A 144179-nucleotide genomic window follows, 5' to 3' on the forward strand; every position below is an offset into this window, starting at 1 on the left:
TTGTAATATCTTTGCTGCCATTTGTATATTATTTTCTTTCATACAAAATTTTATCAGAAGACTCGTAACGTTTCCAACTACGTCTGCATCTGTACTTTTCTAACAGGTCTTAACTGAACGATTGAGGGTATCTCCCAATGTACTTTATGTTAGGGTGTCTTGCCGTTCCATCCGTGGATGGAGAGCTGAATAAAATGTCTTCTTAAATGCCTCTTGGCCGGCAGTTATTACAATAATAATGTCTTCATCGAATCTCCAAACAATTGTATTTGTTGTTCTTCACTATCTGCAGTATGGCTTCATTCTCACACACAGACTGCGGGAATCGGTGTACCGCATATCAGTGAAGCAGTCGGGGTGTGGTCTTACCCATTGGTGTGTAAAAGTTACCACTTGAATACATGTTATATAAAGCAATCGAAAATGAATATTGGGATTACAAACGGCAATAATATTTACGCATCGCTAAAATTGCAGTAAAAGTGCGTCCGGTATAGGTATTTTCTATCCTGTTGATCAGAGGGACGTCCTATGAACAATAATCCCTATTACGCCATACATTTTAAAGCAGATGTGAAATCACAGAAGGAGCACATCAGACATCAGCAATATGAAGTGCTTTGCGCAAATGAGACTCTTGGACAAGGTCTTTTACCAAACCACCAATCCGTCTTCAAGCCGCAAGTGGCCCATCGGAACCATCCTACCGCTGTATCATCCTCAGTTGAGGACGCGGATAGGAGGGGCGTGGGGTCAGCACACCGCTCTCCCGATCGTTATGATGGTATTCTTGACCGAAGCCGCTACTATTCGGTCGAGTAGCTCCTCAATTGGCATCACGAGGCTGAGTGCACCCCGAAAAATGGCAACAGCGCATGCCAGCTGGATGGTCACCCATCCTAGTGCCAACCACACGCGACAGCGCTTAACTACGGTGATCTCACGGGAACCGGTGTATCCACTGCGGCAAGGCCGTTGCAAGGTCTTTTACACAATCAACTAAAAAGAAAACGATGGCAGTCAGGCAGTAAAATTAGATGCCAAGAGGGGAACAGAAAGTTGTCACATCTACTGCAACAGATCCAACGGCTTAGAAAACGTCGACTTAAAAATGAACGAAACCCCATATCCGACTATGACTATGCTCATCATCCGCTGAATCCGTATCAAATTGTTCAGTCAGCCATTACTTAAGTGGGTCCAGGAAAATGGTTTTCGAACACAGATCTCAACGAAGGAAAATGTGCGTTAAAGCTTTTGGACTGACATTGCACCGAACACATTAACTTTCAGTAAGTGATGCTGATATACTGTTACATACGAAGACTTTGCTGTTACTCATATTTGAAATTTTGTGTCGGTTAACCTCACAATTTATGTGGGAGGCTGCCACTTCACTAAAAATGATGTGTGTTGCAAATATTTCTTCCACCACGGCTTCCAGCATTGCCGATGCATACGCCTGCATCCGATTCACTGCGTTTGCGCGAAGATCGAGATTTTTAAGATTTCAGGTTCTGCGTAAATCTCAGAACTGGAAACCATTAAGAACTGGCAAGCACTGGCCATAAGATCAGAAATACATTGTCCTTAAAACAGAAAAAGGCTGACATGTTTGCTATAATCTGTAATTTAACTATATTCGTTCAGCGATTAGCTTCATAGCATTGTCGTTCACTGGATAATAATCGTATCACAACTAAAATCAGTGTATACATCTTCTCCTGATGTTCATTAATCTCGTGTTATGGTGTGAATATATTTGGAGTCTTCACTGCACTTATGGCAAGAGGAGGGTATGTCCCTTCTTTGAGAACTAGCGACGCATCTCCCGTCTTTCAGATGGAAATATTTTCCTCGGGTTACAGCGAGGTATGTTCCGCAGAAAGATCGTCACGAAAGCGGCACCTCAATGCAGTACGAATCCTCACTTCAAAGTGTCGCAAAAGTGTCACTCCTAATGGCGACGTTTAAGTACACAAATTCAGTCCGCAATTAGTGCACAAAGCGAGCAAATTACGAGTGAGCGAAAAGTTGACGACTAGTGATGTTAATTACATCCTTTTGCATCGAACCTCGCGCTTAACGCACGCAAAAGAGCGCTGACATTTATCTGTTGGGAGGCCGCGGCTAACGAGAATCTTCTGCGGGATGCGGTAATGAGCGCGTGTGCCGCGGGGCTGCCTACCAGCGCACCCGCAGGGGCAGGACCTCGACACGAGCGGCTGCCGCCCAACCAAAGGAATCCTGCGACTCTAAAGAGCAATTAGCACACGCACGAGGACCACCCTGCTTCCCATACTGAGTGTACCAAACGGCCGGGAAGTCGACGAACGCACATCAACCCCGCTGCTTTCCTATTAACGGGAGGCTTCCGCAAGGCCGGCTGGTAGCTTTCGTTGCTACAATACCATGTTGCGAAGAAAGTGGCAATCAATAATACTCAGATGTACGTAATCGATGATGTACGAGTGCATGATAAAAGTTTGTCTTCGTGCTTCAGTGAAAGCTAGAATATTTGAGTACTTTTTTTTGTGTTTATTTATACATTTAATGTGATCCAATTAGGACTATCATGCCCTCTCTTACATCGAACCAGGATTTCACACATACAGTACCTCTTTTACTGCATAGTTTCCTAATAAATAACAATTTTACTATGACAAATAGTATTAAAGTGACATGAGTGAAAACAGTGACAACATGAAAAAGTAAGACTGACTATGAACGAATAAAGTTAATACTGGCAGTACTTCTACTTCTACCGCTGCCACTAATAATGATCATATGAAAAATAACAATAGTATTTGCAACAAGAATGAAAATAATAACTGTGGTGTCACCGCCAGACACCACACTTGCTAGGTGGTAGCTTTAAATCGGCCGCGGTCCATTAGTACATGTCGGACCCGCGTGTCGCCACTTTCAGTGATAGCAGACCGAGCGCCACCACACGGCAGGTCTAGAGAGACGTACTAGCACTCGACCCAGTTGTACGGACGACGTAGCTAGCGATACACACTGACGAAGCCTCGCTCATTTGCAGAGCAGATAGTTAGAGTAGCCTTCAGCTAAGTCAATGGCTGCGACCTAGCAAGGCGCCATTAGCCTTAGATAGCTTGTATCTAAAGAGTCTCACTTGTATCGCCACAATCTCCAGATGTACCAAGGATGGATTAATCTTAAGTATTCCAGAAGCTACGTACTTTTCTTTATAGCATTCATTACGTATCCTGTTTCAGACCTCACGCCCATCTGCTTGAGCTTAGCGCGTGCCTTTCGGCTTCCTCTCATTGTGTCTAGGCTGTCTTGTCTAGACACAACAATAACAAAAATGATTGTAGCTGATACAGGGTGCGGCGCTTAAATCCACACAAATTTCAACTTGAATTTCCCGTCATATCTTAGTTCCGACCGAGGTCGCGATTGGCGTTCTTGAAAGCCACAGCTATCTAGTACGCAGTCAGAACCTCAAAATGGCTGAGATGTTACGGACAAGTGCAGAGTACAACCGAAGAACCGCGCTTATTGAAAGTCTTCAAGCTTGGCTTTCGCCAGCTGAAATAATTCGAGTCGTCGGATACCGAGATCATCTGTTTACGTTATTGTCACCAAGCATAATGCTTCAGAGCAGTCTAGATTTCACCTCCTAGGTGCTGTGTCCAGGGAGGGTGATATAATACCGCCAAACTTCTTTGAAAAGGGAAAAACTGCCACAAAAGGAGTTTATCTGCAAGCTTTGACGATTGTCGTGAAAATGTGGGTGGTAACTGTGGCCTCTTTCAATAGGACGGTGCACCGACTCATACGAGCCATTTAGCCCAAAACTTGCTCTCGGATAACGTTGACATGTTCTGGTCAAAGCAGTTCTGGCTCCCGAATAGCCGGGATTTGAACGACCTCCTCTGCTATGTTTGAACATAGTCGAAAGAATTACCAATAAGACGTGACACCCTAACGTCCCTTCTGTACGCTCCGCTATCGAAGCAACTTTGGCGAATATGGACAGCTCTGTTTTAAAGAGTGAGTGCGATTGCTTCGGAACAAAATTGTAGGTGGTCATTGTGGGTGAATGGGGAACATTGAGTAATGTTACTGTTGAGAGGTAACACAACTTATAGTAAAAGGATTTTCATTTTCATTTGTATTTTGGTTTAATAAATTTGGTTTAAAAAAGTTTCACTTGGCCGGATTTAAGAACCGCACCCTGTAAAAAAGAATTTATAGGTGTATATAATATATAGTTTCTGATATAGCAGGTTCCGGGGAAAGGCAGTTGAAGGAGAGGGCATCAGAAAAGAATAATGGGAAATGAGGAAGAGCTGGTTGGAAAGAAGGTTGTATAAGGGTAAGTAGGGCGTACAGGGACAGTGGTAATTAATGTTTCTGCCTTAGATTATTCACCGACTTCTGAAGCTGGAAATGTTGTTAAGTTCTGTAATGTAATGTAGGAGGTTACTCCAGAGTCTGGTTCCTGCTACGGAGATGGATTTCGAGAAACGCTCTGAACGACAGAATGGGACAAAATGATCTTGCCCTTATAGGTATGGATGTTTCTATGTTGTTCAGACAAGAGCGTTAAGGTCGAAGAGATATATTATGAGGGACAATTTACGTTGAAAAGACAGTAAAGAAGAAAGAGTGTATGGAAATCTCTATACTTTTCTACACGCAGCCAGAGTAGCTGTCCATATGGCGGTGAAATATGATAAAAGAGTGGAAAATCGCTAACATAAAGAATACAAGTATTCATATACAGTTCCAGGAGCCTTGAAATTTGAAAACATCGCTCTAATAAATAATTCGAAGTACTGTACTCCTAGTTTCTTTCTCAGATCAAGACAGAAAAATTCCTATTTCTGTGTAGGAAATGGAGATTTGCTGACACCTTCTTACACATTGCAGTTACGCATTCAGTCCACTTTACATTTCCATCTATCATTACCCTTACACGCTTTTCTGAGGGAAAAAATGGATATTTGTCCCATTTAGGATTAAAGAGGGTAGAGATACAGGTATTTCGGACTAATGCGCCTTGAATGACCAACCAACACCGCTTGGGTTTGGATGGGTTCAGATTTAACGCTATATCCCGCACCAATGACGAAGTAGTGAGAATCCTGATAGTTGTTTTGTTCGTACACTTTGCGCAATGACTTGGTGCTCGGAATATCCTTACCGACAAGTCATTTTTGAAGCAGTTTAAATGCGCATGTTCGTTTGATATGCATGACGTAGAGCACCTAAGTCTTATTACATTGGTTAACTGAGGAAATCAGGGGCACTGGTAAAACATGGAATGAAATGCTGCTCCGCAGAATCACCGCAGGATGGAACATATGGAAAACAATGATGAGAAGAGGACATGGGATGGTTCGACATATGTTAATACGACAGGGAATAACTTCCCAGATACTAGCGGGAGCTGCAAGGATAAAGTTTTTAGGGCTGGACAGAGACTGGAATATGTCCGAGAAATGACTTAGGACGTATGGCTCTGCTGCTACTCTGAGGTAAGGACATTGATAGAAGAGAGGAATTTGCGGGGGGTTGCATCCAAATAGTCATATTCGAGGATGTTGCTTCGATAGCGGAGCATACAGATGCGACGATAGGGTGTCTTGTCTTATTGGTAACTCTTTCGACTACGTCTAAACATAGTAGTGGAGGGCGTTCAAATTCTGGCTGTTCGGGAGTCAGAATTCCTTTGACTCAAATGAAAATTTCGGATAGTTTATCGGATAGATTCTCACCAATTTAGCACAGAGCAGCGCTGCACGAAGTGATCAGACGATGAGGAGTACTAACTTATCAAATGGGAATACCATAGACGCTCGGTGTTGTAGGGAGTGGAGACTGGGGTCTATAACTTGGCAGACGACATAGCGATAGGATGTGAGACGGAAGAAGAGCCATAGAAAACTTCCGAGCATCCTAAAGAAGATATCCAAAAACGGTGGTATTTGGGATCACCTAGAAAAAAGAAAAAGACACGGAACTTTAGTGGGGACTGAGAAACATTAAAGACATCATGGTAAAGCTGGACCAACTGTAGCTGGGAAAATACAAGGGCATGCTGAAAAATAATGCCTCTGCATTATTTATGTGAAAACTCTGAAAGTATTCTAAATAAAACAGACTTTACTGTCATCCTACACTTTTGCTCTTCATGTCTACATATTTATAGCCCTCTACTGCTAGAGGGGTCCAAATTGTAACGTGTAACATGGTGGTGTGTAATGTAACTATGTCGTTGCGTGAGAAACAGCGGGCTGCACTCGAGTTTCGAATAGGAAGAGTTCGTCCACTCATGACTATGTTAGACCACACACGAGCGCTGCGACATCTGCATAAATCCGATGTCTTCGCTTCACTGTCATCAGTCATTCACCATAAAGTCCATACTGGACCCTATCCGATTGTTGTTTGTTCCAAACAGCCCATTCAAGGACATCACTTTGATACTGATATAGCGGTTCAAGTTGAGGTGAAGTTGTAGCTTCATCAACAAAGTCCAACATTCTACAGCGACGGTATCAACGAACTGGTCTTTTCTTGGGGAAAATATTTTCGTCACCAGTGTGACTATGTTGAGAAATAAATATGCAGACATGTAGAATAAAGATGCAGGAAGGTAAAAACGTTTGTTTTCTTTAGAAAGCTTTAAGAGTTTTCACATAAATTCTGCGGCATTACATTTCAGCACTCTCGTACATAACAAGAAAACATAGAAGTGGTGAGGACATAAAAGACAGGACAGAGGAGATAGGATCAGTATCCTTGATGTGTACGATATAAAGAATGTTTCTAAACATGCAAAGCTCAGATGCTACAACGCAGCAGTGAGCATTGTAGTTCTCTATATGGCTGCGAAGATGAAACGATACAGGACGACAAACAAATGATACAGAAAAATTAATGAAACAAGAGAGAAAATTTGGAGCAAAATATTGTGTCGTACGTTGTGGAATATGGCTGTGAAGGCGTAAGGAATAATTGTATCTGATCAAGAGGAGAATATGAGTTGAAATCAGACTGAATAGGGAAAGATTTGCTTGACGCTAATTCACGATAAATATGGATTAAACTGTTGAAAGAGTTTGGGAAGCAACACGTAGGAAAAGAGGAAATACACTAACAACATGGGTGGCTAAACGGACGAAGTATTTATCAAAAGTGAATTTCAAGTTATAAGGGAAGGGAAAATGGAGACTCAGGTGCAGGAATAGGATTCTGTAGTTCAGTTTGACTTTTACATTTTCTGGGACGCTGGAAGCCAAACGTGTCCTACGTAGCTCTGCAGTCTTCCCCGTCACAGGGCTCCTGTCAGTAACGATTATTACCGCTTTAACATCAGTGTACAGAGTGATCATGAAGTCCTATTACCCCCTGTCTCGTGTCCACATATTAGTAGACGGACGCAATGTATTATATGAGGGAACATGGCAATGGACAACTTTGGCGTACTGTGAATACTATTTGTTGCTTATTCCAGAGTTTCCGTATCTATACCGTCGTCCTCATAACACAGTACGGTTCTCCACCGTGTTCGATGTGGAATTCTCCTCAACATTGCTGGTGTAATGACAGCAAATGCAAGTCTAACAGCATCCTTGTCTGCTGTCTCGTACCGTGTGGCAGCAACCTCCTGCTAATGAATCCCTACCGCAATCTGACAAATCAGGACTTCGGCCGGGCTACTCGAAAAGTGAACACGAGGAAATACCTTACTGAGATAGTCGGTGGTAGCTCCAAAGATGTAGGCATATGGGCAGAACCACATCCAGTCCATTTATCAGGAAATATCTCATTGAGGTATTCTCTAATGGCGAGAGCATAATGGGCAGATGGTCCGTCCTGCTCGAACCATACACAACCAAGCAGTTTTCTATATTGCAAATGTGGATGAGACAATCACGTTAGGTGCTGAGATACGCAATGTGATTCACAGCACAGTCAAAGAAATATGGACGTAATGTGATTCACAGTACAATCAAAGAAATATGGACTTTCCAAGTGGGTTGCAGATATTACAGTCCAGATCATGACATATGGTGGGTTGTGTTCAACTTCTCCACAAAAATGTTGATTTCTTTTACCACAGAAATGAATGTTTCTCTCTTTTTCACTGCTATGTAGTGCACATTTGTCCGAGAAATACACATTTCCCCATGAAGGAAGAGTTGTGAAGACGTCGAGCACTAGACCACGATTCTGATGACTTTTTTTGAGTGTCATTATCATTCAGTTTTTTACAAACGAATGTTCAAATGCTTTAAACTTCAAATTATTTTTAATACATACCTGTAATGTCGAGTATGGAATTGCCAGTTGCTCTGACCTCTTACGCATGGACACTTTTGGCAAAGGTTTGACAGACGCTGTAGTTTCCACGCCCTTTTCCAGTCATGTTGATGGTCGTTCTGAGCGGGGTTATCTATTATGCAGCCAGTTATAAAGAGCTTTTTGTCCCATCGTAAAACTGTTGATTTTGGCTGTGAAGGTTTCTGAAACCTTATGGTCAAATCATGTTCAATATCTCTCACCGATTTTCCTGTATGGGGTCGTTCGTGAACCCACGTGAGCATTTCGATGCATGTTCTGTAGTGTAAGAGGACTCACCCGACGTTCATCGGCACCTGCAACAATAAGAAGTAACAATTCGCTAATGTCTGTATAATACGTAAGTGGTAAAGGAATGTTGTGATCACTCTGTATATCCGCTACAACTGATTCCTACCTACTAATGTATCTTTTGACTTTCTGTGTATCAACTTGCAAGAATGAGAAATAGGAAAGTGAGAACATAAAAAGTTTGTCAGAGAGAGAGAGAATCTACGTGATTGATAAATCCATGTAGAATGTGTACTTCGTAATGCATTCATTGTGTAAAGTCTTCTCTCCCGTCTAGTCTGACGCTAGTCGAGAGACATGAATTTGAACAAAAAATTATATACATAACGAAATACACATTCCGTACAGACGTAGCTCAATATGCACGTAGGATCAGAAATTAACACATGCGACAACGAATGCAGTACTGACTACCGCAGAAACAGAGCTTCGGACTTACACGCAACGTATTTCTAAGAGCTATACATCATTCAAGGGCGCAGCAGGGTTTCGTGGCTGTGAATTTGCCATTGATTTTACGTTTTTAGCGAAAGTAACCTTATTTTTGCCACGCATTGCTAAAACGAAAATTAAATGCGCAGTCACGTAACACGTCTATAGCCTTGATTAGCTTATACCTTCTCATGATGTTTTACGGCACAAGTATTAATGTTTCTTGAAGTTCTTCCAATTAATATGTGGCATACAGCAAACCAGTGCTCAACAGTATTGGTCAAAAACAGTCTTGGATGCAATTTTAGTTTTTTTTTTTTTTTTCAACTGCGCGTTTCGCCTTATCTAGGCATCTTCAGGTTGATCTTAATTTGGTATTTCTTAGAACGATCCTTTAGACAGTACAGCCAAAGGGTATCGTCGAATACATCATGCCAACATCGCGTTCGCTAAACTCAGTAAAAACTTTTCTAGATGGACGCGAGTGACTCCAAGACCTGCATAAGGCGTTCCCGTTCACAGAAGCAAATATGGAATAAGATGGGGATCAGGTGTGCTAGTGTTGAGCACTAATACAGAACCACCTCTATGATTTCCTTTTAACGGGAACGCTTTATGCAGGTCTTGGAGTCACTCGCGTCCATCTAGAAAAGTTTTTGCTGAATTTAGCGAAGGCGATGTTGGCCTGATGTATTCGACGATGCCCTTTGGCTACACTGTCTAAAAGATCGTTCTAAGGAATATCAAATTAAGATCAACCTGAAGATGCCTAAATAAGGCGAAACGCGTAGTTGAAATATAAGAAAACTAAAATGGCAACCAAGACTGTTTTTAACGAATACTGTTTCCTGAAACTACGTGGCCCTGTTCAGGAAAAGCATCGGCATCTGTGTCTGTGGGTTACAAATATTGCAGTGGCTCTAGTCGTATATGTAAATTAAGGATCTATACATACCCCAGTACATAGCTGTGTTTCGAGACTGTAAATCAGGTTTGGTTTTTGTAGTGCAATGATGGGTGGCATATAATGAGTTCCTATTTCTACCGACAATACGAACAGTTTTTCCGCTTTTGCAGGTGCACTTCTCTGCGATATTTAGGCGTGTGGCACGTTAATGTTGCCCTAACATGTTCTTCTCTTCTTAGTTATAGGACTAGTAAAATTTATAATGTACATTACGTGTTCGACCATTTCGTCTGCCAGTTCTATTTTCTCATGAGTACTGCTTCAGCCGTTCCAGGCTGACGCCACAAACGTTCCACTAGCCTGTCGCTGTTTAATTACGACGAGCAGAGGCGGAATGCTTGAGAATGGATGTAGTGCACGCAGCCTCCTCGACGTCAGTGCCAGCGGCAGCGACTGGAGCGACGCCTCTTGTGGAAGTCGGCACAGCGCGGAGGCTGCCCGAGTTCTCGCCTTCAGGCTGAGCCGGCTCGCGGGATCGATGGCCGCGTCACGGGCAGCAGGCAGCACGCAGCACGGGATCTGGCGAGAGCTCAGTTTATAGGGCGGCCGGGGGCAGGGTGGGGGGGGGGGCAGAGGGGGGCGACGGCTCTCTCTTCTGCGGCAGGGCGGCGCGCCGGCACAACGATAGGCGCCTGCTCACAGCAAAGCAACATGATACCTCACGGCTCTATACTAGCTCCAGTAGTATTCCTCACCACTCTGTTACTCGACTCCAGTAGTATCAAAGATTGCCATGACGTTGACTTGACAGGAGATGTCGAAGGTCTAAATGAAGTAAGGTTACTGTTGAATGTTTTTACTGGTCACCCGATTCGACAGTTTTAGACTCACTTAAAGAGACGTTTCGGGATTTATGGGCAGGGCTCTCCAACCAGCTCAATATTTTGACGATCTAGAGCGCCAACTGGATAGGATTAGGTACAAAATCCCTCAGGACATCCAACATTTCTACAAATCAGTGCCAAGACGAATAACTGCATACTTAATGTCGAGAGATGGACTGATGCGTTACTGACTTGTTCAGTTTGTGAAGCTTTTGAATAAATCATCCAATTTTTCAGGAATTGTAATCATTTGTATTTCAGTACGTGTATGTCGCTTTTACTGATTTCTGTCCCATTCGTACAATTCCTTCGTGGAGCGGTTTTTTCTTCTTCTTAGAATTGCGCATTGAATGAATATGAATACATTCGATCAAAAATCTGTCTCGAAGGTCACCTGGCAGCTACGTATGTTAATGGTAGTCATTTGTTCGAATACGGTTTACCGCACTCGTAAGCTGCTTCAAAGTAATATTATCTGGTTGCCTCTAACAGGTGTACTTGGAACCAAGTTCAATATAACGTGTTTTTGCCGACCACAAAATTCCGCTGTTACAGCCCTAGAGCCATTCAAAGAAAGTTTACCGTCAGTAGCGCGGAAATATCGAGTATAGACTGGGACGACTATTGATGCATTTCAGGGGTTACAGACAGCCTTGAGAACTATTTTTGAACACATATTTTGAAAACTGTCATGAGCAGCTATTTCGACAGGCCACACGCAGTGGAAATATTTTTGACCTTGTCGCTACAAACAGGACTGACCTTCTCGACTGCTTGAGTATAGAGACAGGTTTTAGTGGCCGTGATGTAATCTATCGAGAATAAAAGAGTGTTTTTTTCCAGAAAGAGCAAACAGGCAGTTGTTAGCATTGGCATCATTTAATTCCAGTACGGTGGACGTGGAAGAACTATGGACAAAGCTTGAACCAATTGTAAATTTTGTTCTTGACAAGTATGTGCAGAGCAGGTGGGTTAAGGGTGGGAAGGACCCACCGTGGTTTAACAAAGAAATACGGAAAATGCTGGGGAAGTACAGGCTATTGCACTCTCGGTTCAAAATAGAACGCGCAAATGACGACAGGCAAAAGTTAGTAGAGATTAGTGTGTGTGAAATCTTATGGGACTTAACTGCTAAGGCCATCAGTCCCTAATCTTACACACTACTTAACCTAAATCATCCTAAGGACAAACACACACCCATGCCCGAGGGAGGACTCGAACCTCCGCCAGGACCAGCCGCACAGTCCGTGACTGCAGCGCCTAAGACCGCTCGGCTAATCCCGCGCGGCAGTAGAGATTAGTGCATCTGTGAAGAGATGATGGACGAAGCATACAACAGCTATCCACATGTCAGCAAAAGATCTTGCCGAGAACCCGAGTAAATTCTGGTGCTACCTAACATAGCTAAGGGGATCTAAAACTTCTAACCAGGTATTAGTTGACAAGTCTGGTGTGGCAGTAGTAGACAGCAAAAGGAAAGCTGAAATTTTAAGTTTTGCGTTCAAGAACTCTGCCACACAGGAGAATGTTACAAACATTCAACGTCGCACATACTAGCGTATGGGTGACATAGTAACATCCAACTCTCACAGAGAGAAACAGTTGAAGGAGTTGGAAAGAAATAAGTCTCCTGGTCCGAATGGAATCCCAGTTCTGTTTCACAAAGAATACTCTGAGGTATTGGCCCGCTACTTAGATAGCATTTATCGCGAATCTCTCGCCCAGCGCAAAGTCACAAGTGAGTCGAAAAAGTGCAGGTGACCCCCTATTTATTAGTAGAGTTAAAGAACGAACCCACGAAATTAACATCTTCAACATTGGTTTCCTGCACAATTCTTGCACATATTCTCAGTTCGAATATAACAAAGTTCCGTAAGAAGGAAAGATAAGGCCGCGAATCAGCACTGTTCGGAAAACAGGTTTTGCGAAATTCTGCTTGCCCTAATCTCGCATGGTAACCTGAGAACTGTAGATGAAGAGCAACATGAAGATTCCATATTCCTAGATTTCTGAAAAGCACAATGGAGTCCAAAATTAAAACAAGAAACTGCTGTTTTCCCGTCCTGTGTTTAATTCATGATGCAATCATACAAACTGTCAACTGACGTCGTTACAGTCGTGTTCTGCACGGAGGATGGCCTTCCGGTCAACAGACAACCAAGCCAGCAATGGCGTCAGAGCACTATTGAAGTGGGGTAATGTTTGCAGGGTAGACCCATATCCACAATCGCTGTGTATACAGTCACAGACGGTGCAGTAGGGCACAGATAAGACGCCGGAAAAGCACACTGGTGTCCAAAATGAAAACAACTGCTGTTTCCCCGCCCTGTGTCTAATTCATGATATAATCATACAAACTAACTGACGTCGTTACAGTCGTGATCTGCACGGAGGATGGCCTTCCGGTCAACTGACAACCAAGCCAGCAATGGTGTCAGGGCACTATTGAAGCGGGGTAATGTTTGCAGGGTAGACCCATATCCACAATCGCTGTGTACACAGTCACAGACGGTGCAGTAGGGCACAGAGAAGACGCCTGAAAAGCACACTGCTGTCCAAAATGAAAACAACTGCTGTTTCCCCGCCCTGTGTCTAATTCATGATATAATCATACAAACTAACTGACGTCGTTACAGTCGTGATCTGCACGGAGGATGGCCTTCCAGTCAACTGACAACCAAGCCAGCAATGGTGTCAGGGCACTATTGAAGCGGGGTAATGTTTGCAGGGTAGACCCATATCCACAATCGCTGTGTACACAGTCACAGACGGTGCAGTAGGGCACAGAGAAGACGCCTGAAAAGCACACTGGTGTCCAAAATGAAAACAACTGCTGTTTCCCCGCCCTGTGTCTAATTCGTGATATAATCATACAAACTGTCAACTGACGTCGTTACAGTCGTGATCTGTGCGGAGGAAGGCCCTCCAGTCAACTGACAACCAAGCCAGCAATGGTGACAGGGCACTACTGAGGTGGGGTAATGTTAGCAGGGTAGACCCATATCCACAATCGCTGTGTACACAGTCACAGACGGTGCAGTAGGGCACAGAGAAGACGCCTGAAAAGCACACTGGTGTCCAAAATGAAAACAACTGCTGTTTCCCCGCCCTGTGTCTAATTCATGATATAATCATACAAACTGTCAACTGACGTCGTTACAGTCGTGTTCTGCACGGAGGATGGCCCTCCGGTCAACAGACAACAAAGCCAGTAATGGCGTCAGGGCACTGTTGAAGCGGGGTAATGTTTGCAGGGTAGACCCATATCCACAATTGCTGTGTACACAGTCACAGACGGTGCAGTAGGGCACAGAGATGACGCCTGAAAAGCACACTGGTGTCTAAAATGAAAACAACTGCTGTTTCCCTGTCCTGTGTCTAATTCATGATATAATCATACAAACTGTCAACTGACGTCGTTACAGTCGTGTTCTGCACGGAGGATGGCCCTCCGGTCAACAGACAACAAAGCCAGTAATGGCGTCAGGGCACTGTTGAAGCGGGGTAATGTTTGCAGGGTAGACCCATATCCACAATTGCTGTGTACACAGTCACAGACGGTGCAGTAGGGCACAGAGAAGACGCCTGCAAAGCACAATGGTGTCCAAAATGAAAACAACTGCTGTTTCCCCACCCTGTGTCTAATTCAGTATATAATCATACAAACTAACTGACGTCGTTACAGTCGTGATCTCCACGGAGGATGGCCTTCCGGTCAACAGACAACCAACCCAGCAATGGTGTCAGGGCACTATTGAAGCGGGGTAATTTTTGCAGGGTAGACCCATATCCACAATCGCTGTGTACACAGTCACAGACGGTGCAGTAGGGCACAGAGAAGACGCCTGAAAAGCACACTGGTGCCCAAAATGAAAACAACTGCTGTTTCCCCGCCCTGTGTCTAAATCATGATATAATCATACAAACTAACTGACGTCGTCACAGTCGTGATCTGCACGGAGGATGGCCTTTTGGTCAACAGAGAACCAAGCCAGCAATGGTGTCAGGGCACTGTTGAAGCGGGGTAATGTTTGCAGGGTAAATCCATATCCACATCCGCTGTGTACACAGTCACAGACGGTGCAGTAGGGCACAGAGAAGACGCCTGTAAAGCACACTGGTGTCCAAAATGAAAACAACTGCTGTTTCCCCGCCCTGTGTCTAATTCATGATATAATCATACAAACTGTCAACTGACGTCGTTACAGTCGTGATCTGCGCGGAGGAAGGCCCTCCAGTCAACTGACAACCAAGTCAGCAATGGTGACAGGGCACTATTGAAGTGGGGTAATGTTTGCAGGGTAGACCCATATCCACAATCGCTGTGTACACAGTCACAGACGGTGCAGTAGGGCACAGAGAAGACGCCTGAAAAGCACACTGGTGTCCAAAATGAAAACAACTGCTGCTTCCCCGCCCTGTGTCTAATTCATGATATAATCATACAAACTGTCAACTGACATCGTTACAGTCGTGTTCTGCACGGAGGATGGCCCTCCGGTCAACAGACAACAAAGCCAGTAATGGCGTCAGGGCACTGTTGAAGCGCGGTAATGTTTGCAGGGTAGACCCATATCCACAATTGCTGTGTACACAGTCACAGACGGTGCAGTAGGGCCGGGAGAAGACGCCTGTAAAGCACACTGGTGTCCAAAATGAAAACAACTGCTGTTTCCCCGCCCTGTGTCTAATTCATGATATAATCATACAAACTGTCAACTGACGTCGTTACAGTCGTGATCTGCGCGGAGGAAGGCCCTCCAGTCAACTGACAACCAAGTCAGCAATGGTGACAGGGCACTATTGAAGTGGGGTAATGTTTGCAGGGTAGACCCATATCCACAATCGCTGTGTACACAGTCACAGACGGTGCAGTAGGGCACAGAGAAGACGCCTGAAAAGCACACTGGTGTCCAAAATGAAAACAACTGCTGTTTCCCCGCCCTGTGTCTAATTCATGATATAATCATACAAACTAACTGACGTCGTTACAGTCGTGATCTGCACGGAGGATGGCCTTCCGGTCAACTGACAACCAAGCCAGCAATGGTGTCAGGGCACTATTGTAGCGGGGTAATGTTTGCAGGGTAAATCCATATCCACAATCGCTGTGTACACAGTCACAGACGGTGCAGTAGGGCACAGAGAAGACGCCTGTAAAGCACACTGGTGTCCAAAACGAAAACAACTGCTGTTTCCCCGCCCTGTGTCTAATTCATGATATAATCATACAAACTGTCAACTGACGTCGTTACAGTCGCGATCCGCACGGAGGATGGCGTTCCGGTCAACTGACAACCAAGCCATCAATGGTGTCAGGGCACTATTGAAGCGGGGTAATGTTTTCAGGGTAGACCTATATCCACAATCGCTGTGTACACAGTCACAGACGGTGCAGTAGGGCACAGAGAAGACGCCTGAAAAGCACACTGGTGTCCAAAATGAAAACAACTGCTGTTTCCCCGCCCTGTGTCTAATTCATGATATAATCATACAAACTAACTGACGTCGTTACAGTCGTGATCTGCACGGAGGATGGCCTTCCGGTCAACTGACAACCAAGCCAGCAATGGTGTCAGGGCACTATTGAAGCGGGGTAATGTTTGCAGGGTAAATCCATATCCACAATCGCTGTGTACACAGTCACAGACGGTGCAGTAGGGCACAGAGAAGACGCCTGTAAAGCACACTGGTGTCCAAAATGAAAACAACTGTTGTTTCCCCGCCCTGTGTCTAATTCATGATATAATCATACAAACTGTCAACTGACGTCGTTACAGTCGTGATCTGTGCGGAGGAAGGCCCTCCAGTCAACTGACAACCAAGACAGCAATGGTGACAGGGCACTATTGAAGTGGGGTAATGTTTGCATTGTAGACCCATATCCACAATCGCTGTGTACACAGTCACAGACGGTGCAGTAGGGCACAGAGATGACGCCTGAAAAGCACACTGGTGTCTAAAATGAAAACAACTGCTGTTTCCCCGTCCTGTGTCTAATTCATGATATAATCATACAAACTGTCAACTGACGTCGTTACAGTCGTGATCTGCACGGAGGATGGCCTTCCGGTCAACTGACAACCAACCCAGCAATGGTGTCAGGGCACTATTGAAGAGGGGTAATGTTTGCAGGGTAAATCCATATCCACAATTGCTGTGTACACAGTCACAGACGGTGCAGTAGGGCACAGAGAAGACGCCTGTAAAGCACACTGGTGTCCAAAATGAAAACAACTGCTGTTTCCCCGCCCTGTGTCTAATTCATGATATAATCATACAAACTGTCAACTGACGTCGTTACAGTCGTGATCTGCGCGGAGGAAGGCCCTCCAGTCAACTGACAACCAAGCCAGCAATGGTGACAGGGCACTATTGAAGTGGGGTAAAGATTGCAGGGTAGACCCATATCCACAACCGCTGTGTACACAGTCACAGACGGTGCAGTAGGGCACAGAGAAGACGCCTGAAAAGCACACTGGTGTCCAAAATGAAAACAACTGCTGTTTCCCCGCCCTGTGTCTAATTCATGATATAATCATACAAACTGTCAACTGACGTCGTTACAGCCGTGATCTGCGCGGAGGAAGGCCCTCCAGTCAACTGACAACCAAGCCAGCAATGGCGACAGGGCACTACTGAAGTGGGGTAATGTTAGCAGGGTAGACCCATATCCACAATCGCTGTGTACACAGTCACAGACGGTGCAGTAGGGCACAGAGAAGACGCCTGTAAAGCACACTGGTGTCCAAAATGAAAACAACTGCTGTTTCCCCGCCCTGTGTCTAATTCATGATATAATCATACAAACTGTCAACTGACGTCGTTACAGTCGTGTTCTGCACGGAGGATGGCCCTCCGGTCAACAGACAACAAAGCCAGTAATGGCGTCAGGGCACTGTTGAAGCGGGGTAATGTTTGCAGGGTAGACCCATATCCACAATTGCTGTGTACACAGTCACAGACGGTGCAGTAGGGCACAGAGATGACGCCTGAAAAGCACACTGGTGTCTAAAATGAAAACAACTGCTGTTTCCCTGTCCTGTGTCTAATTCATGATATAATCATACAAACTGTCAACTGACGTCGTTACAGTCGTGTTCTGCACTGAGGATGGCCCTCCGGTCAACAGACAACAAAGCCAGTAATGGCTTCAGGGCACTGTTGAAGCGGGGTAATGTTTGCAGGGTAGACCCATATCCACAATTGCTGTGTACACAGTCACAGACGGTGCAGTAGGGCACAGAGAAGACGCCTGCAAAGAACACAGGTGTCCAAAATGAAAACAACTGCTGTTTCCCGCCCTGTGTCTAATTCATGATATAATCATACAAACTAACTGACGTCGTTACAGTCGTGATCTGCACGGAGGATGGCCTTCCGGTCAACAGACAACCAACCCAGCAATGGTGTCAGGGCACTATTGAAGCGGGGTAATGTTTGCAGGGTAGACCCATATCCACAATCGCTGTGTACACAGTCACAGACGGTGCAGTAGGGCACAGAGAAGACGCCTGAAAAGCACACTGGTGCACAGAATGTGAACAACTGCTGTTTCCCCGCCCTGTGTCTAATTCATGATATAATCATACAAACTAACTGACGTCGTTACAGTCGTGATCTGCACGGAGGATGGCCTTTTGGTCAACAGAGAACCAAGCCAGCAATGCTGTCAGGGCACTAATGAAGCTGGGTAATGTTTGCAGGGTAAATCCATATCCACATCCGCTGTGTACACAGTCACAGACGGTGCAGTAGGGCACAGAGAAGACGCCTGTAAAGCACACTGGTGTCCAAAATGAAAACAACTGCTGTTTCCCCGCCCTGTGTCTAATTCATGATATAATCATACAAACTGTCAACTGACGTCGTTACAGTCGTGATCTGCGCGGAGGAAGGCCCTCCAGTCAACTGACAACCAAGTCAGCAATGGTGACAGGGCACTATTGAAGTGGGGTAATGTTTGCAGGGTAGAACCATATCCACAATCGCTGTGTACACAGTCTTAGACGGTGCAGTAGGGCACAGAGAAGACGCCTGAAAAGCACACTGGTGTCCAAAATGAAAACAACTGCTGTTTCCCCGCCCTGTGTCTAATTCATGATATAATCATACAAACTGTCAACTGACGTCGTTACAGTCGTGTTCTGCACGGAGGATGGCCTTTTGGTCAACAGACAACCAAGCCAGCAATGGTGTCAGGGCACTAATGAATCGGGGTAATGTTTGCAATGTAGACCCATATCCACAATCGCGGTGTACACAGTCACAGACGGTGCAGTAGGGCACAGAGAAGACGCCTGAAAAGCACACTGGTGTCCAAAATGAAAACAACTGCTGTTTCCCCGCCCTGTGTCTAATTCATGATATAATCATACAAACTGTCCACTGACGTCGTTACAGTCGTATTCTGCACGAAGGATGGCCTTCCGGTCAACAGACAACCAAGCTAGCAATGGTGTCAGGGCACTAATGAAGCGGGGTAATGTTTGCAGGGTAGACCCATATCCACAATCGCTGTGTACACAGTCACAGACGGTGCAGTAGGGCACAGAGAAGACGCCTGAAAAGCACACTGGTGTCCAAAATGAAAACAACTGCTGTTTCTCCGCCCTGTGTCTAAATCATGATATAATCATACAAACTGTCAACTGACGTCGTTACAGTCGTGATCTGCGCGGAGGATGGCCCTCCAGTCAACTGTCAGGGCACTATTGAAGTGGGGTAATGTTTGCAGGGTAGACCCATATCCACAATCGCTGTGTACACAGTCACAGACGGTGCAGTAGGGCACAGAGAAGACGCCTGAAAAGCACACTGGTGTCCAAAATGAAAACAACTGCTGTTTCCCCGCCCTGTGTCTAATTCATGATATAATCATACAAACTGTCAACTGACGTCGTTACAGTCGTATTCTGCACGGAGGATGGCCTTCCGGTCAACAGACAACCAAGCTAGCAATGGTGTCAGGGCACTAATGAAGCGGGGTAATGTTTGCAGGGTAGACCCATATCCACAATCGCTGTGTACACATTCACAGACGGTGCAGTAGGGCACAGAGAAGACGCCTGTAAAGCACACTGGTGTCCAAAATGAAAACAACTGCTGTTTCCCCGCCCTGTGTCTAATTCATGATATAATCATACAAACTGTCAACTGACGTCGTTACAGTCGTGATCTGCGCGGAGGGAGGCCCTCCAGTCAACTGACAACAAAGCCAGCAATGGTGACAGGGCACTATTGAAGTGGGGTAAAGATTGCAGGGTAGACCCATATCCACAACCGCTGTGTACACAGTCACAGACGGTGCAGTAGGGCACAGAGAAGACGCCTGAAAAGCACACTGGTGTCCAAAATGAAAACAACTGCTGTTTCCCCGCCCTGTGTCTAATTCATGATATAATCATACAAACTGTCAATTGACGTCGTTACAGTCGTGTTCTGCACGGAGGATGGCCTTCCAGTCAACTGACAACCAAGCCAGCAATGGTGTCAGGGCACTATTGAAGTGGGGCAATGTTTGCAGGGTAGACCCATATTCACAATCGCTGTGTACACAGTCACAGACGGTGCAGTAGGGCACAGAGAAGACGCCTGTAAAGCACACTGGTGTCCAAAATGGAACCAACTGCTGTTTCCCCGCCCTGTGTCTAATTCATGATATAATCATACAAACTGTCAACTGACGTCGTTACAGTCGTGATCCGCACGGAGGATGGCCTTCCGGTCAACTGACAACCAAGCCATCAATGGTGTCAGGGCACTATTGAAGCGGGGTGATGTTTTGAGGGTAGACCTATATCCACAATCGCTGTGTACACAGTCACAGACGGTGCAGTAGGGCACAGAGAAGACGCCTGAAAAGCACACTGGTGTCCAAAATGAAAACAACTGCTGTTTCCCCGCCCTGTGTCTAATTCATGATATAATCATACAAACTAACTGACGTCGTTACAGTCGTGATCTGCACGGAGGATGGCCTTCCGGTCAACTGACAACCAAGCCAGCAATGGTGTCAGGGCACTATTGAAGCGGGGTAATGTTTGCAGGGTAAATCCATATCCACAATCGCTGTGTACACAGTCACAGACGGTGCAGTAGGGCACAGAGAAGACGCCTGTAAAGCACACTGGTGTCCAAAATGAAAACAACTGCTGTTTCCCCGCCCTGTGTCTAATTCATGATATAATCATACAAACTGTCAACTGACGTCGTTACAGTCGTGATCTGCGCGGAGGAAGGCCCTCCAGTCAACTGACAACCAAGACAGCAATGGTGACAGGGCACTATTGAAGTGGGGTAATGTTTGCAGGGCAGACCCATATCCACAATCGCTGTGTACACAGTCACAGACGGTGCAGTAGGGCACAGAGAAGACGCCTGAAAAGCACACTGGTGTCCAAAATGAAAACAACTGCTGTTTCCCCGCCCTGTGTCTAATTCATGATATAATCATACAAACTGTCAACTGACGTCGTTACAGTCGTGTTCTGCACGGAGGATGGCCCTCCGGTCAAGAGACATCAAAGCCAGTAATGGCGTCAGGGCACTGTTGAAGCGGGGTAATGTTTGCAGGGTAGACCCATATCCACAATTGCTGTGTGCACAGTCACAGACGGTGCAGTAGGGCACAGAGATGACGCCTGAAAAGCACACTGGTGTCTAAAATGAAAACAACTGCTGTTTCCCCGTCCTGTGTCTAATTCATGATATAATCACACAAACTGTCAACTGACGTCGTTACAGTCGTGTTCTGCACGGAGGATGGCCTTCCGGTCAACAGACTACCATGCCAGCAATGGTGTCAGGGCACTAATGAAGCGGGGTAATGTTTGCAGGGTAGACCCATATCCACAATCGTTGTGTACACAGTCACAGACGGTGCAGTAGGGCACAGAGAAGACGCCTGAAAAGCACACTGGTGTCCAAAATGAAAACAACTGCTGTTTCCCCGCCTTGTGTCTAATTCATGATATAATCATACAAATTAACTGACGTCGTTACAGTCGTGATCTGCACGGAGGATGGCCTTCCGGTCAACTGACAACCAAGCCAGCAATGGTGTCAGGGCACTAATGAAGCGGGGTAATGTTTGCAGGGTAAATCCATATCCACAATCGCTGTGTACACAGTCACAGACGGTGCAGTAGGGCACAGAGAAGACGCCTGTAAAGCACACTGGTGTCCAAAATGAAAACAACTGCTGTTTCCCCGCCCTGTGTCTAATTCATGATATAATCATACAAACTGTCAACTGACGTCGTTACAGTCGTGATCTGCGCGGAGGAAGGCCCTCCAGTCAACTGACAACCAAGCCAGCAATGGTGACAGGGCACTACTGAAGTGGGGTAATGTTTGCAGGGTAGACCCATATCCACAATCGCTGTGTACACAGTCACAGACGGTGCAGTAGGGCACAGAGGAGACGCCTGAAAAGCACACTGGTGTCCAAAATGAAAACAACTGCTGTTTCCCCGCCCTGTGTCTAATTCATGATATAATCATACAAACTGTCAACTGACGTCGTTACAGTCGTGTTCTGCACGGAGGATGGCCCTCCGGTCAACAGACAACAAAGCCAGTAATGGCGTCAGGGCACTGTTGAAGCGGGGTAATGTTTGCAGGGTAGACCCATATCCACAATTGCTGTGTACACAGTCACAGACGGTGCAGTAGGGCACATACATGACGCCTGAAAAGCACACTGGTGTCTAAAATGATAACAACTGCTGTTTCCCTGTCCTGTGTCTAATTCATGATATAATCATACAAACTGTCAACTGATGTCGTTACAGTCGTGTCTTGCACGGAGGATGGCCCTCCGGTCAACAGACAACAAAGCCAGTAATGGCGTCAGGGCACTGTTGAAGCGGGGTAATGTTTGCAGGGTTGACCCATATCAACAATTGCTGTGTACACAGTCACAGACGGTGCAGTAGGGCACAGAGAAGACGCCTGCAAAGCACACAGGTGTCAAAATGAAAACAACTGCTGTTTCCCCGCCCTGTGTCTAATTCATGATATAATCATACAAACTAACTGACGTCGTTACAGTCGTGATCTGCACGGAGGATGGCCTTCCAGTCAACAGACAACCAACCCAGCAATGGTGTCAGGGCACTATTGAAGCGGGGTAATGTTTGCAGGGTAGACCCATATCCACAATCGCTGTGTACACAGTCACAGACGGTGCAGTAGGGCACAGAGAAGACGCCTGAAAAGCACACTGGTGCCCAAAATGAAAACAACTGCTGTCTCCCCGCCCTGTGTCTAATTCATGATATAATCATACAAACTAACTGACGTCGTTACAGTCGTGATCTGCACGGAGGATGGCCTTTTGGTCAACAGACAACCAAGCCAGCAATGGTGTCAGGGCACTAATGAAGCGGGGTAATGTTTGCAGGGTAAATCCATATCCACATCCGCTGTGTACACAGTCACAGACGGTGCAGTAGGGCACAGAGAAGACGCCTGTAAAGCACACTGGTGTCCAAAATGAAAACAACTGCTGTTTCCCCGCCCTGTGTCTAATTCATGATATAATCATACAAACTGTCAACTGACGTCGTTACAGTCGTGATCTGCGCGGAGGAAGGCCCTCCAGTCAACTGACAACCAAGTCAGCAATGGTGACAGGGCACTATTGAAGTGGGGTAATGTTTGCAGGGTAGACCCATATCCACAATCGCTGTGTACACAGTCACAGACGGTGCAGTAGGGCACAGAGAAGACGCCTGAAAAGCACACTGGTGTCCAAAATGAAAACAACTGCTGTTTCCCCGCCCTGTGTCTAATTCATGATATAATCATACAAACTGTCAACTGACGTCGTTACAGTCGTGTTCTGCACGGAGGATGGCCCTCCGGTCAACAGACAACAAAGCCAGTAATGGCGTCAGGGCACTGTTGAAGCGGGGTAATGTTTGCAGGGTAGACCCATATCCACAATTGCTGTGTACACAGTCACAGACGGTGCAGTAGGGCACAGAGATGACGCCTGAAAAGCACACTGGTGTCTAAAATGAAAACAACTGCTGTTTCCCCGTCCTGTGTCTAATTCATGATACAATCATACAAACTGTCAACTGACGTCGTTACATTCGTGTTCTGCACGGAGGATGGCTTTCCGGTCAACAGACAACCAAGCCAGCAATGGTGTCAGGGCACTAATGAAGTGGGGTAATGTTAGCAGGGTATACCCATATCCACAATCGCTGTGTACACAGTCACAGACGGTGCAGTAGGGCACAGAGAAGATGCCTGAAAAGCACACTGGTGTCCAAAATGAAAACTACTGCTGTTTCCCCGCCCTGTGTCTAATTCATGATATAATCATACAAACTAACTGACGTCGTTACAGTCGTGATCTGCACGGAGGATGGCCTTCCGGTCAACAGACAACCAACCCAGTAATGGCTTCAGGGCACTGTTGAAGCGGGGTAATGTTTGCAGGGTAGACCCATATCCACAATTGCTGTGTACACAGTCACAGACGGTGCAGTAGGGCACAGAGAAGACGCCTGCAAAGAACACAGGTGTCCAAAATGAAAACAACTGCTGTTTCCCGCCCTGTGTCTAATTCATGATATAATCATACAAACTAACTGACGTCGTTACAGTCGTGATCTGCACGGAGGATGGCCTTCCGGTCAACAGACAACCAACCCAGCAATGGTGTCAGGGCACTATTGAAGCGGGGTAATGTTTGCAGGGTAGACCCATATCCACAATCGCTGTGTACACAGTCACAGACGGTGCAGTAGGGCACAGAGAAGACGCCTGAAAAGCACACTGGTGCACAGAATGTGAACAACTGCTGTTTCCCCGCCCTGTGTCTAATTCATGATATAATCATACAAACTAACTGACGTCGTTACAGTCGTGATCTGCACGGAGGATGGCCTTTTGGTCAACAGAGAACCAAGCCAGCAATGCTGTCAGGGCACTAATGAAGCTGGGTAATGTTTGCAGGGTAAATCCATATCCACATCCGCTGTGTACACAGTCACAGACGGTGCAGTAGGGCACAGAGAAGACGCCTGTAAAGCACACTGGTGTCCAAAATGAAAACAACTGCTGTTTCCCCGCCCTGTGTCTAATTCATGATATAATCATACAAACTGTCAACTGACGTCGTTACAGTCGTGATCTGCGCGGAGGAAGGCCCTCCAGTCAACTGACAACCAAGTCAGCAATGGTGACAGGGCACTATTGAAGTGGGGTAATGTTTGCAGGGTAGAACCATATCCACAATCGCTGTGTACACAGTCTTAGACGGTGCAGTAGGGCACAGAGAAGACGCCTGAAAAGCACACTGGTGTCCAAAATGAAAACAACTGCTGTTTCCCCGCCCTGTGTCTAATTCATGATATAATCATACAAACTGTCAACTGACGTCGTTACAGTCGTGTTCTGCACGGAGGATGGCCTTTTGGTCAACAGACAACCAAGCCAGCAATGGTGTCAGGGCTCTAATGAATCGGGGTAATGTTTGCAATGTAGACCCATATCCACAATCGCGGTGTACACAGTCACAGACGGTGCAGTAGGGCACAGAGAAGACGCCTGAAAAGCACACTGGTGTCCAAAATGAAAACAACTGCTGTTTCCCCGCCCTGTGTCTAATTCATGATATAATCATACAAACTGTCCACTGACGTCGTTACAGTCGTATTCTGCACGAAGGATGGCCTTCCGGTCAACAGACAACCAAGCTAGCAATGGTGTCAGGGCACTAATGAAGCGGGGTAATGTTTGCAGGGTAGACCCATATCCACAATCGCTGTGTACACAGTCACAGACGGTGCAGTAGGGCACAGAGAAGACGCCTGAAAAGCACACTGGTGTCCAAAATGAAAACAACTGCTGTTTCTCCGCCCTGTGTCTAAATCATGATATAATCATACAAACTGTCAACTGACGTCGTTACAGTCGTGATCTGCGCGGAGGATGGCCCTCCAGTCAACTGTCAGGGCACTATTGAAGTGGGGTAATGTTTGCAGGGTAGACCCATATCCACAATCGCTGTGTACACAGTCACAGACGGTGCAGTAGGGCACAGAGAAGACGCCTGAAAAGCACACTGGTGTCCAAAATGAAAACAACTGCTGTTTCCCCGCCCTGTGTCTAATTCATGATATAATCATACAAACTGTCAACTGACGTCGTTACAGTCGTATTCTGCACGGAGGATGGCCTTCCGGTCAACAGACAACCAAGCTAGCAATGGTGTCAGGGCACTAATGAAGCGGGGTAATGTTTGCAGGGTAGACCCATATCCACAATCGCTGTGTACACATTCACAGACGGTGCAGTAGGGCACAGAGAAGACGCCTGTAAAGCACACTGGTGTCCAAAATGAAAACAACTGCTGTTTCCCCGCCCTGTGTCTAATTCATGATATAATCATACAAACTGTCAACTGACGTCGTTACAGTCGTGATCTGCGCGGAGGGAGGCCCTCCAGTCAACTGACAACCAAGCCAGCAATGGTGACAGGGCACTATTGAAGTGGGGTAAAGATTGCAGGGTAGACCCATATCCACAACCGCTGTGTACACAGTCACAGACGGTGCAGTAGGGCACAGAGAAGACGCCTGAAAAGCACACTGGTGTCCAAAATGAAAACAACTGCTGTTTCCCCGCCCTGTGTCTAATTCATGATATAATCATACAAACTGTCAATTGACGTCGTTACAGTCGTGTTCTGCACGGAGGATGGCCTTCCAGTCAACTGACAACCAAGCCAGCAATGGTGTCAGGGCACTATTGAAGTGGGGCAATGTTTGCAGGGTAGACCCATATTCACAATCGCTGTGTACACAGTCACAGACGGTGCAGTAGGGCACAGAGAAGACGCCTGTAAAGCACACTGGTGTCCAAAATGGAACCAACTGCTGTTTCCCCGCCCTGTGTCTAATTCATGATATAATCATACAAACTGTCAACTGACGTCGTTACAGTCGTGATCCGCACGGAGGATGGCCTTCCGGTCAACTGACAACCAAGCCATCAATGGTGTCAGGGCACTATTGAAGCGGGGTGATGTTTTGAGGGTAGACCTATATCCACAATCGCTGTGTACACAGTCACAGACGGTGCAGTAGGGCACAGAGAAGACGCCTGAAAAGCACACTGGTGTCCAAAATGAAAACAACTGCTGTTTCCCCGCCCTGTGTCTAATTCATGATATAATCATACAAACTAACTGACGTCGTTACAGTCGTGATCTGCACGGAGGATGGCCTTCCGGTCAACTGACAACCAAGCCAGCAATGGTGTCAGGGCACTATTGAAGCGGGGTAATGTTTGCAGGGTAAATCCATATCCACAATCGCTGTGTACACAGTCACAGACGGTGCAGTAGGGCACAGAGAAGACGCCTGTAAAGCACACTGGTGTCCAAAATGAAAACAACTGCTGTTTCCCCGCCCTGTGTCTAATTCATGATATAATCATACAAACTGTCAACTGACGTCGTTACAGTCGTGATCTGCGCGGAGGAAGGCCCTCCAGTCAACTGACAACCAAGACAGCAATGGTGACAGGGCACTATTGAAGTGGGGTAATGTTTGCAGGGCAGACCCATATCCACAATCGCTGTGTACACAGTCACAGACGGTGCAGTAGGGCACAGAGAAGACGCCTGAAAAGCACACTGGTGTCCAAAATGAAAACAACTGCTGTTTCCCCGCCCTGTGTCTAATTCATGATATAATCATACAAACTGTCAACTGACGTCGTTACAGTCGTGTTCTGCACGGAGGATGGCCCTCCGGTCAAGAGACATCAAAGCCAGTAATGGCGTCAGGGCACTGTTGAAGCGGGGTAATGTTTGCAGGGTAGACCCATATCCACAATTGCTGTGTGCACAGTCACAGACGGTGCAGTAGGGCACAGAGATGACGCCTGAAAAGCACACTGGTGTCTAAAATGAAAACAACTGCTGTTTCCCCGTCCTGTGTCTAATTCATGATATAATCACACAAACTGTCAACTGACGTCGTTACAGTCGTGTTCTGCACGGAGGATGGCCTTCCGGTCAACAGACTACCATGCCAGCAATGGTGTCAGGGCACTAATGAAGCGGGGTAATGTTTGCAGGGTAGACCCATATCCACAATCGTTGTGTACACAGTCACAGACGGTGCAGTAGGGCACAGAGAAGACGCCTGAAAAGCACACTGGTGTCCAAAATGAAAACAACTGCTGTTTCCCCGCCTTGTGTCTAATTCATGATATAATCATACAAATTAACTGACGTCGTTACAGTCGTGATCTGCACGGAGGATGGCCTTCCGGTCAACTGACAACCAAGCCAGCAATGGTGTCAGGGCACTAATGAAGCGGGGTAATGTTTGCAGGGTAAATCCATATCCACAATCGCTGTGTACACAGTCACAGACGGTGCAGTAGGGCACAGAGAAGACGCCTGTAAAGCACACTGGTGTCCAAAATGAAAACAACTGCTGTTTCCCCGCCCTGTGTCTAATTCATGATATAATCATACAAACTGTCAACTGACGTCGTTACAGTCGTGATCTGCGCGGAGGAAGGCCCTCCAGTCAACTGACAACCAAGCCAGCAATGGTGACAGGGCACTACTGAAGTGGGGTAATGTTTGCAGGGTAGACCCATATCCACAATCGCTGTGTACACAGTCACAGACGGTGCAGTAGGGCACAGAGGAGACGCCTGAAAAGCACACTGGTGTCCAAAATGAAAACAACTGCTGTTTCCCCGCCCTGTGTCTAATTCGTGATATAATCATACAAACTGTCAACTGACGTCGTTACAGTCGTGTTCTGCACGGAGGATGGCCCTCCGGTCAACAGACAACAAAGCCAGTAATGGCGTCAGGGCACTGTTGAAGCGGGGTAATGTTTGCAGGGTAGACCCATATCCACAATTGCTGTGTACACAGTCACAGACGGTGCAGTAGGGCACATACATGACGCCTGAAAAGCACACTGGTGTCTAAAATGATAACAACTGCTGTTTCCCTGTCCTGTGTCTAATTCATGATATAATCATACAAACTGTCAACTGACGTCGTTACAGTCGTGTCCTGCACGGAGGATGGCCCTCCGGTCAACAGACAACAAAGCCAGTAATGGCGTCAGGGCACTGTTGAAGCGGGGTAATGTTTGCAGGGTTGACCCATATCAACAATTGCTGTGTACACAGTCACAGACGGTGCAGTAGGGCTCAGAGAAGACGCCTGCAAAGCACACAGGTGTCAAAATGAAAACAACTGCTGTTTCCCCGCCCTGTGTCTAATTCATGATATAATCATACAAACTAACTGACGTCGTTACAGTCGTGATCTGCACGGAGGATGGCCTTCCAGTCAACAGACAACCAACCCAGCAATGGTGTCAGGGCACTATTGAAGCGGGGTAATGTTTGCAGGGTAGACCCATATCCACAATCGCTGTGTACACAGTCACAGACGGTGCAGTAGGGCACAGAGAAGACGCCTGAAAAGCACACTGGTGCCCAAAATGAAAACAACTGCTGTCTCCCCGCCCTGTGTCTAATTCATGATATAATCATACAAACTAACTGACGTCGTTACAGTCGTGATCTGCACGGAGGATGGCCTTTTGGTCAACAGACAACCAAGCCAGCAATGGTGTCAGGGCACTAATGAAGCGGGGTAATGTTTGCAGGGTAAATCCATATCCACATCCGCTGTGTACACAGTCACAGACGGTGCAGTAGGGCACAGAGAAGACGCCTGTAAAGCACACTGGTGTCCAAAATGAAAACAACTGCTGTTTCCCCGCCCTGTGTCTAATTCATGATATAATCATACAAACTGTCAACTGACGTCGTTACAGTCGTGATCTGCGCGGAGGAAGGCCCTCCAGTCAACTGACAACCAAGTCAGCAATGGTGACAGGGCACTATTGAAGTGGGGTAATGTTTGCAGGGTAGACCCATATCCACAATCGCTGTGTACACAGTCACAGACGGTGCAGTAGGGCACAGAGAAGACGCCTGAAAAGCACACTGGTGTCCAAAATGAAAACAACTGCTGTTTCCCCGCCCTGTGTCTAATTCATGATATAATCATACAAACTGTCAACTGACGTCGTTACAGTCGTGTTCTGCACGGAGGATGGCCCTCCGGTCAACAGACAACAAAGCCAGTAATGGCGTCAGGGCACTGTTGAAGCGGGGTAATGTTTGCAGGGTAGACCCATATCCACAATTGCTGTGTACACAGTCACAGACGGTGCAGTAGGGCACAGAGATGACGCCTGAAAAGCACACTGGTGTCTAAAATGAAAACAACTGCTGTTTCCCCGTCCTGTGTCTAATTCATGATACAATCATACAAACTGTCAACTGACGTCGTTACAGTCGTGATCTGCGCGGAGGAAGGCCCTCCAGTCAACTGACAACCAAGTCAGCAATGGTGACAGGGCACTATTGAAGTGGGGTAATGTTTGCAGGGTAGACCCATATCCACAATCGCTGTGTACACAGTCACAGACGGTGCAGTAGGGCACAGAGAAGACGCCTGAAAAGCACACTGGTGTCCAAAATGAAAACAACTTCTGTTTCCCCGCCCTGTGTCTAATTCATGATATAATCATACAAACTGTCAACTGACGTCGTTACAGTCGTGTTCTGCACGGAGGATGGCTTTCCGGTCAACAGACAACCAAGCCAGCAATGGTGTCAGGGCACTAATGAAGTGGGGTAATGTTTGCAGGGTATACCCATATCCACAATCGCTGTGTACACAGTCACAGACGGTGCAGTAGGGCACAGAGAAGATGCCTGAAAAGCACACTGGTGTCCAAAATGAAAACTACTGCTGTTTCCCCGCCCTGTGTCTAATTCATGATATAATCATACAAACTAACTGACGTCGTTACAGTCGTGATCTGCACGGAGGATGGCCTTCCGGTCAACTGACAACCAAGCCAGCAATGGTGTCAGGGCACTATTGTAGTGGGGTAATGTTTGCAGGTTAAATCCATATCCACAATCGCTGTGTACACAGTCACAGACGGTGCAGTAGGGCACAGAGAAGACGCCTGTAAAGCACACTGGTGTCCAAAATGAAAACAACTGCTGTTTCCCCGCCCTGTGTCTAATTCATGATATAATCATACAAACTGTCAACTGACGTCGTTACAGTCGCGATCCGCTCGGAGGATGGCTTTCCGGTCAACTGACAACCAAGCCATCAATGGTGTCAGGGCACTATTGAAGCGGGGTAATGTTTTCAGGGTAGACCTATACCCACAATCGCTGTGTACACAGTCACAGACGGTGCAGTAGGGCACAGAGAAGACGCCTAAAAAGCACACTGGTGTCCAAAATGAAAACAACTGCTGTTTCCCCGCCCTGTGTCTAATTCATGATATAATCATACAAACTAACTGACGTCGTTACAGTCGTGATCTGCACGGAGGATGGCCTTCCGGTCAACTGACAACCAACCCAGCAATGGTGTCAGGGCACTATTGAAGCGGGGTAATGTTTGCAGGGTAAATCCATATCCACAATTGCTGTGTACACAGTCACAGACGGTGCAGTAGGGCACAGAGAAGACGCCTGTAAAGCACACTGGTGTCCAAAATGAAAACAACTGCTGTTTCCCCGCCCTGTGTCTAATTCATGATATAATCATACAAACTGTCAACTGACGTCGTTACAGTCGTGATCTGCGCGGAGGAAGGCCCTCCAGTCAACTGACAACCAAGCCAGCAATGGTGACAGGGCAATATTGGAGTGGGGTAAAGTTTGCAGGGTAGACCCATATCCACAACCGCTGTGTACACAGTCACAGACGGTGCAGTAGGGCACAGAGAAGACGCCTGAAAAGCACACTGGTGTCCAAAATGAAAACAACTGCTGTTTCCCCGCCCTGTGTCTAATTCATGATATAATCATACAAACTGTCAACTGACGTCGTTACAGTCGTGTTCTGCACGGAGGATGGCCTTCCAGTCAACTGACAACCAAGCCAGCAATGGTGTCAGGGCACTATTGAAGTGGGGCAATGTTTGCAGGGTAGACCCATATCCACAATCGCTGTGTACACAGTCACAGACGGTGCAGTAGGGCACAGAGAAGACGCCTGTAAAGCACACTGGTGTCCAAAATGAAAACAACTGCTGTTTCCCCGCCCTGTGTCTAATTCATCATATAATCATACAAACTGTCAACTGACGTCGTTACAGTCGTGATCCGCACGGAGGATGGCCTTCCGGTCAACTGACAACCAAGCCATCAATGGTGTCAGGGCACTATTGAAGCGGGGTGATGTTTTCAGGGTAGACCTATATCCACAATCGCTGTGTACACAGTCACAGACGGTGCAGTAGGGCACAGAGAAGACGCCTGAAATGCAAACTGGTGTCCAAAATGAAAACAACTGCTGTTTCCCCGCCCTGTGTCTAATTCATGATATAATCATACAAACTAACTGACGTCGTTACAGTCGTGATCTGCACGGAGGATGGCCTTCCGGTCAACTGACAACCAAGCCAGCAATGGTGTCAGGGCACTATTGAAGCGGCGTAATGTTTGCAGGGTAAATCCATATCCACAATCGCTGTGTACTCAGTCACAGACGGTGCAGTAGGGCACAGAGAAGACGCCTGTAAAGCACACTGGTGTCCAAAATGAAAACAACTGCTGTTTCCCCGCCCTGTGTCTAATTCATGATATAATCATACAAACTGTCAACTGACGTCGTTACAGTCGTGATCTGCACGGAGGAAGGCCCTCCAGTCAACTGACAACCAAGACAGCAATGGTGACAGGGCACTATTGAAGTGAGGTAATGTTTGCAGGGTAGACCCATATCCACAATCGCTGTGTACACAGTCACAGACGGTGCAGTAGGGCACAGAGAAGACGCCTGAAAAGCACACTGGTGTCCAAAATGAAAACAACTGCTGTTTCCCCGCCCTGTGTCTAATTCATGATATAATCATACAAACTGTCAACTGACGTCGTTACAGTCGTGTTCTGCACGGAGGATGGCCCTCCGGTCAACAGACAACAAAGCCAGTAATGGCGTCAGGGCACTGTTGAAGCGGGGTAATGTTTGCAGGGTAGACCCATATCCACAATTGCTGTGTACACAGTCACAGACTGTGCAGTAGGGCACAGAGATGACGCCTGAAAACCACACTGGTGTCTAAAATGAAAACAACTGCTGTTTCCCCGTCCTGTGTCTAATTCATAATATAATCATACAAACTGTCAACTGACGTCGTTACAGTCGTGTTCTGCACGGAGGATGGCCTTCCGGTCAACAGACAACCATGCCAGCAATGGTGTCAGGGCACTAATGAAGCGGGGTAATGTTTGCAGGGTAGACCCATATCCACAATCGTTGTGTACACAGTCACAGGCGGTGCAGTAGGGCACAGAGAAGACGCCTGAAAAGCACACTGCTGTCCAAAATGAAAACAACTGCTGTTTCCCCGCCCTGTGTCTAATTCATGATATAATCATACAAACTGTCAACTGACGTCGTTACAGTCGTGATCTGCACGGAGGATGGCCTTCCAGTCAACTGACAACCAAGCCAGCAATGGTGTCAGGGCACTATTGAAGTGGGGCAATGTTTGCAGGGTAGACCCATATCCACAATCGCTGTGTACACAGTCACAGACGGTGCAGTAGGGCACAGAGAAGACGCCTGAAAAGCACACTGGTGTCCAAAATGAAAACAACTGCTGTTTCCCCGCCCTGTGTCTAATTCATGATATAATCATACAAACTGTCAACTGACGTCGTTACAGTCGTGTTCTGCACGGAGGATGGCCTTTTGGTCAACAGACAACCAAGCCAGCAATGGTGTCAGGGCACTAATGAATCGGGGTAATGTTTGCAATGTAGACCCATATCCACAATCGCTGTGTACACAGTCACAGACGGTGCAGTAGGGCACAGAGAAGACGCCTGAAAAGCACACTGGTGTCCAAAATGAAAACAACTGCTGTTTCCCCGCCCTGTGTCTAATTCATGATATAATCATACAAACTGTCCACTGACGTCGTTACAGTCGTATTCTGCACGGAGGATGGCCTTCCGGTCAACAGACAACCAAGCTAGCAATGGTGTCAGGGCACTAATGAAGCGGGGTAATGTTTGCAGGGTAGACCCATATCCACAATCGCTGTGTACACAGTCACAGACGGTGCAGTAGGGCACAGAGAAGACGCCTGAAAAGCACACTGGTGTCCAAAATGAAAACAACTGCTGTTTCTCCGCCCTGTGTCTAAATCATGATATAATCATACAAACTGTCAACTGACGTCGTTACAGTCGTGATCTGCGCGGAGGATGGCCCTCCAGTCAACTGTCAGGGCACTATTGAAGTGGGGTAATGTTTGCAGGGTAGACCCATATCCACAATCGCTGTGTACACAGTCACAGACGGTGCAGTAGGGCACAGAGAAGACGCCTGAAAAGCACACTGGTGTCCAAAATGAAAACAACTGCTGTTTCCCCGCCCTGTGTCTAATTCATGATATAATCATACAAACTGTCAACTGACGTCGTTACAGTCGTGTTCTGCACGGAGGATGGCCCTCCGGTCAAGAGACATCAAAGCCAGTAATGGCGTCAGGGCACTGTTGAAGCGGGGTAATGTTTGCAGGGTAGACCCATATCCACAATTGCTGTGTGCACAGTCACAGACGGTGCAGTAGGGCACAGAGATGACGCCTGAAAAGCACACTGGTGTCCAAAATGAAAACAACTGCTGTTTCCCCGCCCTGTGTCTTATTCATGATATAATCATACAAACTGTCAACTGACGTCGTTACAGTCGTGATCTGCGCGGAGGAAGGCCCTCCAGTCAACTGACAACCAAGCCAGCAATGGTGTCAGGGCACTATTGAAGCGGGGTAATATTTTCAGGGTAGACCCATATCCACAATCGCTGTGTACACAGTCACAGACGGTGCAGTAGTGCACAGAGAAGACGCCTGCTGACCCTGTTGTGGAGAGCATAGGAAGAATGAAAGCTAGAGACTCGCAAGTTGATGTGACCCGATGGCTTATCGTGAGTTATTCTGTTGTTTCTCGGATTAGACGACAGCTTACAGAGACGGGAACTGTATTCCGGAGACCATGACAGGGTCGACCACGCTTTGCATCAGAAAGAGCAAACCGTTATTTGGTTGCAGGCGTACGACAGTACAGTCTCAATACTGCACTGAAATTGGAATCTGATCTCGTAACATCCCCGGGACGTGTAGTTTCGAGGCAAACGGTGTACAGAAGGCTTCAGCAGTGTGCCCTTGTTGGAGACCTGCGCTCTGTTTACCTGTGGCGTGTTTTCACAGAAGACTAGAATGGCACCATCAGCGTGCCACCTGGGCGGTGAATGTTCTTTTCTCAGATTAGTCCCGATTTGGTCTGGAAAGTGATTCTCGAAGGATTCGCATCTGGAATGAACGTGGATCACGATTTTAGGACTCAAACATTGCAGAAAGAGAATGATATCGAGGAGGGTCCGTAATGGTATGGGCAGGGATTCTGTTGACCACTCGACCACCTGCTCATGCAACTGGATGGGTGAATCAGCAAGATTTAACTGCTGTAAGGTACGGTGTGGATATATTGGGATTTCATGCGTGGCTGTTGCGAGATGCTATGGGCCCTGACTTCTTACTGATAGACGATATTAGTCGACTTCGTAGAGAACGGGTGGTTGATGGTTTTTTGGAAACGGAAGATACTGGACGGATGAAGTGGCCTGCTCGTTCTCCCGATTAGAATACCATAGAGCACGTTTTGGATGCACTAGGGAGACGGTTTGCATGACGTCAGCATCCACCAGTCACTCTCCAATACTTTTAAGCAGGAAGAATAGGCGTTATTGCCTCAACATGAGAGTGATGACATCATTCACAATATGCCCCGTCGTTCCGTCCTTGTCAGAGGTGGTCACATCCCATACTGAGCATATTAACCAGTTTTCAGGATATGTGTGCAAATCCGTTAAGTGAGAAAAAAACGACGAACATTTTTGGTGCCGTTCTACATATTACAGTTGATTACGTTCGGTACTCTTTATACTGTTTCTACTTTGTGGAAAAATAAACGCAACCTCGTAAAACTGGTTCGTCGCTTTCATTTTGGATACCAGTGTATCTGAAGTGGTAGTCTACTGCAACTAGCTAACGAAGGTACGAACCTCCGGAATAGGTTCTGATATATGTGAGTAGTTCGAAGACTTCTTAAGTAACACAATCCAGTATGTTGTCCTCGACAGAGAGTGGTGAAACATAAGGGTCAGATGTGCCGCAAGTAATTGTGATACTTCGGCTACTATCTTTATAAAAACATTGATAGAAAAAAAAATCGCAACACAGAGAAGGAGAGTGCGACGTAAACGAAACTTGATAGGCATGTTCCTACATCTGAAAAATATGTGTGTGAGTTACGTTTGTGTGAGTGAGTGTGTGTGTGTGTATGTGGTTTATTCTTATGGGGGCCTGTTTGGGAGAAAGCTTTGTTTGACAGTCTTTTTGTTGTGCCTATCTGCGACACGACATCTCCACTATATGACGTGTAGCAACTATCCCGTTCCTAATTTTATCTACATGATGACGTCTATTCAAATTTCGCCAGTCGCTTAAGGGTAGGGCTAGTAGAGCCACTAGGAGAACGCAAATCGGGTTTGATTTAAGTACACACTGTGGCGGACGTGAGCGTTAGGCTCCTTTGAGGTTGGATGCCTTTAAGGTCGATCCCAAAACCTGAGTTCGAAAGGGGTCGTGTAATAGGGTCACGAGAACGTGTATTTTCCTTCTGCAATACTGCAGAGTGATTTGGCAGGAACGTAGCCTCTGTACATGTAGTGGTGATCTTGAGAATGTACTGTCGCAAGAAGATTGGGTTCAGGGAAGCCAGTGGGGCTACTGAGAGGGAGGACCATTGCGTTCGGCGCATGACTCTGGCACGTTGTAATGCATCTGCAGCAGAAATTGGAGCGGTAGTTGGGACCACAGTGAAAAAACGAACTGTTACAAACCTGTTACTTCAAGGACAGTACCGGGCCATAAGCCCTGCAGCGCGCAATCCACTGGCCCCAAGCTACCGCCAGTTGCGACTTCACTGATGTCAAGCTAGAGGTCATTGGAATGCGGAATGGAAGTCAGTTGTGTTTTTGTTGAACGATGGTTCTGCATCGGTGCCAGTGGTGGCCGCATGTGGGTTAGAAGGAGGCCAATGGAGAGCCTGCAACCAACCTGTCTGCCGCATGGACACGTAAAACCTGGAGTTAGGGTATGCGTGCAATTTTGTATGGCAGCAGGACTATTCTTCTGGTTATTCCACGTATTGTGACTGCAAATTTGTACTTCAGTTTGCTGATTCGACCTGATGTGCTGCCTTTCATGAACAGCATGCCATGAGGTGTTTCCAACAGTATAACTCTCGCTCACATACCACTGTTGTAACCTACCATGCTCTACACAGTGTCGACATGTTGCCTTGACCTCCTCGATCACCAGGTCTGTCTTCAATCTAGCACATACGGGACATAATCGGACGACAACTCCAGCGTCATGCACAAACAGCATTAACCGTCCTTGTATTGACTGAACATGTGCAACAGGAATGGAGCTCCGTCCCACAAACTGACATGCGGCCTCTGTACAACACAACCCATGCACGTCTGCATGCTTGCATTCAACGTTCTGGCGGTTACACCGGTTGTTAATGTACCAGTGTTATACATTTGCAATGGGCTTCCTCACGCTTACATTAACCTGTGATCTCGCTACGTTAATCACTTAAATGTTACCTAAACAAATCACTCCCAGAATTTCACATAATACCCCAAAAAATATATTCACGAAACTTCATTTTGGTATAGTGATTTTTTTTTCCGTCAGTGTACATAAGCGGTCTTGCGAACACGGTGAGCCACAGTCTGCAGCGCTTCGGTGTACGGGAAGGTGTCTTCGTTGACTGACTGTAGGGGGGTGAAAGATGACTTAGACAAAATTTCTAGTTGGTGTAATGAACGGCGGCCAGCTCTAAATGTAGACAAATGTAGGTTAATGCAGATGAGTAGCAAAAACAAATCCATAGTTTTCGAATAGCTTTTTAGTAGTATGCTGCATGATGTAGTTAAGTCGATAAAGTAACTATGCGTTAAGTTGCAAAATGAACTACATCTACATCTACATTTACAGTTATACTCCGAAAGCTACCCACTGGTGTGTGGCGGAGGGCACGTTACATGCCACTGTCATTACCTCCCTTTCCTGTTCCAGTCGCGTATGGTTCGCGGGAAGAACGACTGCTGGAAAGCCTCTGTGTGCGCTCGAATCTCTCTAATTTTACATTCATGATCTACTCTGGAGGTATTAGTAGGGGGAAGCAATATATTCGATACCTCATCCAGAAACGCACCCTCTCGAAACCTGGACAGCAAGCTACACCGCGACGCAGAGCGCCTCTCTTGCAGAGTCTGCCACTTGAGTTTGCTAAACATCTCCGTAACGCTATCACGCTTATCAAATAACCCTCATATGAAATGAAATGATCATGTACGAACTGCAATAATGAAGGCGACTGATAGATTACGGTTTATTGGTTTATCCGTAAGGGAGACAATCTATAGCAAGCTAGTCGACTAATTTTGGAGCACAGCTTGAGTATCTGGTATCCCCACAACTTTTCATTAAAGGAAGGCATCAAGAAATTCAGAAGCGGGTTGCTGGATTTTTTTGCCGCTACGTTCTAACAACATGCAAATATTACGAAAATCTTCAGAAACTCAAATGGGAATCTATGAAGTTAAGCTGGCGTTCTTTCCAAGGAACACTATCGAGAATATTTAGAAAACCAGAATTTGAAGCTGACTGCAGAACGATTCTACTGTCGGTGATGCACATTTCGTGTAATTAGCAAGAAGATAAGAGAAATTAGGGCTTGCATGGAGGCATAACGACCACCATTTTTGCCAAGCTCTATTTGCAAGGGTAAATGACTGGTAGATGTACAAGGTACCCTCCGACACGCACCGTACTTTTACTTGAAGAAAAAGTCCTTGGATGTGAATTAAACTGCCATTGACAGTCGGTACTCGTGTTGTAGCTAGTTCTTAAATGGTGAACTCTTTGAAACTCCTACAAATTAGAATCAGATCTGACTTGGGATAAAAAAAGAAGGGTATCTAAATGTTATACTGAGCTTACCGCTTGAAAAAGTCTTTTAACTTCTCCATTATCTTGTGAACTAGAATTTTAGAATTCAGACAACTTTAGGATATTCACGCCGTAAAAAATAAGCACCCGATTATATGAAACAATATTAAAAGACAAAGTGATTTGATTACAATAGCGATAGAACGGAAAGCTTACACAAAAGCGGAACAAAAAGGGAGACAAACAGTTGAAGAGTGGAAATGGACTTACTTTCTTCCAAAACGCTATTGTAATCTCTATACTCCCGTTGCATGGGCGTAGACTTGATCCATGTGCCAAATCATAGAGATTGTGCTCCAAACATGCATTGTTTTGTGTATTGTGTATTGAACTGGGGAACTGTATTGTGTATTGAACAGGGGAACTGGAAAGAGAGGTTTCGTCCCTCCGTAGCCCTCAGTGGTACACAATCCCATAACAGGGCACAGCAGTCCACCCACCCCACCGCCGCCCCACACCGAAGCCAGGGATATTGTGCGGTTTGGCTCCCAGTGGACCTTCTCCAGGAACGTCTCATACCAGACGAGTGTAACCCCAATATTTGCGTGGTAGAGTAATTATGGTGTACGCGTACGGGGAGACAGTGACTGTGCAACAATCGCCGACGTAGTGTAACTGAGGCGGAATAAAGGGAACCAGTCGGCATTCGCCAAGGCAGATGGAAAACCGCCTAAAAACCATTCAAAGGCTGGCTGCACTTTGGACCTCGATACCAATCCACCGGGCGGATTCGTGCTGGGTACTAGCACGCCTTCCCACTCGGGAAGCAGATCGCGCGGCTAGCGGGGCGGGCTAAACATGCATTAGTAGACAGCGCATTGTCTATGTGCCAACTTCCTCTGGCGCTCCAAGTGCCATGCATCATAGTCTTGGTTTCGCCAGATTTACACGCGATTCCGGAGTCGGCTGAAGTTACATGGGCATTTAATGCAATTCTAAAATATACAACTGGCTTCTTTGCTTTTAAAGATGCTGCTACAGCACTGTTTCAATGCAGCCATGATAAAAAATCTGTAAATGCAGGATTATCAAAGTGTCTCATTCACCCTACTCAAACAACTAATAAAAATTATTACTGTGAAACAGAAGAACGGAAAAATGCTAATGTATTCAAAAGAGGAAAGATAATGGTTCATATGTGTGACGCCCTAATTCACCTGAAGGACCTGCCATGTCCACCAGTTGAAAAACAGGAATACCTGTTTACAGTGTTGCCATTTTTCTCAGGTGCACATGGAGTTCTACAGGAAATCGGTGTATTTGATTCAAAGAACTGAGTCATGTACGAAACAGAAGTCGATACTGTTTGATTTTTTTTTCTTGAAATGGATTTTGTTATTTTCTTGTAAAAGAATCTAAAAGATGTAAGAAATGATTTTTGCTGTCTGAATTTATACTAATTAAAACATTACTAGTTTCTTTCAGTACTTGTATTACGACAAATAAAACGTAGTTCCTCTGTATTAATGACACTTGAATGAAAATCGTTCGAAATGGCACTTAGAATCCGTCAGTTTCCTTGGCATAGCACTTGCAATGTTTTTTTAATGCTCGTAGATTATTTATTTTCTAATTTTCATCATTATTTTTGGGAGTGATAAGGTAGACAGGATAATGAAATGGTATTAGAATACCATCACAATTTTTTCGAAAAGAAATAAGCTGTGTACAAAGAAAGGTACATTGTTTTATGATTCTCCTGACAAATACAGGATGTAGCACTTAGAAACTTTTCACTTTCCATGTTTCATTTAATAGTGAGGCCATACTAAGCAATAAACATATATGAACTACGAATTGTGAGTCCTTATTTCATTATTTTCGAGGGTGACGACAAACAACGCAAGCCGATTCTGTAGAGTTTGGAAATGTCCCTTAACAGGAGTCATTCATTGCTGTTTAATGACTACAGTTCTCGTCTACATCGGTGTGTTTCACAAAAACTTCCATCTCGTGCACCAGACAAAAGGTCCGAATAACCGCTTGTCTATGTCGTGCTCCAGGTCAGCACGCATACCACTCTGAACGATCGACGAATCAACAACCGGAAGAACAACAGGACGGACTATCTACCTGTGTGCTGCGAGCTGTGTAACCTAAAGCATGCAGGAACTGCCGCCTCGCATCCAAGTTGGCTGACGAGGTTCGAATACATCATAAACGTCTCAGAATAGACAACTGAATGTCCATACTAGCAAACAATTGACAGGCGCAATGGATAACGCAGGTTCGGGAGGAATAAAAAAGGCACATGCCATTAGGTAGACACCTTGCAGCCTTTACTAAGACATGAACTTAACAATAGTGAAATGCGCCCTGGAAATGAGACGACTTTCGTGTTTTGCAAGTTCCCTCCCACTATATTTTGGTGATTTTCAATAGAAAAGATTTCCTTTGCGGCAATCGGAAATGGGTGAGGGATGGTTAACAGAGACAACGGGTTTCGTTCGAAACATGGTTCCGTTGCCGAAAACGAAAACGTGTCTCTTTTCAGTTTCAGTGAAACGGTTGCTTTGAAGGGATAACAGTTGAAGCCATCTTCTTCGTTCATTGGGTTCATCACATACTACCCAACGGTGCTCAGATTAGCTGTTAAAATAAGGGCGCTTTCACACTGACGTTTTGCATTGCTGTACTGATTTTACAAATTAAAATACCACGCCACAAAAGTTCGCAGTAACCTTAATAATTGTTGAAGTAATAATACATCCCCCTAAGGAACGCTACTGATGGACAATGACGATACATGCCCACTCATTTTATTTACAATTAAGAACACCTTCCGTTTATAAACATATGAATTACTCAGTATTGCTTTATCATTCAGTAAAAAGCATCCAGTCCCGTACGTGATCAACATCTACAAAGCGTTCAGACATATTTGGTATGATTCGACCGGATGCGAGTATTCCACTTGAAACCTGACGACAGCTACCCGCACCTCTGCTAAAAGGCGTGAACTGCAGCATTTGAGCATTGTTCGACTTCCAAGGCATGAGTACATAGCACGAATATTCCAGAGAACATTCTGGGCTGCCAAACACTTACGTGTTATTTGCAGAGTATCCAAGTACATGTAAATGTATATGATGCACAAGGGGTACAGGTGACCACGTCATACCACTGTCGACAGTAGCATATTTGCTTGTAGTTATACGCGTCTGGGCATATTCCCTGTATCTCGTGGAGTGATATAGTGACACGTCATTATATACCATAAGCAGTAGGGCCTACTGAGTAAGTTACGACGACGCAAGATTCTGACCATGTAACATGGAAAATATTTAAAGAAGGCACCAGTTTTTTACTATCGTGAAGTAGGGGAGAGAAAGTCAAACATATGATAAGCGAGTCTAAATGGTAATCATTAAAACAAGGGCGTGTTTCGTGGCAACGGGAGCTTTTCACGAAATTTGAGTCACAACTTTCTTCTCTACTTGTGTAAATATTTTATTCCACCACATACTCCATAAATAGGGAGAAACTATCACAATAATAAAATAAGAGAAATCATAGTTCGTACAGAAACATTTCAGCGTTCCTTTTCCTGCACGCTGTTACAGAGTGGAACGCTAGAGAAAGAATCTGACGATTTTTCGTAGAATCGTCTGGCAGGCAGTAAAATGTATATTGCAAAGCTCTCATTTACATGTAGACGCAGATGTACATTAGTACTGTAGTACTATGAGGTGCACCGGACCGTGCAGAGTTCTCTGGAAATCATGAGAATCTTTATCTACATATATACTCCGCTAGCCACCAAGCGGTGTGTGGCGGAGGGCAAAATTCACGCCAAAATCATATTTCCCTCCCTCTGTTCCCCTCGCGGATCGCGCGAGGGAAAAACGACTGTCTGTACGCCTCAGTACGAGCTCTTATTTCCCTTATCTTTGAATGATGATCATTACGCGATTTGAAAGTTTGTGGTAATAATATATGCTCTACATCCTCGCGAAGGTTGGACTTCGGAATTCAGTGAGCAGCTCCTTCTGTTTAGCGAGTCGTCTATCTGCAAGTGTGTCCCACTTCAAACTTTCTAAGAGATTTGTAACGCTCCCGCGATGGCTAAATGTACCAGTCACGAATCTTGCTGCTCTTCTTTCGACCTTCTCAATCTCTTGTATCAGACCCAACTGGTAAGGGTCCCATACAGACGAACAATACTCTAAGGCAGGACGAACTAACGTATTGTAAGCTATTTCCTTTGTTGAAGGACTGCATCGCTTCAGGATTCTACCAATAAACCGCAATCTTGAGTTCACCTTACCCGTTAGTTGTGTAACCTGATAATTCCATTTGAGATCATTTCGAATAGTCACACCCAGATACTTGACTGATGTTACCTCTTCCAAAGACTGATCATTTATTTTGTACTCATACATTAATGGGGATTTTCGCCTTGTTATACGCAGCAGGTTACGTTTACTAATATTGAGAGATAACTGCCAGTCATTACAAAAATGGTTCAAATGACTCTGAGCACTACGGGACTTAACATCTGTGGTCATCAGTCCGCTAGAACTTAGAACTACTTAAACCTAACTAACCTAAGGACATCACACACATCCATGCCCGAGGCAGGATTCGAACCTGCGACCGTAGTGGTCACGCGGTTCCAGACTGAAGCGCCTAGAACCGCACGGCCACATCGGCCGGCGCTAGTCATTACACCATGCTTTTATTTTCTGCAAATCCTCGCTGATCTGTTCACAACTTTCGTGTGATACTACATTCCTGTAGACTACAGCATCATCGGCAAACAATCTAAGGCCGCTGTCAGTAGCATCAACCACATCGTTTATATAAATCGTAAAAAGCAGAGGACCTATTACGCTGCCCTGGGGCACACCTGAAGTCACTCTTGTTTCTGTTGAAGTTATCCCGTTTAGGCCGACATACTGCTCCCTGTCCGTTAGAAAATTTTCTATCCAACCACATATGTCATCGGATAGACCGTAAGCGCGCACTTTGTGTAGCAAGCGACGCTGCGGAACTGAGTCGAACGCCTTTCGAAAGCCGAGAAATATGGCATCAACCTGGGAGCCGGTATCTAGAGCCTGATGTATCTCATGCACAAAGAGGGCCAGCTGTGTCTCGCATGACCGCTGTTTCCTAAAACCGTGCTGGTTTCTGCAGATGAGCTTCTCAGAGTCTAGAAAGGTCATTATGTCTGAACACAAAATACACTCCTGGAAATGGAAAAAAGAACACATTGACACCGGTGTGTCAGACCCACCATACTTGCTCCGGACACTGCGAGAGGGCTGTACAAGCAATGATCACACGCACGGCACAGCGGACACACCAGGAACCGCGGTGTTGGCCGTCGAATGGCGCTAGCTGCGCAGCATTTGTGCACCGCCGCCGTCAGTGTCAGCCAGTTTGCCGTGGCATACGGAGCTCCATCGCAGTCTTTAACACTGGTAGCATGCCGCGACAGTGTGGACGTGAACCGTATGTGCAGTTGACGGACTTTGAGCGAGGGCGTATAGTGGGCATGCGGGAGGCCGGGTGAACGTACCGCCGAATTGCTCAACACGTGGGGCGTGAGGTCTCCACAGTACATCGATGTTGTCGCCAGTGGTCGGCGGAAGGTGCACGTGCCCGTCGACCTGGGACCGGACCGCAGCGACGCACGGATGCACGCCAAGACCGTAGGATCCTACGCAGTGCCGTAGGGGACCGCACCGCCACTTCCCAGCAAATTAGGGACACTGTTGCTCCTGGGGTATCGGCGAGGACCATTCGCAACCGTCTCCATGAAGCTGGGCTATGGTCCCGCACACCGTTAGGCCGTCTTCCGCTCACGCCACAACATCGTGCAGCCCGCCTCCAGTGGTGTCGCGACAGGCGTGAATGGAGGGACGAATGGAGACGTGTCGTCTTCAGCGATGAGAGTCGCTTCTGCCTTGGTGCCAATGATGGTCGTATGCGTGTTTGGCGCCGTGCAGGTGAGCGCCACAATCAGGACTGCATACGACCGAGGCACACAGGGCCAACACCCGGCATCATGGTGTAGGGAGCGATCTCCTACACTGGCCGTACACCACTGGTGATCGTCGAGGGGACACTGAATAGTGCACGGTACATCCAAACCGTCATCGAACCCATCGTTCTACCATTCCTAGACCGGCAAGGGAACTTGCTGTTCCAACAGGACAATGCACGTCCGCATGTATCCCGTGCCACCCAACGTGCTCTAGAAGGTGTAGGTCAACTACCCTGGCCAGCAAGATCTCCGGATCTGTCCCCCATTGAGCATGTTTGGGACTGTATGAAGCGTTGTCTCACGCGGTCTGCACGTCCAGCACGAACGCTGGTCCAACTGAGGCGCCACGTGGAAATGGCATGGCAAGCCGTTCCACAGGACTACATCCAGCATCTCTACGATCGTCTCCATGGGAGAATAGCAGCCTGCATTGCTGCGAAAGGTGGATATACACTGTACTAGTGCCGACATTGTGCATGCTCTGTTGCCTGTGTCTATGTGCCTGTGGTTCTGTCAGTGTGATCATGTGATGTATCTGACCCCAGGAATGTGTCAATAAAGTTTCCCCTTACTGGGACAATGAATTCACGGTGTTCTTATTTCAATTTCCAGGAGTGTATGTTCCATGATTCTACAACAAATCGATGTCAATGAAATTGGCCGGTAATTATGTGCATCAGAATTTATACCCTTTTTATGACGAGAAACAAGAATCGGAAATCTCAAATATAAATCAAAAATCCACGGGTGTACTGGCAGTCTACAGTGTCCAACGGGCACAATATTTCGGCTATCATACATGTCGCCATCATCAGGTGAACTGACGGACTGAGCTCCTGTGAACGTGCCGGCACGGAGATCCGTACGCTATGGCTGCTCAGAGGAAACTGTGTTCGGTCGCGGCGGCGGCCGATTTAAATACCCTCCGCCCGCGGCGCGCTCCTTCCGCTGTCCGTGCCCCGCGCCACGGTCGCGCAGTGGAACAGATTGCGACGGCGTCTGAGATGACGTCGGAGTGATGGCTCTGTCCTCAGTGGTCATCACAACTATACGTTTGCTCGATTTACTCTTGATTAACCCAATCGCTGGTTCCCAAGCCTTACTAAGATTATAGCCACAGTCACGGTTTATGAGGTCGTCATTGGTGCGAATTTCGATGGCCTCTCTAACAACGCTGTTCCAGTATCTCGAAGTCTGTACCAGAATCCTCGTGCGGTCATACTCCATGGCGTGATTTTCCGATGCATCCGTCGACTGTGCCTCTGGTGCTCACGGCATCGATCCTCGACGGTACGCATCGTCTGACCAATATATGACTTGCCGCATTGACACTGAATCTGGTACACGTCGGCCTTCCTCAAACCGTGGTCATCTTTGGCGTTCCCCACCAGTGCACGAGTTTTATTCGGAGGACAAAACACAGTTCCGACCCGATGTTTCTTCAAAATGCGGGCGATTTTTCCCGAGAGTGCGCCTGTATATGGAATAAACGCAGTGCCTAACTCCTCCCTCGTGATTTCATCCATCTCCACAAGTTGTGTTGTAGTGGTTGGCCGGAGAGCACGTTGAATCTGCCACTCTGAGTACCCATTTTTTCGAACTACACTTCTCAGATGTTCCAATTCCTGGGGTAGACTCTCTGCGTCATTGATAGTGCGCGCCCTATGTACTAGAGTTTTAAGTACCCCAATCCTCTGTGAAGGGTGGTGGCAGCTGTCTGCGTGCAAATACTGATCAGTGTGCGAACAGCGAAGGGAGCGCGCCGCGGGCGGAGGGTATTTAAATCGGCCGCCGCCGCGACCGAACTCAGTTCCCTCTGAGCAGCCATAGAGTACGGATCTCCGTCCGTTAGTTCACCTGATGATGGCGACATGGATGATCGCCGAAATATTGTGCCCGTTGGACACTGTAGACCGGCAGTACACCCGTGGATATTTTGATTATCAAATACGCCGGGAGAAACTCAAGAATCACATCTCAGATATTATTCAGCACACGGACGGTGTGGCAGGCTGATGTGTAAGTTTCATCTAATAGCTCGCGAGACGTCAGACTGGAAGCGGTGTGCTGGAAGCGGGTGGCGGGAGGTGGTGTTCGCTAACTGTAGCAGATGGCGGCAGCGGCGGGGGCGGCGGCGGGGGCGGCATCGGTGGCGGCGGCTGCCGATGGGCGGGCGGCTTCCCGCGTGCCGAGGGCCCTCCAGCGCAACGCGCCGCCGCCGTCCGGCACATGTTAATAACAATTAGGACGGCGTCATCAATCTCCCGCCGCTAAATATGATTACTCGCTCGAGATTAACTTGGCCCGCCCGCATTGATTTACAACACACGGCGCCGATCACGGCTAATGATTAACCGATGTATAATAACCGCCAGCGTCGAGGGTCAGGCGAGGGCGGCCGCATCTCGCACCGCCCACTCAATAACGGCGCTGCTCGCCGAAACAAAGAGGGCGCGTGTTTCGGGTGCACGGCGACAGCCTTTCATAATGCAAGTAACAACACGTCAGGCGTGTGCGTTTTTTCGACACATCTCAACGTTTATGATGATACTTGCAGCAGGCACAGTCTCTTGCTGCCTTTCTGTATTGTACTGCCTCTAACACTCGTTCCTGCTGAGTGGTGTAGTGGGTAAAGTTTCTGACTGACGTGTAACATCTCACCATTGCAGCATTTAATGTTTACCATTTCTGAAAAACCACGAGGTTCTTTAACTGCTGAAGCGTCTTAGCAAATTTCTATTTGCAATGTGAATTTTGTCAGACATAGGGGATTCAAAAACGAAAAAGCTGGCATACTATGCTTACTTTCATTCCATAACGTCATATGGGATTATTTCTTGGGGTAATCCATCAAGCCAAGCTAAATTTTTCCGGGCACAAAAGCGTGCAGTGAATGTGGTGTGAACTCAAGAACATCCTGCAGAAGCCTGTTTAGGGAACTAGGAATACAAACTACTGCTTCCCAATATATTTATTCCTTAATGAAATTCATCATTAAAAATATATCACTTTTTCAAACCAACAGCTCAATTCATGGAATCAATACTAGAAATAATAATCATCTTCACAACGATCTAAAGTCACTTAGTCTTGTACAAAAAGGTGTGCATTATTCAGGAACACACATTTGCAATAACTTGCCAGGAGCCATAAAAAGCTTAAGAACCAATGAAATTCAGTTTAAGAGAAGCCTAAAGGATTTATTGGTGGCCAACTCCTTCTACTCCATTGATGAATTTGTCAGTAAAACCATCTGATTTGTGTGTGTGTAACTTGTGCACAATTTGAGCGCAGTAATGTGTTAACGTGTTAATTGTAAATATGTGTGTGTGTGTGTGTGTGTGTGTAAGTACAATCTAACTTCTGCACCATTTCAGGGCAGTAATGTGTTCATTGTAAATAAGTATTATAGTAGTTGTATTACACGTTTAGTACCTTACAAATAAAGAAAAAAAAATTTATTTTAAATTCAGTGCATTAGTATTTGTAAAATGACTCTTTCATATAGTGTTCATTAAAAACTGACGATCATTCCACTTGGGACCTGTGGAATACTACATTAGCTTATTTGTTTTAGTTGTAAATATTTGTCGTGTATTGTTGTTTTTCTGACATGTCCTACATCCTGGAGGACCTCCTCACTACGGATCAATTGGAATGCAAGTAAATCTAATCCATCTTTAAAATTCTTGTAGGTTCTGAAATCCATGCATGTTATAAAAATGTTTGTATGTACATTATGTGATCAAAAGTATCCGGACACCCCCAAAACATACGTTTTTCCTATTACGTGCATTGTGCTGCCACCTACTGCCACGTACTCCATACCAGCGACCTCAGTAGTCATTAATCGTGAGAGAGCAGAATGGGGCGCTCCGTGGAACTCCGGATTTTTAACGTAGTCAGGTGACTGGGTGACACTTGCGCCATACGTCTGTAGTGAAGAGGATACATGAAGGGACACGTAAAGCACAAAATCGTACAGGCCGACCTTGTCTGTTGACTGACAGAGACCGCCGACAGTTGAAGAAGGGTCGTAATGTGTAATAGGCAGACGTCTTTCCAGACCATCACACAGAAATTTCAAACTGCATCAGAATCATCTGGAAGTACTATGACCGTTAGCCAGGATGTGAGAAAACTTGGATTTCACGGTCGAGCGGCTGCACATAAATCACACATCACGCCGGTAAATGCCAAACGACGCCTCGCTTGGTGTAAGGAGCGTAAACACTGGACGATTGAACAGTGGGATAACGTTGTCTGGAGTGAAAATCACGGTACACAGTGTGGCGTTCCGATGGCAGGGTATGGGTGTGGCGAATGCCCGGTGAACATCATCTACCAACGTGTAGTGTCAACAGTAAAATTCGGAGGCGGTGTGTTATGGTGTGGTCGTGTTTTTCATGGAGAGGCTTGCATCTCTTGTTGTTTCGTGTGGCACTATCACAGCACAGCCCTACATTGATGTTTTGAGCATCTTCTTGCTTCCCACTGTTGAAGAGCAATTCGGGGCTGGCGATTGCATCATTCAACACGATCGAGCACCTGTTCATAATGCACGGCTTGTGGTCGAGCGGTTACACGACAATAACATCCCTGTAGTGGACAGGCCTGACCTGAGCCCTATGGAACACCTTTGGGATGTTTTGGAACACCGACTTCGTGCCAGGCCTCACCGGCGAACATCGATACCTCTCCTCAGTGCAGCACTCCGTGAAGAACGGGCTGCCATTCCCCAAGAAACCTTCCAGCACATGTTTGAATCTATGCCTTCGAGACTGGAAGCTGTCATCAAGGCTAAGGGTGGGCCAACACCATGTTCAATTCCAGTATAACCGATCGAGGGCGCCACTAACTTCTAAGTCAATTTCAGAGAGGTGTCCGGATACTTTTGATCACATAGTGTGTATATGCATGTTCACGTCTCCTCCTAAACCACTTGACCGATTTCAGCCAGACTTGCTACACATGCCGCTCACTGTTTGATGAGAGTATCTGTGGAGGAAAATGGAAATGGAAATGCTGTATGGCTAGGGCCTCCCATCGGGTAGACTGTTCGCTAGGTGCAAGTCTTTCGAGTTGGCGCGACTTCGACGACTTGCGTGTCGATGGGGATGAAATTATGATGATAAAGACAACAAAACACTCAGTCCCTGAGCGGAGAATATCTCCGACCCAGCCGGGAATCGAACCAGGGTCGTTAGGTATGACATTCCGGCGCGCTGACCACTCAGCTACCAGCGGCGGACTATGTGGAGGAGAAGAACCATTTAACTATCAAAGATGTGGTGCTGGCGGCGAAAAAGCAGTGTAGGTCACGATGCGCGATTACGGATACTTTACTCACCTAGTATTTGAAAATGAGAGCATTTCGCTACTTTTAACAAACATTACACATATTTTCAAACATTTATCAAACTTTTCCTTAGTGAAAAGCCCTGCAAAATGATGACAAACAAAAAATGTTGAGCCCTTTATGCTATAACATTGCCGGACGAAACATGACGTTTTAATTTATTACTTGTCTTCTACTAACTGTACTCGCACCACGTTTTCTAGGCGGTATTCACCTCTACTTATATATATACCAGAAAAATTATATCATCGTACGGGTCACAGAGCAGGAGACATGACGTGATCAACACTGAGGTTCTTCATAAGCTGCCGCATCTTGCATAGCGTTTAAATTTGTTACTTCTTTACTACTAATTCTATTCGCACCATTTTTCGCAGGTAGTAACCAGATATACCGCTGAATGAACCTACAACAATATATCAAGTACGCAGCGTAGTTCAGGAGATACGTCGGCATAACACTGAGATGGAATAATCAACGAAAGGATAACGGTCTACGAGTCGGGGCGTGGAATGTCAGAAGCTTGAACGTGGTAGGGAAACTAGAAAATCTGAAAAGGGAAATGCAAAGGCTCATTCTAGATATAGTAGGGATCAGTGAAGTGAAGTGGAAGGAAGACAAGGATTTCTGGTCAGATGAGTATCGGGTAATATCAACAGCAGCAGAATATGGTACAACAGGTGTAGGATTCGTTATGAGTAGGAAGGTAGGGCAGAGGGTGTGTTACTGTGAACAGTTCAGTGACCGGGTTGTTCTAATCAGAATCGACAGCAGACCAACACCGAAAACGATAGTTCAGGTATACATGCCAACGTCGCAAGCTGAAGATGAACAGATAGAGAAAGTGTATGAGGATATTGAAAGGGTAATGTAGTATGTAAAGGGGGACGAAAGTCTAATAGTCATGGGCGACTGGAATGCAGTTGTAGGGGAAGGAGTAGAAGAAAAGGTTACAGGAGAATATGGGCTTGGGACAAGCAATGAAAGAGGAGAAAGACTAATTGAGTTCTGTAACAAGTTTCAGCTAGTAATAGCGAATACCCTGTCCAAGAATCACAAGAGGAGGAGGTATACTTGGAAAAGGCCGGGAGATACGGGAAGATTTCAATTAGATTACATCATGGTCAGACAGAGATTCCGAAATCAGATACTGGATTGTAAGGCGTACCCAGGAGCAGATATAGACTCAGATCACAATATAGTAGTGATGAAGAGTAGGCTGAAGTTCAAGACATTAGTGAGAAAGAATCAATACGCAAAAAAGTGGGATACGGAAGTACTAAGGAATGACGAGATACGTTTGAAGTTCTCTAACGCTATAGATACAGCAATAAGGAATAGCGCAGTAGGCAGTACAGTTGAAGAGGAATGGACATCTCTAAAAAGGGCCATCACAGAAGTTGGGAAGGAAAACATAAGTACAAAGAAGGTAGCTGCGAAGAAACCATGGGTGACAGAAGAAATACTTCAGTTGATTGATGAAAGGAGCAAGTACAAACATGATCCGGGAAAATCAGGAATTCAGAAATATGAGTCGCTGAGGAATAAAATAAATAGGTAGTGCAGGGAAGCTAAGACGAAATGGCTGCAGGAAAAATGTGAAGACATCTAAAAAGATATGATTGTCGGAAGGACAGACTCAGCATACAGGAAAGTCAAAACAACCTTTGGTGACATTAAAAGCAACGGTGGTAACATTAAGAGTGCAACGGGAATTCCACTGTTAAATGCAGAGGAGAGGGCAGATAGGTGGAAAGAATACATTGAAAGCCTCTATGAGGGTGAAGATTTGTCCGATGTGACGGAAGAAGAAACAGGAGTCGATTTAGAAGAGATAGGGGATCCAGTATTAGAATCGGAATTAGAAAGAGCTTTGGAGGTTTTACGGTCAAATAAGGCAGAAGGGATAGATAACATTCCATCAGAATTTCTAAAATCATTGGGGGAAGTGGCAACAAAACGACTATTCACGTTGTTGTGTAGAATATATGAGTCTGGCGATATACCATCTGACTTTCGGAAAAGCATCATCCACACAATTCCGAAGACGGCAAGAGCTGACAAGTGCGAGAATTATCGCACAATCAGCTTAACAGCTCATGCATCGAAGCTGCTTACAAGAATAATATACAGAAGAACGGAAAAGAAACTTGATAATGCGCTAGTTGACGATCAGTTTGGCTTTAGGAAAAGTAAAGGGACGAGAGAGGCAATTCTGACGTTACGGCTAATAATGGAAGCAAGGCTAAAGAAAAATCAAGACACTTTCATAGGATCTGTCGACCTGGAAAAAGCGTTCGACAATATAAAATGGTGCAAGCTGTTCGAGATTCTGAAAAATTTAGGGGTAAGCTATAGGGAGAGACGGGTCATATACGATATGTACAACAACCAAGAGGGAATAATAAGAGTGGACGATCAAGAACGAAGTGCTCGTATTAAGAATTGTGTAAGACAAGGCTATAGCCTTTCGCCCCTACTCTTTAATCTGTACATCGAGGAAGCAATGATGGAAATAAAAGAAAGGTTCAGGAGTGGAATAAAAATACAAGGTGAAAGGATATCAATGATACGATTCGCTGATGACATTGCTACCCTGAGTGAAAGTGAAGAAGAATTAAATGATCTGCTGAACGGAATGGACATTCTAATGAGTACACAGTATGGTTTGAGAGTAAATCGGAGAAAGACGAAGGTAATGAGAAGTAGTAGAAATGAGAACAGCGAGAAACTTAACAGCGGGATTGATGGTCACGAAGTCAATGAAGTTAAGGAATTGTGCTACCTAGGCAGTAAAATAACCAATGACGGACGGAGCAAGGAGGACATTAAAAGCAGACTCGCTATGGCAAAAAAGGCATTTCTGGCCAAGAGAAGTCTACTAATTTCAAATACCGGCCTTAATATGAGGAAGAAATTCCTGAGGATGTACGTCTGGAGAACAGCATTGTATGGTAGTGAAACATGGACTGTGGAAAATCCGGAACAGAAGAGTATCGAAGCATTTGAGATGTGGTGCTAAAGACGAATGTTGAAAATTAGGTGGACTGATAAGGTAAGGAATGAGGAGGTTCTACGCAGAATCGGAGAGGAAAGGAATATGTGGAAAACACTGATAAGGAGAGGGGACAGGATGATAGGACATCTGCTAAGACATGAGGGAATGACTTCCATGGTACTAGAGGGAGATGTAGAGGGCAAAAACTGTAGAGGAAGACAGAGATTGGAACACGTCAAGCAAATAATTGAGGACGTAGGTTGCAAGTGCTACTCTGAGATGAAGAGGTTAGCACAGGAACGGAATTCGTGGTGGGTCGCATCAAACGACATCATAAATTTTGAGCAGAGTGACACTTCAGGGAAAAATTCGCTAGACGTAAGAGTGAGATACGTATACGGACACGTGTAAAATGTGCTAAATATAAATGAATTTTATTTTAAATGTGTCACCGTGTGGAAAGATACGAATAAAAAGCACGTCATAAACTCTTGGAACGATTTCCATCAAATTTTAGTATAAATGTTAGCTGCGATATAGAAGGAAATAATATGGAGGTGAGAACCACCAACCTACTATTAACATTAGGGTGTTACGTCAAACAGAAGTGTGTGCAGGATTTGGACAGACAGAGAGAGGGAATGAGGAGATGGGTGCAGACAGGGGAGGAGGAACGGGTGGATAAATGAAGGCAAAAGGAGGAATTGGACAGAGACAGGGGAGAGGAGCTGGAAAGAGAACGTAAAGAGGAAGTGATAGACAGACAAGGTGGTAAGAGGAGATGACGAGTGGCTGGTGGGAAGAGGAAATGGATAGGGAGAGGGGAAAGAGAACGTGGACTGGTAGAGGGATTAGGAGGAGATGGACATAGGGGAAAGGGGCAGATGTGCAGAGATGGAAGGAACAGATGGACAGAGAGGGAAGGAGCGGATGGTGATAGGGTGGCGGAGGGGGGATTGAGCAGATGGATAATGAGGATGGTCTGAGGCGTGAGGAAATGATGCACAGGGAGAGGGGGATGGAGCAGATGGACGTAAGAGTTGTGAGAGGAGATGAGTTGAGAGAGGGGCAGTAGGAGAGGGTCATAGAATGGGGGTGGAGGAGATGGAAGCAGAGGGGGGAGGGGGGAGCAGGATATGGACGGGGAGAGCTGAAAGAACAGGTGGAATAATAGTACATTTGAGTAAATACACACATGGGCAACGTCGGGTGCTAGCTATTATTCGATATTCATGTAAATACCGGCATCCTGGAATTCTCGATGTTTGTGTAAACAGCTGTACTCTCGGTCAAAGAGCTCAGCTCTGTTCTAAGATTGTGTTCCAAGCTTTGTGCTATGCTGACGACCCTGCCTTCGCATTCGAACTTGAGAATGGTTTCGCCGTGACAATATTGCTCTTTCAGTTCCTTGCTCTATGTTCCCAGTACGTTTATTTTTATTCATCTATGGTGTTATCATGAAACTGATAATCAGAATCCACCTGTTTATATGGTATGTCTGAATAAGTTTTATCGAAGAACTTTGCATGTCACTAACGTAATTCTACATTTCAGTAATCCAACCAGTCCATATCATGTGACTCAGCATTTTAAAGATGTATCTTCTCAATCTCCTGTGTAGTTAAAAGCTGTACGAGAACAGAAAGAAATATATAGACTATAATTTTGAATCGAAACTGAAAGTTCATCAAATACTTCTTGTACTGAATTGAAGTATTCAGCCGTATCATTACCGATTATTTCCAGCAGGAAAGATATGTAGTAACTCGAATTGATGTTTTACTGTAAGTATGTATTATGATTTCATGATAACGTAATTTGTACTGTTTGCAAGTAACTACAAAATGTGTTGTTTAATTCTGTTCCATGAGCAGCTCAGCAAGAAATTGGCGGCGACGGCATTCTCATCCGAGAGAGCAGTTAACGCATCGTACATATTCGCCATCAAGTGTGCTCTCAGTGGGATGGGGGAGATGCCAAGAGCGTCTGGTTATTGTTGTGCATATTTTTGTTAAAATGAATGAAGAAAAAAGATACAATTTGTAGATTAGAGCTTTCAGTCAGGTTTTGGATCCTGCATTGTCAAGAGTTGTAATCTAACTTATGTAATAACCACAGCCTATTGAATACTTTAAAATGTATTATGTCGAAAGATGTTGTACGTAGTGTTGCAAAAAAAACTTTCGCGAAGTGTTGAAATTAATTTGAAGATCAATGTGTTTTGAGTTACATCGATAATGTTGAGAAGAGAGTATCTGAAGAAATGATACTGGAAAGAGAGACGCCATTTTAAGAAAATACATATTAAAGACGAAATTCATATGGACTCTGACGAAAAAGGAAAGTTACCTTTCGCTGCCGCAAGTGAGCACTAACACTTTGTTAAGATCAAGCAAGGCGATAACTGATACTGAAATATTCGTTATTTATAACATTCCAAAGGATCAATGAAGTGAGTGCTTGATTTGAAGGCCAAATTGCATTTAATTTGGAAAGTGGATGCTATAGATCAGAAATTATATCATTCAACAGTGCAGAGGTAGAAACAAATTAAGCGGATTGTATATGGAAAGTGCGAATTTTTGGAGTTTCATGTAATCCTAGGCCCGTAATCTTCTATACGTCAAGAATATTTCGAATTAAATATTCATTGTTGCTAAAGAAGCTGACGATTACCTAAGTAAGTGGTTTTAGACAGCAAAGATATTGTGACTAGCCGAGTAGGCGGACAGAAAGAATACTGCTGTTAAGCATGATTTCTAGAATGAGATAGCAATACAAAATCAATTAATTCGCTGGAGCTAAGTATAAAAACGGTTTCGAAATTAGTAGCATTTACTTGGTACCTGAAATAACCAATATCCTTACTGAGACCGCGATAGGTTAGAAGAATCTGTAAACGCTGCTGCCATCTTTGATGTACCTCACGTTGCTACAAAGAGTAGGTATAGATGTTAAATGCGTACTGATGGCTGGAAAATAAAGTTGACCCTCATTAAGAATGTCGTACCGCTGTACTCTCTACATACTATATACACAAGGAAGCGAATTGTGATAGAAGACAATTTGTTTGTTACAGTTGTAAAATGAAATTCATTGAACTAGTTGACTAGTCTTTTATGTTACATACAAAAGCGAGTCATACTATTACTACTTCTTCCTGCATTTTTTCAAGTACAAAGGGCTATTAAATATAAGTCAGTCTTGATCTTGTGTGACCTTGAAAGGGTAGTATCTTATTGTGTATCATCATTTCTTTTTGGGATTAGTGATGTGCTTTCTTTTGGTTCGCTGTGGTAGCTTGGGTTGATTTAAAAATGAAAATAACTATAAATATTTCAAAAGGAGGAACTTCAGATTGGTTTACGTACACTAGACAAAAAGCGCACAGAAACTGCGGTCCTGTGTGGTACTCTAATATGAACCTTTGCGTTTCGTCTAGAACTTGCCACTAGCGGTTGTATCGGATATATGTAGTCTACGTCGTTTTCTTTCCATGTTAGAAGTTTGCATTCATAGAGAGAGTCGATACGAACAGATAACTGTTCAATTATCACGCACTTTGTGTTGTTCATTAATTTATTAAACACTTGAATACTCAACATACTTTACTACTCAAACACCCACCATTCTTGTACACCTGCAACACAAAATCTGATACATATAATATATTATTCACTCACCTCTAAATATATCTCCATGTCGAAACATCTGAGGAACGAACTGCCCAGTTATCTCTTTCTTATTCAAGAGCGGACTCCAGGCAGTAGCTTCTTTGTTGGTGGTCCCCAGATAACTCCCTCCTCTCCAACAACGAATCGGAACGAATCGGTACCCCCGTATTATACTGACTACACTTCTAGACTTCCTCAACACAATTCCTATATCTTTTTCTTTTCTTCTCGGTGCTTAATGTCTAGTTGCACTCTGCTAATTTATCCCGATTCTTTCTTAGTTTGCACGAATATTTTCATCTCCTCATTTGTGTCTTTTTATACGCATTCATTCCTTGCTCTTCGTGTATTGTTACTACTTATCGTCTGAAATTTTATGTAAGAAATTCACTTCATTTACTTATTACGTTTTAATGGAACTGTACTGCTTACCACAGGTATATTCATTATTATCAAGTCTAATTACGCACATTTCATGATAAATCCATATGCAAATGAACGAGCAACCCAAAATTTATTTTTACAGTCCTAGTTGCTTTACCTGTTATAAGGTCTCCAATTCCCTATTGAGGAAAAAGTCACAAAACAAATTAACCCTGGTCATTTCTTAACGTAATTTCCCCGAGGTCATATGCACTTATCGTAACCTCGACGCCATGATCCCATGGTCGCTGCGAACGCTTTTTGGAGGCTGTTTTGACAACTGGAAAATCACTATTGTATTAGCGTCGTGTGACGATCGGAGAATGTGCGACAAAGGAGTATGAATTTCTTCAGTGGAAATGTCGTTCTCAAGAAGGAACTCTTGCGTCGCTTTCTCTCGCTCCGCTTGTGTACAGTGTTGGTGGAAGATAAGCGCAGTCCTTTCCGTACGTCTTATCGTAACGCTGGATGTAGGGTGCGGTTCTTCGAAACACTTTAGTAGCTTGTGCCCTTTAATGAGCCCTTTTGATCGCAATAATTAAACATTATGCCATCTCTGTCACAAAATACTTCCACTACAATGTTTCTCAACTCTGTCTCTTACCAGAAATTTGCTTATTGGTTGGGATTAGGTGCGTTTTCATCGAGTTTTGTTTCACGACTCAGTAACGCCATACATTTCCATTAGCACAAAATTTCAAAAGGTAGTGTCATTTATACCGACGTCAGCTGTAAACATTTCCTGGGAAACTGGCACGCTCGCAGCCATGAAACAGTCCGATAGCAATCGTGGCATTCATCTAGCGATGAATTTCGTCAGCTGTCACACCAAAAATGTGTAGCTAAACGAGTAATTATCTCTGATCCTGTATTGAAATAGTCGCCATTTCTAGTATCTAAATCTGTCATCACTCTCACCGCAGCTTATGGCTGTGTACATCTAATTCTATATCACTGTGTTTGACAGAGGGTTCATAAAGCCACTTTCAGAATATTTCTAAATCGTTAGCTGCGGAATGACACGTGCAAAAAAGGAACACATAAATCTTTATGTGCGAGCTGTTATTTCTTTTATTTTGCTGCAATGGTCATTTTTTCTATGTAGATAGATTTGGCATTCAGAGGCCAGGCTGGCGACTGAAATTTCTTGAAAATATCTGTCGACAACGAACAGCACCTTTCTTTATCGCTCAGTAGCACGTTGATTTGCAGTCCGCAAAAGAACCTTGAAAATAATTCCTGTTGCTACACAACCAATTGCTTATGTCAATTTTTATTGCTGTCACAAAAATCGTCTTCTGAAAAAATTAGAGAAGCCGTTAATTCTTAATTTATTCAGAACATCTATTTATTTTTATTTTTGTATTTCAGGTGACCATATTATATAGTCTAAAACAGTCACGAACCATTAGCGTCTTCCAACAGATATCAGAAACAAGATTTCTTTTAACCTTACAGGGGCGTTTGCCACCACCAAACCTCCATAATGTTCTTCGGTGCAAATTGGATTGACAGCTGACCTCACAGAGAGCCTGTCAAGTTGGTGTTAAGTATGGGCGTCTCTGTCATTTTTTTGTCTGTGTTTCCAGCCGAAAAATGATTTCCAGTTGCAAAAGAAGTCAGTTAACATCGAGTTGTAGTTGGAGAAACGATTTTCCCGGGGGTAGAGCGAGGGGGTGGGAGGAGGAGCTTGGCAGGTAGCTATATTCCTAAATTAGAGACGTTTTTGAGTTGTTCTTGATTCAGTGTGGCGAATGGCTAATGTGGATGGAGTAATGGTACAACAGTGAATAACCACGGAGGGTAGTGTTAGACCGAGAGTTTTGTGGCGGTGTTCGTAGCGACAAACAATTCGCGGTAGAAACGGCTTACGAAGTCACCGCCACACTTTTAATAGCGGGCCGACCGGTCCGCTGGAACAGTGAACGGAAAGATGAAAACCCAAACACTCTGATTAAATAAATGTCGGTACTTATCTTTATTGATGAAGATACAGAAACACAATAGTGAACTCCGTGTCTACAGAGATCTGTCTAGTTCGAGTCTGAGCGGCTAGGTCAGCGTCGGCTGACGACAAACAACAACTCTGCTGCGATGAACACACAACTGACTAGCAAGTACACAATTCGGTGGCGAGTATACAACTGAGCGGCGAATACAGAACTGTCCTAGCGCTCGCGACTCCAGCGCTTAAGAAGCCAGAAGCCAGCGGTGGCGCGCGCAGACTTGCGGCGATTTCCTGTATCGCTGGCGCTGCTTATGCGGACGGCGTCCGGACTTTGATGCTGCCAACCTTTTGGCAGCGGGCTCGGTTGGCATTACTGGCTAGGATATAACAGAGAGAAATAGGATCTTCGACTGCATACCAGTGACATTTGTTATTATCACAGTAGCATCACTTATCGTCCAAGCAAACCCTACAAGTGAACTAGTACCTCTTACGGTAGTTCAACTAACGTCATGTACATGGAACTTCAAACTTATTGGACAGAGTCCCTGATAACGAAACTGAAAAGATGGAAGAAAGTAGTGGAAGACAAGAAGTTCATACAGCGTCTGCGACTATGACACATATACAGGATGTATCAAAAAGGATGACGCAAACTTACACGGCTGAAAGTGCACGATGGTAGAAGCACAATGTTAAGTAAACATGGGCTCTAAAACGCAAACTTTAAGGTCTATGAAATATTCTTCATTTTCAATATTGTGAAACAAATCTCTTCTACTGCAAGCTCTTTGCTTTCCATATTTTGGAAGGTGGTAGTATGGACCAAAACAAGAAAAAAAGTTCAGTAAGCATGTGCTCCAAAAGCATACCTTAAAAGTTATGAGCACATGTGCATTAGTAGAGTTCTGTTCCAAAGTACCGAAGATATACAGGTGCTCATAGACGTTAAGGTATGCGTTTTAGAGCACATGTTTACTGGAATTTTTTTCTCGTTTTGGTCCATACTAATTCTTCCCAAAATACAGAACACAAAGAGCTTGCCCGTAGAAGAGATTTTTTTAACAATATTGAAAATTAACAATATCTCATAGCTTTTAAGGTATGCAGTTTAGAGCCCACGTTTACTTGACATTTGTGCTTCTATCATCGTGTACTTTCAGCCGTGTAAATTTATGCCATCCTTTTAGATACACCCTGTATACAGAAATTCCCCATACAGATCGCATTTTCTTTATTTAATGTATAATGCATATCGGAAGACTCCGATCATCAGATGGAAACCTTAAAGGATCACGTATCACGTCAGACAGAAAAGTACCCTACCGAGATACTAGGCACAATCATGTACTGACACTGTACGGGTCTCTTAGTTTGCTGCCGTATCCTAAAATCGATTCAATATTTCGACGATCCAACTGTTTGCCATCTTCAGGAGAACGTTGCTGCTGCTGCTGAGTGCCACTGAGAACTGATACCAAGGCTACAAACCGATGTCCCATATATACCTAAATATCGTGCACGGCGCATGAGCCGCCCACCACAGTTGCTGACCTCCAAGACTCGGTAGATGGCGCTGCCCTTAGTAGAACACCGGTGGCAACGATATATCGCACTCAGAGGTTATTTTCGAACAGTCTGACTGGCCGCACCGACGAAGATTCTGTTTTGATGCGGGATAGCAGAGGGTCTACTTCCTGCTAAGAGGAAACCCATTGTCTCTATTAATCGAATTTTCCGTCAACCTAATTTCAATCGTCTCTTTATAAACACTGTTCCTAAATCCGAAACTGTTGGAAACTACCACAGTTTCGTCAGATTTCATCCCTTGTCCCTCATTCAAGCAATGTTCTGCTGCCGCCGATTTTTCCGGCTGTTGTAGCCTCGTATGACGGCGATGTTCCACGCACCTGTCATGAACTGTGCGAATCGAACGGCCGAAGTAAGCCTTCCCACGCTGACACGGAATTTCGTATATTCCAGACTTCATAAACCACAAATCATCTTTCACACAGCTGAGTAGTGTCCTAAAGTTGGAAGGTGAACAGAACACACACTTAATGTAAAACTCCTTAAAATTCTGCTTCTCAGAGTATCCAATTTCCTTACAAACAGCCATCAAATGTGGAAGTTGTTGGATTGAAATGGCCTCGTCGGAAATGGCGTACCAGAGTCCTAAGGACGCCACTGGGTTGGAATGGTGGATGACAACTTTCAGCATGGAGATTCCTATCAGTCTGCGTTGGCTTTCGGTGAACATTATGTCCAAAAACACCATCTGGTTTTTTTTTGTTTTTTTTTTGTTTTTTTTTTTTTTTTTGTAAACGATGACGTCCAAGAATGGAAGCATCCTGCAGGCTGGGATGCAGACTGATCGCTATCTGCATGCTAAGAGTAGAAGGGCAGCAACTGTGGTGGGCGGAGCACGCGCCGTGTACGGTACGCAGACCTGTATAGGACGTCTATTTGCAGACTTGGCATCTGTTGTCAGCGGGCCTCAGCAGCAGAAGCAGCGTTCTCCTGAAGAGGGCGAACAGTTGAATCGCCGAAATATTGAATCGATTTTTGGATGCGGGAGCAAACTCTAAGAGATTTCTCAGGACAGTCATGTACCATTTTCCGCAAAACGGTGCACTGATTCTTCAGGCTTTCGATCTGATGGTAGCAGTCTGCTGAAACGCGTTACCTGTTTGAAGAAATAAAGCGTGATATACACAGTCAACTTTTGTGTACAACTGTTCATGTTCAAGTGAATGTCATTGTGTACAAAAATTTGTTGTATTTTTCTAATATTTTACTATTCCTTCTATAAAAATAATCATCTGTTGATGACCTTTTCAGGACACAAATGTTATGTTGATGCCGTTTATGTGACATAACACTCGTATGTACCGGGTATTACTAAAGGAGCAGTTAATATTTTAATAGACGGTAGTTAGCCTAATTCGAATCAAACAGTCCATATAGCTTGTGTCCTGTATTTATGGGATGCAGAGGTACAGTTTCTTACGGAAATGAGTTTGCATTTCGCGCTTTCCTACTACACTTGCTATGGGTTTATTTATCAACTGCCATTTTCATTTTGAAATTTTGGTCGTGAGGTTGTGCTTGGGTTTACATTGAATTTTGAATTGTTCATTTGAGATTTGCTGACCACTGCTGTTTGCCTGCCAATACTGTATTTGAGTACCGGCTTTGTGATGAAAACGCTGCTGGTGGTTTCATAGAATCCGGTAGACGATTTCCTAACGTGAAGCGTTTACTTGCTTTTTCAGTAAACTACACGAGTTTGTGTGGTTCCCAATAGTCATATAAGGGTTGGGCAAGAGTATGGAAATATCAGGAGAAATACATGCTCGGGCCCAGATGCAGAAGCTGGCCAAGCCTGCAGGTTCCGCTCCTGTATTTGAGAACTGGTGGAAAAAAAAATTGATTCAAATGGCTCCAAGCATCTGAGATCATCAGTCCCATAGACTTAGAACTAATTAAACCTAAATAACCTAAGGACATCACACACATCCATGCCCGAGGCAGGATTCGAACCTGCGACCGTAGCAGTCGCGCGGTTCCGGACTGAAGCGCCTTAACCGCGAGACCACCGCGGCCGGCGCGCGTGTTCTCCGCCACCGCTCTACAGCAAAATTTCATGAAATGCAAGAAAAACAGCAGCATCAGTTCATTATAGGTAAATAGACGTTCATTCCTGCGGATGGCGAAAACACATGATTATTCGTCCTGTTTTATTGTTTCATCCAGCACCAGTTTAGGTAGATTTGCATATGAATTAATCGTTCACTTGTTAATACATACGAAGCCCACTGTATTGCTGTAGGACACTGTTCAAATGCACAGTTTGTCATACGCTAACTTCAGCTTCACACAGTTGTTGTGCCCCAGGGTAGGCTGTTCACACAGTCTGACTACTTCTGTCACACACTACACTGTTTATGATGTCACAAACAGGTATCTCGGGACACTTACACAGATCAGCTGTTCTATTCGCTTGCGCGGGCGGATTTCCATTGTTGACTTACTCCACCGTGATCATCGATGAGTTATTGATTTGCCGACATTCGTTTAGATCAGCTGTGCTTCGATTACGTTAAATAACATCCCTGTCCGAAACACACTTTTTGGTTCGCCAAGGACTGTAAGACATTTAATACATTTAACCTTTATACACTATAACAGAACCAACGTCTCTAGCGTTGTACCACTTATTTTGTTTAATTAACTCTGTTCATTACATTATAGTTATTTTTGGCCACACTGAATTCGGTTTATTGACACCCGTTCGGGTCTATGCACACACAGTCACTGTTCTTCACAGTGTCTTGTGACACATTAAATTGTTCATGAAAACTTTAACATTTTATTTACATGACGAAATACACACACAAAGTGTTCGAATGTACGTTATAACTCATTACAATGTACATTATGTTTTGTTAGCATGATTACCTTCCTGTTACATATACCACTGGACTCGCATTCGGGAGGACGACGGTTCAATCCCGCGTCCGGCCATCCTGATTTCGATTTTCCGTGATTTCCTTAAATCGCTTCAGGCAAATGCCGGGATGGTTCCTTTGAAAGGGCACGGCTGACTTCCTTCCCCGTCCTTCCCTAATCCAATGAGACCGATGACCTCGCTGTCTGGTCTCCTTCCCAAAAACAATCCAATCCAATGTTACATATACTTGGCCAATTAGACCATTTTTTGGACTTTTCGACACTGATCTGGTTTACACAATAACTCAGTTTGTTATATATATACAGAACTCCTGAATATGTCTCTGCTTCCGTGATATTTTTTTTAAATCACTGTTATTGACAGTCCAGTTCATTCTAAACGTTTATAGCTTGTACCATAAGGTGTACTACGCTCATGACCAGTCAATAAATTCTTTAGTCCCTCTCAAAATTCTAGATTTATCATTTCATTTGTCGTTACATATTTCAAAGACATTCTATTATGACATTAAGTGCATGAAAGTTGTACTACATACTAGGAAAAAAACTTTCATCTTGACTACCAATAGTGTGAAAATTCATTAACGAAAATAAATACTTATCAAGCCTGAACTTACATCTACTACTTACACATATATTATTTCCATGATTGTAACTACTAGTAACGGCTCAATCATTCCCCATTCTAGCATCTTACGTATTTCTAGTTTCCCTGCCTCCTTTTTCGACCATGGGAAGGAGTAAGTAGTATTACAAAATTTCTTCTGTGGTATCGCATCAATATTATACGTATAACCTCTGATGACCCCTCGTCTCTAAGAGAATACTTCTGTACGTTTTTTAATGGCTGAGATAATTGTAATTACTGCTCTGCTGCCAGATATGTGGATTCCTCTACTTTATCTTTTATTGATTGACAGGACTCTGTGATACTTTCTCTCCACTGTGATATAATCTCTCCCCGCAAAACACTGCAGTATTTTTGGCAGACTACATTTGACTTTCAGACGATATTCGCCAGCCGCGCGGGATTAGCCGAGCGGTCTGAGGCGCTGCATTCATGGAGTGTGCGGCTGGTCCCGGTGGAGGTTCGAGTCCTCCCTCCCATGGGTGTGTGTGTGTTTGTCCTTAGGATAATTTAGGTTAAGTAGTGTGTAAGCTTTGGGACTGATGACCTTAGCAGTTAAGTCATATAAGATTTCACACACATTTTTTGAATATTTGCCATGTATAACTATTGTGCGCAGCAATTCCAGTTTCACTCTTACTTCTCCAGTCTCTAAACTGCAAATACCTTGAGAGAGGTCCATATAGGCATTCCTTTGTCTCAAAAACTGCCAGCCCGGAATACAGGCGACTCTCAGTCCATTTACAACTAGGAACGTGGAATTGAATGCTCCATTTCCCAAAAATACGTCCATCTGTACCTGGCTCTGCACTACCTGTCCTTGGGCACCATTGCACCCGACACTTTGTAATTCTGAACTGCCAACACTGGCACTTTATGCAACTGGCACAGTTTCCTATAGAATTCATAACTCATCACATTAACTGTAGCTCCTGTATCAATTATGGTATTGACCAGTATACTAAGAACTTTAGCATAAACCACAGCCTGTACCAACTCACTATCTACTTGGTTACATCTCTTATTCTCATATAAAAGTCCCTTCTTCATTCCAACACCGCTGTTATATCTTAACATATTGAATACATCCTTTTTCTCTTTAGTCTCTTGTGAGCTCTCCCTCTGTCCGACAGCCAACAACGTAGTGCTAACTGCCACCTTCTTTAGTTTGTCGAATCGGTTGATGTAGGTTCAAAATGGTTCAAATGGCTCTGAGCACTATGGGACTTAACTTCTAAGGTCATCAGTCCCCTAGAACTTAGAACTACTTAAACCTAACTAACCTAAGGACATCACACACAACCATGCCCGAGGCAGGATTCGAACCCGCGACCGTAGCGGTCGCGCGGCTCCAGACAGTAGCGCCAAGAGCCGCTTGGCCATCCGGCCGGCGGTTGATGTAGGACGATCAACTATTCTCACACTTTGATTCTGGTTTTGCCAAGTCGGGTTCGTTCCTACCATTGTTGTTGTTCGATTATCTTTCGGGGTTATTCTGATTGTTCTGTCTCGGATACCAGAGTATTGCAAACCTATTCTTCCCCTCTGGCCCAGCTTTTCGCATCTGCTGCTGATTGCCACCTCCTGGGCTAAATCTTTCCTCATATCTTCGTTTTCGTCTGTATTGGGATGAAGTGTTTCCTCAAGCCTGTCAATTTTTGTTACCTTTGATATCATTCGGATGACTTTTAAATGACTGACTTCCGTTCATACGTTTACCATTGTCGTTTCGTCGATTAGAACAATTCCCACAATTATTCCAATCATTTTGTCTATTGTTGTTCGTTTCTTTATACTCGCAACCATTTCCATTGCTACTTTGTAACTTCAGGTCTTCCTGAATTAAGTCTGTCGAATCCAAGACAGACAAGAAGTTATACAAATTACTGTGTGGTACATGGATTAGTTTCTCTCTAATATTGGGTGGAAGTCTGGCTTTTAATAGCCTGATCACATCACGATTTGAACTCGGTTCGTCTCAATATCGCGTTTTGTTAATATATTTTTCGGATTACTTTCTTAGGCATCCTTGTTTAGGACAGTATCCCTCTGGACTGTATTCGTCTTTTCTAAGTCTTTCCTGAGCATAAGGTGACTAGTACTTATTTAAAAATGCTTTCTCAATTTGTTCACGGGTGTAGCTAGTTTCAGCTGCATCTGGCGCCCATAGAGCAGCATCTCCTCCTATGTGCAAAACAATAAACTGTATGTTTGGTTTCTCAGTCCAGACTCTGCGCAATATGATTCGTAAACTCTTTATGAATACTACCGGGTGAATATTTTTCTTGTCGGTGGAGAAGGTTTGAATCTGGCGGTGTTTAATTAAACTCTCCTCCATCATTATTGAAGACACAGTAGGCACAGGCCCCGCACCACTCAACTTTTAACTGTTAGGACTACACGTCCCTGCAAATCAAACTACAAGACCAGTGTAGTCTTGCAAGTCGCCCAACTTGCCTTCCGTGCATGCGCCACTCTTCCCCTCTCTGGAAGGTTCCAGAGGCTGGCACTGCATCTATATAAGCGTAACACTGTGTCAACCCCGGCAGTGAGCGATTTGAATTCCTGATGATGATGGCAGAGACTGAATCATGTGCTCGAGTGTTTTATTTGATGTGATGCAGCTTGTAAACAGAAGAGATTGCACTGTTACATTTTCTAAATATGGGCATAAAATAGCCCCCATCCCACTTGGCATTGCGACAGTTAACTGTATACCAAAACATTTTTTATCACCTCCGATACGTCCTGTACCACAGCTCATATTAGGAAGTTGGCAGTAGCTTACACTAGCCTCCTGCCATGCGCCGCTAGTTGGCAGTGGCAAGAGTGATAATGGTAGTGAAATTTATCGTAGTACAGTCAATTTCCATGAAATATTTACAGATTGCATACACAAATGATCCTCGTGAGTATGTCTGTTAGCGATAGATCCCTAGGGTAGTTCCTGAGATTAAACCGAACATTCGGACAGAAACTACAAATGGCACGTTAATTTATATATGTGTAGTATTACGCGACCACTTTCGTGGGAACAGTGAAGTAACATGTGTATTCATAATCAAATACCAGTTCGATTGGAATATTTAATCGCCACCAAGGAGCATGATAAACGATATTACAAGTGACTGTCGGCAGTTGACTAATGTAATCTTACTCTACGTTCACTTTTGGTTCGATTTTGCTTGCCTTGTATCAGTGAGAGGATGGTGAAATTGTTCTGGACAGCCGGCCAGAGTGGCCGAGCGGTTCTGGGCGCTACAGTCTGGAACCGCGCGACCGCTACGGTGGCATGTTCGAATCCTGCCTCGGGTATGGATGTGTGTGATGTCCTTAGGTCAGATAGGTTTAATTAGTTCTAAGTTCTAGGGGACTGATGACCTCAGATGTTAAGTCCCATAGCGCTCAGAGCCATTTTTTTTTTTTTTTTTTGTTCTGGACAATGCAGAAACACATGAGCTGCGAGAGGAGTAGAACTAGGCCAGACGTTTCACAGAAGCCCATGGGCTGGACAGCCTCTGTATTGCCACACTGGGTTGTCCAAATCATCATGAATGGACACAGATAAGGATCTTCTGTGGAGCAAGCCCACTCTCGCTATACATTTTAGAACCCAAGAGAGTTGACTGAGAAGGAACATTTTTATCAGAAGGCACTATTCGCACAAAATCAGAAAGCCAAGTTTTATGTCCACCACCGGATGCCACAGACAAATGTAATGGGAACCCGCAATGTTCGGCCCTTATTCCCCTTTTCAGAACTATTTGCCTTTCAATTAACACCACTACAATTACTTTGCACTTTACAGCTGAAATTAATTCACTTATATGATTATTAACATCCTTTACTCCATCCACCTCATTTCTCAGATGTACCAAAGTGTTTAGCACACCGGACTCGAATTCGGGAGGACGACTGCTCATGCCGTCGTCCAGCCAGCATGATTTAGGTTTTCCATGATTTCCTTAAATCGCTCGAGGCAAATGCCGATACAGTTGTTTGAAAGGGCACGGTCGACGTCTTTCGCCATCCTTTCCTAATCCGATGGAACTGATGACTCGCTGTTTGGTCCCCTCCCCCAACTCAATCAACCAACTATCTTATTGTATTAATATTGTCATTTTTTTGCAGAATGAGCCAAAGTAAAAGTTGTTCTAGTCTCATCTAACAGCCGTAGGAGGGTGATTAATTTATGTCTGTTGAAGAGCGCACTGTCCAACCCTCCAAGTGCCACACTGCCATCTGGGATCCGAGTATAGCGTGTGCTGGAGTCACTCGGGGTGGAGCAAGTACAGCCCTACATCCAGGATTTTAGCCGTCTGCGCCATGGTTACTGCAGAGGCCCAGAGTAATTTTAGATTTGGTGCAGTAGAGGAGAGATTGCACTCCTGTTTCATTCTTTCATGCAATGTTGTCTGACATTTTGTTTGAGCACAGCAACAATGTTGTTATCCTTATAGATGAGTCCAAACAGGGGTCCTCAGTTGGTCGCTCTATTGTTTTTCCGGATCGTGTCCCCAAAATCCAACTGCCTCAAGTATTTGCTATCTTCGACACAGAATTATATGCGATCTTGCTAAATTTCTGGTCTGCCCTTCACTTTCTACAATTTTTTTAGCCAGCAGATAAAGTAGACCACAGTATCCAGGATGCCCTCCTCCAGCTATAACGACTTCCGTAGCGTACCTCTTTCCAGCCACGTCGACGGGACGAGGGCCTCCTTACTCGTCGTCGCAAAGGCCACAGCTCCATGTAGCTCGGCTTCGTGCTCCGGCTGGAGGACCCTCCAATATGTCGTGCTTGTGGTGTACAGATCACTGTGTGCCACATTTTATTGGACTGTGTTGTATTTTCCGACCAGCTGCCCGAGGCAGATTTTCCGACGTATCTGCCCTCGATTTTAAGTAACGTCCAAAGGAATGTGGTTCGAGTCTTAAGATTTTTGTGAAATGTCCAACATTTTTCGCATGGTTTTAGGGAGATGGTATTAATGTGTTAACGGTGTGACTGGGTCAGCCACAGTCCTTTTTTTTCTTTTTTTTTAGTAGTCAACCAGTGACATTTGCCTGTTGTTGTTGTTGTTGTGGTCTTCCGTCTTAAGACTGGTTTGATGCAGCTCTCCATGTTAGTCTATCCTGTGCAAGCTTCTTCATTTCCCAGTACCTACTGCAGCCTACATCCTTCTGAATCTGCTTTGTGTATTCATCTGTTGGTCTCCCTCTACGATTTTTACCCTCCAATCTGCCCTCCAGTACCAAATTGGTGATCCCTTGATGCCTCAGAACATGCCCCACCAACCGATCCCATCTTCTAGTCTAGTTGTGCTACAAACTCCTCTTCTCCCCAATTCTATTCAGTACCTCCTTATTAATTATGTGATCTGCCCATCTAATCTTCAGTATTCTTCTGTAGCACCACATTTCGAAAGTTTCTATTCTCTTCTTGTCTAAACTATTTATCGTCCATGTTTCATTTCCATACATGGCTACACTCCATGCAAATACTTTCAGAAACGACTTCCTCACACTTAAATCTATACTCGGTGTTAACAAATTTCTCTTCTTCGGAAACGCTTTCCTTGCCATTGCCAGTCTACATTTTATGCTCTCTACTTCGACCATCATCAGTTATTTTGCTCCCCAAATAGCAAAACTCCTTTATTACCCTAAGTGTCTCATTTCATAATATAATTCCCGCAGCATCACCCGATTTAATTCGACTAGATTCCATTATCCTCGTTTTGCTTTTGTTGATGTTCATCTTATGCCCTCCTTTCAAGACACTGTCCATTCCGTTCAACTGCTCTTCCAAGTCCTTTGCTGTCTCTGACAGAATTACAATGTCATCGGCAAACCTCAAAGTTTTTATTTCTTCTCCATGTATTTTAATACTCCGAACCTTTCTTTTGTTTCCTTCACTGCTTGCTCAATATACAGATTGAATAGCATCGGGGAGATTGCCTATGCCATTCTTTTACCTTCGTTGTCGTTTTACTTGCGTTTTAATCTCATCTATAGTTAGTTTTACTCTTTCTTCCTTGTTTCAGAGCATTTGAGACAAAGTGACTACTGTGGTAGATTCGAATGCGCGCTTTTGAAGAAGTTTTCGAGATTCATTTGTTTTAATGAGTATTAGGACACTCATAACCTCAACTTTGAGCGCCCATAAGCTGCTAACACACACACACACACACACACACACACACACACACACACACACTCACACACACAAGAGCTCAGTTTCGCATTCTTACATGAATTGACAATCCCCAGGCAGTATCGACTAGCAATAGAAGAAGACGGACACAAGCAGGCGGAAGAGGACTATTCGGGTCGATGGTGTACAATGCACCTTGAAGCAACGTTGCCACCCAGCTACTGCTGGTGCAGCGCGCGGGTTCCTCTCTGCAGGGAATAAAACGCGGCTAATGAGGCGCAGAGCCGTGAGGACAGACCGCAGCGCGGCGATCCAAGCCGGCCATCTGTTCGCGGTGGTGCTGGTGGTGGTGGTGCCGGGAGGGGCTGTGGTGGCGGCCCGGGAGGAGCGGCCCCCGGCCGGCAGCCCACACGTCGCGACGCCGCCGCTCCTGCTGCGACCGCCCTTCGGATATTTAATCGGCTTTGCGACTTATCTGGCCGGGTTAAATTCTGCCGGTCCTCCGCGGCCAGCCTAAGCTCCAACTGCAAAGCCGCCGGATTTGCCCGCCAGCCGCCTGCCGCCTGCGTGCCTACTAACACGGCGGCGTCGGCGGACCGCCCCCACGTCACCGGCTGTCGAGCCGCCGTAAGCGATCTCCCCGGCTTAGCGACTTCTTCCCCCCTGTACCGCGCCCCGCTCACCGCCCAGATTTTCGTCGCTGTTGACTCCAAATCTGGTATTTCTTGCATCTCCCACGGATGTCAATTTTTCGCCGTCTCTCATAGCGACCCTTTATGGTGGCAAGGTTGGCCTTGCCAGAATCGGAGAAGAAGCAAACTGTGTGCCAGACCGAGACCTGAAATAGGGACCTTTGCCTTTCGCGGGCAAGTGCTCTACACGAGCACGATCCGTCCTTACAGCTTTAATTCCACCGGTTTCATTCTAGAGACATCCACTTGGCTGTGGCTAAGCCATTTCTCTGCAGTATCTTGACTTCCAGGAGCGCTAGTTCTGCAAGGTTTGCAGGAGGGCGTCTGTGGAGTTTGGAAGGTAGGAGTCGAGGTACTGGCTGAACTATAGCTGTGAGGTCGGCTCGCGAGTCGCGCTTGGATAGTTCAGATGGTAAAGCACTTGCCCGCAAAAGGCAAAGGTCCCGAGTTCGATTATCGGTCCGCCACACAACTTCAAACTGCCAGGAAGTTTCATATCAGCGCAAGCTCCGCTGCAGAGTGAAAATTTCATTCTCTAAGAAGAAGAGTTGTTAAATCAAACAAAGAACTCCAGACAGAAATACAGTATGTGATCAAAAGTATCCGGACACCCCCAAAAACATACGTTTTTCATATTAAGTGCATTATGCTGCCACCTACTGGCAGGTATTCCATATCAGCGACCTCAGTAGTCATTAGATATCGTGAGAGAGCAGAATGGGGTGCTCCGCGGAACTCACAGCCTTCGAACATGGTCAGATGATTCAGTGTCACTTGTGTCATACGTCTGTACACGAGATTTCCGCACTCCTAAACATCCCTAGGTCCACTGTTTCCGATGTGATACTGCAGTGGAAACGTGAAGCGACACTTACAGCACAAAAAAGTGCATCTATCCACACCACCACACAGGAATCCCAAACTGTATCAGGATCCACTGCAAGTACTATGACAATTAGACGGGAGCTGTAAATGACGCACACATACACACACGCACGCACACACACACACACACACACACACACACACACACACACGCACACACACAGCGAAGCAAGCACACCTCACCTCAACCCCAGCCGATCGTCTGATCCAGCATCGCTTGCCGGAATGCAACATCATGTGGGATGCAAGCAGCAATCTGGAGGGGGTGGAAAGGTAAAGAGATAGTAGTGTACGGACGGTGGGAAAGGCGAACGCTGTTTGGTCCAGTGTGAGGTGTGCTTGCTTTTGTGTGTGAGTCTGAGTGTGTGTGTTTGTGTGTTTATGTATGTGTGTGTGCGTGCGTGTGCGTGCGTGCGTGCGTGCGTACGTGTGTGTGTGTGTGTGTGTGTGTGTGTGTGTGTGTGTGTGTGTGTGTGTGTGTGTGTGTGTGTGCGTCGTTTACTGACGATGGCTGTGTCCGAAAAGTATTTATGAGTGTCTTTTAATTGTGGCTGTCTGCAACCTGACATGTTTTCTTTATGGTAAGTAGTAGTCTGTCTTTTCCTACATTGTGAAAGGTGCTGTTAGTGTAATAAATTTCTATACTGCCACTCTTGTTGTAACCTATGGAGAAATAGCCGAGTCACAAGAAAGCCCTAGTTCCAACTGATATCACTATCTTTCATTCACTGGGACGACAAGACTTTGCTTAACAGCTGGAACTTTGTGTTTCTGTGAATGAATTTCAGTCATGAATGATGGAGTCCCAAGTAGTCAGTTAGAACCTCGTTATAGGCGAATGCGCTCTAGTGAGTTACAAGGCAAGTGACCAAAAGGAAACAGGTGTCAGTTGTATCACTGACAGGCATATTTTTGTCATAGAACACAGTTTGGGATTCAACGAGAGAAACTCTGATCGGCGCGGCCTGTTTGAAGAAAAAACGTACTGAGACGTGGTACTTAGGGAAAGGCAGATTTCGGTGTGTATGGAGCCTTACTCAGTTAACGTTGGATGATCAGGTTTTTTTAACCACGTACACTTTTATTTGAAACCAATTGCAGATGAGGTTGACAATAAGGAACGACTATCAAATTTGACTGTTAAGACACAACGTCTAATAAAAAATTCTTAAACAGGTTGCACTCACGGCTGAATGCCTTATTGACCAGAAATTCAAATTATTTGTCGGCTTAAAGCCCCAATAGTAATAACTCAATTTAACGGCTGACGGCCTGGATAGCAAATTCTTACTAAAATATTTTGAAATAATGGTCAATCGTATTATGAGACAATACGCGATTTAAAAAAATTCTTAAGACAAATTGCATTCGCGGCAGAAGGCCTTATTGACAAGAAATCCAAATTATTTGTCGGCTCAAGGCCCCAATAGTAATAGCTCGAAAACAATTTGATGGCTGAAGGCCCAGATAGCAAATACTTGCTAAAATATTATAAAAAAGGACAATCATATTACGAGACTGTATAAAATTAAATATTCTTAAGAGAAATTGCATTCACAGCTGAAGACCATATTGACAAGAAATTCATATTATTTGTCTGCTGAAGGCCCCAAACTCAAAAACAATTTGACGGCTGAAGGCCTAGATAGCAAATTCTTACTAAAATATTATAAAAAAGAACAATCATAGTAGGAGACCATATCTAATTAAATTTTTTTAAGACAAATTGGATTCATGGCTGAAGGCCTTATTGACAGTGATCACAATCCCTTATTGACAATCACAATCTGACCAAACCAAGGGAGAAGTGGGCCTTAGACAGTGGTCCAAGGGTCGACCTGGGTAAGTCACTCAACTTCGTAAACGATGAGACAGGCAACCAAAAGTTGCATTCACTTAATCGGATGGCAACTCAAACTAGTGACAGTGCAAATGCAGACCATCACTCTTGCAAAATCTACCTAACGTCTGATAACCAACACAGCGATGGAATAACCCAGGCAAGACAGAACCGGCAGACAGCTCTGCGTCTTCAGAATCCGGTGTTTAGATCAGCCACAAGCAGAACGAACCACTATGACCAAGGTAGTCCTAAAGAACAAACTATCCGAGACACAATCAAGGAGGCTGTCGAACTACACGCCTTACCGGACAGCAGCGACAAGGCGAGGAAAGGTACACTGCCGCGAAAATACGATAACCAGCGTTAGCGGCCACTAAGCAGAAAAATACCGCTGGTTGAACTTCATCAATAAACACAAGGGATACAATGAATAGGACTCGGTGTTGTGTGATGTCCTTAGGTTAATTAGGTTTAAGTAGTTCTACGTTCTAGGGGACTGATGACCATAGATGTTAAGTCCCATAGTGCTCAGAGCCATTTGAACCATTTGAACAATGATTAATAATAAGAAGTGGTGGACGGCTAATTAATTCCGCCAACTTCAAACACTCCACTCGTTGCTCTTCATCTCAGCGACCCCGCGACTAGGAGTGTCCAAATAAAAGGCGTGATCTCAAAATAGTGGAGGTTTGACTACTGCGTTAATGTTCACTCAACTCAAACGCCCTGAGTCCGGTAGACAACGAGGTTGTGGCCCTCGCAACAACAGCCCCTCGATCTGACAGTGCCTGCCAGCGGTCCCGGGATGTGCCTGCGCTGTCGGACCTGACTGTTGCTCCGTCCGAACCGAACTAGCGACGCACCCGACCCGGAAAACTCTTGACGTCCTTCCAAAGATAATACCACGGTATTAGATATCGATAAAAGCTGCTGCTACTCACGGACAGACAGCGCTAGCAAACGTAGTGGCGCCAGTAAATACAAGAAGAAAACGAGACGCCACTATTCCTATTACACGATGCCAACATACCAACGGCACTAACGCGTGCTGCACATGGCTCAACCTCCCCCCTTCAAACACCAACCTGGGGGTAATCCAACAAGTGGCCTAACCAAACTTAATTTGATTAAGATGGATATAGTATTGCTTACTGTTGCTGTTATCATTAACCAGAAGGTGGCTTAAAATAGGCATAATAGTACAGGTACCCAGGAAACGGGGAGTAAACTTACCAAGGTTTCCAAGACGCACCTCCCTTCCTGGAAAATTACGAACATGCACCTGGGCTCCTGGTTTATCCCTAAAGACTCGGCGATTACGATTGTAACGGTCAGCCTGTTTTTTGTCGGCCCTGAGAATATTGTGCCTGGCACGATTCCAGTTTTCCTTGACGATCTGAAGGGTAATATCCGAAGGGATCAGATCTTAAATTCCCCTATAAGTTCGAAAGGGGGGAGTAACAGGATAAGGAGAGATGAAGGAAACTGGAGTAGCCTTCCAAGCTTCATGGCTGGCGGTATTGAAGGAAAAACTAAGCCAAGGGAGGCTAGAATCTCACTTACTGGGCGTCTCCTGATGGAAGATAATCAGTCCTGATTTGAGATTACGATTGACCCTCTCTGTGAAAGAGCCCTCCGGGTAATACGGAGTGTTCAAATGGTTCAAATGGCTCTGAGCACTATGGGACTTAACTTCTTAGGTCATGAGTCCCCTAGCACTTAGAACTACTTAAACCTAACCAACCTAAGGACATCACACACATCCATGCCCGAGGCAGGATTCGAACCTGCGACCGTAGCGGTCTCGCGGTTCCAGGCTGTAGCGCGTAGAACCGCGCGGCCACTCCGGCCGGCTACGGAGTGTTAGTTACGTGCTTCACACCGCTTTGAAAACAGAAAGCCGTGAGGGGAGCCGAAAGAAAGGCCGGCGCATTATGACTAACGATTTGCTTAGGGGGCCCAAAAACACTAAATTCGTTAGTTAAATGCGCAATGGTAATAACAGCAGTCACGTTACGACTCCGAAGAAGCCAGGTAAACCTCGAAATCGCGTCAATAATAACCAATACGTACCGATGGCTTCTTTTGGTGCGAGGTAAGGGCCCGAAATAATCGATAGAGAGTTTGTCCATGGTGCAGGATTCGCCCTCAGAAGAAAACCTGTTGAAAGGCGTTCTTAGGCGTGGACACACGACACAAGCGACACCAAGAAAACATCTAACGTCTCTGTTCATAGACCAAGTCAAATTTTCCTTAATTTTCTGCAAGGTCTTATAGGTTCCTAAATGCCCACCAATCAACGAGTTGTGAAAGTAATAGAAAACGGGGCTTACCAGGGCAGCTGGTAGACAGATCTTCAAATCCTTAGCACGTCCCACCCTTTTACACAAAATGCCCTTCCTGATGACCTATCCATCCAAAGCTTCCCCCACCGACAGCCGTTCCTTAACCGGTCCCCAAGTGGGGTCCTCATCCTGCTGGTCGGCAACGTCACTAAACAAATGAGGAATACCGCCTAACACGACACAACTAAGACTGCCTTCCTCCGTTTCTTGGGCTCGCTCACTAGATGGATGTTCAGTGACCACATTCTCAGTCCACTTAATATGTTTAACCCCAAATTGGAACGCTGAAATGCGTACTGCCCACCTGGCGATACGGCCAGTTTTACGCCGCCTGGCTACCACCCACATTTATGCTTGATTGTCGGTTTCTAGCTGAAACACTCTATGCTCGAGATAAAAGCGATACTTCTCCAGCGCAAACAAAATGTCTCACATTCGTAAACGGAATGTTTAAGTTCGGCACTCGTTAACCGACGAGACGCGTTCGCTAATGGCTGCCTTTGACCCTCAAACTCCTGTAGGAGGATGCCCGAAATTCCCGCATTAGATGAGTCAGTTTGTAAAATAATTTTTTAATTAAAATCAGGCACTCCGAGGACCGGGGGGCTGGCTATAGCTGCTTTACTGTGCTCAAAGGCGGCCTCTTGGGCATGTCCCCATTCAAAACGCACCCCTTTTCGACGCAGTTCATTTACATGGGCAGCTAAATGAGCAAAATTAGGGACAAAATGCCTTAAATAATTCGCCATGTCTATAAACCTGGCAATCCCACGTTTATCAGTAGGCGGCGGGAGAGCTCTCAATGCCTTAGTCCGCTCCTGATCAATGCGAATATTCTCGCCTGATGCAAGGTGACCTAAGAAAGATACCTGCTGCCTGGCTAATGTCACCTTACTGGGTTTAATAGTCAGACCGTCCCCCTGCAACATAGCAAAAACTTGCTGGATATGTTCCAGATGCACCTGAAACGAACGGCTACAAATCACCAAGTCGTCTAAGTAACTATAAACACGGACTAACTTCAAGTTTCCAAGAATATTTTCCAGCAAACGGGTAAGAACGACTGCACCAGTAGATAAAGCGAAAGCAGCCCTGTTAAACTCAAACTGATCTCAATCAGTACAAAATGCTGTAACATGTTTACATTCTTCGGCTAAGGGAATACGATAATAGGCTTGATTCAGATCGGGCACAGTGACCAGTTAGCGCCGGCAAACCAAATGAAAGAGTCATGAAGATCAGGTAAAGGAACTGATTCGTGACAACCGTGGTGTTCAGGCGCCGGTAGTCAACAACAGGCCGAAAATCCCGCCCCAGATCCTTAGGAACAAGGAATATCGGGGAAGCATAAGCAGATGTAGAAGGCCTAATAACTCCTTGCTCGAGCATTTTAGGGATCTTTCCTCTTAGTATCTTCATTGTAGGTGGTGAGAGACGATATGAGCACTGCCTGATTGGAATACTGTCAGATAGACGAATATGGTAGTCAAGAACATTAGTAACCCCAGTCTATCACAGAGAAGCTCGGGGAACCTCTGCAATAAATCTCCTAGTTCAGAGGCCTGCTGTGAAGACAGACGGGTGAGATCAATTAACCTTAGCATCAACAGCCAGCATGCCGACATTTCAACGCACCTTACGCTTTACACATTCACTGAACCCAAACTTTCCGCATAAGCGAACTTAAAGAGGAAGGTATACCCGAAATAATCGAAGACAAGACCAGTTTTACTGATGAAATCATATCCCGAAATCAAATCAACCGGCAGCTTCTTAAGCAAGGCCAAAGGCAAGGGCCAGGAGAAAACCCCAACCGAGATACTCCCTCGGATCTAACCATGCAGAGGCAACATCTGCCCTTTGGCAAAACGACATCCCTGCCCCGAAGAAGGGACCGGCCTAAGTCTCGCAAGATGACCAAATTCAAGAAACCATTCAAAGCTCAACAATGAAAACGAGTTACCGGAATCCAAAAGGGTACAAACATGTTAGCCACCTAGTCAGGAACAAATACAGGGAGGTGGGGGTAATGATGGAGTAGCGACACGGGCACAGCAGGCTTTAAAGGCTCGATCCCGGGATCGCTGCCCAGCCGGGCGTGATTTATTAACTCTAGTTGTCCGCGGCTGAACGCAAGTACGAACTAAATGCCCTGTTCGACCGCACCTGAAACAAAGCCGCGATTTCCCTTTAGCAGATTTATTGACTCTGTTTGTCCGTGGATGAACACTAGTACGAGCTAAATGGCCAATTCGACCGCACCTAAAACAACGCCGCGTTTCCTCTTTAGCAGACTCAGTTGGTCTCTGAACCTTAACTTCGCGATGTCTATCGTCCGAGAGCGGCAACGCGGATAACCCTACAACGACGGCACGAAGTTCTTCCCAAGTGGAGGGACGACCAATAAAAACAGAATGTGACTTATCCGCCGCTCGAATTCCCCTCAGGACAATTGAAACTAACTCGCATTCTGGTATGTCGACTAACAAGTCCGAACAGGCCGTCTTAACTATTTCTACATATTGACGCAAGTCCACACTCTCTTCCTGCATCTGCTAAACATAGCGACATTCTAGCAGTTTACGAACTCCCGTTGTCAATCTTTCGCTAATCACAAGTCTCCTCAACTGCTGCAAGGACAACCCTTCTGCAATGGCCCTGTATACCTGAGTCCTCAGTTCGCCTCTAGCTGACGGATATAATGGAGACAAAAGCCCCTGATGCGAAACTCCAAAAGCATCAGCGTGTTGCTCAAAGCGAACCAGCAACCGCAACACCCTTTCAATTTGCTCAGTTCGATCTATATCTAATTCTGTGACGTCTTGAAACAGATGGACCAGAGGATTAAGCAATTTAGCAAACACACGGCTAACCTCTCGGAGGACATAAGAGCGTTATTCCCGGGCTCGCTAGCGCACCGCCCGGCAGATAACAGATCCTGCTCCCCTGTCCTCTTTCCGTCAAGACATTCGACCTTAAACTGCAATTCCTCAACCAGGGACCCCAACTCAACGATTGACTCCTTGTCCAACCCTCTAGCTTTAATGCTCTTAAGACAAATATTCGGTTGGTTAAATGTATGAATTGTGCCCGCTCCGTGTCTAACTGACTGTTACTAGGTTGAGTGCCCTCCAAAAAGCCGATGGTGTCCTCAAGACCTCTAACAGCCTTAAACAAAAACTCAGTGGCTGCTTCTGTCACACCCAAAACATCCAGCTTGACGTCAGCCGGCTGAAGAACGGTAGCACGCATACTGGCGGTTAAATACCGGACACTACCGTCAATAGGCTGGTGCCTTCTCATAAATGAGGTGGTCCTTACACCACAGGCCGATCGCTGACCGCCAATAGAACTGGCCACCTGAAACAACCAAATAGCAAATACAAATATCGTGTAACACTGACAGATTTACAATTTGAACCAACGGTAACTGTAATGTCAATATTACAATCGTAACCATGTTCTGCTACCACTGGACGCGATTCTCAGAGAAAGGCAGATTTTAGTGTGAACGGGGACTTACTCAGTTACCGTTGATTGCTCAGTTTCTTTATAAAACCACCTACACTTTATTTGAAACCAAATGGAAATGCGGTTGACAGTAAGGAAAAACTATCAAATTTGACTGTTAAGACACAACATCTGCCGGCCGGAGTGGCCGAGCGGTTCTAGGCGCAACAGTCCGGAACCGCGTGACTGCTACGGTCGCAGGTTCGAATCCTGCCTCGGGCATGGATGTGTGTGATGTCCTTAGGTTAGTTAGGTTTAAGTAGTTCTAAGTTCTAGGGGACTGATGACCACAGGAGTTAAGTCTAATAGCGCTCAGAGCCATTTGAACCATTTTTTTGAACACAACGTCTGATAAAAAATTCTTAAACAGGTTGCATACACGGCTGAAGACCTTATTGATTAGAAATTCAAGTTATTTGTCGGCTTAAGGCCCCAATAGTAATAACTCAAAAAAACAATTTAACGGCTGAATGCCTAGATAGCAAATTCTTACTAAAATATTATAAAAAAGAACAAATAAGAGACCATACCTAATTAAAAATTCTTAAGACATATTGCATTCATGGCTGAAGGCATTATTCACAGTGATCACAATGTGACCAAATTAAGAGAGAAGTGAGCCTCAGACAGTGCTCCTAGGATAGACCTGGGAAAGCCACTCAACTTCGTAAACGATGAGACAAGCAGCGACAAGTTGCATTCACTTAACAGGATGGCAACTCAAACTTCTGACAGTGGAAACGCAGTTCAACACTCTTGCAAAATCTAACGTCTGATAAACAACACAACGATGGAATGACCCAGGTAAGACGGAACCGGCAGACAGCTTTGCGTCTTCAGAATCCGGTGTTTAGAACATCCAGAAGCAGAAGAAACCACTACGATCGAGGTAGTCCAAAAGAACAAAATATCCGAACCACAATCGAGGAGGCTGTCGAGCGGACAGCAGCGGCAAGGCGAGGAAAGGTACACTGCCGCAAAAATACGCTAACCAGCGTTAGCTGCCGCTAGGCACAAAATTACTGCTGTATCAACTTCGTCAATAAACACAAGGCATTCAATGATTAATAATAAGAAGCGGAGGATGGCTAATTAATTTCGCCAACTCCAAACACTCGTTGCTCTTCATCTCAGCGATCCTGTGGGCAGCAGTGCCCGAATAAATGGCGTGATCTCAAAATAGTGGAGGTTTCACTTATGGGTTAATGTTCACTCAACGTCCTGGGTCCGGTGGACAACGAGGTTGTGGCCCTCGCAACTACAACCCCTCCATCTGGCAGTGCCTGCCAGCGGTCCCGGTATGTGCCTGCGCTGTCGGACCTTACTGTTGCTCCGTCCGAACCGAACTACCGACACACTCGACCCGGAAAACTCTTGACGTCCTTCCAAAGATAATACCACGGTACTAGATATCGATAAATGCAGCTGCTGCTGCCACTCACAGACAGACAACGCTAGCAAACGTAGTGACGCCAGTAAACACAAAAAGAAAACGAAACGCCACTATCCCTATTACACGATGCCAACATACCAACGGCACCTACGAGAAAGGCACACGGCTCACATACAACTGTGTCATTGAAAATTTGGAAAAAAAGTTGCTGCAAACTTATCACAGAAAAAGAAAGAAACAGGAAACTCAGAGATGAGCACAGAAAAAGTCCATTCCTGAGTTTTTCTCTGACATGCAGAATGTGATCTCATGTCCATTAGCAGAAGTTAGAAAATCTATTTAAAAAAGATAACTAAGTTTATGTAATTTAACAGATCATGTTCAGGCAGTAAAACTGTGTTTCTGCTTTGTGGGGAGAAGATCTGGCAGATCGGGAAATTACCTTTCTACTGGTATGAAATCCATTGTAGACAAGGTATGGTCAACACGATTTTACCGAGGTGGGAAATGAAGCGATTCTTGCGTTCTGGAGAACTAGAATTCCTTTTATTTCCTGTAATGTTCTGAATTTCCTCAACCAAAGTCCTCATGTGAATAAAACTACAGTCTATTATTCTGTGGTTCAACAAAACGTTGTGGGAAAGGTCAACTTTAAATTTTTCTGGGAAGAGACATGATCCAAGGAGATAACTTTAACTTCTGAAGATTATGCATGTTCAAAATTAACTGGAAAATTAAAGTAAAAATATTGAATAATATCAAATCATTGCTATAGAAAGATGTCAGTGACATGTTGAAGCACACGCCTTGCTGTGGCTCAAAATATAATAAACTTAACTGAAACATGACTGACTTCACTGAACTTAAATTTAAATAGAACTATTCTTTCATTATTGAATTATTTGACTTGTTACTAACGACAAGTTGAATATTTATATAGTTATTAATTTTCATTAATCAGTTATTATCCTCTTAAGAAACATTAGGATTTAAAAATGAAAATATCTATCATATAAATTGTTGATTTCTGAAAAAAAAGGAAAGCTTACTTTGCTCTTACAAATTAACTGAAGAAACAAGTATAGACACAAGTGCCAAAGAGTGAGACGTTTGAATAACATGATCAGATACCAATTTCTTGTAGTTTTCAGAGGTTGTTGGCAGCAGCAATTCCACAAAGAATACAGTATGGGGAAAGTTAATGAAGTTATATCACAAAATTATTGCAATGTATTTGTAAACATTCTATACAGCTCATTGTGACTGGTACTGATTGGTATCGTAGCAAAAATATCACTACTGTAGGGGCAACGCATTTGAATACAGATTTGACGAAACTTTGACTTTAATTTACACAAAAGGAAAGAAGTATAAGTTGACATCTTGTCATTACTGCGCTGGTAGAATCTGGTGCCAGCACACCATGTGGCAAAGAGGTTGCGAGAAGATCGATAGAGGATAGCGACAGGCTTGCAAGACACGCGCCGCCAACGCCCTCTCGGTCACCGGTGCTTAGGTCGCAGCCACAGCCCAGTCACATCCATTCTGTCGTCCAGTGAGTCACAGAGACATCAGTCGTGGACGGTCGCAGGCAGCACTAGCGACCAGAGTAGTGTACATAGCGGACTTGCACTTCACCAGCAGTGAGGCTAACGTGGTCTGTTATAGAGGGTTTGTATCACAACACCTGGACTATCTTAAGTAATTTTCTGTTCTTGTTGTTATAGAATTCATTTAATACATGCATGCAGTTTGTGTTACAGAAAGAGGATACCCGCCACGAACCCACATCCTCTGCTTCTCATGGCACAGCCCTACAGTGTCAATGAGACGACAGAAAAATTACAAAAGGTCGATATATCATAAACATCGATGAAGTCACTTCTGTTTAACTTGAGTCGTTGTGTCGTGTTGTCGCAACTTTTCTACTCGTCATCATCAGGCGAAGTCCTGGCCTGAAGATGAAGAGAGGGAAAATCGTCGAAACGATGCGACAACTCGACACAACGACTCGACTGAAAATCCGAGAAATTTCATCAATGAAATACACCAAGAAATCTCGCATTCCCATAAATCATTCTCCTTGTTATCAGTAGCTGACACTCTGACACAATCAGTACAACACTCTTTTTGGAATGTGTTTCGGCGCCATCCACATTAGTCTATGATGGTATTTTTGTGTTATACAACATACAAGTAAGGAAGATTAGGATTTTCTGGCTCTGTGACAACGAAGCTATTTGAGACGTTTAGTATGATAGGCGAGAATAATGAAATAAATCTTATGTCCTTTTCAAGGGAGCCGTGGAAATATCCTGTGAATCGTCCTACTTACAGGCAATCCACGCAACCTAAATTAGAACCTCTGGAAGCTGGTTTGATTGTCACTCCTCCGGGATTTTGTTGCGATATGCTATTGATTGTACCACTCCAACCTCTACTTCTTTTCTCTCAGAAATTCTACATCTGTGCGATCACTTTTTTTTAGTAATCCGCATTCTTAATGGGCTGAGGCAGAGCGCCACTAATTCTTCTGCTGTTCTGAACTTTTCATCGCAGAGCAGCAATTGCAACCTACGTCATCAGTTACTCGCTGCAAATGTTCAAATCTATGTAGTTTTACCTTCTACAGCTCTCTAGTACCACTGAAGTTATTCCCTGATCTCTTAACAGATATGTTAACAGGCATCCGACCATCCTGTCCCTTCTCCTTATCAATGTTTTCAAGTATTCCACGCCGATTCTGAGGAAAGCCTGTTCATTTCTTACCTTATCGGTCCACCGAGTTTTTAAAATTCGTCTGTAGCACCACTCTCAAATGCTTCGATTCTTTTCTGTTCCTGTTTTCTCAGAGTCCATCTCTCACTACCGTAAAATGTTTTGCTCCAAACCTACATTCTCAGAAATTTCTTACTCAAAATAAGGCACCTGTTCGATACTGGTAGACTTTTCTTGGCCAGGAATGCTCTTTCAGCCAGTGTTGGTCTGCTTTTTATGTCCTTCTTGCATCGTTCATCAAGGGTTGTTCTGCTGCATAGGTAGCAGAATTTCTTAACGTATACAGACATTAAAGTAACCTCTGGCGCGCCACAGGGGAGTGTTATGGGACCATTGCTTTTCACAATATATATAAATGACCTAGTAGATAGTGTCGGAAGTTCCATGCGGCTTTTCGCGGATGATGCTGTAGTATACAGAGAAGTTGCAGCATTAGAAAATTGTAGCGAAATGCAGGAAGATCTGCAGCGGATAGGCACTTGGTGCAGGGAGTGGCAGCTGACCCTTAACATAGACAAATGTAATGTATAGAAAGAAGGATCCTTTATTGTATGATTATATGATAGCGGAACAAACACTGGTAGCAGTTACTTACGTAAAATATCTGGGAGTATGCGTGCGGGACGATTTAAAGTGGAATGACCATATAAAATTAATTGTTGGTAAGGCGGGTACCAGGTTGAGATTCATTGGGAGAGTCCTTAGAAAATGTAGTCCATCAACAAAGGAGGTAGCTTACAAAACACTCGTTCGACCTATACTTGAGTATTGCTCATCAGTGTGGGATCCGTACCAGATCGGGTTGACGGAGGAACAGAGAAGATCCAAAGAAGAGCGGCGCGTTTTGTCACAGGGGTATTTGGTAAGCGTGATAGCGTTACGGAGATGTTTAGCAAACTCAAGTGGCAGACTGCAAGAGGGGCGCTCTGCATCGCGGTGTAGCTTGCTGTCCAGGTTTCGAGAGGGTGCGTTTCTGGATGAGGTATCGAATATATTGCTTCCCCCTACTTATACGTCCCGAGGAGATCACGAATGTAAAATTAGAATGATTCGAGCGCACACGGAGGCTTTCCGGCAGTCGTTCTTCCCGCGAACCATACGCGACTGGAACAGAAAAGGGAGGTAATGACAGTGGCACGCAAAGTGCCCTCCACCACACACCGTTGGGTGGCTTGCGGAGTATAAATGTAGATGTAGATGTAGATGTAGATGTAGATGTACATTTAATTACACTATAATCTTGAGGGTGAAAGTGGCTCATATCGCACCGGCTCTCATATCACACAACCAAGTTTTCAAATAAGCCGCTCGTACATACGCACCAGCTAGCGAGAGTGGCTCGAACTAGGGACCACTTCCGTGATGCTACAGTCATTTGATTTCAGTGGCTGCGGTACTCTGCGTTGTATTTTCTTTCCAAGAAAAGTGACGGATTCCATACATTATGTGTGTACTTTTCGTAAGGGCTTGATACTGAGATTGGGGAAATAATTACACTGATATCAGTCATATATAATTAGGACATATTCAAGTGCTTTTCGACATCCCTATGTCATCTGATCATTAACTTACGGCACGAGACTCACAAAATGGGGTGGTTGTTAAAACTGCAGCACTGCTGAGTTGCCTAAATACTACCAGTACGATGTATGACTCTCTATTGGGGCGAGTCAAGAATCTTAGTAAAGAAAGGCATTTAGGCTAAATTTTTAATACGCATATAATGCCTAATACTTCAAAGTAAAGAAATATAGTTTGAGCGGTGATCGTAAAGGTCGACTGTTCTTAACGGGTATAATGTATTTTTCCCTTCTTCTTTACAGATTTCCGTTAAGATGGCTGAGCGGCAATATCGGAAGTGGTCTGCAGTGTATCTGATGCATTCATTGAAGGATTCTTAAGAAGGGAAAATAAATCTGAACAAATATTGCAGAAAATATGAAGTACCAAAGAAAATGTTCCTGAAGCATATTCGATGGCAAATTGTTTGGGGGAGTCTACCTTGGCCGAAAGGGCGCAGTGAATCTGAGGCGAACAGCATTACTACATTCAACTAAAGAAAAATTTGTTAATATTTTTATAGAGTCCCAAGAGAACTTGTTCGTTCCTATTGTAAGTGACATCAGGAAGTTACCTTTCCAAATACTTGACGCAGATCCCTATCTTGATAATCAATACAGCAAAGAGAAAAAGAGGTCTGGTAAGAAATGGTTCTACACCTCTGTGGAACGTCATCCCACATCAGCTTTATGACAGCCCTAAAATGTGTCTGTCGCTACAGGTAGAGGTTTTAATAAAGAAAATGTGAATAAGTTATGTAACGTTCTGGACAAAAATTTATAGACGAGTATAAACTAAATGCAATGAGAATTTTCAGTGTTGACGAGTCGGGTTTCTCAGCCGTACGTACGAAATCTTGTAAGATATTGGCACAGAAGGTGTAACATCAAGTGTGCAGTGATTCTAGTGCCGAAAGGGGAACTAAAATCACAACTGTCTACAGAGTTGTAGAACCATTTTTTACCAGACTTCTTTTTCTCTTCGCTGCATTGATTGTCAAGATGGAGATTAGCGTCTAGTATTTGGAAAGTCAACTTCCTGACGTCAGTTACAATAAGAAGGAAAAAGTTCTCTTGCATTATTTCTTGGTGTCTGATGCTTAAACTTACGGGGCACACAACACACCGTGTGGTTCCCCTCGATGTGGCAATGTGTACAAGTGAAAAGTGACGTCGAACAGTTCAATGAATGGTTTCAGAGCCACTCGAATTTTGGCCCATATATAGAAATGTATTTTATCATGTTGACCTTCTTTTCCAGCCGTTACAAAATCACAGAAAAGCAACACAAATGAACGTGAAGAGACACCAATATGCCTACTTCTTTCCCCTCGTCTCTTTGCCAGTGTTGACACTGGGCGTCAAGAAGCTGAAGGAGGACTATCAAACCAGGAAATACAGAAGTAGTATAACCAAAACAAATTATCCCTTCCAGACGTCTTGCTGCGACCGTGTGTGAAACGAGTCCTTCGTCAGACAACGAAAAAGTCAGCTCAGAAAGCTGAACTATTGATTTAGAACCCTTATAAGAGCACATGACAAAATTTCACTTCAAGTTAAAAAAAATTGTTAAAAGCAACTGATGAGTCTCCAGCCTCATCAGTAACAAGCAGAAAGAAGCAAAGAAGCAATGAAAATACCACTCATTAATCGGCACCATCTTTTGAAAATGTTCTGGTTGAAACTGTTGTAGACCTTTAATTTTGCTTAATTTGTGAAGAAAGTGTGGTAGAGGATATGGTGACATGTACAATCTGCAGAATGTGGGCTTATGAAACGTGTGCTGGTGTTTTAAAAAATGAAACAGCCTGCCAATGTGAGGTTTTTGCGTAAGTTACTCTGGCTGAACAATTATAAAAATATTTTCTTGCTTTCAATAACAATAATGCAGCATTTGGAAACCATAATGCTTTTGTTGTGTTCCACATTCTGTGAAATATATGATTAATTTACTATGGAGTATCCCTGGTATTGAAAACCAAATTTTAAACCACATACTGGTAGGGATGAGTGCGATTCAGGCGCAGTGTTGTGCAATTTAGAAAACCAGTAGCTTAAATGGTACCATTTCCAGAGTTTTAGAAAATGAGCAAAAATAAATCTTTTATATAACGGTAAATGTTTCTTTCAAAATGCTTTTTTACGCAAAAGACACGTGGTCACTCTTTATGTATATAACTGTAACAGAACATTCAAAAGCTTCTACTAGAATTTTATGAAAAGTGTTAGAATTTAAGCTAATTGACCCTACGCGAAATCCTTTATACAGTCACCGCACCATCCAGAAACCAATAAAGCAAATACAAGTCTTCCATTCAAATTTGCTAACACTTATTGTACGTTTTTGCCGGATTTCATAACGCATCATAGTGTTGTCCCGCGATACTGAAAAGGTGCGACACACTGAATAGATTTACTGCTAATCTTGTAGTCAGATACTATTTTTTCTTTGTCTTTTGTGCATTATGTCATTCACCTATAAGCAAATTTTTGTGGATACCTTTCTTTACTGCCTTACGATGCTCTAGTCAGGCTGTAATTCGGTGCCAAAAGACATTTGGTCATACGTATCTGTATTTTGGAGACTGCCGTTAATCCCAAGGTGGGTAAAACCAGTGTTTCGATCGGTTCGGAATGACACCAATGTTTGGGTTCATGAACCATATTTGCTGTTTGTTAGCCAGCCATGAAACTATTATCAGTGGCTATGAGGCAGCTGCAGTAACAATGGATACCAAAGTAAAAGTACAACTAAAAAAGTAGTTACATTTATATATTCAGCGAAACAGATGATGAGATGGTACTGTCATATCTCACTTGGAATCTTGAAACAATTAGCTTTTGACAGGAGCAAGTAGAGGACGGTGGCTCAAGCTCAAACAGATATTTGACCGTGCTTTGGACAGATACGTACATAGTAGAACATTTCGTAGCGCAAGAAACACTCCCATGGAACACGTCATTACGAAGAAAGTTATAAATAAACAGGGACTACAGCACAATATGCGTAAAACAAAGCATGGAGCTATAGACAGAGATGCTAAATGACACCAGTTTGGCCGTCAAGAGGGCAATGCATGAAGATTTCAGGTAAAGAAGCAGCAGAATAATAATTGAGACAGAATCAATTATTGAGGAACAGTAACTGAATCACAGGAATTTATCATTTGATATATTATTGTCCTTATATCAACTACAAACAACAAACACTCAACAATTATCACTATAGTTGTTCTTTCCGCCTACAGCACAGTTGGGTTTAAAGTAATATTATGGTATAAAGATTTTGAAACAACAAAGCAGTCGAGACATTTATTAAGTCACTGAAATGCAAGAATTAAACTGATTAGAAACTAAGACTATGTAAATTAATTTGTCCTATAGTTCCTTGCCTACTTACTTATTTAAATAACATTAGTATTCCGTCAGCTTCCATCTGATACAGTTTTAAATATTCTGCAGCAGAAAAAGATGGAATGTGTTTGTGATGCTTTCCGGTCAGTATCAATGGTACAAGATTTCATAGCAAATTTCGAATGATTATGTCAAATGGACTTATTAAAAGATTAGCAACTTCGTTTAGGAGCTGGTCATCAGTTTGACAAGCTACATGGCTACAGTATAAATTTTGTAAATTATGAAATTATGTACATCATAGTAAGTTATCAAGTAAATCAAGGTGGAATTGAATTACGTCTAATGAAATATGTTGGTTTCAATCTGATGCGGGAAACAAGAACTAGAAACTTTGCTTTTCTAAACCTTGTAATAGGAAATGAGCTAGAATTGTCATGGGGTAAGGTGTACAGTTATATTCTTCAAAACTCAATATAGTGCTATTGGTTTTCCAAACACACGTTAATTATAATATTTAATAGCTGATAACTCCAGAGTTATTATTAATTGTGGATGATAGAAGAACAACAATGTATCGAATGGCAGATTTCTGTAATTCGGTTACTGTTGCACCATAATTTACTCTAAGTTACTATCAGTTACTATTCTGCTACAGCAGTCGCCGAAAGCTTCTCCCAAATATTCCTATTTCTTGCCCCTAAGATCCACAATAACCCAATTGGAAGATTTACTTTCTCTTCGACAGTCACAGTTGACCGTGTGTACAGTGCAGTTGCTAGTGAGTTTACCGTGTATGTACACAAAAATATACGAGGGGTATTCAGAAACTAGGGAACGTTTTGGCATTAAAAAAAAACTAAGTACGAGAAATACATTTTATTATATGCATCTGAAAGAGTGACTGACATACTACTTTTCCGCATAGTCATCAAACACATTGAGGCACTTATCATAGCGGTGGACAAGTTTTGAGAACCTTCGTCGTAAAATTCTGCCACCTGAGACTTCAGCCAGTGAGTCACGCCCGCCTGGAGTACCGCGTCGTCATCAAAGAGCTGCGTTGCAAGCCAGTTCTTCATCTTGGAAAATTAGTGGAAGTCGCTTGATGCAAGATCGGGGCTGTAGGGTGAATGAGGGAAAATTTCCCATTTGAATGAATTAAGGAGTTCCTTAGGGCGGTTTGCTGCGTGAGGTCGCGAACTGTCGTGAAAAAGCAAAATTTTGGACGTCAGCTTTCCTCAACGTTTGTTTTGAACTCCTCTCCTAGGGCTGTGCAAAGTTTGACAGTACTTGGAAAAATTTATGGTTTCTCCACGTTCGAGAAAATCAATATGAAGCACACCTTGCATATCCTAAAACACTGCCGCCACCAACTTCCTCGCTGACAAGGCTTTCAAACATTTTCTTGGGTTTTGGGGGACCTTGGGTGCCCCCACTCCATGGACTGTAATTGACGTGTTTCACCCAAGTCTCGTCACCAGTTGCGATTCGATTCAGTAATGAATCACCATGTTTGTGGTAGGCTTCTAGAAATGTCATGGTTGCCCCCATTCGCTGTTCTTTATGGTGCTCTGTAAGCATTGTGGGCACCCACCGTGCACAAAATTTCTGGTAGCCTAGCTATTGAGTGACAATTTCAAACAACAAAGTCCGTGAAACTTGTGGAAAAGAAAGTGGAAGCTCCGTTATTGTGAAGCGACGGCTTTCACAAATCGTTACATCAAGACAGATCGTCAGTAACAATGTTTGGACGTCCACTGTTCTCTTCATCATGAACGTTGGTCGGCCATTTTTAAACAGAATGCACGATTTTCGGACGGAACATTCACTCATTACGTTGTTTCCGTACACTTCGCACAGTTCACGATGAATTTCTATAGGTTTTAGATTTTTGCCAACAAAAACCGTGTCCAGACCGCACCTCACAACTGGCGGAATTTTAGATTCCAGCGAACATTTCAAATTCGAATATCGAATAAACCAGACAGGCAGAGACGTTCCCGCTGTCACGGACGGAAGCCGACTGAGCTGCCGAGCACGCACATACCAAAATATACGCGCTCGACGCGCGCCTAGCGGCGTCAGACGGAAACGTGCCCTACTTTCTGAGTAGCCCTCGTATATACACCCTCTGATCAAAAGTATCTCTAACGCGGAATCGACCAATGGATACCGCGAGAGGTGAACCCGCCAGTATGAACGGAGGCGGGGAACACTGTGTTGTCAGTAGAAAAGTAGAATGAGTCGGTCAGGGGAGCTAAATGACGTTGGATGCCCCCTGGGTATCAGATCCATATGGAACATAACAACCCATCTGAAGCAGTCTGAGTCTACTGTTGGTGATGTGGTTGTAAAGTGCAGACGTGCAAGAACAAATATTTAGCTAAAGCAAGGTCAGGCAGATCTCGTGTACTAACGGACAGGCACAGTCCAGTACCGTCGAAGTTGACTGTAAAATCTTCAAAAGGAATCATGTGCGTAGGGTGGTAAAAAGAATGCAGTAGAATAGATGACCAGCTTCTCATAAGTCAGATATTTCTGTGAAACGAGTGAATTGTAGTATTGTATTACGGCATGCTTGAGGCAATCCAATGGATAGGTTTGGATATGGTCAATGGCTGGAGAACTTTACCTTCCAACAGTGAAGTACAGATGAGGTACAGTATGGGGAGAGGGGGTGGACGGGATTCGTGGTTAGCGTGTGGTCTCCTTATTGCGCCGGAGAGAATGCTAAACGCGGAGGGATATTAACACGTTTTACATCACTGTGTATTGCGCGCGGTAGAGGAACTGTCGTGAGACGTTAATTGATTATGCGGGTATGAAAATACACCTGTCATAAAGCAGCATCTGTGAAACTATGGTTTGTGAAGAACAACATTCCTGAAACGGAGTGATCTGCTCAGAGTGCTGGCATGAAGGCAGCGGAACACATATGAGAGGAGTTACAACGTCATCTTCGCTCCAGACCCAAGAGTCCATCGTCAGTATCTCCTCTCGTTTCGGCTGTTGGGGAAGAATGGACTGCCATGCCTCCACGGACATTTAGATACATCATTGAAAGTGTTCCCAGCAGAGTTATAGCAGCATTAAATAAAAAGCTGAACTGAAACCGTGTCAGTGTCTACTAATAGGTGTCCGGAAATTTTTGATCTACTCCAAGTCATCGGAAAAATTCTCCCATCGAAGCTGAAAAAAAGGCGAAAATGCTTCAGTTTAAAATATCATGAATGAAAGTGGGGTATCAGCTGCTTCATTCTTCCATCCAGAGCACATTAAAAAACGTTCGCAACAGTTTCGGTGTGCGAACATATTCACGCTCTTTTCAACATGAAATTTACCTGTCACTCTTACAAGTTCCCCTAAATGTACCACACTCACATCCCCTAGTCAATCACTGTAATTCGCTCATATGCTGCGACTCCTACCAGCCCATTCTCACTCATTCATTCACCCCAACTCACTCATTAATTTTTTTGTGTCTGTCACTGACTCCTGTCTTACAGCCACATCTCCTTCGTTCTGTCCTGCTACTATTGTCTCTTCTCACTGTCATTGTCTCATTCTTCTCTACCTTATTACTACAATGTCAGTCTCTCCTTCCCACCTCTGCTGTCTCTTCTCACTGTCACTGTCTCTTCCTCGTGGTCTCTGTCATACTGTCTATCCATCATTATCACTGGCGTTGACCGACTTTCACTTTCTCCCTGACATGTTCCACGTCCACGAGGATCTCCTCAGCACGGATCTATGCAACGAAAAACTAATTTAATCTAATCTAATCTAATCCTCTCCCGTCGCCACTGTCTCCTTCGCTCTATTCCTGGCAATGTTGTGCCAGTGTCAACTATGTTCTGCTGCCCCTGTGCCCCTCTCTTTCTATTACACTCCCACTGTTCCTTTTTGTGTTTCTATGCCACAACCGCTGTCTACTGTCTTCCAGTATTTATTACTTTTCCGTTCTTTTCCAAGTACCGCTGTCTTATCCCTGGACATAGAAAAACGCGAATATGTCCGAATGCCAGAAGTTTTGGGAAATTTTTAAAGTTCCTGAGGAAGGTAAGATAAGGCAACTGTTAACCCATTTTCCCGTCACAATCTTTAAACAGGAGCATATTCTCCTTTCGTGTGCTCCGACAGGAACATTTTTCCGCTGGTTCTTTTATTTTCTCTGCTACAGCAAGGCATATTACTCATATAAAAAGAACTGTATGGGTCAGTACAATTTTTAAAATTTACTTACGTGAAATTGAAATAATGCTAAACTAATTCTACCCCTCAAATCAGAGTTTGCCTGCACAATAATTTTATATGTGGTTCACTGCTAAAACATGGGATTTCCAGAATTCTTACAGTAAGAGAGTCACGTTACAGCATATTTCTCCGTGCTGCGTCACTTTATAAACTGCGTCTTCGCCTCACACGGGATTTACATGCATATTTTACAAGTAGAGTAACTATGAGACTGCATATTTTACAAGTAGAGTAACTATGAGACTTTGTATCTCGGAAACGGATACAGATTTCAAGAAAATTTTCAAGTTTGTTCGAGATCGGGATATGGGGGAATACATCGTAAAAATTATAACCATTTCATGTTCGTAGCCGTCTTGAAATCCGTGGCTCACTTTTGGTATCCAAACATCACGTTTTTGGGGTGTTTCTTGATAATGAATAACAATATTTTTAATTGCAAAATAAACGCTTAGAGAATATACCGTTAAAATGTGAAAAATTTTCTGCTGTTATTAGTTAATTTCGTTTCACACCATATTTTACGTGTTCAAGTGGATTAACTTTCACTATCTGCATCTCGGCGAAGTTGAGAGAGATTGGTGCCTCCATAAGCTCCTTATGGCGCACCATAGCATACATATAACGCAAAAATAAGCAATAGATTTTCTTCATTTGCCTAAGCTGAAGGAAATGTGTAATATTCAGACTTTGATTCTGTACTGAAGGACAGTTACAGTAAGACGTTCAAGTACACACAAATGGTCCCTAGACTAAGAGCTGTCCGAAACACTGGACCTCATCTTTCTATCACCAATAAAACCCTAGGTATGAGCCCAGGGAAAATTCCGTTTTTATGCGCGGCGATTTGGAATATATCAGATAGCGTGTGCTGTCTCAGGCGTGCCGATATTTTCACGCAAAAGGCTTTCCGATTTTATCCGGTAAATGTTTCTCCATTAGTCAACTGAAATTGGATTCCACTCATTGTTCGACCCAGATTATTGACAGTTTTCCCTTGTTTCTGGGGAAGACGTTCGGTCTAGAAACATCCCCTGAGATTTTTACAGTTTCTTGGAACTCTCTCTGGCGCACTGATGGCTCAGCTGGTATCTCGCTGTAAATACGCTACAGTGGGTAGAAACTCGAATAGCCGTTCTACATTTAAAAATTGAGAACGAAAGGTGTGTATAAAGTAGGAGCAATGCGTCATAGTTTGCATGTTTCTCATTGGTGGGATTAGTGAAGTTAAAGAGGATGTCATGATTTAGTCGCAGCTGACTCACCCAGGAAGCTGCGGCCACCCGCTACCCACTGTGCGAAGACATTTGTTTAGATCACTTAAGATGGGTGACCTTACAGATTTTACACAGGCTGATACGTAGAAGTCCACGTGCGACGTCTTGTGTAAGCAGCAAGGTTCTTATTTAAGTCGTCTTAATATGGTTAACACAGTGATTATTACAATTCTGGTGCAAGTACTTGCGTTTCGTTGAACTCAAGTCCAAGTGTGGAAAGTTTCACAAGACCGTGAAGATATATATATAGTGCTTCAAGGAGAAGTTGGCTGATGAAATTCCAAGACCGTATGTTGCGTATTGCTCGTGAAATACACACGATGAAAAAACCATACCTAGGCTTGAAGACAGTTGTTCATTTGCCCCACCATTCGCGAAACGAACCGGGGAGTTAAAATGGCAGTTGTTTGGGAACAAATTTCCACCACAAAACGTCAGGTGGCTGTGGAGGGTGCGCAAAAGAAAACTGGCCCGGTAAGAAAAATGTGATCGGATGATTTTCTTTCGCATAATTTCTGATACTGCTTATTTCTGCTTCATTAACTAGTTTTCAAACCACTGCAGACTCATTGCCAGGTGGAGGCGTTATGGCAATATTACTTGGACAATATGCAACTAGATCCTGTGCTCAAGGTGCAGACGGAAATAACAGATATTTATTTGTGATTCTTCAATTTGTCCAGGCGTATTTTATGACGAAATAAATCTCGAGTGAACAACCCGGTATGAGTGTGAATAGGACACCATATTTCGGCAAACGACCACGTTGCCATCATCAGGTGCGCTGATGTACTGACCGGCATTGGAACGGCGCCAGGTATATATAGGACAATCCCCCTCCTCCCTCAGGCGCTTTCTATGAGTTCTCCGGCAGTCTGGGCGCTGCGTCCTAGGTCTTCTCGTTCAGGAGGGTCTGCCGGCACCGCTCTCGTTATTCTTCCCTCCTCCCCCGAAGTCGGTACATTCTAGGAAATATCCTGTTTCTTCTTAATCTGGGTGATCACGGGTTCCCCCGCCTTGCTAAGGATGTAACCGCTGTCTCGATTTAGTTGTGTCTCCCTTACTCTGATCTCTCTACAGCTTCTTTGATGACACAGTCCCAGTATTCGGAAGTCTGTGTCAAGACTTTGGTTTGGTCATAATCCATGCTGTGGAGTTCCGACAGGGTATGCTCAGCGATTGCCCACTTACTGGGCTGTTGCAGTCTAATGTGCCGTTGATGTTCTCGGCATCGGTCCTCAATGGTACGAGTGGTCTGACCTATGTATACACTACCGCACTGCTAAGATATCTGATTAACCTCTGATTTACGTAGACCAAGGTTATCGTTGACACTACCAAGAAGGCTCTTGGTTTTGCTTGGAGGACGGAAGATGGATTTCACTTGGTGTTTACGTAAAAAGCAGTTAAACAAGTAGCCAGACTGACAAACATTGGAAGACAACGAAGGAAGATAAATTTCTAGCACTTTCATACTGTGGACATGCATTGGATAGAATGAACGACACACACAGGTTCTATAGCAGCAACAAGCATATTAGGAGCTATCATTCATAAATAAGACAAAACACAAAAATTTAATGTGTCACATGAAACGTCTAAACAGAATTCCACAATAAAATATCAATAGAAAATTAATCAGTACGTGAATTGCAATACGTCCTGCGTTATTAAATGAACACTTGACTCCAAAAAACAAAATCCATGGAAACGAAAATTTTTTGTGTTACTTAATGTAATGGAACGCTGTGTCTAACATTGACTATAGTCAGTGATGTTAATGCAGCAGCAGAATAAACTGAGTATTTCAGGGATTATATATGATTATATAATAAAACTCTTCGCGTTAGCGTCTCTTGAAGTTGTGATAACCCCTACGACAATAATTCAGTGTGACATACAGTGAAGACCCAAGACAACAAATTCTGCGTTATACATCAAATATCGTTATTACACAGATTAGAACATGTGGATAATGAAGGTACGAATAAATCTTATACTCATACAGTATCACTACGATTATGACACGTTTTAGTGCAGATCTGAGCTACTTCTAAAGTGTGATGACACACTCGCAAATAGAACTGCTTACACCAAGTACATTCCAAATACAAAATACGTAAGCAATTACCATCTGGTTGGTCTGAAACTTTTATTATGCACATTCGACACATATGGTCTGAAAAATCTATGTAATAATTCACTTGAGAAAATGGGCGAAGCCCGAATTTAGTCGGCCAAAAAAAGTCAGTAACTTTCGTTCAAACAATTAAAAGTAATCTATTTAAAACTCTGTTATTTCCGACACGACAACGATCCTTGCGTCCTAGTGCAAGTGGTCCACTTAATTTCTCTGTAACACCTCTGTTTGCTGATGTGGCTGCTGTAGCGTGGCAACAAGTTTATGGTACAGAAAATAAATAAATCGCATGCAAAATTTCAAAAAGAAAAACGAGTCGTGGCGAATTGAACTCAAATAAATCGCCCGTTGAAATCGAATTTATAGTTCCCCATGAATAATAGGGAATAATTCTTCCACCGTATGGTGAGCAACCCAACTTGCATCATCTGCCTCGTGAGCAGTAGAAGGAAGTTCAGTTGCGTCTTAAGATGCATGAAGCGTTCCCCAGGCCAATTTTATTTGTCTAATCCTATTCGTAAAGGCTCACTCAAAAAGAAACGATTGAAAATGAAAGCTCCCGATATGACTGTCATGCTGTCCCCTACGGCAAAAGGTGTGATTCCTGATAAGAGCAAGGAGGTCCCAAACGCATGACCAGAGGATCGTGGACGCACAGCCAAGTGTCTATAGAGCGTACAGTGTGTGCGCGAGTTGTTCGTGCACTGCACTCAGTCGTGGTGAAAACAGAGCAATGTAGGCTTTAATAGAAGGACAGTGGGCGGTAGTGCGTTTCCCGACAGCGGAAGGAAATTCATTGAAGAATGGCACAACAGTGCGGAGAGCACTACACGACCTTCGCAAGTGTCAAGGCGTGGAACAAGAGGTTGGAGGAAGGGCGCATGTCACTGGACGACGTGCGCGTCCTGGAACGCCACACTGCAGTACCGAAATGATTTTTCAACAGCTTTATGCCATATTTCTTTAAGAACGACTGGTTACAGTAGCGATCATTGTCACATCTGAGTCGCAACGGACGTGCAGAGCTCTTCAACACCTCAGCCGTTCTTCGACGCATTTCAGTTCCGAACTTCACTACAAAGAAGAGCACCAAAAACCTTTCCACTTCTTTTGAAGCCTGCATTTCTCTGTTCCCAGCACGACTGAGTGCAGTGGACGTTCGACGTGTGCACGTGCTCGCTACGTGTTCACGTGAGTCTGTATCCATTTCCCTCTAGCTGTGAATTTGATGTTTCGGCGCACTTATAGCTACCACAATACCTTCCTTAGGCAAAGGCAACCATTGACAGCCCTCCCATCCCAGTTACCTGGCTTTCAGCTCCTAGGGATACTTGGCAACTTCCCTCTCTTAAAAGCACGTTTTTAAAATTCTCAATAACTGTGGTCGGTTGGTACCAAGAGCGTTGCCAAACTGGAAGACCTTAGAAGGCTCCCAGTGGAGGGCGTGAAGCAGAAGGGCTGAAACTTCATACGCATCTTTTGCTGTTTCAGATTGCGTTCAGTTCTCGTCGAATGGTTTTGAGCAATCCCTAATGACTCCAACCTGTACTCGAGAGCAAAAATTGCTGTTTCCCTGCGCTGCAAATGGCTGCTATCTCGTTGAATGGGTCTACAGCCCACAGTGTCCCCAGAGAAGAGTTAAAACGTCCGAGGATGTCAGCAGGGTCAAACGTTGTTCACATTGTTCACAACGTCGTGATGTTGCCCACTGCACTGCCAACTGTCGTTTTAGCTCGCGAAATGTGCGTATATATATGTCACAAGAGGAGGGGTCGCTTCATTGACGCCATTTCCGCCACTTCCTTGGACGTTTAAGCCTTTATTCTGAACAGCAGTGCGTCTGAAACGTTTTCCTCGGGCAGCCATTAGAAAACTGAGTGATTTCAACGATAAACGTCGTGGATCTGGCACCATCACGGTGGAGTCAAATGAAGCTCTGAACTGTGGGCAAAACGGGCTGTGGCGTTGGGCAGAATTGTGGTGGAATTGTGTGCCAATCATTTACCATTCATTAACTCACTTACTCCTTACATTAGTTTCTTACCTAACCAACGTGCCTGGCTTCCTGTCCTAGCAAACACAGAGCACCCTGAAATTAGCCACAAGATCATATAGAAAAATACTAGACAACCCACAACTCCCTACAGAGAAAGACCTAGAAACTCTAAACAGAGTTAAGTGCAGGTCACTTAACTATGAGGATGATCTGAAGGACATATACAGACTCTCTGAACCAGCCACAGACCGACTCACAAATATTCTTAATACTGAATCGTACCAGGTATAGAAGTATGAATGCCGGCCGTGGTGGCGGAGCGGTTCTAGGCGCTTCAGTCTGGAACCACGCGACCGTTATGGTCGCAGATTCGAATCCTGCCACGGGCATTGATGTATGTGATGTCCTTAGGTTAGTTAGGTTTAAGTAGTTCTAAGTTCTAGGGGATTGATGACCTTAGAAGTTAAGTCCCATAGTGCTCAGAGCCATTTGAACCGTTTTCTGTCGATACACACACACACACACACACACACACACACACACACACACACAAAAGAGAGAGAGAGAGAGACCTAATAATTTATTTGCTCGTTCGACATTTACAAAATCATTTATCACATAATGTATCAACAAAAATATTCTGCTGGACTGCAGTTAATCACAAATTTTTTTTTGCATGTTCTTATACCAGGTGTAGAAGAAAGACGTTTGAGCGAAGCTTCAAACTCATGTTTCGCAAAGGGAGACAATTACGCGGTTTGGAAGAAGTGATCCTTTCATTGTGTTTCTTAAGTTTATGATGTTGTATACATGGAAGAATCCCGGAGATACTAGAAGGTATCAGATAGATTATATAATGGTAAGACAGAGATTTAGGAACCACGTTTTAAATTATAAGACATTTCCAGGGGCAGATGTGGACTCTGACCACAATCTATTGGTTATGAACTGCAGATTAAAATTGAAGAAACTGCAAAAAGGTGGGAATTTAAGGAGATGGGACCTGGATAAACTGAAAGAACCAGAGGTTGTACAGAGTTTCAGGGAGACCATAAGGGAACAACTGACAGCAGTGGGGGAAAGAAGTACAATAGAAGAAGAATGGGTAGCTCTGAGGGATGAAGTAGTGAAGGCAGCAGAGGATCAAGTAGGTAAAAAGACGAGGGCTAATAGAAATACTTGGGAAACAGAAGAAATATTGAATTTAATTGATGAAAGGAGAAATTATAAAAATGCAGTAAATGAAGCAGGCAAAAAGGAATACAAAAGTCTCAAAAAGGAGATCGACAGGAAGTGCAAAATGTCTAAGCAGGGATGGCTAGAGGACAAATGTAAGGATTTAGAGGCTTATCTCACTCGGGGTAAGATAGATACTGCCTACAGGAAAATTAAAGAGACCTTTGGAGAAAAGAGAACCACTTGTATGAATATCAAGAGCTCAGATGGAAACCCAGTTAAAACCAAAGAAGGGAAAGCAGAAATATGGAAGGAGTATATAGAGGGTCTATACAAGGGCGATGTACTTGAGGACAATATTATAGAAATGGAAGAGAATGTAGATGATGGTGAAATGGGAGATACGATATTGCGTGAAGAGTTTGACAGAGCACTGAAAGACCTGAGCCGAAATAAGGCCCCGGGAGTAGACAACATTCCATTAGAACTACTGACGACCTTGGGAGAGCCAGTCCTGACAAAACTCTACCATCTGGTGAGCAAGATGTATGAGACATGCGAAATACCATCAGACTTCAAGAAGAATATAATAATTCCAATCCCAAAGAAAGCAGGTGTTGACAGATGTGAAAATTACCGAACTATCAGTTTAATAAGTCACAGCTGAAAAATACTAACGCGAATTCTTTACAGATGAATGGAAAAACTGGTAGAAGCCGACATCGGGGAAGATCAGTTTGGATTCCGTAGAAATACTGGAACACGTGAGGCAATACTGACCTTATGACTTATCTTAGCAGAAAGATTAAGGAAAGGCAAACCTACGTTTCTAGCATTTGTAGACTTAGAGAAAGCTTTTGACAATGTTGATTGGAACACTCTCTTTCAAATTCTGAAGGTGGCAGGGGTAAAATACAGGGAGCGAAAGGCTATTTACAATTTGTACAGAAACCGGATGGTAGTTATAAGAGTCGAGGGGCATGACAGGGAAGCAGTGGTTGGGAAGGGAGTGAGACAGGGTTGTAGCCTATCCCCGATGTTATTCAATCTGTACATTGAGCAAGCAGTAAAGGAAACAAAAGAAAAATTCGGAGTAGGTATTAAAATCCATGGAGAAGAAATAAAAACTTTGAGGTTCGCCGATGACATTGTAATTCTGTCAGAGACAGCAAAGGGCTTGGAAGAGCAGTTGAACGGAATGGACAGTGTCTTGAAAGGAGGATATAAGATGAACATCAACAAAAGCTAAACGAGGATTATGGAATGTAGTCGAATTAAGTCGGGTGATGCTGAGGGAATTAGATTAGGAAATGAGACACTTAAAATAGTAAAGGAGTTTTGCTATTTGGGGAGCAAAATAACTGATGATGGGTGAAGTAGAGAAGATATAAAATGTAGACTGGCAATGGCAAGGAAATCGTTTCTGAAGAAGAGAAATTTGTTAACATCGAGTATAGATTTAAGTGTCAGGGAGTCGTTTCTGAAAGTATTTGTATGGAGTGTAGCCATGTATAGAAGTGAAACATGGACGATAAATAGCTTGGACAAGAAGAGAATAGAAGTTTTCGAAGTGTGTTGCTACAGAAGAATGCTGAAATTTAGATGGGTAGATCACATAACTAATGAGGAGGTCTTGAATAGAATTGGGGAGAAGAGGAGTTTGTGGCACAACTTGACGAGAAGAAGAGACCGGTTGGTAGGACATGTTCTGAGGCATCAAGGGATCACAAATTTAGCATTGGAGGGCAGCGGGGAGGGTAAAAATCGTAGAGGGAGACCAAGAGATGAACACACTAAGCAGATTCAGAAGGATGTAGGTTGCACTAGGTACTGGGAGATGAAGAAACTTGCACAGGATAGGGTAGCATGGAGAGCTGCATCAAACCAGTCTCAGGACTGAAGACCACAACAACAACAACAAGTTTATGATCTAGAGTACTTACTTAGTATCAATTGTACGTCCCATTTTCGTCTTTCTTGATGCGTTTCATATTCTCTAGTTCTCCCAGTACTTTGGAAGCACGACTGCGCCAGTAACATTTGAGGAGCGGCTGCCGCGGCCGTACGCACAGCGTGTGTGGGTGTGCGCTGTTGCTGAGTCCGCCCACAGAGGGCCCATCCCAGAGGCGCGGGCAGACAGAGAGGGCGGCGGAGTCTTCTTGTCTTCCCGTTTGACGGAGTGAGTGCGACGGAGCCGTTCAATCCTCTTAAGCCGGGCGCGCCCTCCTCTAGCGCCGCCTCCGGCTCTAAACCAGGCACGGCGACCTACTCAGCCGGATGAGGGCGCAGGCCGTCCCGATACCCGGTCCGCTCGCTTCCAATAACACTCCGGGGTGCTCGCTGCTGCTGCCGCCGCCGCCGCTGCTGCTGCCTTCACACGTAGCGCAGCGCCGGTCACCACCTGCGCGTCCGGAAAGTAGCCGCCTGACCGCGTCCGTGTCCCGTCTACACGGCGCGTCATAATTGAGCCAACTGGAAGCAGAGTAATGTTAAGTGGCGTAACCGAACGTCAGGAGATGCGTGCACTGTGTTGTAGTTGAAGAACAAATCTGTTTGGTGACTAAGGCATTGTGGATGTGTGTGATGATATGAACTGCTACCTTTTGGATGGAAAGAGATGACTGTACACACGCGTTTTGCCGCGGGTCAGGTTGACCTCTCACTATGCTTTAAACTGTTCATCTGCCTGGATGGGCTTCAGGTGGTCTGCTCTTCACTCTGCGATGACAGATAGTGGTTTAGCCGAAAAAGGCAGCGTTGACGAAAATTCGGCTAAGTACCTAGCACGCAAAGGCCACATACATCCAGTCGAAGGGGAGCATCTGAAAGTTACACTGCTGGCCAGTAAAATTGCTACACAGAGAAGAAATGCAGATGATAAATGGGTATTCATTGGACAAATATATTATACTAGAACTGACATTTTCACGTAATTTGGGTGCATAGGTCCTGAGAAATCAGTATTCAGAACAACCATCTCTGGCCATAATAACGGCCTTGATACGCCTGGGCATTTAGTCAAACAGAGCTTGGATGGCGTGTACAGGTACAGCCGCCCACGCAGCTTCAACACGATACCACAGTTCATCAAGAGTAGTGACTGGCATATTGTGACGAGCCAGTTGCTCGGCCACCATTGATCAGACGTTTCAATTGGTGAGAGATCTGGAGAATGTGCTGGCCAGGGCAGCAGTCGAACATTTTCTGTATCCAGAAAGGCCTGTATAGGACCTGCAACATGCGGTCGTGCATTACCTTGTTGAAATGTAGGGTTTCGCAGGGTTCGAATGAAGGGTAGAGCCACGGGTCGTAACACATCTGAAATTTAACGTCCACTGCTCAAAGCGCCGTCAATGCGAACAAGAGGTGACCGAGACGTGTATCCAACGGCACCCCATACCATCACGCCGAGTGATACGCCAGTATGGCGATGACCCACCGATTCCATATTCTGCTAACAGTCATTGGATCTCGACCAACTCGAGCAGCAATGTCGCGATTCGATAAACCACAATTGCGATAGGCTACAATCCGACCTTTACAAAAGTCAGAAACTTGATGGTACGCATTTCACCTCCTTACACGAGGTATCACAACAACGTTTCACCAGGCAACGCAGGTCAACTGCTGTTTGTGTATGAGAAATCGGTTGGAAACTTTCCTCATGTCAGCACGTTGTAGGTGTTGGCACCGGTGCCAGCCTTGTGTGAATGCTCTGCAAAGCTAATCATTTGCATATCACAGAATCTTCTTCATGTCGATTAAATTTCGCGTCTGTAGCACGTCATCTTCGTGGTGTAGCAATTTTAATGGCCAGTAGTGAACTTTTTGGATGGAAAGAGATGAATGTACACACGCATTCTGCCGCGGGACAGGTTGATCTCTCACTATTCTTTAAACAGCCTGTCCACCTGCCTGGATGGGCTTCGGGCTGTCTACTCCTTCACTCTGCGATAGCAGATACTGCTTTAGCCGACGCAAAAGCAGCCAGAAGATACTTAGTACCACCCGACATTTTAAACGTCCTAAGCTCTCACTGACCGACGATTACTTGCGAGTTTACACATTCAGTCGTTCAGTAGCCTTATTCTATATAAGTTCACGCCAAGTGATGTACGGCATGAAATCTTCACACCCAAATATCTCCTTAAATAAACCTCTCACAACGTTCAAACTTTCACAAAATGCTCAATACTGTGGTCACTCTTCGTCAACGACACCACAGACGACCAAACGCGCGAATTTATTCATTTTGGTACAAACTTAATTAGCGCCGTTTAACCCCCGAGCGACTCTATCGACTCACAGATCTGAGGCACATGTCCCTATTCAGACGCACGGAAAAAGCTGAATTCCTATTGAGTAGTATGTTAAGCAGCCAATGAGATCATCTCGAGCACATCTATTTTCGCGATATTTCTTAAGTCAGCCAGTCACGTTACCACAAGTTTTCTGGACTGGAAATCTTGTAATTCCGAAAGTAGACAAAATTTAATAGAAAAAAATACGATTCCTTTCCACAAAATAAATTACTAATAAATTTACTACTCAACGCTCCCTCTGTCTGCCTTTTACAAAATGGAGCTCACTTGGACATACGTCACAGATTACCCTACCGCACAACAACTTTCTCACGCATGCACTTACATAGTTTTAATAAAATACCACATTATCACTTTACGTATATCTTCCATTCACTCTGCACAATATCTCCAGAACACTCACACATCCAGAACACGACGAAACAGTCATTTTCAACATTATTTTTAGTTACGTCTGAAATCTGTGTTAATGAAGTTAAAGAAAATTCCAGAAATTACATTATGGGAACCTATACTCTCGGTTGTAGTTTCAGTTCGAACTATGGATGCATACATTACGGTTCCTTACTCGGTTTCTCTATACCACTACGGTTATTATGTGCTTAAGGCAAAAGTTTGTATCTCCGAAAGTAGTGAACGTATTGATTTGAAATTTTAAAGGTATAGGCGTGTTATCCAAAGAGGTTGGTATACTACGAACGAAAAAGATCGATTAATAGTTAAGGCTACGGCAACACTTGTGTTTTTGAAACTGGATGCTCAGCGTCTAAAGAAGCAGCTTCAAAAGTCGCCTGGTGGTGGCCTCATTCGACCATGTATATAGCTTCTTTCAGCGCAGCGCGTCCCAGAAACCAAAGACGTGAATGTGACCATATATGGCTCAGACCTGCTTGGGTGACATCACAGCATTGAGAAATGTATGTATTAAGTAAACAATATTAACAATAATATGTGCTGCATTGTTACTGATTCGGCGGACACGACGTAGACAAAAAAGACGTTTGTGGACTCATGCAATAATTGAGGACAGATCGGAGAGGAGAACATTCAATCTGCTACAAAAGAAAAAGAAAACACCGAAAAGTTTTTTGGGTACTACAGGATATCTATTACGTGATACGAAACTCTGCTGTCTAATGTGTCGATTGCTATTACTGGAAGAAACACTCGACTACGTGATTGTATAAGGGCTGAAGAAAAACTGTCGATTACTATGATGTAAGTGAAGTTTTATTACTTATTGTATTATTTGTTTACAATGCATAAAAGGACAGGATTGAATCTTCTGATTTTTCCTAGAAGATCATTGTAGATGTGCTGCTTGTGGACTGAGATGATTGTTGGTCACTTTCAGATGTAATTCTGGACGGCAGTGCATGTGTGTAGGACTGAACCAATTGTAAATATTTCAACTGAAAATCCATCTTGACAGCTGGGCTAAAGTTCTTAATAAGAGGCATTTGTGAAAGTAAGAACATTTCATCTGGATCATCAGTTCTGGGTTCCTTTGTATGTGATTGTTGCAAACTCGTTTCTAAAGCGCCCAACAACTTTTTTTCAAACTCGTCCGATTTTCGTCTCTTCGTGAATGGACTTTCTCTCTCCCTTTGCGCTGTGCGAGCAGGGAGAGAGGTTTTGGATGTAGTATGTTGTATTTCAGGTATCTTGTTATCTTCTTGTTGTGCAGTGTTGCTGTCCCCGTCTTGAGTACTTTCTGTCAGATCGACAGCCTAATTCCCAGATGTCCTGTGGTAAAAAGAGAATTGTACACAGTAAAATTTTATTATTTGTGACCACGCATGGCTCAATCTGGAACTTTAAAGTGCACGAACATTATAAGTATGGAATACTCACTCTCTTTCTACACATTAAGATGGAGAAATGACAACGGTTTGTAATAAATGTAATGTTTCGTGGGTTTTGATGAATCCCCACTTTTGACATCGTGCTTTTTCACATTTTTGTAGTGGCAATCCTTAAAGCTCTTCCACTTTTTTTGCAGATCCTTCCCTATAAAAAAACACTTAATATAAATATCGGTTCTACTTTTAACCCATTATGAATGTTTCATTGTAGGTATCCCGCAAATGGCAATTCCATCATATCTCTACACTTCCAGTTTCTACTTAGACGTTCAACAATTTCAAAGATCATTCGAGAGACATGCTCAGCAATCTGGGAAATAATGCAAGGCCAATATATGAAAAACTAACTGCTGAAGATTGGTTGAGTATTAGTTTACAGCTAAAAAAAAAAAGCCAATTTTCCACATTCCGTGGGATGTATTGGTGGTAAGCATATTACAATGATCAGTCCATGGGGGTCGAGTAGTGAATAACTACAAGAAGTACTTTTCAATAGTTTTAATGGCTGCAGCTGACGCAAATTACTGCTTCAGATGTATAGATGTTGGGGCCTTTGGACACGAGGGAAATTCAAACATCCTGAAAAGTACTAATTTAGGCAAGAGACTCTATTCCAACAATTCACCATTACCACCACCAGCCCCCTTACCATATATCTGGTCGATTACTGCCATATGTGTTTCTGGCATATGATGCCTTTGCTATGTGCGAAAATCTTCTGAGACTCCCGGTAAGGACATGACTAACATTAAAAGAATTTTTAACTACCATTTATCGAGTGCCAGGCGGTACGTGGAATGTGCATTAGGTATTTCAGCTAATAAATGGCGTACATTCCACTGTCCGATTGACGTCAGTATCGATTTGGTTGACATCGTTGTTAAAACCACATGTGTACTGCACAAGTTTGTGAGGGAAAACGATGGGTCAACTTTGAAGACACGTTATCGTGTCCTTTGGACAGCATTTCGGCCCAGAGGACAAGAGGGACCGCGAAAGGAACACATACAAAAGATCAGTTTGCTAAATATTTATGTTCTATCGCAGGTTCTGTACCCTGGCAAAACCGATACGCAAACATTGCTGAGTGTAAAAGACTGCTGGCATAACAAGACACCTCTAATATTCTACAATAAAGCGCATATTTTGTGACTTGTACTTACTTAATATAACAAATGTTATTCACCAGATATCTTTCATAAAATTTAAATACTTTACTGTATTTTTGATCTTTTAAAATACCCAAATTAAATGTTTTACTACTCTTACCTAATGCTTCTTTTGTTTCTTTGTCCACGTTGTCCCAACCTTCACCAACAACATTAGATGCCACAGCTAGCCAACCGTCTCTTCTTTTCTGTCTATTTCTATAATCCGCATTTTGAATGTCGTATAAAACAAGTCGAGCTTGAACTTCTAAAATAATACGTTCGCTATCAAGTTCAAGTTTTTCCATCTCAAACATCGAAAAAATTGTAATGAAATACTTGAATACACACACTACTATGTGTTGACACACTGCAGTGTTACTACTTAGTTCACGTGGGAACGCAGTGTGACAAGCGTTTTTTGACGCAGGGAATTGGCCCTGGCCCATCCGACTAGCGTTTGACCTTGAGGATGCGCCTTCCCGTCGGACGTTGGCAGAAAAAGACGCTGTGATGGCCACTACCGGCCATCTCCAGCCTGCCTATAACTGTGGTGTCTTTTGACGCTGAGCGTCCAGTTTAAAAAAAAAAAACGCAAGTGTGGCCGTAGCCTAATACTACTTCTTCAGATTCATAGGGAATATATGTAACGTACTTCACGTAGCGTTAAGCTAGTACACGACTGGCTCGGCCCAGTAGCTAGCGTCAGATGTGCCAACGTAAGAACCAAAATCTGCTCTTGTCCCCTCCCGCAGAGCAAGCTACACTTTCGGTGCCAGATGACAGCTCATAATAATTTGCTACGTTAAAATTTTTTGTTGAATCAAATCAGGACTGGTGGTCTTGCGATGCTGGTACGGTAGCTCAGCGTGTTCGGTCAAAAGATCAGACACTCTGTAATAAAAAATCTGAGTGCAGGATTCAACGGTGAACTTAAGGAGTATCATGTGACTTTCGCCCAAGCGAAACGCCGAGAACAAGTAAGGAAAAGGAAAAGAAAGCTGGTAAAATGCTTCACTGGAAAGGAGAGTCGAATCCCAATGGGACCTTGGATTTTAACCTAGACTTCACCTCCCAATGATGTGAAGACTCGTCGGAAACGACGCATGGTTCGGGTTCTACGTTAAGCTACAGGTCCCCTTTCCCATATTGGTCAATTGGGTTTGCTTAGAGACAAGCAAGACCCCGAAATGGCGTCTAATAGAAAGACTTGCACCAGGTCAGTGAGCCACACGAATTTATTATATTATTATTTCCGTTGCTACTATGTGTTTCAGAAATGTTATGTAAACTGTCGTGGTGATGCGATACAGTGCATTACAGTTCGGAACTTTAGGAGCTGTTTTTGCATTCAGAGCTTTAAAATAGAAGGTGAACATATCAAGAAGAACAGAGAGGCAGTGAAAATGCTGAAAGCGATGGTTTGCTGAGGTGTGTATAACAGGTTCCTCAGTCCGTAACAACCTTCATTTCTTTTAGTGGCAATGAAGGGGATCAGAACAAGGACAAAAATATCACTAAGCTCTTTATGTGTATCATAAGCACACCGCACTGAAGACCACTGTCCAAAAGTTTGTGGTACCAAGCCAGTATTTTACTGAGTATTTTGAAAGATAACCCTTAATCCCGACATCAGTTTCGATTCCATTGAATTAAGTTGGTCAAACCCAGGATGCCGAAGCTGTAGAGTCGCTATCTGCCGTATCAGCAGAAGAACAGGGTGATTATGATTAAAGTTAAACTTTCAAAACACTGTGGGAATAACACCATAGATCAGAATGATGTCCAATTGCAACGGAATATTATTGGAGAATGGGGAAAACGTATGGCAGAAGAAAAAAATCTACTGCGAAAATTGATCAATAGATGACACTGTATCTGTCAGAATACGTAAATGAAAACACCTGTTATGCGCAAGACCCATTGAAGTTGGTATAAACGCACCGGGTACACGGCTTTTCCTCCTTTCGCGGTGCGACGTTCGGTAAAGCTGTATTACAAGAATGATGACTGTGCACACGTCGCTCTGCAGAAGTGCCGGACACTGAAGGGTCTGAAAATAGGTGTTGATTCGATGACTGCCGTGTGTCTGGAGAAAATGATTCGGAAATTCGAAAAGACGGGTTCTTTTGGTGTGCAACCTGGTAGAGGGTGAAACGAATTGATGCGACGTCAGCGGAAGCAGTGGCCACAGCAATGCAGGAGGAAACGAGTGGTGGTGTGAAAACGTGTAGCGCACGGAGAATTGCCCGAACGTTGGGCATAGACTCCTACGAAACATCCTTCTTTGCTATCCATTCAAAATTACACAAGGAACAAAACTGTACAATAAATTACCAAAAGAGATTAAAGAAATTGCAAAAATACACTTATGTAAAAAGGCAGCTAAAAAGTACCTGTTATACAATACATTTTGTACATTTAAGGGTTACTTAGCTAAAACAGAGTAAAAAATAATAATAATGATTATAAAATATCCAACATTCCACATAACACCTTCACTTTATGAATTTTTCCTTATTTTTCATCCTTTCTAGAAATACTTACCCCCAAGCTATGCATGGCACAATACTAACATCTCTTCCTCTTTCTGAGCTCAACATCTCACTCATTATGGAGGGATGCTGACTCAGTTTTTCAGGATAGCAAATGGAAAGTTGCGGTACAGAAAATGACCCAGAGATCACCAGTGTATGCGTGCGCGCGCGTGTTTGTGTGTGTGTGTGTGTGTGTGTGTGTGTGTGTGTGTGTGTGTGTGTGTGTGTATGTGTAGTGAGTGAAGTGTTATGAAACAATGTGTGTATAGTGTGTACAGTGACTGATAGTGAGATATGAGTGAACAATGTGGCATTACATTATTTAATATATTATTTGTAAAAAATGTATTGTATACCAGGAGTAAGTCTAATGATTTTCCCTAACTAGAAGTCTGTAAACATATGTGCATACGAATTAGCTTATTTTAAATTGATCTAAATTTTTAAATACTTTCACGTGTACTACATCCTTGTAAAAAGATATCTACGTATGAATAAAGCTATTACTACTAGTACTACTACTACTATGTTCACGAGTTGTTTCCTGTTGACCTGCCAGCAAGAGAGACCTTTGATTTAGAATTTCTTGTTCGCATGGAAGAGGGTAATGATTCGAAGTGGAAGATTTTATGGACATATGAGTCCCACTACCATCCGACAAGACATATCAGTACACAGAATTGTCGAATATGGGCAACAGAAAATCCACACACAAATCATCTAGTACCTCTTCATCCGGAAAAGGTCACTGTGTGGTGAGGGTTTAAGTCATCGTTTATCATGTGGCCGTATTTTTTCGAAGAGACAGGTACCGTCACTGGTAAGTGCTGTGAGTGTCTTTCGCGCAACCGTGTCATTTCAACTCTCCGACAGCGTGGATGTGTGGATCGTATCATTTTCATGCACGATGGCGCACCCCCGCACATAGCAAATCTAGTTATGCAGCTGCTGAAGTGTCATTTCGGAAATGCTAGAATTATCAGCTGCCATTTCCCTACAGCCTTGCCGTCCCGATCATCCGATCTTAATCCGTGTGACTTCTGGCTGTGGAGCTATCTGAAATATGTTGTGTTCAGTGTTCCAACTACAGACTTAGCTGCATTGAAGGCAAGCATTGCGCAACACATTCTGAATGCAACCCTGGAAACACTTTCATCAGTTCTGGAACATGCTGTTTCCCGATTTCATCTTATTGCAGAAAACGATGGACAGCATATTGAACATGTTTTGCAAGAAAATAATAATCCGATTTGATTCTCACTGATTCATTTTATGCGGTTTTTGGCCTCAGGACAATTAAAAACCCATGAGGCTGATGCTTTTCATGTGGTTTTTGGCTTCATTTCAGAAACCGACGCTACTGATGCTTTTTATGCGATTCTCGGCCTCAGGACAATTAAAAACCGATTTTTTCCATCCAATGTGATATGACCCAGCCGTGGTGGATGGGCTTACTTAAATAACAGTATCACACCTTTACGCCCCAGCACATTCAGTAGTACAGTTTGTTTAACCTCAAATGTACACCTTAGGCATCGTTGTATGATTCATTTGTCATTTGTAATTGACCACTATTAAATTATGATGCTTACAGCCACGTCTATTGCTACATTTTTCAACTATTTATTTTTCTTCTGCCGTACGTTTTCCCCCTTCTCCGAAAATGTTCCGTTGCAATTTTACGTCTTTCCGACCAGTGCTGTTGTTTCTACAGCGGTTTCAAGGTTTAGCTTTAATTATAGTCACCATATATATATCAAGATTAACATCATTTACATCCGTTTGTGCCTTTCATTTGAATATCTTAAGCACAAATTAAAAAAATAGATTATCTGTTTCCAAAGCGTATAGGAGTTCACCAGCAAGTTGCGGGCCAAGTTCACAACAGCTAACGTCGTGGTTCCTGCTGATGATGCTATGTTTGACTCTTAATACACATTTCCTGTAATAGACACAAATGGGCGTATATGTATGCGTATGCGCTAAGGATTTGCTTAGAAACCTGTGTTTCGTATGTAACACTGTTTACTGATTTGCCTTGTCCAGTACGTTAAACGTACAGTTAATAAGATTTGTATGTTTTTATTAATGTAATGGATAAAAATGGGACAAAATACTGCATGAAATTGTTGTCGTTCATTCCAAAGCTCATATTAATGAGGGTCCAACGGATATAAGTGAAATCTTTGAGGCAGAAGTATCTAAGTGTCAGCTGTATTATTGGTAGAAACGCCATATAGCACAACAATCTAAACATAATTTATTGGTACTATGTGAATAGCTTCAGTAATAATCAAGGCATGTGATAGTTACTGTAAAGAACATAAAAAATGAGCATTGCATTTTAAATTTGATACAAATTTTGATGCTCTTTCTCTCAGAATCATGATTTTCTCAGTTAGACCCCCTTGCTTTCAACAGCCTCATTTAACAGCAAAAATTGAAACGAATGGATGTGATTTTCTTACTATTAGGAGTCACAGCCGTCTGGAACTGTGTAAATGTGTTGCCATTTGGACACACTGTCATAATTTAGAATTTGCAGCCATTGACAGTGTATATGATACTCTCAATTCGTAGTTCGTCATATCATGTAAGTGGTACTTATGTCCACGAGATTCACAAGGCTTTAAGTGCTGGTGTTCGGATGAATGCTGTGTTCCTTGATTTCCGAAAGCCATTTGATACAGTTACACACTGCCGCCAAATGAACAAAATCCGAGAGCACGGAATGTCAGACCAACTGTGCGATTTGACTTAAGAGTTTATAACAAAGTGAGCACAAGTAGTCTCAGTCGAGAGCAATCTTCAGAAATAAAAGTAACTTCGAATGTATCCCATGAGAGTCTTATAGTTCCATTACTTTTCACAATAAATATAAATGACATCACTGCAGCAGATAGAATCGGAAGTTCCATGACGCTTTTCACCGATGACGCTGTTGTGATAGAGAAGTTGCGATGCTGCAAAATTGCAGAGAAATGAACCCCTGCAGAAGATCGATGCTTTGTGCAAAGAGTGGCAAATAATTCTCAACATATGTAGCGTATTGCGTATACATGAACGGAAATACCAATTATTGCAAGATTCTAAGAGTGCAGAACAAGCACTCTTATTTCTAGGCGAATACGTACGGAGCGAACTAAAGCGGAACGACCACGTAAAATTAATCGCTGGAAAGGCAGTCGATCAACCAAAGAGGTACCATACAAAACCCACCTTCGACCAATACTTGAATACTGTTTCTCAGTATTGCATCCTTCCAGACAAGACTAACAGAGGAAATTAAGAAAATCCTAAGAAGAGCAGCACGTTTCATTATTGGTTCCTTCAGCAAGCACGAAAGCGTTACACAGATGATTACCACCTCTAATGTCAGATGCTGCAAGAGAGGGATTCTGCATCGCGATGTGCTTCACTATTAAAGTTCCGAGAGCATATATTCCTAGAAGAATGAACAGACATAATGCTTGCTCCATGTATATGTTGCTAAAAAACCACGAAGATAAAAGAGAGATTTTAGCCCACACGATGGGTTAGCAGCCTGCTTCTCGCGAGCCATAGGCGACTCGAGCAGTAAACACGAATAATGAATACGGTGTTCTTGACATCCACTTCGGAACGCAATGTAACTACGGTGTGCTTCGTATTGATTTTCTCGAACGTGGAGCAACCATTAATTCTGTCTGGTATGTCAAACGTTGCACAGTCTTAGAAGAGCAGTTCAAAACAAACGCCGAGGAAAGCTGACGTCCAAAATTTTGTTTTTGCATGACAGTGGCAGACCTCACACGGCAAATCACACTAAAGAACTCCTTAATTCATTCAGATGGAAAATTTTCCCTCATCCGCCTACAGTCCCGACCTTGAACCAAGCGGCTTCCACTTGTTTCCCAAGATGAAGAACTGGCTTGCAATGCAGCGCTGTGTTGACGAACGTGCGTGACCCAGGAGGGAGAATTTTACGTCGAAGGTCTTTCAGTGCTTGTTCACAGCTATGATAAGTGCCTCAATGTGTTTGGTGACTATGTGGAAAAGTAGTATGTCAGTCGCTCTTTCAGATGTATATATTAAAATGTATCTCTTGTAGTCAGTTTTTTTTAATGCCAAAACGTTCCTTGCTTCCTGAATAGCCCCCGTATATTCAAAAGAACAGTAATAAATCGCCAGAAACTTGCCGCAAAGCCAAAACTGGAATAGTGTATCCAAAAATGAGTAAATTAACATTCAAACACATTATCATTGAGACGAGAACCGGTGACGTCCCCAACTCCTGAGTACAAAGAAGATTGTGTAACATCCATATCACTGTCTTTATGACGTCTCATCTCCTGAACTACTTATCGTACAATGATATAATTTTTCAGGTACATGTAGCGGTGAATCTGGATACTTCTGCAAGATATCCTGCGAATAGAAGTCGCAAAGAAGCAATAAACTAAAATGTCATGCCTGATCCTGAGTTTTACTATATGAATAGCGAAACTGTAGTAAGAAATGAAGTCATTCCCGTTCATAATTTTATGACGGGGAGCTTGGATAAAAATTTTAAAAATGTCTGAAATTATATTTAAGTTTGTTGGGAGACGCTAAGTTATTTCATACTCTACTACTGGGTGAATATGATCTGGGTAATTGAGAACTTTGTGCTACGCTGCTTCAAGACATATGTACAGTTTCCAATTTTGGTACCTGACTTATTGTGTTTAACCTTCAAGTTAAGATTATACTTCCTAACGAGCAGATTATGACAGCATTGTAAACTTTCAAATTGGGTCACTAATTCTGTGAAACACCGAAAACAATATTCTTGTACACTTGTGAGGTGTAATGTAGGCAACCTGCAACTCAAGAAGGAAGACGGGATGAAACGTCTTAGCCTTTGAGTAACTTAAATACGGTAAAGAACCAACATGGTCGTTCGAGATATCATCGGTCCGCCCGCAAAATCAGTTTCAGAGGTAACAATGACCGTGTCGATACAAGCCTGCCGCACAAAGTATTGTTCTACTTAATACATACTAGTGTGAAATGTCAACTTTTCGATTAAGAGTCGATCAAATTTTGATCGAGCTTCGCCCAAAGTCCAGCCGTACATGTACTATAGTTCCACTTCATGGAGTTGTACGTTAAAAATTATTGTACATTTTTATCTGTTAACTGGATGCATTATTGAACTATTCTTTGAAATGAATTACGAATTATTTTAAACTCCGGTTGATCATGTCGTAAGACTTGAAAGTTTGGTGCTCCAGTACTTCAATCATGTCAACGGAAGTACTGAGATGAACTCAGACATCAAAATCGAAAGTAAAGGGGATAGGCGTTCTAGGAGGCCAACGTACAAGCTGTGTCCATGTATCCATCTTCCACCGTGTTGGCCGTTAGCTGTGGCATTACGTCAGCAGGGAAAGGTGGTAGTGCCCGCTGGTCAACCAGTCAAATTGTTCAACGTTGCACAAGGGGAACATCCGCAAGCAATACTGCAAGATACCACCGCAAAAAAAGGCCATAGCATTGAAAAAGTTGTGGCCGAATGTGACTGTCACCTAGTGCCTGTAACCATCCACCCTCTGAAAATGGAAAATGGTAGCTCACTGGCAGTATATTGGTTTAAAGCTCTCTAAAAATGTAAATTGTTAAATTAAAGACACCATTGTGTGCAGACTTCGCTTCGTCTGTAAATAAAATAATACGTTTAAACCGATGATTGTCTGCATATAGTTTTTGCATCCAGTGATTAAAAAAAAAATTCATTCTATGCCAAAGCCTGTTTCATTGAGATGGAAGTATACAGAGAATTGCGATGAAAAAATTCCAGTACATGCACTTCGGAACTTTACTTCAAGTCAAAGTTTTGGAGAGATTTATGCTGCTTCCTGAACCATTTCTTCAACTTGAGTCGAGTACGTGCAGGCCTTCCTCCTTCCGTGACACGTGATAAGCTCCTACATCGTCGGAGATGTTGATGGATACTTGGATACTTGTAAAAGTGCACGCATTTCGAAAAGACTGGATTAGCGTGGCCGGCCGCGGTGGTCTCGCGGTTCTAGGCGCGCAGTCCGGAACCGCGCGACTGCTACGGTCGCAGGTTCGAATCCTGCCTCGGGCGTGGATGTGTGTGATGTCCTTAGGTTAGTTAGGTTTAAGTAGTTCTAAGTTCTAGGGGACTGATGACCACAGCTGTTGTCCCATACTGCTCGGAGCCATTTTTGATTAGCGTGTTTTTGTCGATACAAATGTGTAGCTTACGGTGCACTGTTGTCACCTCTATCATACATGAAATAGATGTCTGCGCACACTTCGCTGCTCTAACATTCTGCTGTGCCTACACCTGAAGCTACTCAGGGCGGTGATGTCACCACTACGACAGTGCATGCTAGTACATCGCTCCCACCCTCCCCCCTCTACCGATGCCCAAGCATCATCTACAGTAGCACCTAAATAAAACAAATTTTCACTGAACGCTTGTACTTTTAAACCTACGAAAGATAAATGATATTTAACTTTTGTAGGTGTTTTGTCAATCCATGAACTAATTGGTACTGCTCAGCTCTAAAAACATTTTTTTAGTTTTTTATAGAAAAAGGAAACATTTCTCAATCCATCGCAAGTGTTCCTTCTCAGAAAAATGTTATCTAAACTGGGGATAGATACTGGTTACAAATCATGCCAATAATAACGCTAATAGTAATAATAGTAATAATTTTCATTTTAATAACACAGTTTAGGTCATACAGAAGTGTATTAGCCATTACACAGTTACTGGTGTGTATTGCTGTCAATTACTTGATCTAATGCAAAATGATTAATGAAATAAAATTTCTGGTACACTGAGAACCATCTTCAAACCGTGAAAGGAATTACCATGATATTTTCGTTTATTTGGAGAGATCCGTATGGGGCCTGACATGACGTAGTGGATACTACAACTGGTAGCCTTAAAAATAAAATAAAAAATATCTTAAGATGCACGGCTGATGGTGAATTTCATTGACATTGATAGTTACTTAACGAACCAATGTCCCCTGACCGTTATTGGCCAACAGAGTCTGTATCCATTCGTATCCACTGTGCATTCCGACGGACTTGGGCAATTCCAGCAGAACAATGCGACACCCCACACGTCGAGAATTGCTACGTAGTGCCTCCAGGAACACTCTTCTGAGTGTAAAAACTTCCGCTGGCCATCAAACTCCCCAGAAATGAACGTTATTGAGCATATGTGGGATGCCTTTCAACGTGCTCTTCTGAAGACGTCTCCACCGCTTCGTACTCTTACGGACTTATGGACAACCCCGCAGGATTCGTGGTGTCAGTTCCCTCCAGCACTACTTCAGACATTAGTCGAGCCCAAGCCACGTCCTGTTGAAGCACTTCTGCGTGCAGTTCTCTGAGACTGCAGACGTGTGTGCAAGTTGCGTTTGCGTGAGTGTGTGTGTGAATGTGTGTATGTGTGTCTACTGCTGACAAAGGCCTTAATGGCCGAAAGCTATAATTGTGTGAATCTGTGAATCTTTTTGTTGTACCTATCGCGACTCAGCAGATCCGCTATATGGTGAGTAGCAACTTTCCTTCTCTGGCATTGTTACATTCCATCCCATTGTCATACATATATATACGAGAGATTCTCTTCGCCACCTCGAGTATCCGGACACGCTTTCATTCCAGCCAAAGTTCTCAACTTGTTACACACTAATAGCGTTCTCTGTCCATTAGCCCCTTCGCTCGCAGTTTTTGGCTGAATCCCATGAGTTCAGACGTAGTGTGCAGCTACACTGAAATCACCGTGATCCGTCTATGCTCGTATGTCGGTGTGTCTGTGTGTGTGTGTGTGTGTGTGTGTGTGTGTGTGTGTGTGTGTGTATTGAATCTTCAATTGGACATGCCGGAGAGAACGGACACCACGAGTTATTTACTAAAGACTTACACATTGTTGTTCTGATATTTTGCGTACAGTTTTTCCTCCACTTCTGGCAAGTTTTAGTAAAATAAATATTTCAAATAAGAAATAGTACAGAAAACAGGATTTCGTGATCTGTTACATGTTAAATCGTCACTTAACTTTGTGATAACCTTTGTTTCCTTTTGTAGGATTTTTACGTGTTTTATCAAATTTTTGGGCTACCTGTTACTCCTCGTACAAGTTAATATAAGTTTACAAATGCTTTTCAGAAATGCTGTAAAACCAAACTTTGTACACGCGTAAGTTGAAACTTCATATGGCCTCTGATCCTGTTACAATAAATACGTGGTCGACACTTACTCTTCATCAGTGGGAAGATGCGAATTTTTTGAGCCACGAACTATCGTATGCTAGGTTTGGAGTCACATTTCTTGAGCGAGGCTACTACTAAGCTTATTGATGAGCTTGCAGTTCCGGAGGTCGACCACTTCAGGGGTGGAGAAGCCGTACCCAGTGTTTCAGCAAGTAATTGCGTGCCCGCGGCTGGCTGCAGTACTCGCCTCAGCTGTCACGAACACGGGGGAACTGCTGCCTCTGCAGTGGGGCAGTGCGCTCCGCCTATCAGCACTCCGCCTCTGCCGGTGCGCCGCCTCCCGCTGCGCCATTGTCTTCTGCTGAGCGAGTGCCGCGCGCCCGTCAAAGACTCTGGCCACCTGTTCGGGACGCGCCGCGAGCAACTGTTTGCGTCTCTGATGGCCTCTGGGCAGTCTGACCGTCGACGTCTGGCCGCCATCTCGCAGTGGCCGCAGAACTGCAGGACCGTGTTCGGTCTGTCGTGCCACATTGTTAGCCTGCAGCAGTTGTCCGTCCACGTCAGCGCAGACACTGCACACCCGCTTCTCTCTAGGAACGTACAACATCGTTCACATGTCGCTGTGGCAGCTTAATACGGCGTGAAATGAAAGTGGCCCAGAAAATATTTCCTGCGCCCTATGATAAGCAGCCCAGCTTAGACCATCTGCAACTGCGGCAGATGATGTAATCTGAGTTGTCTATCTGCAAGCGTGTGAAATGTCTTCCACGCCAGATTCATGTTGCCGGGGTTGTACAAAATACTATTCTCGCAAATGATGTGATGCAGCTGATCGAAGATAGTGCAGTGTGGTGTACTGAAACAAGGAGAGCCTCTCATTTTCTAGGTGATGTTACCTGCATATTTAAATTAGAACAGCTACTTAACCATTTCTAATTTTTGGCACAAATATATCGAATAAATAACAGACGAATGTGGTAAACGTCGTGTCGAAGTATACCGAAACACTGAAGCGACCTGTCTTTACAAAATGTGCTCACAAAGCGCTGTAACGGTGCATTTTAACGTCATGTATTTTTCAAAAACTTTGGCAGTAGTTTATGCTGTAACATCACTACGAAATTCAGTTCTTGAGATCCTATCGATTCCAAAAATGAAACTAAAATGACCAGTAAGAATAGTTTTTCCTATTTTGGAAATGAAAATTTGGCAGTGCTGTTGATGTAGTAATGTAGGTTCTACTCACTTCCTTCAGATTATTGTGTTTTATGTTGAAATGGTTGTGCAAAATTAGTTTTGTCTTCCTGATGTGAGAAGATACCTTTTTCTATTATGCCTATCCCGTCAAGTTTTTTCATATGCAAGACGTGAGCTTCAGTATTTCTAATGGAAACTTATATTTCTTAATTTGATTTTAGTTTTTTGAAATCTCGATCCAAAAAATTTGACAACGTTTTATATGTAGTAAAGTAATCATTTGTTGTAGTATCACACGTTGATTGGTTTATAATTTATTAGGTCTGTGGTACTCACATGAGTACAACAAATTCTTTTTTGAAGCGTACTGAAAGAGTTATGTCAGGTGCATGGCGTGAGGGGCGAAGTTTGCGACGGGGAATTCTAAATTTATTTATTTCAATTTGTGACGCGAAAATAACTTTCATGAAACTCTGGTCGATTGCAAAATGATTAGTTAGTGTGGGAGCAACACCACAAACGACGGTTCATAAATTTAATGTAATGACACGATTGGGCCCAATAAGAATTTTATCACAGTTGGCTCCGTTTTCGGCAGGCCATGCAGTGATCTAAAGCAACATACTTTCACTCTGAAAAATAAAACAAAAAGTATTAGCATAACGGCTTAGTTCGTGAACAGTGAATACCACTTTAAAAGGAAAAGTGATTTTGAGACCTGTGTTATTTTTACAAGGGCCTAAGGCTACACTGTTGATAATTACAAAGCGTTAACATACGTTTTTTTAGTCACATCAGGTGCAAAATCCGTTGTTCCACTTCACGTGGTTGTCACTTTTCCTTAAAGGTAATTCATCACAATTTTCTATGCCATGATTGCTCACTGTCATTGCCAAAATACATTATAAGTTGGACTGATTTTTGAGTAGGAATTGAGAGCTGCAAGATTTTTATAGAGACCGATGATTAGCATCTCGAGTGAAGAAATGCCGAGGATACGAAGGAGGAACAGGACATTCCGACTTTTCTATAACATTAAGCACACAAAATCTGCTGATATGCAGTTTGCTTTAAAATATAAATAGAAGCACTGCAATTCAAAAGAAATTCTTAAATAACTGATGTCATGTGAAAATGACAGTTTACTTTGCATTCCTTTACTGATTGTTACCATTGTAATCTTTAATATGAACTATGTTCTCTACAGTGCTCAAATGTTACATATTGTCTAATTCATTATACGACATTTACTTATTCTTGTTTCCTTTTTATTTTTATTTTGCAGTTTGCATGTACTGTAATAAACCGTATATCAGCATTTTTCTGCTGCTTTAGGCTTTCAGAATTTTTGATATATATCTGCAGCTACATTTTTTAACTAAGACATTGCACAAAATTTCTTCATTTACCTACTGGTTTCAGAATATCAAAACTGCAATACAGTTCACATGATATACAGCACATTTGCATTCAAACGCATACAACACTGTAAATAAAAAGGTAAAACGTTGACGGCCATTAACATTTTTTAATAAAAATGAAGGAAATATTTAAGAGAAGTAAGACACATTCTGGTGACCATAAACAAAATACAAGCGCTTCTTTAAAAGGTAATGGACTCCTGTGAACTATCGCACGAGCAAAGATACGTCAATCTTTGTGAAACATGAACTTACAGACACCAATTTCGATGTGTCCCGCATGTTGTAAGACAAAGCTGTATGCCATGCTGAACATTTCTCTCCCTCGATCCAGCCCGCTATTGGGGTCTGATGAAAGTAGGGTCATAAGAAAAGTGCATAATTGGAAAACTACGTACTTAAGAGCGAGATGGATATTAAGAGTATAATGAGAAAATACCCAAGGTAAAGCTTGCGCTGAAGTTAGCTTATTGCTTTCACGCCATAAAGCAGTTCCTTGCAACTTCTTTAACCTTAAGTTAGCGGAAACTGTGACAACGTCGAGTCACCCGTAACTACGTCGATACCGTATTATATTCGCTTCTTCAACCTTCAGGAGGCACTTTCTAGTGTGCTGCATGAGTCGATTAAGCCCTAGATCCCTCGTAGTTAGTGATAATTTGTTGAACAGCGCTGCGAACGATGGTGGAGGCATAGCGGACTTGACTGCCTGTGTGCTAACCGGCTGCGTGCGCCTGACGGAGGGCGCTGTGTTTGCCGGGATGTATAGCTGCAGGGGCCGGCGGGCGCGCGCCGCGAAATGCTGCGAGCGGCAGGGGAACTTTAAAAGGCTCCATTACACAACTGAATGGTGGAACAAGTCTGTTCGATGTTTGCAAGTTAATTCGTTTCCTGAAACAAAGCAGAATTTCATTACTCCGTGGGAGTTGTTCAACAACTGTTGTTGACAGCGGAAAATGGGAAAGACGAAACGGTCGCATCCACTGTTGGTTCATTATCATAATACGCTGCCTGATGAAAAACTTGCTACGATATATAAAAAAAACATCAGAAACGCATAAGTAATATCAACAAGGACAAAAATAAGCTGCCACTCCGTTGAGTGTCGACTAAAAATAACGAATGTAATTAAGTTGGATCCTGCAGCGCATCACAGAATTGAAGCTGTGATAAATGGTTATTACATAATGATTGTTTCCACCAGGTTGAGACTCGATAACAGAATCTTAGAGAGTAATTCTGGAGGCATTTCGGAAGTGCAAGTGTGGGGCGTATAGAGATACTCCGAATGACGTCAGGCGTGTTTCCATTAGTTAGTTCACTATGGCTGCACATTCTCTTCTTTTTTGTGAGTCAAATAGCGATCGATTACTTAACATACACAGTAGGATTCCATCCAAAAATTAAACGAGCAAGGGTAAATTTTAAATCTGACGTCTACTTCGACCCATCACTTCATCTAAATGTGTATCATAACGAAATTATCGAAATTAAGTATGTGTTAAATGCGGATTATAACACGACTTATTGAGCCGGCACGAGTGGCCGAGCCGTTCTAGGTGCTTCAGTCTGGAACCGCGCGACCGCTACGGTGGCCGGTTCGAATCCTGCATCGGGCATGGATGTGTGTGATGTCCTTAGGTTATGAAACTTCCTGGCAGATTAAAACTGTGTGCCGGAAAAGAGACTCGGACTCGGGAGAGCTTCTGTAAAGTTTGGAAGGTAGGAGACAAGGTACTGGCAGATGTAAAGCTGTGAGGACGAGGCGTGAGTCGTGCTTCGGTAGCTCAATTGGTAGAGCACTTGCCCGCGAACGGCAAAGTTCCCGAGTTTGAGTCTCGGTCCGGCACACAGTTTTAATCTGCCAGGAAGTTCATATCAGCGCACACTCCGCTGCAGAGTGAAAATCTCATTCTCGAAACATCCTCCAGGCTGTGCCTAAGCCATGTCTCCGCAATATCCTTTCTTTCAGGAGTGCTAGTTCTGCAAGGTTCGCAGTAGAGCGTGTGTAAAGTTTGGAAGGTTCGAGACGAGGTATTGGCAGAAGTAAAGCTGTGAGGACGGGGCGTGAGTCGTGCTTGGTGCTTGGGTAGTTCATGTGGTAGAGCACTTGCCCGCGAAAGGCAAAGGTCCCGATTTCGTGTCTCGGTCCGGCCAGGAAGTTTCATATCAGCGCACACTCCGCTGCAGAGTGAAAATCTCATTCTGGTCCTCAGGTTAGTTAGGTTTAAGTAGTTCTAAGTCCAAGGGGACGAATGACCTCAGCTGTTAAGTTAAAATGGCTCTGAGCACTATGGAACTTAACATCTGAGGTCATCAGTCCCCTAGAACTTAGAACTACTTAAACCTAAATAAGGACCAGAATGAGATTTTCACTCTGCATCCATGCCCGGGGCAGGATTCGAACCTGCGACCGTAGCGGTCGCGCGGTTCCAGACTGAAGCACCCAGAACCGCTCGGCCACACAGCTGTTAAGTCCCATAGTGCTTAGAGCCATTTGAACCATTTCTGAACCACTTATTGTTGCCTCCTCGTCGGCGCTGTTGAGTCTGATACCATAATAATCAAGGGAGAGGATTGTGTTTGGAGGCTGGTACCCTCTTTCTACAACTGCACACATGTATTAACAGGTTTCTTTAATTACATAAACAGGAAGATACTTATCTTAAGAGAGTTTATTTTTTATGGTACAAGCTCTTCCGTAATTACGTTAGCCTCACTGCTGGTGAAGTACAAGTCCCGCTATGCGATGAATGACAGACGCCAAACTAGGATGCGAGATAGTGCACCAGTGACTGAGCTATTGACTGAGCGACTGCGCTAGTGACTGAGAGCAAGGCTGACTGAGTCCTCCGGTCAATGGCGGTGATCTAAAAACTTGCGGTCGAGAGGGTGTTGGTGGCATTTTGCTTGCGTGTCTGTCTTTGACCTCTCTCCTGATAGGCGCACTTGATCCAGCACCTACTATCGATCTTCTTACTACATGTTTGTCGACCAGTGTGCTGTAGACAGCTCACGCCAATGCAACAGCACATCTGATGGTTCATAGCAAACCTACCACCATCAGGTTCAACCGAGATTTTGGGCTACATTACTGGCGTCTATGGCCAGTACCTACACTCTGTAAGATGATATAGAAGGGAAACACGTATTGTCGTAGTCATTTTCTGTGTCTGTGCACATAGGACGTTAGCTGAAATGACTTCTTTAGGCCATGGGTAAAAGCGGTCGTTTGTGTCGGTGGATTCGACACACACTATAAACGAAAAACTCATCCTAGCGCAGCATTTTTATTTGAAAGGACTGTTTGTGTGGAACGTAAACAACTACAGCAAACAAGGTCTTGAAATCAGAAAGATTAGTTGACGGTGTTTCTCTGGTACAGTCTACAACATACGACAGAATGGAGTACAAGACAGGCTGGGCAAACATTATTTTACTAAATAGGAGTTTTTTGGCTTTCATCGACTTTCTGTGTCAGCGTTGTTGAAAAAGAAAAACAAGAAAGAGCGAGTGGTGGGAAGAAAAGAACAATCATTCTTCAGTCGCATACAGCATCTATGGTAATGACACGACCAACTTATTTGAGACGATCCAGCTTATTGAGACTTTTGTCACGTAGTTAGGAAAGAATAAGTGCAATAGAAGACGACAATTCAGTATAGCTAGTCGCATCAGATTTACAAGTCGACCCTTTACGTTTATGTTATCATCAAACAAATAGGGTACTTAAAATTCCTGGCCATCATAAAAACCTACGATAGTGTTTAGTGTTGAATTGACAGACATATCTCTATGCTACAGAATCACGCTTACGCAAACACTTCAAGGCAAAAAGTAATTAACTGTGTGGTTCGGTGGCGGTGCATAGATTCGCACATTCGTGCTTCCTTCCGCTGCATGTTAGGTCTGGGCGGCGGCGCCGCCTGAAGGCCGTTTCCGAGGAGCTGGGAGGTGTGGCTCTGAGGCGCGGGCAGTTTGAAACAGACATCGGTTAGCAGCGGACGTCTCCTCCTTGTTGCGACATCTGGGCTGGCTTCGACACAAGTTGGCGGCAAATACAACGAGAGCAGGGGTGGTGTTCTTGCGGGGCCGTATCGCTGCGACTAAGCTGTGGATGTGCACAGGGGCGTCCCTGGCGAGCGGCTAGTGCGTCCCGCCGGACAGTATTTTCTTACGTCGACGGTTGCTGATGGCTGATTCTTTTCTGAAGTGACCGTGGTGAGAGCGTAATGTTGCATGTGCAACGTATTTCTGATACATTGTCTCAACTTGTAACACCTTCGTATTTGGAGTCACCAATGTGACCACATGCTGTAAAAAAAAAAAAAAAAAAAGGCTCTGAGCACTATGGGACTTAACATCTGAGGTCATCAGTCCCCTAGAACTTAGAACTACTTAAACCTAACTAACCTAAGGACGTCACACACATCCACGCCCGAGGCAGGATTCGAACCTGCGACCGCAGCGGTCGCGCGTTTCCAGCCTGAAGCTCCTAGAACCGCATGGCCACTACGGCCGGCACACATGCTGCATCTGGCTGTCTTGTTCCTAATTTAAACTGATATCAATGTGCTAAACCAAGGTGATGAGATGCTTGCCACTATTTTTTTAATTTTTTGAATTAATGGCCGCTCCTGGTTGGCCTCGTTATTGCGTAGCTATCTTATGAATTAATTATTTCCAGCAGTTATCAAAGCGTCATGATATGCAGCACGAGTGAAGGTATGTCTTGCAATTAAAGACTGTTTGATAAAGTAAGCATCAGCTCGAAAGGCAACACAATTAAGCAGGAAATACCCAGCAGGACACAGAAAGCATCCAATCTTTTCAGTCAAGTCAGAAATCTTCTGTGGGACGGTAAAATGCTACGAAAAGCAAAAGTGACCATATACAACACCTATTTCCTACCAGTCCTAACATATGGTTTAGAAACGTATACCCTACTAATCAAAGACCTCAGCAGAATCCAGGCAACAGAAATGAGATTCATTAGAACAATGAACCAAACAACGAATCGCAGGCTTCAGTGATATAGGCACGTAATGCGAAAGAACAGTGAAAGACCTGCCAAAAGGTATTTCGGTCTGAACCTTGTAGAAAGAAGATCAAGAAAACGCTGGATAAAGACTGCAAGAATAGGTGAGGAGGAGAAAGGATACAAATGGGAAGTTGTCCTGGAAGAGAAGAAGCATGAAGACAGAACGAGCGCTTTTACCCCGTACCCGGGAAGCTGGAGTTGGAAATGGTGATGATGATGATGATGATGACGATAAACTAAAGAATTGGTACTGCTCATGCAGATTTAAGTCTGTATCATTAATAACGAATTCTTGCATGAACTCTGGTTGTTTTTTAAATGAGAAGAGTGAATTTGAGTGTTTTAATCTGGTGTTTGCCACAAGTTTTCGAATTCAAGAGTTGGGTCAGATTAATGCGTAGGCTTGCAGGTGACTCAGTTCCTTGAGTGTTTGCTGTACCGGTCTGCAGCTTTATGTGTTCGCGCTGTTAAGGCGTTGCGCTGCGTTTGTGTACTTGTGTCATTGTTGCCTGCTAGTTGTTTGAGAGGCTGATTACCGCGCGGTTGCGCTTGCTAACGCCTGTGTCGCCCCCGCCATCGATTGCCTTAGGTACCCATCAAGGCCTGATAAATTAATCTCTTGTCTTGTTATCTATGTCTGTAACTGAATTTGAGCCATTCCGTTGCCGTTTGATTATGGCTAATCTTAAGTCTGTGGCTTCTAGGATTTCGATTACCAGTAGTCTGTTACGTGCGGCGCCGTCACGATATCTCGCCTGGAGACGAGAGCGATGTTTACTGCTGGGGCTGCGCCTAAATTTGTATATCTTGTGATCTTTTGCTGTGTCTCTTTTATAACTCGATAGTAGTAATTGAAGCGCGGAAGGGCAAGTTAATATGTCTTAATCCCATTGCGCGTCGGTAATTCACCCTCTCATTGAATGTTTGAATAATTTGTATATTCATTGACCCGGCCTGGAAAATCGTAAGAATTGAGGTCTTATATTTTAGGTAAGTCGGTGTTTATATTAATTTAGACGTGGTAGTTAGCTTTGAGCATTTCTGCTTCTAATATTAACGTTTGTTAATCGTTGTATTATTTTTGTATTTCCACTTCAGGTAAATTTTGGAGACGTTGCATTTAAATTGCCATGCAGCAGCAAAACTACTCGTATTTCAATGTTGTTGCTGTATAACCTGGTCAACTGCGTGGGGAAATTAGCGACTATTGGACCTCGCTGTTTAAGCGAATTTGATTATTTTATTGTTCTGTTAATTCTTAGGGGACTTTATGAACTTTTATTATCTGTACAGGGAGAACATTCATTATTTCAGCCCCTGTGGTTAAGTGCAGTCTCCGCATGACTATGGGTCGCTTGTAAATTTTGGCCAGCAAGTAACTGAGGACAGCACGGGTAATTGCTGCTCTGGAATAGCAGATAGTGAGATAACCAATCACGGAATAGAAAAGCAGCTAGAACTGCCTAGTAGCGGAAGGCCATCAGTACCAAATGAGGTACCTGTAAGATTCTACAATGACAATGCGGAAGACGATATTTCCCTTTTAGCAGTAGTTTATTGTACATCGGTGGAGGAACGAAAAGTACTTAGCGACTGCATAAAAGCTTAGGTCATTCCTCTCTTCAACAAGCGTCCTAGAACAGATGCGTGTAATTATAGGCGTATATCGTTGACGTTAATCTGCTGTGCAGTTATGGAACATGTTTTATATTCAAGAATTATGAGGTTTTTGGAGAACAAAAGTCAACATGCATTACGCAAACAGACATCCTGTGAAACTCAGCACGCTCTGTCCCTCCATGAGATCCACAGAGCTGGAGATATACAGTGTTCCTTGACTTCAAAAAGGCATTTGACACCACTCCGCACTACGATTTGGTGAATAAAATACGAGCTTACCAAATATCTGACAAGACTTGCGACTGGGTTCAACACTTAATTGTAGATACAACTCTACATGTCGCTTGTAACGAAACAAAGTCGATGGATGTAAAAGCAATTTCAGGAGCACGTCATGGAAGTGTGATAGGAGCGTTATTGCCTTGGGCGGAGCTTCTGTAGCACGTATTTCTGCCGCTAGGTGTGCATAACGCAACTCATTGCCAGTTCAGTGCAGCCTGTGTTGTTGGTTTGTTCTGTTCATCTTCAGTGCTTATTTTTACCAGCGCTGTTTCGATCTTGTTTCGTTCTTTATGATGGCAAGTTTAAGTGAACAGCGTGTAGTTGCGAAAAGTGTTTTCTACTTGGTGAAAATGCTGCTGAAACTGTTGAAAACAGCTTACCAAGATGACACTATGGGGAAACATCGAGTTCACAAGTGGTTTGCCCAATTTAAAAATGGCGACATGTCGACTGATGACAAACCTCGTTCTGGACGTCCATCAGCTGCCCGAATAGACGAAAACATATGAAGAAAATGGAGAGCTTGTGCTCACGGACTACCGACAGACAATTGATCAACTGATAGAGAAGGGGTTACGCTGGAGCTCGGTTCTTCGAATTTTAATAGAAGATTTGGAAATGGAATGGGTTGCTGGCAAGTTTGTTCCTCTGATTATGACTGACAATCGAAAGGAACGTCGTGTTGAAACATGTCGTGCTTTGAAACAACAGTTTGGAACTGATCCAAATTTTCTGTCATAAGTCATTACTGGTGATGAGTCATGGTGCTGTGGTTATGACCGAGAAACAAAGCAACAGTCAAGCCAATGGCAGACGTCATTGTCACCCCATCCAAAAAATAAGTAATTAAATCAAATCAAACATCAAAACAATACTGATTTGCTGTTTTGATGCCCAGGGTGTGCTTCCTTCAGAGTTTGTTCTCCCAGGGCAGACCGTCAGTCAAACCTTTTATTTGAAGGCTTTAAAATGATAGCGCAACAGTGTTCGTCGAAATGACTCGATTTGTGGCACTTTGGAAGCTTTAAAATGAGAGCGCAACAGTGTTCGTCGAAATGACTCTATTTGTGGCACGTAGGAGACTGGTTCTTCCAACACGGCAATGCACCTACATACACAGCTATCTCTGTTAGAAAGATTTGGCTAAAAATAGCATGGTTCCGCAGCCCCTGTTCTCCTTACTCGCCTGATCTGGCTCCGTGCGACTTTTTCTTATTTCCACCCAATGAAGGGGGCATGAAAGAACACTGGTTTGACAACGCTGAAGAAGTCAAGAAATAAACGAGTGAGGAGCTGTCAGCCATTTCTAAAGATGATTACAAAAAATGTTTCGAACAGTGGAACCACCGGTGGGACAAATGTGTTAGTTGTAAGGGTTAAGGTTGTTTTGTAAACAATTTGAAAATATATAGCTTTTAAAAAAATAATTCCGGTTTTTGGGTACCCCCTGATATAGAAACGATGTAGTAGAAAGCGTCTGATGCTCTTTAAGTGTGTCTGCAAAAGATTCAGTTGCCTATAAAAAGATAGCAATGCCAGAAGACAGTATCGATTTACAAAATGACCTGCAGCGGGTTAATGAATGGTGCAGGCTCTGGCAGGAGACCCTGAACGGTAATAAATATAACATAGTGCGCAGAAATCTACAGCTGAATAACTACACTTTTGATGACAAATTACTAGAAAAACTACCCACCGAAAAATTTCTAGGAGTACCTTTACAGAGCGTCCGTAAGTGGAATGACCATGTAAAACAAATAATAGGAAAAGGAGATTCCAGAATGAGTCGCAGGAAGAATCTTAAGGAAGTATAACTCATTCACGAAGGAAGTGGCTTAAAAGTCGTTTGCTCGACCGATTTTTGAGAATTAATTACTCAACAATCTGGGATCCTTGCAAAACAGGATTGAAAGCAAATGTATAGAGAGTCAAACGAAGAATGGTGCGTTTCCTCACGGGATAGTTTTGGGAGGGCGAGAGCGTTAGAGAGATGCTCAACAAACTCAAATGGCGGTCAGTACAACACAACGTTGTGGACCACGGAGCGTTTCCTGTCGTAGTTTCGAAAGAGCCCTTTCCTGGAAGAGTCGGACAATGTATTATTCCGTCCCACACATATTTTGCGAAATGACCCGAGCTAGAAAACTAGAGATTAAAGAGATAATACAGAAGTTTAGCGGCAATTATTCTTCCATCGCACCTTTCGAGAGTGGAATAGGAAAGGGGGATAAGTCACTGGGACCACAAGTACCCTCCACCTCACACCGTTAGGTGGCTTGCGGAGTATGATGTAGATACAACAGAGGAAGTGAGAACGAGCAGCATTAGATCAGTTAAAGGATCGATGAAGCAGAGAAGAAGATATATGTGGGCGGGTATCTGTAGGTCTTACTTGTTTGAAGTTCACAATATTTTACTTCTTTCAGCCTCGCCGATGTCACTTTGGGACGAGTTGGTTTTTCATATGCTACATAGTGAAGTTCGAACTACAATGATTTAAAGTTCGTGTTTGTATGGCTACATTTCATATTGAATGATGGTATTGGTCGTTTGATATGTCTTCCCAGCGTGAATTTTTTAAGTGCTCGAAGCTGAATCTGTTTTCAGTGCTGATAATGAGTCCTTCACAGAGAATAAGTACTCTAATGTCGTGGAAGGGAAGATAAGAAGAAATAATAACACACTAGTCCGCTGATATTCATACACATATCCTAAAGAAATCCGCAAAGTTGATGACAGCACATGGTACTCTGGCTTGGAAGAAGAAACAAGTCATTTGGGACCTCACATGTCAGGCAGTATATTCGGGAGGAGAACTACCTCACAATTGGTAAATGACACAGAAAATTCAAAACCAAATTTGTTAATACTATGATCATTGGCAAAGTATGTACAGGAGTTAAATAACGTGTATAGGAAGTAATATTTATAAGACCTGATTCTTCTGTTTGAGCCGTATTTGAATAAGTTGTATCAAACTTGGGCTTACTTGGTGATTTTGCATATTTATTTCTTTAATTTTTACTATCATGTAGATTGACGGAATGTGTAACCTATGTATCGTACCGGTGGCGCTGCATTCAGTCTGCCGTGCTAAATTCTTACTTTGACGAGAGGGCACTAAGGCCTCCTGGAAGGGAGATAGGACATGTTACCTGGTTTATTTCATTTTTCATTTTTTCCTTATTCCATGTGCGACTGCAGTTTGAAGATTGTATGGCTAGTTGAGCAGGGGAAGGAAAGATCCAGTAAGGGAGGAAGGTCTATTTGAGTGCTGAAAATATTTAAATTTTAACGAAAACTTCTCCTCGCCAAGTGAAGAAATGCTTTGCTTCGTGCATGACAATGAGGCGCATCGCGTAGGGTGATGACGAAAAGCTGAACTTGAAATAACAGAATCATAGTTGTGTTTAAATTTTAACGAAACCTTTTCCACTATTCACGATAGATAGACCTAATTTAGCAAATGAGAGAGAAGCGTAGGACAGAAAAGGGACAGAAAAATGCGTAACCTCAAACAGCCCATGACAGGAATTTTTCAAATTCACGGGTCCTCTTTTTCCACTTTCCTCTAACCGAGCGCCGTTTTGACAGAAACAAAAATTGGTGAGTGTGACAGAGGGACGCAGATTGTACAATTTTAAAAGCTAACGAGCTCTTACAGTTTCACTTTGGATGCGAGAGTAGTAAAACTATTATTTCTTTCTTCTAGTAAAGTGAAAGCAGGCATTTTTAAATTCCGACTACAGTGTCTGATCTAGATTCGCCTTTGCTACTCCACTTTCAAAAACAAACATGATTGTGCAAAATACTTTAGATGTGTGTGATATCAACTGATCTAAAATCTATCTGACTATTTTTATATGAAACTGAAATAAAGTGTTCTTGTCAATAACACTCAGGCTGATTCTCTCATGAAACACTCAGTGGTAAAATTTTGCTTAAGGAAAACTGTGCCCTGTTAGAAAAACGCATCTCGTTAATGAATGTGAAATGAAAACTGACATTATTTCTCTCTCAAAAAGTTCGCTTAGATCCTGCAATTGTTTCTTACCTTGCAACGGTTAACTCGGTTCAGCTCTGTCTGCACTGCAAGAGCGATGGGCTCAAAGTAATCACTGTGAGGCAGTTTGACTTCCCATTTTATTTTATGCTGTTTTCGCAAATTAAACATTTGTCCTTTTTCTGGAAGTATGATTCACTGTCCGCGCAGTACCGCAAGGCGTGACAGTGCAGGTCCTATCAAATTACTTTTCGTCTACCACTGGGGAAGAGGTTCGTGAAATATTTACACATGACAAAAAGAGAGCACTCTGAAAATTATATTCAGTCATTTTAATGGCACGAAGGAAACTCGAACTAGCATTAATAACAACCATTTCTTAATATTTTCTTTCTCAGCATTGTTAGATTAAGACAACATTTAGACTCCGGAAAATTTACCCTCTTGTCTTCCTAACGAAATATAAGTTAATCTCGGTGGGTAAAGTAACTAGAATACTGAACACGTAACTTATGATTGTCCCTAGATACTAGCACGTAGATACTCTACATCTACATTTACATGGATATTCCGAAAGCCAGCAGACTGTGCTTGGTGGAGGATACCCTGTACCACTACCAGTTATTTTCTTTCCGGTTCCAGTCGCAAGTACAGCGAGGAAAAATCGACTGTCCATATGTCTCCGTATGACCCCTAATTTCTCGTATATTATCTTAGTGGTTCTTACGCAAAATGTACGTTGGCGGCAGTTGAATCGTTCGGCAGTCAGCTTCAAATGCCGGTTCTCTAAATGTCCTCAATCGTGTTTCTCGAAAAGAACGTCAAATTCCCTCCAGGGATTCGTATTTGAGTTCCTGAAGCATCTCCGTAACACTAGCATGTTGTTAGAACCTACCTGTAACAAATCTAGCTGACCACCTCTGAATTGCTTCGATGTCTTACATCAATTCAACCTGGTATGTATCCCAAACATTCGAGCAGAACTCAAGAATAGGTTGCACCAGCGGTCTGTATGCGATCTCCTTTACAGGTGAACCACTCTTTCCTAAAATTCTCCCAATAAACCGAAGTCGACCGTTGGCCTTCCTTACCACAGTTCTCGCCTTGTATCGCTTTGCAGTGTTACGCCCAGATATTTAAACTGTTCGACTGTGTCAAGCAGGACATTAGTAATACTGTGTCCGAACATTACAGGTTTGATGTTCCTACTCATTCACATTAACTCATATTTTCCACATTTAGGGATCGCTGCCATTCTTCACACAAACTGGAAATTTTGTCTAAGTCGTCTTCTATCTTCCGACACTCAACTTCGACAACTCATCGTACACCACAACATCATCAGCAAACAACCCCAGGCTGCTGCCGATCCTGGCTGCCATATCATTTATGTATATGGAGAATAACAAAGGTGCTATCACACTTCCCTGTGGCACACCTGGCGATAAACTTGTCTCCGATGGGCACTCTCCGTTGATGACAACATACTGGGTTCCATTATTTAAGAAGTCTTCGAGCCACTCACATGTCTATGAACTTATTCGGTATGCTCGTACTTTCGGTAACAGCCTGCAGTGGGACACCTTGTCGAATGCTTTCCGGAGATCTAGAAAAATGGAATCTGTGTCTGTTAAACAAATAAAATCTTTACGCCACAATAAATGCTTGTCTAGCTCTTTGAGCAAAATAATGTCGATGCAGTTACGTTTAGCCAAATGAGCCGTCTCTCTATATAAATATAACAGATCATCCTCTATCCACGGTTACAAATCATAAAAATCTCAGATAGAAATCTACATGCGGCATGTCCGCCACCCAAGCCCTCCTTCTGCCATGGCACAACACTCCTCATCTCCCTCTCTGGCTGACAACTGTTTCTTTCCCCTTCACTCATCCCATCTCCGATCGGTAGTGCAACGTCTGGTAGCTGACTCTGTGGATCGCTCATGTGCAAAGACGCTTGTAGTGGCAGACATTCCGAACAAACTGAAGATTTCTCCTGATACTTACATTTTTACAACCATTTCTAGTAATGCGTATCCATTTCGTAACCATTTTTCTTAGTACGTACACCTCTCAGCACCACTCGCGAGAGAGTGGGGCGGCAGAGTAACATATAGTTTCAGACGAGGATGGAGATCTCATTATAACGTTCACAGTATATGTTACCTGTCGCTTCTTTCGAACTATCAGAAATCAGTATCAGGAGACACAGCAGTTAGTGTCAAATGACGTCAAAGTTAGCTTCAATTAAATGAGGATCCTCCGAGACTACGTAAGCCGATATCAACGCAGAAAATTAATGAATAAGTACGATTGAATAACACTTTTTGATCATAGTATATACTTCTAATAATCTATAGTTTACCAGAATAGATGATTTCTGTTAGTTAATGAACTTACTTTTCAACACTAAGATAATATTGTCAATTAGCGAGTAAAGTAGATCATTTTACTGGACGAGAGAAACGTAAGTTCAACTTCCTTGCCCATTCAAAATTTCCTTATTAAAGTTTTTTTTTCTTTTAGGAGAAGAATCCTACTGTCGGCAGCCGGTTGCGGTGGCCGAGCGGCTATAGGCGCTACAGTCTGGAACCGCGCGACCGTTACGGTCGCAGGTTCGAATCCTGCCTCGGGCATGGATGTGTGTGATGTCCTTAGGTTAGTTAGGTTTACGAATTTCTAAGTTATAGGGGCCTGATGACCTCAGAAGTTAAGTTCCATAGTGCTCAGAGCCATTTTTTTACTGTAGGTAATAACTAAAACTCTTGAGAAAGGACGAGGATGTCAGAAGCTGTGTCGCAGGGACACCGCCTCAACGAATTCACTGTGGGTATTGCCAATGACTAAATCCTGCTAATTTATGATACCTGATTCTGAGATACGATAAAATACCCCCATGAAGCACTTGGATTACACATATACACCGACTGCAGCGCATAAGAAACTGGTCTATGGTTAGATAATTCGGGCAATCAATATATAGAGTAATCTAATAACGACTACATGAGACAGTTAGATCTTGCAACATTTTATTTTTATTCATAAGCCACAAAAACTGTTATGACTTTCTGTACCACATATGTGTTGAGTAGTTAATTACAGAGGGTCGCCAGAAGCATTACTCAGAACAAGTCGACTGAAATGATGGCCGCAAAACAATTTACGAATACACTAATAATAATTTCAGCCGTGGTATAAGAAGAATCAAATTATCGTGACATCGCTAGAATACACAACCAGAATAGAATTGAAAACTCTTTAGAATGGAGGGGAGGGGCGTTGTTTGGGGGAAGAGACCAAAGAGGGAGGTCATCGGTCTCATCGGATGAGGGAAGGATGGGGAAGGAAGTCGGCCGTGCCCTTTCAAAGGAACCATCCCGGCATTAGCCTGGAGCGATTTAGGGAAATCACGGAAAACCTAAATCAGGATGGGAGGACGCGGGATTGAATCGTCGTCCTCCCGAATGCGAGTCCAGTGTGCTAACCACTGCGCCACCTCGCTCGTTTCTTTAGAATGGTCACGAGGCATACATCTGATAACAGCGTCAATTAATTGATTCGTGAGTGGCTGCCAATTAAGCATCCCCAAGAAAAGGACAGATTCCTTGTAGAAAAAGCATGCATGACATCACGAAACTCACGTAGTGCCTTAGAAACGTTGACTGAACTGTAAATCGAGGTTAGGCCTGTTACTCTCCACTGTGTCGCATAACCTGAAGCTGAAAGCACGCATCGTGATCTGTAGTCTTACTGCCGGCCGTTGTGGCCGTGCGGTTCTAGGCGCTTCAGTCCGGAACCGCGCTGCTGCTACCGTCGCAGGTTAGAATCCCACCTCGGGCATGGATGTGTGTGATGTCCTTAGGTTAGTTAGGTTAAGTAGTTCTAAGTTCTAGGGACTGATGACCTCGGATGTTAAGTCCCATAGTGCTTAGAGCCATTTGAACCATGTTTTGTAGTCTTACTGTGGCCGCAGTAATCGTAGCTGAAGCTGTTACGCTGACTGCTGAGGTGTGAGAGCCGCTAATAAATGAGCCACTGGTTGTAGCGGGTTGAGTGCGTGGAGCCGAATTCATCACCTTGTCCATACCGAAGAGACTGAATAAGCTCTAAGTCCCGAAAACGTTAAATTCCGGAATAATTTTCCAGAAGTCCGATCTCTAAAGATCTCATCACTGGCAGTGTTTTCATATCCGCCCAGCAAACTGCTGCTTCCTTGGGTCCTGTAGGTCTTCCTGCTCGCCTAGGAACAGCCCTTGCAAAAATACCCCTGAGGCCAGTCATCAAAAGGGTCTTAGTAAACCACCAGTCCCAGTCCCAGACATGTAGATTGCTTCCCAGTCTGCCACCATCATTTCTGGCTTATCAAGACAGACCTACGAGAACAAAATACAACGAAGTCTCGCTGTGAAGATGTTTGGTTTTCGGGGTGCTCAACTGCGCGGTCATAAGCGCCCCTAAAAAGTCCCAGTTTTTCAAGGTCCATTTTTTTTCACAGTTCAATCTATCCACTGTCACGAATGATGATGATGATGATGATAATAATAATAAAATGATGAGGACAACACAAAAAGCCAGTCTCCGGGCAGAGAAAATCCCCAGCCTGGCCGGGAATCGAATCCGGGATCCCGTGATCCAGAGGTAGCAACGCTAGCCACTAGACACGAGCTGCGGCTGAAGTCTCATTGTGAATGGTTAAAAATGCCCTCCTATTGCCTTAACGCCCCCCCCCCCCCCCTCAGATACCGGTTGTAGTTGTTCGCACCGGAGAACGTTTGGGTATGACTCTCACTGATGAGAAGCGATCAGCAGGTGAAATGCAGCCGTCGCTCACCCAAGTGTTCTCTTCCCCGGAAGCCAGATACTGGAAATAACGGGACCTCACTGACGTGACGCTCTGCAGAGTGGTAGAAGATCCCCGTTCCACAGTTAGAGGAAATCCCACGTGCCGAGCCAAGACATGAGCACAGAAATCTGAATGCCAACAAAAGTGAGTTTGATGCAAGAATCTAGTATATTCACCCATCTACATTACTAGTTACTACGTCCTAACAAATCATGAGTTAAACATTGTAAAATCGCGACTGATGTACGGTAAACACGGAATGATTCGGAAGGCAAAATGAAGATATGAAAATATGATATGCTAATCACATACGCAAACCAGGGTAACACTTGACGGTAGGCCTGGAACAGTCCGTCGCCATACAAGGCTTCAAGTTTACACAAGCATTGTATTACTAAATTACACTAAATCTATAACACTGACGTGTCTGCTACATTTATAAACGTCTGAAATCGTATAGTGTTACTTTGAGCTGGAGTTGATGTAGTCAACGCCCTGCTTAACCTGCAGGACAGAACAGGTAGTTTAAATTGTGGAAAGGGGCCAAAATAAGGGGCTGTCAGTTACACTCGAACATACAACTGTAGTATTTGATCAAACATTACAAGAGCCCTAGAATTTTTTTTTTTTTTTAAACACACAGCTTTTATCTTTGGGACTTAATTACCGGCTGAAAGCCACTTTAATTTAAAAGCTGCTGAAGGCCAACTTAAAACGCAAACATAATCAGAAATTTGAAAGGTAAGCCTTATCTTACAACAGTTCTTTATTTAGGCTGAAGGCCCAAAGAATCAGAGATATTTAGAGCGAACAATTTGAATTTAAAATCAGCTGAAAGCCCAACTCTTAATTTAAAAAAAAAATGTTTTATGTAAAACAGTTCTTAATTAGGCAAAACTCAACTAAAATAAAAATTTAAAAGGCAAAGCCTTATCTTAAAACAGTTCTTTAGTTAGGCTGAAGGCGGAAAGAGTCAGACACTACAAGATCAAACAAGTTAAATTCAAATCGGCTGACGGCCCAACACTTAAAATTCAACAACATTAAAATTTTTTAAAATGCCAAAGGCCTTACGTGAAACAGTTCTTTGAACTAGGCTGAAGGCCAAAAGAATCTTACTCCTTAAGGACAAAACAACCTTAATTTTAAAAAAAAAAATCGGCTAGAAGCCATACAAGTACATACAACAAGAACATATAGAGAAAGGGGCAGTACATACAAGTGCTCTCAGATGTTCGAGGGTCGACCTGGAATTCAAACACCAACGCTCGCTTAGGTGAGACAGGCAGTCGGGCCAACCATTCACGATCCGACGACAACCCAACCGACAGACAGTTAACGGACCAAGCGACAGGATGTCCCAACAGCCCACAACGAAACTCAAACGACACGATGTGAACAGTTAGGATTGGCTGGTAGATTAAGTAAAGACTTAACTTTCGTGTCCGGGATCGTTGAGCAACGGGACTCGTAGTAATGGGAACAGCCCCTCACACTCCGACCCGCGTGGACCCCGCCAACGGCGCCGGCCAGACACGCGCCATGGAGACTTTCTCGCTGCTCCACGCCAGCCGATTAACTGCCCAGGCCCGGAAACGGTGAAAGGACCAAATGTACGTCAGCATGAGACGGCCAACCAACTTTCGTCTCTCTGCAATCTCCCTCCCTTGGACAGTTCATGTGTGTCGCCAACGGTCGGCGAGCACTGGCTGTCGGCGCCTCACCGGCGCTCCGTCCCTCCGACTTCACTGCTGCAGCGTCCCGACTGCACTGTTGGTCCGTCCTGAACGGACTGCGAGACACACGACGACCTGGAAATACTATCGGTCGCTCCAGAGAGGGTAAGACAGTGCACTTATCGATATGCGATGTTGCTGCCGCGTACGGGCAAGTAAGGCAGGAAGCTAGTCCCGACAGTAAATGGAATAAGAAAACGAGGCGGCAGTACCGTAATAGAAGATGACAAACAATAAATGGGATAAACACGAGCCGCGCATGGCTCAGTTTCTGTGGCAACAATTATTTGAGCAAAGGCTCTTCTTCCCATGATCGGCAAATTTTAATATAGTTGGCCACATACCAAGAATCCTCTCCTCCTTCAATAGGCATTGTGCTGTCGGCCCTACAGGTATCTCCCGCTGCATCCACAGCGCCTTGCTATACAATTTTTTACCACGCCGTCCACGTGACAAAAGTCATGAAATAGCATTGAGCACAAACACAGATGGCGGTAGCAGAGCGTCGACCGGGTATAGACGGCAGTGCAATGGCGGAGGTGTCATTTGTACTCAGCAGATCCATACGAAAAGGTTTCCGACGTGATTATGACCGCACAGCGGGAAGTAACAGACTTTTACCGCAGAATGGTTCTTGGAGCCGAAAAGTGTTAGAGATTTCTGTATTCCGATATCCAATGTCAAGAGTGTACATTACTTCTCACCATAGAAAACACAGTGGCCAACGGCATTCAGTTAATGAACGAGAGCAGCGGCGTTTCCATAGAGTTCTCAGCGCTAACCGGCAATCAACACTGCATGAAGTAGCAACTGTACAAACGCATAAGTTTTTCATTCGTCCCACATTATCCGTTAGGACTGTGGGGAGAAATGGGCTATGGCAGCAGAAGACCGACGCGAGTGCCTTTGCCAACAGTTCGACATCGCCTGCAGCGCCTCCCCTGGTCTCGTGACTATATTGGTTTGACCCTTGGCTTGGTTAGATGATTATCAATTTCAGTTGGTAAGAGCTGATGGTAAGATTCGAATGTGGCCAAGTTTCCACAAAGTCATGGAGCTCCATAATGGTGAGGGCTGTGTTTACACGGAATGGACTCAGTCCTTTGGTTCAAATCAACCGATCATCGATTCGAAATGGTTATGTTCGACTATCTGAAGACCATTTTAAGAGTTTCATGAACTTCAGCTATGGATACAGTCCGCCATGTCACCCGGGCGCAATTTTTCGTGACTGGTATCAAGAATGTTCTGGACAACTCAAGCGAATGAATTTGTCGCTCAGATCCCCCGACTTGAGCCCCACTGAATTTTTCGGGATGAAATCGAGAGGTCAGTTCCTGCACAAAATCCTGCATTGGAAACACTTTCACTATTACGGGCGGCTATAGAAGCAGTATGGTTTAGTATTTCTGCATGGGCTTCCAACGACTTGCTGAGCCCATGCCACGCCGAGTTACTATACTACGCCGGCCCAAAGACGGAGGCTATTGTGTCGACCAGGCTGGATATGATTTTTAGGCGGTTTCTTCATCGAAATAGGTGAATCCGTGCTGGCTAACAAGTGCTATGTCAGTTACGCGCTTCACAAAAATTTAGAAAACCATCATATTGGAATTCTGAGCTCAGTTCCTGTACGTACGCTCGTAAATAGTAATGGATTAAGAATGAGTCTATCTTTTGCAAAGTACAAAATTAATGCGTTTCAACACAGTTGTGACATTCTCGGAAGCTGTTATTTCAATTACAAATGTTCTTTATCTTTCAGTTTACGTCGTGTTTTACATTGTATTTACAATCGAAATCATCCACAGGTCTAAATTAGTGCTCCACGTCATTTGCGAGCGTCAAGGGTGTTGGTATATCGTCTGCATGGAATTTCTGTTTGTAATCGAATCTTTGAAATGTATATTCCGGTAAAACTCGTGACATATGTCCGTTATCGGCCTTACCATTGCTGCGTTCGACCTGTACTGAGCTGTGGCTGGTTCGTATTTGTGTGTCGAATGTGTACTTGTTGTTTTTTTGGTTCCGTGACTCGATCGGCAAAAATGGAACCTTTACAGATTCTCTTTGTTGTCCGTTTGTATGTGTGTTAAGAACCCTTTTTCTCAGGACCGGGTAGAGGTATCAAGTTGAAATCTTTGTCATACAGTGAGTCTACAGTCCCTCGGTGGCGTAAAATATCGAAGCTTCTACGGAATGCACTCTAAAGGTACAATCTTTAAGTAACAAATTTTAATACACAGAAACTCACTCATCAAAACCTATAGGGTACTTCCCTTTGGCATAGGTTCGTGAAATTTGGCAAAAAACAAAAGGTTTTCGCAGAACACCCAAAGGAAAAAGAACCAGAAAACTGTAAATTTGTGACTACAGCACGCGAAAAAATATTTCTTTTGTTATTTGTTATCCAACGTCATACTTGAAATGAAAATAATCAATAGTTCTCCTCTGCAATGGTAAATGTCAAACGTCAGGCAAGGAATGATTGTATTGTAATTTGAGGTTTTCCCGGCGTACAGAAATCTTGAAAATTTCTCGGGTATTCAGCCAGGCAGCCGTTTGGACGACGCTACCCGGCTGAATGCCCGAGAAATTTTCAGTGATTGTATTGCTCATATGACGCGCTTCGGTATTTAGCCATCATCATACACCCAGGAATTATTACTGATATGTCGTTTCAAGGTGTATATGAAACAAACATTCGTAGGGGAGGCTGTCATTTTTATGTAGTTGGAGTGACTTGTGGACTCACTCACTCACTCACACACACACACACACACACACACACACACACACTTTGCAGATAACGTGGTTTACTAAGTTTCTGTTGGCAACCACAGGACACACGCACGCACTGACAAACACACACACACACACACACACACACACACACACAGTGTAAAATCCGATGTTACATATGTCCAAATCCAAACATAATCTGTATGTACTTCTTTCAGAAAAATAAAAGAACCAAGCCCATTGAGGATATCACATCATCGGTGAAACATGCGTGGGTATTAAACCGAAACAATAATTGTGTACTTGCAAAAAGGGGAACCGAACGTTAACTCATTGTTATTTAGATAATCTCTGCACCTTTTGGCATGGGTAATAATAAGACCGTGGGTGGGGGGAGAGTGGAACATGGTGGCAAAGGGCACGAAGATCCTTCAACCACTCCCTGAATTTCACGTTGTAAACTCAGCTGATTACTACGCCTAGCCCGCTTAGATTCGGGACAAAGACAAAAAACTTCAGAAGAAGTGATCCTTTCACAGTACTTTCTCTTAATTACGAGGAGCTTTCAGTAAGTAATTCAACACAATGTTGTCTGAAAGTACGTTGATTTTGTGGTGTCACCGCCAGACACCACACTTGCTAGGTGGTAGCCTTTAAATCGGCCGAGGTCCGTTAGTATACGTCGGACTCGCGTGTCGCCACTATCAGTGATTGCAGACCGAGCGCCGCCACACGGCAGGTCTAGAGAGACTTCCTAGCACTCGCCCAGTTGTACAACCGACTTTGCTAGCGGTGGTTCACTGATAAAATACGTTCTCATTAGCCGAGACGATAGTTAGCATAGCCTTCAGCTACGTCATTTGCTATGACCTAGCAAGGCGCCATTATCAGTTGCTATTGATATTGTAAAGAATGTACAGACAAGAGCTACGTTCAACATTACTGGATTAAAGTTAAGCATTCCACCAGTTTTTTCTAGTCTAACTATCTTGTTCTGTTCCAGACCTCACGCCAGCCTGCGTGAGCTTAAACGCGTGCGGCTTCCTCCAAACCCCGTGGGTTGGCTCCTGCCAATCCACAACAGATTTTATGGAGGATTATAATCCACCATATTAGTGCTGAGTCTTCGGCTACAGAACCCCGTTTTTCGACACAATCCCCATTGAATGCCACAACTTTGCTGCGAGGGCCTGTACGCCGACATTGCTCCACTCTCATGATCGACGTCGGAACCAACGTTTTCTGTACCAATAACCTCCCCATTATCCATGAACTGTTGCCCGCATCCATCAATGGAGCAAACAGATGGAATGGACGAGGTCCCAGCTGTAGGGTGGGTGAGGGAGAACAGTGCAACACAGTTTTGTGAGCTCCTCTCGGGTGCGCGTTGCCATAGAGAAGGAAAAGTTCCGTTCCATTTTTGGGGCGACCAAAACGTTGATGCCGTTTCTTCAGTTTTCCTAAGTGTAACACAGTATACTTGCGGGGTGACCGTTGCACCGTGAGAGAAGACATCAAGCAGGAACCCCACCCCCCTGAAGACCGCTCCCATTACTTTACCAGCCGAGGATGCAGCTTTGAAGTTCTTCTTCGAAGGAGACGATATGTGGGCCACTTGATGGACTGCCGTTTTGTTTCCGGTCAGAAGGGATGAGAACTTTATTTACCGCCTGTGACCATGTTCAGCAAAAACTGTCATAATGAGCCTCATAACGCGCAAGCAATTCCGCACAGATTGTCCTTCGTTGCTCTGTATGATGTTCTGTGCAGAGACGAGGGACCCAGCGGCTGCGCATCTTTGAGTACCTCACTGGTGGACGAGTGTGTCAGCATTACCACCGGAGACATCCACTTGTGCAGCGAGGTGTGCGACTGTGTCCCGTATATCACTTCAGATGAGAGTGTCCGCACGTTCCATCATTGTAGGAGCCACAGCTGTATGCGGCCGGCTAGCATGTGAGAGATCGGACAGATCTGCGCGTCCTAGTGCGATGAAGGGAGACGTCTCTCCCAATGACTCTCTATGCTTTTGTTCACTGCCAGGTCTCCGTAGAATTCTGCAAGCACCTATGAACATCTGTGATCCTCTGGTTTTCCGCCAAAAGAAACTCAGAAAAAGCTCTCTGTCTGAAGCTCACCTCTGTTACACACTGAAGGTTACGTATAGCGCCGCCATCTATCGGAACTGCGTATGGGCGGAAGCGGGATGTTCACGATGTCCTCCAACAAATTCCACAATTTTTCAAAGTAAACTGGCCGAGAAAAAGGTTACATTACTTATGTAATACACCTCGTAGCACTGACAAGGAAACATTGATGAGAAACATATTTGTCATCAAAGAATGGTGCTGAAAATTGGAAAAGGGCTCTAGTTAAGTGAGAATTGCTGAGAAGAAGTTTGTTGTTGTTGTGGTCTTCAGAGACTGGTTTGATGCAGCTCTCCATGCTACTCTATCCTGTTCAAGCTTCTTCATCCTTCTTAATCTGTTTAGTGCATTCATCTCTTGGAATCCCCCTACGACTTTAACCCTCAACGCTGCCCCCTCCCCCCCCCCCCCCCAATACTAAATTGGTGATCCCTTTATGCCTCACAATATGTCCTACCAACCGATCTCTTCTTCTAGTCAAGTTGTGCCACAAATTTCTCTTCTCCCCAATTCTCCAATTCTATTCAATACCTCCTCATTAGTTATGTGATCTACCCATCTAATCTTCAGCATCCTTCACATTTCGAAAGCTTCTATTCTCTAATTTGACTACACTATTTATCGTCCACGTTTCACATCAATACATGGCTACACTCCATACAAATACTTTCAGAAAAGACTTCCTGACACTAAAATCTAGACTCGATGTTAACAAATATCTCTTCTTCAGAAACACGTTCCCTGCCATTGCCAGTCTACATTTTAGATCCTCTCTACTTCGACCATCATCAGTTATTTTGCTCCCCAAATAGCAAAGCTCATTTACTACTTCACCTTATCTAATTCCCTCAGCATCACCCGACTTAATTCGACTACATTCAATTATCCTCGTTTTGCTTTCGTTGACGTTGATCTTATATTCTCCTTTCAAGACACTGTCCATTCCGTTCAGCTGCTCTTTCAGATCCTTTGCTGTCTCTGAGAGAATTACAATGTCATTGGCAAACCTCAAAGGTTGTATTTCTTCTCCATGGATTTTAATTCCTACTCCGAATTTTTCTTTTGTTTCCTTTACTGCTTGCTTAATATACAGACTGAATAACATCAGGGATAGGCTACAACCCTGTCTCAC

The 144179-nt window shown here is 43.9% G+C and overlaps 1 protein-coding gene across 1 annotated transcript; it reads right to left on the reverse strand.

The window, feature by feature from the left end:
* Positions 1–10294: 10294 nt before the first annotated feature.
* LOC124796143 (serine/arginine repetitive matrix protein 1-like) lies at positions 10295–71447 on the reverse strand. Its single transcript, XM_047260235.1, has 2 exons — positions 71015–71447; positions 10295–10665 (listed from the first exon to the last, which is right to left on the reverse strand). The coding sequence occupies exons 1-2, from the start codon at positions 71445–71447 to the stop codon at positions 10295–10297; spliced, it is 804 nt and encodes a 267-aa protein (XP_047116191.1).
* Positions 71448–144179: the final 72732 nt, after the last annotated feature.

Source organism: Schistocerca piceifrons, chromosome 4 (assembly GCF_021461385.2).
Source record: "Schistocerca piceifrons isolate TAMUIC-IGC-003096 chromosome 4, iqSchPice1.1, whole genome shotgun sequence".
Lineage (NCBI taxonomy): Eukaryota > Metazoa > Arthropoda > Insecta > Orthoptera > Acrididae > Schistocerca > Schistocerca piceifrons.

Bases quoted from the DNA above. Each gene is read 5' to 3' on its own strand.
- LOC124796143 (XM_047260235.1), bottom strand. From the start codon at position 71,447: ATGCAAGAAATACCAGATTTGGAGTCAACAGCGACGAAAATCTGGGCG. The intron at 10,666-71,014 runs GTCTGTCCTCAC...TGCTGTGAGCAG, and splicing joins GCTTGGATCGCCGCGCTGCG to GCGCCTATCGTTGTGCCGGC.